This window comes from Bos mutus, chromosome 24 (assembly GCF_027580195.1).
Source record: "Bos mutus isolate GX-2022 chromosome 24, NWIPB_WYAK_1.1, whole genome shotgun sequence".
NCBI lineage: Eukaryota > Metazoa > Chordata > Mammalia > Artiodactyla > Bovidae > Bos > Bos mutus.
Genome location: NC_091640.1, coordinates 61,002,424 through 61,146,602, shown reverse-complemented (window position 1 = coordinate 61,146,602; position 144,179 = coordinate 61,002,424). Strand labels below are relative to the sequence as shown.

General features: G+C 47.4%; 1 protein-coding gene across 1 annotated transcript; it reads right to left on the bottom strand.

The window, feature by feature from the left end:
* Positions 1-77,946: 77,946 nt before the first annotated feature.
* On the bottom strand, positions 77,947-132,156 carry ZCCHC2 (zinc finger CCHC-type containing 2). The gene is given in 16 exon segments (XM_070361812.1): positions 77,947-80,010; positions 81,071-81,614; positions 81,659-82,374; positions 85,485-85,613; positions 89,789-89,883; positions 90,269-90,333; positions 91,407-91,542; positions 93,754-93,811; positions 95,353-95,436; positions 97,978-98,072; positions 99,906-100,018; positions 101,576-101,647; positions 103,860-103,936; positions 106,424-106,535; positions 131,071-131,847; positions 131,849-132,156. Coding segments are annotated over 16 exon segments (3,309 nt in total). The 5' UTR covers positions 132,017-132,156; the 3' UTR covers positions 77,947-79,942.
* Between the last annotated feature and the right edge of the window lie 12,023 nt (positions 132,157-144,179).

Here is a 144,179-nt window from a genome sequence, read left to right as displayed (position 1 = left end):
CACCAAACTCAATATTTTTTATATTGATTGTAGTAGCCATGCCCCCCTCTCTCTCTCACTGAAAGTATACTTTTACTAGATTAACTTTTTCACAATGAATAACATTCTGTCAACCACACAAATCTGCAAGTCCTTTCACGTAATGCCTTCCGTTAGTCTGCATGTAGCTGATCCGTGGACTAAACATCAGTTCCATTAATCCTGCATAAACAGTCATTTTGTATTGTACCCACACTGTTCATAATTCACACGGTATGTCTCTTTGTCTTCTCCACTGTAAATTTCTCTTTGTCTACTTAAATTCAAAGATAAGAGTATAAATAGGCTTTCTCCAAACTGCAGTGTGTTAAGATCTTGAGGTCTTATTTGAAATAGATACAACACAAAATGTATTCATGAAATGCAGCAACAACAACAAAAAAAACCCTTTTTTTAAAAGTGATCCATTACACTGAGGTCACTGGAACTGCAAAATTATATGCCGGTCTCGCTTTTGACAAGGACTTCTATCCCTCAATATTTTCCTTGCTGCTTACTTACAACTCTGTTCCTGATGGAAAGTAATGGGAGCCTTTACCATTCCTGTCACTCTTGGGGAACATAGAGTTTTCTCAGTCACCAGTCACTAGTCAGTGTGTTTCCCCTGGAGGACACAGAGAAAATGCTTTAATTTAATTTATCTATGTATGGCCATGCCATGCTGACACGTGGGATCCCAGCTCCCCGACCCGACCAGCAATCCAAACTGCACCTCCTGCATTGGAAGCTCAGAGTCTTAACCACTCTACCTCCAGGGAAGTCCAGAAAACACTTTTAAAGCTTATTTTGCACCTCTCATGCCATCTCATACAGCTTGGCAAAAGTTTGGCAAAATAATAATCTCCAGAGTGAGTCGGGGGGGCCGGAAGGAGGCATACTGATCAAGTGCTGAGTCAAGCGCATGGGTCACAGGCAGGACGGCCGGTTGGAGCCTTGCTCCCGCATCTCTTTGCCATGTGACTCTGGGCTTGGAAAGGCCAGATGCACATCTGACCACACCTCTGAGCTGCCACCCCACCCCCATTCTCTGTTGGTGCTGCTGATGGTTATCTGTTGTTGGATGCAGACCAGACACCACGGACCAAATTCACTTAAGAGTAGGAAGTATTAAGGAAAAAACTTAGGGAGGAGTTTACCACAGTTTCACCTGGTTATTTCAGCAGGTATGTGAACTCCCAATATGCTTTGTTCTATAGGAAGGTAGATGATTTAAGGGAGAAGGCAATGGCACCCCACTCCAGTACTCTTGCCTAGAAAATCCCATGGACAGAGGAGCCTGGTGGGCTGCAGTCCATAGGGTCCCACAGAGTCAGACACGACTGAAGCGACTCAGCAGCAGCAGCAGCAGATTTAAGCTCACACACGTCCACTGATGCGATCACAGACACCCATTCATTCAGATGGACATTCAATTTTAGCCTAAATTCAAGGAGTTTGGAAGCTCCTTCAACAGGAACCATGAGGCTCCACCTTGATGAGACGTCCCGACCTACGATCTGCTTTTCCATGTTCCCTCAACTAAAGGAGAAAACACAGCTGCGGACCCAACGTGGAGCATCCTTGCTTTTTGGCGGCCACATGTAAGAGCTGTGCGACAGCACACCATTAAGCAAATTAACAATGTCCTGATGAACGCAGCCGGGGCACCTCGGGGCCGGATCAGCGTTTAGGCCGCCTGCTTCAGAAGCAGACTCGCTCCAGGCCAGCAGGAGGCCGGACATTAATGAACGCTTCTCTGTACTTGCTTTCCTTTGACTGCAACTAATTTGAATAAAAATGTCATTTTTAAAAGCAGTGGATCTGAAGAAACATGTGTCACAGAAAATAATAACCCCCTTTTCATTCCCCACTCCCAAGCCAACCCAGAAAAGCTCCGTGAGTGGCTCCATGCAGAGATTGAATGTCTTCTGATTGATTGTTTGGCTGACTGACAGGCCAGATACCAGGAGGAGCTGGAAAAGGCAAGACAATTTCCCAAATGTGCTGCTGGTGCGTCTTCTCAGGCCGCGGAGGACTGAGCAATTACAGAATATTATTTCAGCAAGGGATCCTGACTACAAAGAAGCCATTCTGCACGGAGCATACAGCCACCAGGACCCACAGCCCAGCAGACAGGACGGGAAAGGACACAGAGGTGCTGGGGTCTTCAAAGTGTGCAAAGAATGCTCGGTTTAGTCTCTCTTGTTTTTTTTTTTTTTTTAAGAACCAAACTGCTCCATTATAGAAATCTCTTCTATGATGCCATCCTAACGCACTTAGGAAAAAGCATTGTTCTTATTCTTAGAGCAACAACAAAGAGGGAATAAAGAAAGATCAATAAACAGCAATGTGAGCGTCGTCTGCTGCAGCCAACACCCTTCAGAGGAAAAGTAAATCATGTCGTATGTTATTTCCCCTTCTTTAACTATGGCCCTGCAAACACTAAAAAAAAAAGTGTACAAATATACAAGTAGGGCCTCCCACCCACCTGTGAGTCACGTTTATTTTTTTAATGATTTAATGTTTATGTAGTAGCTTTCCCTGGAACAGTTTGCCTGAAAGGATATTTCCCTATTTCCCCAGATGAAGCGGGTAGGGCAAACCAGAAAGACGTGACTCTCTGATCTTGAACGTGACTTTGCCTTTAAACTGTGGGTTGGCATTAGAGCCTCTTTTGGGTTGAATTATGTATCCCCGCCCCACCCCTGAAAGATATTCAAATCGTACTCTCCAGGACTTGTGCATGTGCCCTTATCTGGAACTGGGGTCTTGTGGATGATTAAGATGAGGTCCTCACAGTGGGCACTAATGCTACATAGCTGTCCTCATTAAAAAAACAGAAATTTAGACACAAGACAGATCCACATAGAGGGAAGCCAGGTGAAGTCAGGGAGAGTATCACCTACAGACAAGGGGCGCCTGAGGCCACCAGAGACTCAGACAGAGGCAGGGACAGATGCCCCCTCAGGCCTCGAAAGGAGCCAGCCCTGCCTGGATCTCGGGCTTGTTGTGGCCAGAAGTGCAAGACAACGCGTGTCTGAGTTGGAAACATTCAGTCGCTGGCGCTTTGTCATGGCGGCTGCTCAGTTGCTCAGTGGCCTGACTCTGCGACCCCGTGGACTATAGCCCGCCAGGCTCCTCTGTGCACGGGATTCTCCAGGCAAGAAGACTGGAGTGGGGTGGCATTCCCTTCTCCAGGGGATCTTCCCGACCCAGGGATTGAACACTTGTCTCTTATATGTTCTGCACTGGCAGACAGATTCTACAAGTCTTCAACTCTATGGCTATAAAGATACAATGTGTTTAAACAAATCCCTTCTTATCAGAGAAGTGAATAAATTGTATCTTCTAAGGAATAACTGGGGGAAAGAAGAACAATGAAACTGTTCTCTAGAGACCATCTCCTTTACCCAGTAACTACAGAGCCGTCTGATTTATAACCAGGCTTATTCCATGGGCTCTCTGTAGACTTCAAACAATGCTAGGGTCTAACTTGTGATTAGAGTTCAGGGACCTCTTGAGAAAAAGCAAGTTATGTAAAGATGATGGTTTGATTAGCCCACTTACAATCAAGATTTAAGTGATCTTAATATACTTTTGTTTACTAATTTTACCATGGAGGCAAAACCCTTAATTCTATATATATTTTTTTCTGTTTTGTCTTGTTTTTGGCTGTCCATCTACATAGGTAAGAAGATGGAGGAAAACTCTTCTTCTTCCCATAGCTGGTCTGAGAATGCCCGGGTCCCAGATGTCTATTCCATTTGCGCCTCTGACTCTGCAGTCCACACTTCTCCACATGCTTTATGCCCCAGGAAGCTGACCCATCAGACGTTACTGTCAGCCCTACCCTGCTGCCTTCTGGCTGGGTTTGCTGTCGCGAACACTCCCATTGGGGGGGCGGCGTCAGGAATGTGAGGCCACAGTCGCATTCTCCAGCTGCACCACAGGCTGCTCATGCCTGCAGACCACAGCTCTGCTCAGGCTGCCCTCTCTTTGGGTGACTGCTCCCTCCCCTGGCCTCTGGGATCTGAAGGGGGTGTAACAGCTATCCGTGCTGCGTAACAAATGAGCACAAACACAGTGGCTTGAAGCAGCACACGCTCAGTGTTGCACAGTCTTCCTCCACTCAGGCTGCGTAACAGTCCCACACGCTGGGTGGCTCATGAACAGCAGACATCTATTGCTCACAGTTCTGGACGCTGGGAGGTCTGAGGTCAGGCTGCCAGCACCCTTGGGTTCTGCTCAGGGCCCTCTTTCAGGGGCAGATAGCCATGTTCTGTTTTGGGGAACTTTTTATTTTGTATTGGAGTATAGCTTATTAACTGGAGAAGGGAATGGCTACCCACTCCATTGTTCTCGCCTGGAGAATTCCATGGACAGAAGAGCCTGGCGGGGCTACAGTTCATGAAATCACAGAGAGTCAGGCACGACTGGTCTACTAACACTTTCACTACTTTTCATAGCCTATTAACAATGTTGTGACAGTTTCCAGTGGACAGCAAAGGGACTCAGCCATACATATACATGTATCCTTCTCCCCCAAACTCCCCTCCGATCCAGACTGCCACATGACATTGAGCAGAGTTCCCTGTGCTCTACAGGCGGTCCATTTTAAATACAGCAGTGTATTCTCATTATGTCCTTACACGGCAGAAAGGGGGCAAGAGAGCTCTCTGGGTCCATGTTATGAGCACACTAACCCATCCACAAGGGCTCCACCTCCACGAGCTGATCACCTCGAAAGGCCCCACCTTCCAACCCCGTCACGCTGGGTTAGGGACGGGGATGCACTCGTTCAGCTCATGACACGGTTCCTATGGGTCCGAGTCTGGGCTCAGCGGGCTCCTGTGGCCCGCGTCTCCCAAGGCAGCAGCTTAGGAGCAGCCCCGCCTGTTCACCTCTGGAGCCTGGGGGCTTCGTCTAAGCTCTCGTGATTATTGGCAAAATTTAGTTTTTCATGGTAAAAGGACTGAAGTCCCTGCTTTCTTGCTGTCTGTCAGCCGGGGGCCACTCCTGGCTCTCAGAGGACACTGGACTTCCCTGCTTCTCAGCCCCTCTCCCAGCAGGGCAGCCCCCTCCCCCTGGGCTGGCAGGAGAACCTCCCCCATCACCCAGACCACGCCACACAGAGCATCACTGAACCACAGGAGGAACGTCCATCACCCTGCTCTCTCCTACTGGCTAGAAGCAAATTGCAGCGTCCAGCCACATTCAAGGGCTAAATAAGGCTGAGCGCCGAAGGATGGATGCTTCTGATGCTTGGTTGCAGGAGAAGACTCTTGAGGGTCCCTTGGACTGCAAGGAGATCCAACCAGTCAGGCACGACTGGTCCATCCCAAAGGAGATCAGTCCTGAATGTTCATTGGAAGGACTGATGCTGAAGCTCCAATACTTTGGCCATGTGATGCAAAGAGCTGACTCAATGGAAAAGACCCTGATGCTGGGAAAGACTGAAGCAACAGGAGAAAGGGCTGACAGAGGATGGGATTGTTGGATGGCATCAGTGACTCAATGGACATGAGTTTGAGTAAACTCTGGGAGATAGCGAAGGACAGGCAGGTCTGGAGGGCTGCAGTTGATGGGGTCTCAGAGTTGGACACGACTGAGCAACTGAGCAACAACAAGCCACATTCAAGGACAGGGGAGTCATTGAAGGTCGTCTGAGGATTCTGCCTGCCCCGGGGTAGAAAGCCAGCCTACCCTTCCCACCTTGAACTTATTTCCCAGAAACCCTACCTGCGCCTTTGCAAATGGCCCCTCAATTAAATTCTCCTCAAATCACCCCAGCAGAGTGCTCCATCTGTTCCTGCCAGGACCCTTCTGGTAAAATCCCTCTGTAAGTGGCCGGTCCTGATGACAAGCCCTGCAGGGGTCTTCTGGGAGCCTGGGCCAGCTGGTGACAGGGCTCGAGGGAGCTGAGGGCAGCTCAACTGCTTAGCATCACAAAGAGGAGGGCAGCCGTGATTTCCACTTGTCTGGAGGCAGCAGAGGCACTGGGAGAGGGGGGCTCTGCAGCTGGAAGCCGATCAAGAGATGCCTAAGGGCAGGGGGTACGTGGGGCAGAGATGCAGTGCAAACCCTCGCACGGCCTGAGCTCCTCGGGATTGCCCCGCCTCCCTGGCGTCTTCTCCGCAGGGAGCAGAGGGAGAGGGCACCCTGCTCTGAAGCTGGTTCCAGCGGAGCAAAGGGGCCTGAAGATGCCCACCCTGGGGCGTGGCCCCGAGTGCCCGCACAGCTTCCATCACCGAGGCGATAACCCATCTTCTTTATCCTAGAATTGTCTTTAACATTTCATTTATTTTCAGTTATTCCACTTTTGAACCTTTTCCCATATTTTTTAGAAACTTTTCTTGTCAAAATGTTTCTGTGTCATACCGAGTGAAGGAAGTCAGACAGAGAGGAAGACCTACTGTGTGACATCCCTTATATGTGGGTTCTAAAGAGGAATGATACAGACGAATTTATTTACAAAGCAGAAATAGACTCACAGTCTTAGAGAATGAATTTAAGGTTGCGGGGGTCTGAGGGGAGGAAGGGATAGTAGGGAGTTTGGGATGGACAGGTACACACTGCTGCGTTGAAAATGCATCACCAAGGGAGCCTGCTCTGCAGCACAGGGAACTCCGCTCACTGCTACGTGAGCCTCGACGGGAGGGGAGTCTGGGAGAGAAAGGCTGCATGTATGCGGATGGCTGAGTTGCTCTGCTGTCCACCCGAAACTATCACATCATCAGTCGGCTATAATCCAATAGAAAATCAAAAGTTAGACTTAAAAGTTAGACCACTGGCCGGCATACACAGGTAAGCTCTGGCTGGCTCTTGCAAACTTGCCCTCTTACTTCACACTCCACATTGGAGAGTATTTCACTAACTCTCACACGTGATAATCTCAAGATTCATCCTCAAGCATCCGAAGCCAGAGGAAGAAAACCACTAGAACTACAGGCGGCCGGACAAGTGGTGGCTCACGCCTTGCAAGGCTCCATCCTGAGTGTCGGGGAGAAGTGGACACTTCACCTGGAACCCCGCTGGGTTGCTTCCCCCAAACAAGAGTGATGTGAGTCAGCAAGGCCGTCCTCAGACTGCCTGGAACGGGGCCCTCAGGAGGGGGTCCCCGGGCCAGCAGCACCAGCTCCACTGGGGCACGCATGGGACATGCAAAGGCTTGGCCCACAGACCTACTGCAGCTGAAACTCTGGAGGTGGGGCCCCGCCATCAGGAGGCCCTCCGGGTGACGCTGACGCGTGCTGTCCTCTGAGAACCTCAGGATGAAAGCACCAGCATTAAGGATTTAGTGACTTGCACTTGAGCGGTGAAGGGTCATGCCCTTTAAAAACCCACAGAACAGGGAGGGGGAAGGACAGAAAAAGCGAGCGGGTCGGTCTGACTCCTCCCGCAACTGAGGCGCAGTGATGTGCTCTGCGTGTGTGTGGCAGTCGCTCAGTCGTGTCCGACTCTTTGTGACCCTGTGGACTGTAGCCCTCCAGGTTCCTCTGTCCATGGGATTCTCCAGGCAGGAAGACTGGAGGGGGCTGCCATTCCCTTCTTTGGGGATCTTCTGGACCCAGGGATTGAACCTGGGTCTCGCGTGTTGCAGGCAGCCTCTTCTCCGTCTGAGCCGCCCGGGAAGCCCGGGAAGCTGGCAGTCGTCTAACGTGAGCTTTGCTGGGTGCGCCGTGTGGAGGCACAGAGCCCTGCTTTGTTCTATTTGCCAGTGTCCGTGGCGGAACTAACCTATTTCAGGCTACAGATGTGCGGCTGCAGGACGCAGAACTGGGATCTTGGAAGCTGGCGTGAGTAGGCGTCACCACCTGCTCGTTAAGAAAAGGGCTTGTGCAGTGGTCACTGGTAAATCCAATCAATCTGGGTTTGTTTATCAGGTTGAAAAATCCCCTCACATCAGGGTTTCCCAACCTTGGCACTGCTGTCATTTCAGACCGGACAGTTCTCTGCCGTCTGTTACATGCTGTTTAGCAGCATTCCTGGCCGCTTCTGACAGGAGTCCAGTACTTCCCTCCTCCCCAGCTGTGACAACCAGAAATCTCTCTGGACATTGCCGAGTGTCCCTCTGGTGGCAAAATTGCTCCCGGTTAGGAATCACTGCCTTATATTGACCATTCAACTTTTTCAGTTTTTTAATTTACATCCATCCCTTGGATTATTTTAGTCCCATCACCACATCTAACTCTGATGGCTTTCCTTCCTCTGCTGACTCTACCTAGAGTGGAGATGACTTTCCGGCCAGTGGGACAGACTTGGCTTATTCCCTGCTCAGCGGCCTGATTCTGGTTTCCAGTTTGGGACGCTACAGGTGGTGCTGTTTGGATGTCAGTCGCGTGTCTTCCTACCTGCAGCTGTCTCATTGCTCTTTCTTCTCATCCATCCACAGAGGATTAGACATTACTCTTTCTTCTTTCACTGGACCAGGGAGTAACATGATTTGTTTTGTTCATCTCTAATCTCCCTCTCCTTTTCTACCCTCTGCATCTTCATATGATGTGAGAGCTGTTCCAACGTGTCAGACATTCAATAGTATTTACCAATCTTGGACATTAAAAAATCATCATTGGGACTTCCCTTCCCTCCCTCTCAGACTCCAGAGGTTAAGACTTGGCCTTCTAAAGCAGAAGGTGCGGGTTCAATCCCTGGTTAAGAAACTAAGATTCCACATGCCTGTGGCCAAAAAACCCCCACCAAAACATAACACAGAAGCAGAATGGAAACAAACTCAGTAAAGACTTTATAAAAAACGATCCACACTGAAAAAAATCTTTTAAAAAAGTTAAAAATCATTATTAACTGATCTGTGAAACAGCAGAAGTGAGGCAGGCAAGTAAAACTGATGCCGTGCTGGTGGCAGAGATAAGCACACCTCTGTGAGCGGGGCTCCCACAGTGTCCAGCGGCGGGGCACGCCGACGCAAGCGCTGCCTGAGAGTTGCTAGGCAACGCCACGTTTCCGCGCCAAGGCTTCTCCAGCCCTTCTCTTTGAGCTTATTTTAGTGCTGGAGTTCAACAGCTTCCGTTCAGCAGGTCCAGATACTGGAAAGCTCACTGTCCAGTGGGGGCTTAAGATATATGAAACTATTTTTAAAGGCATTTTTTTAAATGACTGTCTAAAAAAAGTTATTGTATTTTAAAAACTGAAGGTTGGAACAGATGACCTCTGATAGTCCCTCCCAATTTAGAATTCCATAAAGGGCAAAAATACTTTTAAAATACTTCAAATACTTTTAATACTTAAAATATTTTAATACTGTGATAAAAATTAAATGAACTAGCAGTGCAATATTTTCTATTTGAAACATTCTGTATAACTGTTTCCAGTTATTGCTTCTAATTAGTCTTTTTCCTTGGAGGGAAAGTTATGACCAACCTTGACAGCATATTAAAAAGCAGAGACATTACTTTGCCAACAAAGGTCCATCTAGTCAAGACTATGGTTTTTCCTGTGGTCATGTATGGATGTGAGAGTTGGACTGTGAAGAAAGCTGAGCGCCAAAGAATTGATGCTTTTGAACTGTGGTGTTGGAGAAGACTCTTGAGAGTCCCTTGGACTGCAAGGAGATAAAACCAGTCCATCCTAAAGGAAATTAGTCCTGAATATTCACTGGAAGGACTGATGCTGAAGCTGAAACTCCAATACTTTGGCCACCTGATGCTAAGAGATGACTCATTTGAAAAGACCCTGATGCTGGGAAAGACTGAAGGCAGGAGAAGAAGGCGACGACAGAGGATGAGATGGTTGGATGGCATCACTGACTCGATGGACATGGATTTGAGTAAACTCTGGGAGTTGGTGATGAAACCCCTGGCATGCTGCAGTCCATGGGGTCACAAAGAGTCGGACACGACTGAGCGACTGAACTGAACTGAACTGAGTCTCTTTCCGACCCTTTCCCACAGAAGGGCAGGTGGGATTGGTATGTCATGTATCCATGCATTCACGCCTTAACTTGAGGACCAGCACCGTGGCAGGAATGGAGTCAAGCGCTGGATACAAGGAGCTTCCGAACCAGTCAAAAGATACAGACACAGGTCAGCGTACAGATCGGGGTAAGGATGCCTCCACAGGCAGGTGGCTCCCAGAGCTCAGGGCAGGGACCGAGAGGATGCGGCCAACAAAGGCTTCTCGGATGGTGTAGCAGGAGCTCGGGAGCTGGAGAGGAAGGAAAGGCACAGAGGGAGTAACGGCAAAGGCGTGGATGGCCACAGCAGAGACGCCGTAACAGAAAGGCGAGAGGAGCCAGCAGGTGAGTGGTCAGGAACCCGGGCAGTGAAAAAGCCAAAGGGGGCAGGCAGCCCCCAAAGACCCGAAAGTGGGAAGGACGGGGTCATGTTTGCATTGAAGGCTCATCTCTCCGGCAGCTGAGGGAAGGAGTTAGGGAATGATGGGGTGGGACTGAGTGAGAGAGACTGGCGATGATGCCGGCTCAGTGGTCCACGAGAGGAGTCAGGCCTGGATCCAGACCCTGGCAATGAGGGTGGAGAAAACGGCCCACCTGACAAACCCCAGGAGGCTGCGCAGGACCGAGCGGCCCTCTGCGCGCTGCTGATGAAGGGCAGGAGGGCAGGACCGAGCGGCCCTCTGTGCGCTGCTGATGAAGGGCAAGAAGGACCTGAAGTGACTCTCACGTTTCTGACCTAGTGACAAGTGGGATACCATCTGTGATCAAGAACGTAAGAGGAGTAATTTTGGTTCTCCTTTGTGTATATGAGACGCTTATCTATTTATCCGTCTTGTATCCAATAGAATATCTGAGTCTTCTTAGGAAAGGAAAAATGGGCTAGATAAACAGATCTGGGAGTTACCAGTGCATGGCTGTTGGAACGACAGGGTCGCCTGGAGAGAGTGTAACAAGGGCTATGGGTGGCGCATTTGGCCTTGGGGGGCCTGGGGTTTAAGGAGTGAGTGGGAGATATCAATATTGTAAAACAGAAAGACGACAAAGAATGATAAATGCCAGGAATCATAAACCAGGAAATGTCTCAGAGGTTGAGGGAAGCAGGCATTTCATGAAAGAGGGAGAAGTTAAGAGTGAACAATGTCTCAGAAAGACGAGTGTGATTAAAAGCACCTGCTGCTCAAAGCAACTGAACAGCCAGAGGTGGTCTTTAAGGAGCAGAGTTTTCATAGAAACCAGGACACAGGGCTTTGTGGGGCCAGAGGACGCTGAAGAAGAGACAGAATACAGGCACCTCCGCAGAGAGGAGAGCCGTTCACCAGAGACGCTTTTCTTTTTAGATGGTGAGACTAGAACCGCGTGTCCCCTAAGGGAAGACAAAGGAGGCGAGGGGAACACTGAGAGAGACCAGACAAAGGAAAGGACGGGTCCACCTCTGACAGGCGGGTGAGTGGCGTCACAGAAATGACGGAAGCACAAAAGACGAATGCAGTTTACAGATGCCTGGGGCACAGGGCAGAGGACCAGCCTGCAGCAAACAGACCCAAAACCTGGGGGAGGAGGCAGAGGGAGGGAGAGCCCTCAATACCAGAGCCCAAGAGTCTCCAGCGGCGGTTTGCAGGCTTAGCTGCTCTGAGGCGTGTGGGATCTTAGCACCCCAGCCACAGATCGAACGCACATGCCCTGCACTGCAAGGCAGGTTCTTAGCCACCGGACCATGAGGGAAGTCCCAGCTTCTGGAATTTAAGATAGCTGATCTCTCATCAGATCCCCTCTGATAATAAAGAGAGGAGATGCTTTGTGGCCAGGAATGATAATCTCTCTCAGGAAAAAATGCAAGATAAAATAATCTCTGGGCACTGGCAACAGGAACATCCAGCCTTCTGCACAAAAACATTTCGTCTCCCACGATTGCAGAAGGTCCACAGACCCCAAGGGCTCAGATAACCACCATCATCCATCTCAGATTTGTTCATCTCACATAATTTTTAAAATGAGTGAAAGTGTGTGTTAGTCACTCAGTCATGTCCAACTCTTTGCAACCCCATGGACTGTAGGCCACCAGGCTTCTCTGTCGATGGGATTCTCCAGGCAAGAAGAGTGGAGTGGGTTGCCATTCCCATGTCCAGGGGATCTTCCCAGCACAGGGATGAACCTGGGTTTCCTCATTGCAGGCAGATTCTTCACTATCTGAGCCACCAGAAGGAGATATTGTGCTTAGCCGCCCAGTCGTGTCCAACTCTTTGCGACCCCATGGACTGTAGCCCGCCAGACACCTCTGTCCATGGAGATTCTCCAGGCAAGAATACTGGAGTGGGTTGCCATTTCCTTCTCCAGGAGGTATTAATCGATGAATAACTGAGTTAATGATTATGAAGGTTATAATTATTAGAATTAATCAATTAAAGCACAATCATGCCCAGCTGTTATCCTGGGTTAGGATGGCAAGTGCTTTATCCCCCAGAGACCCTAATTCAAAAGCACAGACATCTTCGCTTGACATGACTGATTACGTTAGCTCGGAATATCAGATTCTCCTAATGACCCCCTGGAACAGCAGAGCCTCTAATTATACACGGTCTGTTGGTTAACTGTAAAAGTAGGGGCCCGACAACTACGGAGAAGGAAGCAGAATTCTTTCGGAAATCAGCCTCATTCAGACAGAGCGCTCCTCCTACAAAGGGCTGGCTGTCATCCGATCCCCCCAACCTCGGCTCTTTCAGCACAGAAACGCGGGTTCCCGGATCACTGGAGTGTGCGTTGTGCCAGGAACTCCCTTCGATTAAACAGCAAACTTTACATACAGAAGATAGAAAAACAGGAAGGTCCTACTGTACGGCACGGGGAACGACGTTCAGTATCTTATAATAAATTATAATGAAAAAGAATCTACATACACGGGTATGTATCGCTGAATCACTCGACTGTACACTAGAAACTAATACAACATTGTCAATTAACTATATTTCAATAAAAAAGTTTGACTACAAAAAAATGCAAATTTTATTCCCTTCTGCATCAGTGGCAAGGGTTTGTGTGGGGCCACTATGTGTCAGGACTTCCCAGGTGGCCCTAGTGGTAAAGAACCCACCTGCCAATGCAGGAAACGTAAGAGACTCGGGTTCCATCCCTGGGTTGGGAAGATCCCCTGGAGGAGGGCCCGGCAACCCACTCCAGTGTTCTTGCCTGGAGAATCCCATGGACAGAAGAGCCTGGCGGGCTACGGTCCATGGGGTCGCAGAGTCAGACAGGACTGAAGCGACTGGCACATGAGGGAGGTGTCAAGGGCCTCTCCGCGCTTTACCCCACAGTAGGGGGCACCCCAGCAGCCCTGGGCCCCCTCCCTCCTGGGCTGCTCTCCCCTCGGGCCCTAGAGAGCTGCGGTGAGCGTGGTCACAGGAATGACATCCTGGCATTTGTGGGCTAGCCTATGACTTACCATGACTCGTGCAGTTTCTGTGGGAAAATACTTTCTGAGGCTTAAACCAACAATTTACAACTTGCACTCAAGTAGTTCTGTTGCCTTTAGAATGTCTCTTCACGGGGTTCTGTGTAAATGAAGGTTCATAATCATCAACATGAACAGTGAGAGAGCTGAGCTAAGGGCTGACGAGATAAAAATAGTTTCCTTACCAGTACCGCCTGGAGTCAGATGGGCACCGGGTTTCTCAGCTGTGCAGTGGGACCGTGGGGACCAAATGTGTTTCTGTGTTATTCAGTTGCTAAGTTGTGTCCTGCCCTTTGCCACCCCATGGACTGTAGCCCGCCAGGCTCCTCTGTTCATGGGATTCTCCAGGCAAGAATACTGGAGCCAGTCCCTTCTCCAAGGGATCTTCCCGACCCAGGGATCGAACCTGCATCTCCTGCACGGGCAGGTGGATTCTTTACCACTGGAACCATCAAGGAAGCCCCAGGGATCAAATGAGATGAAGTGAAATTGCTTTTGAAGCTGTCAAGTGATATATAAATTCAAGTATTTTTATCTATAGTGCATTTGTACAAGCAAAGCCTCTAGAGAAGGACTTGGTCAGTTTAGTCCTGGCTTTGAACCATTCCATTCTATTTGAAATATTAATCCTTTATTCTATTTGTTCTATCCTGGCTAGGTGAACTTGTGCACAGTACTTAACTGCTCTCTGCTGCATTATCCTGTTGGGGATAATAACAGCAACTGTCGGAAATGAAGATGGTGAGGATTGAAACATTGAATGTGCTGGGCACATACCGAGTGCTATGTAAGTGCCAGCTTTCACCCGCGTCTTCCTCATCTTCACCAGCAGCAACAGCAGCAGCGCCAGCATCGGTGAGAGGCGAAGTAGTCTAGTGGAAAGTCAGTGGCCTGGAGCGCTAACAGGCCAGGAGCTCAGCAGTGCTGAGGAGAGCTGACTGTTCTCATCGCTGAGGTGTTATTGTTCTTATTATTGAGTTGATTGCTATTATTTTTACTATATGCAGTAGCTTTATTGGCCATTCAAGAAGAAACTTGGTGACTGTTTCAGAGTTGTCTTTCTTTGGGCTTAGCCATCTCCAGCTACAATTCTGAATTACACCGTTTTTCTTTCCATTTGCTGTTCTTGTTTTCAGTCCACATGCCTAAGGTGTAGACTAAAGGCCTGAGGCTTCTCAGCAGAGACGCTGACAAGAACTCACCTAGGCTTGCACCCTCACCTGCCCCTGTCAACCTCGGGTTAACCCCGCACGCCTTTGTCTCCACGCCCTGTGCAAACCCTCTAAGAGAGTCGTAAAGGAGTTAAAGAAGAAGAAGCGAATGGGAGAGGAAATGCAAAAAAAAAAAAAAGTCAACAAAATTTGGAAAGATAATAATGGAATCTAATTTAGCTTCAGCTTTCTCCATTCTGCTAAGTGTCTAAGCCTAGAGAAGCCACAGACCGTAAATGGAATCCACCATGAATCCGCTAAAGGCTGAGGGTCTGAAAGCATTGGCCATGTCTGAATCCAGGGGCTGGGATGGGGCTGAAAGCAAGAGGGTTCACTCATTAGAAGGACCAGACCCCCGATTCCCTCCCTTCACCCCTCTCCACCCAGCCAGGGCTGTGGCTCCTCCACCATCAGCTGATGTCAGGTTTGTTCTCTCAGGGGGCTGACCCTGAGATATTCTGATGTGGGGGGCATGAAGCACAGAAGAGGGAAGAAAACAGAGCCACTCTGAGAAGAGCGAGACTCCTGGAGTCATATACGCAGGCCAGGGCCCCCCACCCAGGACGGCGCACTGGGGCACAGCTTCCACCGCAGGGCCCCCGCGTTGCAGACTCTAAGGAGCCATCGTGCTGCAGACGGCGTGAGCAGAGCCCTCTGGAGCTGTGCAGCGAGCTGGCTGCGGGGAAGTTGCTCAGTTCCTGCCACGTTCTTCCCGTCTTGGGTCTTCCCAGGAAGAAGAGCGGCAGACCACCCGCTCCAACTGCGGTCACACCTTACGTCTCACTAGACAGAACTGAGTCACGAGACCACGCCCACCAACAAGAGTGGCTGCGAAGCTCTAATTGGGCATGCTGCCCTCCTGTATAGACATTCTGTTAGTAAGAGAGAAGGAAAGACTTACTAGGTAGGCAATGAGTAATGTCAACCACAGAAATAAACATAGCGGGCGACGGTCCATGGGGTCCCAAGAGTCGGACACGACTGAGCAACTGAACCACCAGCACACCCCAGGTGTAAAGGCCCCACTGAGTGCCCAGAATAGAAACAAGCCACAAGGAACTACAACACTATAAGATATAAGACACCAGAGTTTAAAAAAAAACCGAAAAGCCTTCAGAGAGAAAGAGCAAGTAACAGGCCTGGAATAAGAAACACTGGTCTCAGTCGGAACCCGGCTTGGTCGGATGGTTGTTGCCATTGCTTACCCTCCATGGAGGCTGTTGTTCTTTCAGTGACCACACAAAAACCAGGAGGCACAAACTGGCTGAAGAAGTATCGGCATCTCTTTCAGAGTGGTGTCCAAGAACTGGCTGTGAAGTTATTTTCCCCAAGCAACAGGTGCCAGATGTGTAACTGTCACCTGCCCCACCCTGTGAGGCAGGGCTTTCTGTTCACATCAAGTAACGTTTCACCTAATTTCGCGCCCTTTTATTTCAATTTTGTTTACAGATATGAAAAATGAGGCAACCACTGTTTTTGCTGGCTCCATTAGCAGAGCAAAACTTTGCAAATGGTTAATAATGGTGGGTTGATACAGTGTCATCATATGTTTCAAAAAGAAAAGTTTAGACTTTGCTGTTGCTGTTTCATACAATTAATGAAATCAGTGGAAAGTTTTTGGAGTTTGTTCTATTAAAAATGAAATGTCTGATGTGATGGCTAATTCTATTGTAAATTTAGTTTAAGAGGTTACCATTAAAAGTAAAATTTGTTTCTGCGGGGACAATGAAAGTATAATCTTTGGAGGAGCACTGTTTCATGGGGAAAATAATACACTTACCCCTTAGTACTGTTAAGAAGCCAAATGGTCTTAGCAATGATTTCTCGGCTATGACGCTGAAAGCACAAGGAACAAAGCAAAAATAGACAAATGGGACGACAGTAAACTAAAAAGTCTCTGCACAGTGAAGAGTCTACACAGTGAAAAGGCAGCCCACAGACTGGGAAACAGTGCCTGTGAACCAATTACCTGATAAGATGGCAATACCCAAAAAATACAAGGAACTCCTACAACTTAAGAGCAAAAAACCCAAACAACCCAATTTAAAAAATGGGCAAAGGCTCGGAGTAAACATTTCTCCAAAGAAAGCATGCAACTAGCCAACAAGTGTAAGAAAAGATGCGCGGCCTCACTCATCGTCAGGACAACGCCAGTTAAAGTGACCATGTGACACTGCCTCGTATCTGTTTGAACGGCCATGATGAAATAAACAGAGAGCGTCGGTGTTGACGAGGGTGTGGAGAGATTAGAGGACTTGTACACTGCTGGTGAAAATGTAAATTGGTACAGCCACTGTGGAAAGAGTATGGAAGTTCCTCAAAAAATTAAAAATAGAGCAACCATACGATCCAGCAATCCTGTTACCGAAAGTGGGGTCCCACGACTCGCTGTTTCAGAAGCCAGTAAAGAAGTTGGGCCGGTGGAAAGGAAGTTTGCTTTACTTCAGAGGCCAGCAAGCGGGGGTGCGTGGAAGGGCAGACGTCTGTCCAAAAGCCAATTCCCCCCGCTGACCATCAGTGGGCAAGACCTTTTACAGACGAGGGAGGGGGCTCCATGCAGAAACAGCACAGTCAGCGCTGACGGTCGTCTTGAAATCGGTCATCGCTGGTCTGACCACCACCATCTCGGTTGTTTTAGGTACAGTTAATCTTCAGTTCCAAGGTCAGCTTGTGTCCATTTCTTGGAGGCCAATTCTTGGAATTGTGGCAGCTTATGTAGTGGCTATAGTCCGGTCATCATGTAGCTAACTTCCCCACCTGGTGGGGGATTCAGTATCTATAGACAGACAGCTCACAGGATATGGCTCAGAATATTATCTACAGCCCTAGAGAAGGAACTAAAGTCGGGACAACACTTAATGATACGTTATTATTATTCGGTTTCCTTTGACTGTTTCCCTGTGTTTCTGCATTTCCTCACTTCTCTGATTAAGCTTATTCTTTGACTAAAGTTTTTCCACAGACAAAAAGCAGGCTGAGGACAGGGGTCGCAAGGGCCATAGGGTCCTGCTCCACTTCAATCCCACTTTTGAGTATTTAAGAGCAGGATTTCAAAGAGATATTTGTACTTGCACATTCATCGCAGCATTATTCACAATAGCCAAGAGGTGGAAATGACGCAAATATCCATCGACACGTGAAAGGATGAACAGAACATGATCTGTACGAACAACAGAGTGTGGTCAGCCTGAGACAAGGAGACTCTGCGGTATGTGGCATCCTGGAGACGTTATGCCAATAAAATAAGCTGGCCGCCGAAGTACGCATGCTGCACAATTCCACGGACACGAGGTGTCTAAAGTCGCCAGAGTCACAAAAGCAGAGGACACAGCAGTGGTCCCTGCAGAGTGGGGCAGGGGAGCGAGCAGTAAAAGGTTTCAGGCGTCCAACGTGCCGTTCCGTTGCTCTGCAATGATGCTCACGTGGTTGACACTGCATGTATCTTAAAATTTTGTTAAGAGGGTAGATTTCATGGTTTTTTTTTAATCCACAGTTTCTTAAAGAAGAAGCCCAATGGAGCAAAAATATATTTGAAATTGTTCGTGGCAGACACACAATTTGTAATTGCATCCAATCAAGTTGTGACTGTCTTCCATTTAACAGACATGGTGGCTGACATAATTAGCAAATATATATACACAGAACTAGGGCAGATCCTTCATTTGGGGTTCCCTGGCTGCTCAGACGATAAAGAATACGCCTGCGATGAAGGAGACCAGGGTTCAATCCCTGGATTGGGAAGATCCCCTGGAGAAGGGGATCCCCTGGAGAAGTGAATGGCTATCCACTCCAGTATTGTTGCCCGAGGAATCCCATGGACAGAGGAGCCTGGTGGGCCACAGTTCATGGGGTCGCAGAATCGGACACAACTGAGCGATTAAGCACAAGCACAATATTAAACACAATTTTTGTGATGAAGCTGATATTGAATTTAAGAAAAGCACCTCCTCCTGGGATTTCCGTACTGTCCGTAACCACATCTCCAGATCTACCTGTGTCTGTGAAGCGAAGTGTTAGTCACTCAGTCATGTCCGCCTCTTTGTGACCCTATGGACTGTAACCCACCAGTTTCTTCTGTCCACAGAATTCCCCAGGCAAGAATACTGAGGTGGGTAGCTATTCCCTTCCCCAGGAGATCTTCCCGACTCAGGGATGGAACCCGGGTCCCCTGACTGCACGCAGATTCTTTACCATCTCAGCCGCCCAGGAAGCCCCAGCTGCACCTGTGTGTACCCTCTGTGTCTTCTCTGATTAATCACAACAGGTAAGCTGTCCTTGTTCCCACCAGCTTCTTCCTTGGGGCTTTTCAATTTATCCCCTCCTCTTCCTCAAGCTCTTCTCTCTCTGCAGTTCTCCCCCTTCTCTCTCTCTGCAGTTTTCCTTTCTCTCTCTCTGCAGTTTTCCCTTCTTTCTCTGCAGCATCAGTTTCTCTACCCCGTCTACTCCTCTCCAAAGCGTATCCCGAATGTGTCTATTCCCTCCCACATCCCTGACGACCACCCGTGCCCTAACTGGTTCCATCTCCTCCCTGGACCTCAACGAGCCCTTCCTGACCTGCCTCCCTGCTGCACACCCTTGCTCCTTGTTCTTGCAGAAGCAAGGGTTCTCCTTGCAGCATCCAGGGTGGTGTCTAAGATCACAAAGCCAGCTCTGCGGCTCCTCTGTGCTTAGAAACACTCCCGTGTGAGACTCAATGCGGCTCTCCACTCTGGCCTCAGCAGAGCGAGCCTGGGCTCCTCCACCCCCACCGTCTGCCTCTTTCCCTTGCCATGCTCATCCTTGCTGACTTTTGGCCAATTCCAAGAACATATTAAAATCTTCTCATCTTAGGAACTTTGCACTAAATTGGTCCTTTTGTCTGGAATTTTCTCGCCTCAGAGCTGCACATCTTTGGCTTCAGCTCCTCAGAGGGTTTCTCTGACCAGCCCACCCACTGCCGGTCTCACTGCACTCGACCTTTCTATTTCTCAATTGCGCATCAACACTGAGAAGCAATTTTTTTTTTTTTTTTTTTTTTTAGCACTGCTTTTTAAAATAAGTGTAGTTTTTTGTGGGTCTACGTTCCCCACAAGAATATACACACCACAGAGTAGACGGCCAGGTTTAACAAATAAAAATGCAGGGTACTTGGTTACATTCGAATTTCAGAAAAACAAAGACTAACTTTTAGGATGTTTCATGCAATACTTGGGACAAACATATTAAAACAAATTTGTTTTCATTGCAGAGATTCAAAGTGAACTGGGTGTTCTGTCTTTTATCTGCAAGTCTGTCTGAGAGCAGAAACGTTGACTGCTTTATCATCCCAGCAGATACAGCGATATCTGGCAAGTACACCATAAAATATTGATGAACTGAAACAGGGATTGAATGAACAAAAGAAGGGAGAAGAATTAATCCGCATGATATGCTCAGTCTATACACTAGTTTTATCGATAGCTACCGTGATAGTTAATGTGTCAACTTGGCTGAGCTAAGGGATGCTCAGATAGCTGGTAAAATGTTTCTGGCTGCGTCTGTGAGGGTGTTTTGGGAAGAGATTAGCATTTGAATCCGTGAACTCTGTACAATAGACTGTCCTCCCCGGGATGGGTGAGCGTTATTTAACGCATCGAAGGCCCGAGGAGGCAGCAAGGCCCCTTTCTGCGGAAGAGCACACTCATTCTCTCTCTGCCGTAGCCGAGACATCCGCTCCTCCTGCCCTCAGAGACCGGCGATCCGGATTCCGGGCTCTGGGGCTCAGGCCAGGACATGACTCCATCCGCGCCCTAGTTACCGGTCCTCAGACTGAGTCACGCGGCCGGCCTTCCTCGGTCTCCAGCCCGCAGATGGCAGCTCAGGGGACTTCTCGGCCTCCGCAACTGCTGAGCCAACTCTTGTGCTAAACCTCCTCTTATGCATGTCTATATATAGCTCATTGGCTCCGTTCCTCTGGAACACCCTGACTAATACAGTTCGCCAGGCTGTAACCTGGAAGGGCAGTCTGGCGTGCTGCCGTCCATGGGGTGGCCAAGAATCCGACGCGACTGAGCGACTGAACTGAGCTGAATACAGGTCTCCAGGCTGTAACCCGCTGGTCACAAGCTTCAGCTCCGACCAGAATCACAGGGGCCCTGACCCTGTCGGTGTGGGGTGGGCGAGAGCGCACATTCCTTCCACACTCCCAGGTGAGGCTGGGCTGCTGCAGGCCAGCGTCACACTCAGAACCACTGGTCCAGCTCACACCTGAGGTCTGTGGCTTGCTTCTTCAACCCTCACTTGAATACAGATTCAGGGACAGAGAGAAGACTGCTGGAGTGTGGGTTCTGGTGTATCTGGAAACAAATACTGGACTGATTCTCACTCTGTAAAGGAAGATGACCTTCTGCACCGTGCCTCTATACAGCTGAATCAGTGTTTTTGTTTTTCTTAAAAAGAACGGTCCCTAGGATGAGTAAGAAATCTCTAGACACACGATGTATTTTAGGACTAGGTGTTGGCTCTGTGGTAACAAATCCGCCTGGATTTGCAGGAGACGTGGGCTCAATCCCTGGGTCAGGAAGATCTCCTGGAGAAGGAAATGGCAACCTGGTCCAGTATTCTTGCCTGGGAAATCCCATGGATGGAGGAGCCTGGTGGGCCACCTTCTACAGGGTCACAAAAGACTGAGACACGACCGAGCAACTGAGACCACCACCACCCACCTTTAGAGGAGACTCACAGGGATCCGGGCGTCTCGGTCAGGGCGGAAAGCAGAGGAGTCAGGTGACAGGCTCTTAACCGCTGCCAAACAGAAAGAAGTCCCACGAGGCCCCATTTATGTTTTCCAAGATAATTAAATTTATTTAATCAGTTGTTTCAGAGCTAGTTTTCTCTCCAGGATTGGTAGCCCCTGACAACAGATGAAGAGGACAAAGGCACAGCTCTACCAGGCAGCAACGCGGATTGTGTCTCAGTATAATTTACAGACATTCAGGACTCCTGAGACCCTTTTATTTCCATACGATGATTCCTGCCCCCCGTTCCTGAGCAACTTCAGCAGTTTGCCTTGGAGGGTTTCCCCCCATCTTCTCATTTTCCCTTGGTCCCACGTGGCCATTACGGTACCTTGTAATAAATCTTTGTGCGCTCACACTTTTATTTTATGAGCCAAGAGGATCCCTGTGTGTCTGTGATGGAGACGACACCACGGCTGCTGCTCTGGTGCTCTCAGCCCCGGCTCCGGCTGCCCCTCGTCTTCTCTTTTCCCGTGCCCCCAGGTTTTCAGCCGTGAAGCTGTCTCCCCACTCTCCTATCAGCTCTCCCGGGCACACCCTTGCTCTTCTCTTTCCCCTGGGTCAAGTCTGAGGCCTTCGTCTTAGGGTCCAAGCTCCCATTCTTTCCAGTCCAACCTGGGTCCACGTTTTCATTTATTTATTCTCTCAATGTCGGTTACTGAGGACGAGCTACCCGTCAGACTGTGCTAAATGCAGTGAACTCCGGACAAGACAGCGCCTCGTCCTTCTTTCTGAAGTGGTCATGTTGTCCCATCCCTAAGAGCCTGCCACGACTGGAACATGCCCTGAATCCCCTGAAGTCTGGACCTCGCTGGAGCGTCTGCTCCGGGGAATTTATCTGCATCTCCCTTTGTTGAATCCTGTCCCAACTTCAAGATTTAGGTTCCCCCAATCACCTCCTTTACCCTCTCCCCATGCCTTCTTCTCTGTGGCACGTCATTGCCCCTCTTTAACCTAAAACGCATCCTTGTTGTTCAGACTGATGTTGTCGTCTCAAGTTTTGGACCTGTTTCCTGGCTTGCGTGGTATTCATCATCCCATAGTTCCCCGAGAAACAGTTCCCCTCGGGTTCATTTGTAAAATATATTTATTTATTTGACTGCACCGGGTCTTAGTTGTGGCATGGGGGATCTTTTTTTCTTTTCAGTTGCGGCATGTGGGATCTAGTTCCCTGACCAGGGATGAAACCCAGGCTCTCTGCATCAGGAGCATGGAGTCTTTCCCACTGGACCACCAGCGAAGTCCCCAAGATTTATTTTGCAGTTATGGGTGGGTGGTGGTGCTGTCATGTCCGACTCTTTGCCACCCTGTGAGCTGTAGCCCACCAGGCTCCGCTGTCCATGGGATGTTCCAGGCAAGAATACTGGAGTGGGTTGCCAGGCCCTCCTCCAGGGGATCTCCCCAGCCGGGAGTTGAGCTCACATCTCTCACGTCTCTCGCGCTGCAGGCAGGTTCTTTACCTGCACCTCCTGGTAGCTGTGGGGGAGGCAGACGTTTTCTCTACCCACCTTAGATTTTCTGCTGAAACTCTTGAACACAAATATTAACAACAGGAAAAGGAACATCTTACCAACACATGCAGCACACATCACAAGGGAGAAACTCAAAGGAAAAGTAACTCAAAATGGCAGCAGAGTGTTCCGGCTTGTGGAGCATCTTCAACAAAGAACAATTGATGACAGGACAGTCTTGGGCTGGGGGAGGGACTCGCGGAACCGTAACTGGGAAGACGAGCATTAGTTCAGTGAGGCGTGTTTGCACAGATTCTTAGCACCAGCTCCACGTGTCTGGTGATAAGCATGTCTTCCTCCTGGTATAGCTTGCCAGGTGGCACAGTGGTAAGGAATCCGCCTGCAGTGCAGGAGATGTGAGTTTGATCCCTGGGTCGAGAAGATCCCCTGGAGGAGGACGTGGCAACCGACTCCAGTATTTTTGCCAGGAAACCTCACAGACAAAGGAGAGCCTGGCAGGCTACAGTCCACGGGGTCTCAAAGAGTCAGACACAACTGAGCACGCGCGTGTGCCTCCTGGTACTAAGAGGGCACCTTTCACGAAGGAGTTTTATCTCTTGCTTTCAGGATGAAAAGAAGGGTCAGAGAGCTCTGCTTTGCACTGCGGCTTCCCAAATGCCTTTAACTCACAGTAATCAATATGCCAAAAACGATGTACTGGGGAAACGGTCCATCCAGCCAGTGTTCTCTGATAGGGCTCTCTGAGGGCCCCACCCCACATACAAACTAAGGAGCACCACCTTCGTATCCACTCACGATCTGCCCAAATCAAGGCACAGCTTGTGCAGACCTATGGCATCTGCTCCCAGGTCATATTCCAAAATACTGTGTAGTTATTTTTTCCTTAAAGATTGACATTTCTGCATCTATACAGGTGTATTGCCATCGTAACTGACCCACGTACAAAGCACTGGCGAGGGACGTTGAGAGTCCCTAGAAACTCAAAGCCACCAGATTTCCAAGACTGGCAAGAACCCAGAGAGGCTTGGTATGCAAGCAAGTGCTAGTCTGGGTGCCAAAATGGTTCCATCTCTTAAACGTTTTCTTTTAAAGTCTGATTTGGCTCAAAAAGCATATGGGTATCTAACTGACGAGGAATGATCTAAATTTGAAAATGTCTCCCATTGGGAAAGGGCAGCGGGGCGTCTCTCCCCTCCTCCTTCCCTGTCCGTGTCTCACCGCACTGCCCACCCGCCCTCCCGAGGTCTCTCGGAGCAGCTGACTATACCACCCCGCTGGTGAAGAGCCAGCTCTTCGCTCCTCTTGCTACTTCGCAGACATGTATGGAGGTGAAATCAATAATATGCATGAAGACTTTTAAAAACTAGAAATAAAGCATGAGGGTTCGGGGTGTAGATAATGATTGGGGTTAATTATCATTAATCATTCCAAAACAGCAAGGAAAAGAGAGAGAGCATGGCTAAAAATAAGAACCTGGAAAAGACTGCTGATGTAGAGGTCAATTTAAGAATAAAGTTAAACATGATTTTGGAAGCCTGGTCATAAATAAATCAGGTTGGTATTAAAAGCATTGCATTTTAGGCCAGTCCAAGTAGATAGGCATTTTTTGACTTCCTCAGAAAATACAAAATTTTAGTAAAAAAGTAGTGGATATCTTTCCCCCCGAACATTCTTTTCTCCGTTCAGATAAATATGTAAGAAATTTCAGCTGATGAGTGTGAGCACATTGTTGAGACAGCCATCAGGGCTGTAGCTGACAGCCCGTTAGTGGGTAATATTCTGATACTCACCCAAAAAACAGCCTCGCATACTTGCAATGCTCACTTTGCTGCAGCCAGCACTTCGGAGGATTAAATGAGAATACAACTATCACTTCCATTTATAAATACAACTTTCCCTCATAAGGAAGGATTTGATGTGTAGGTGATGGGGTGTACACATTGATGCCTACTATACTGAGGGCTGAGGGAGGCCTTATCATGTCTAGAACCCGAAACTGAGGCAGCCAATGAGTCAGGGTTCATTATTGCGCTAAATCCCCGTGTTCCCATTCTGCAACATTAAACTAGGGAAGCAGGGATCATTCCAAGCGGCAGTTTGCTTATTTGGTGGGATTTGGTCACCGGGAGAGCGTCTTGGAGCAATAAACCCTCTCCCTTGTTTGCTGTTCCCCGAAACAGGCAGGCACAGGGCTCCTTGGCTGACCTCTTTCAAAATGATAGAGGTAGGCGAGAAGGACAGGGCGCCCTGCCCGATGTCATGCGGCAGCCTGGAAGAGAGGGAAGTTTGGAGGAGAATGGGTCCATGTGTATGCATGGCTGAGTCCCTTCACTACTCACCTGAGGGTATCACAACACTGTTAATTGGCTGTGTGTGTGTGTGTGTGTGTGTGTGCGCGTGTGCATGCGCATGCTTGGTCATGTCAGGCTCTTTGCAACCCCATGGATGGTAGCCCATCAGGCTTCACTGTCCATGGGATTATCCAGGCAAGAACACTGGAGTGGGAATATCCCAATACAAAATGAAAAGTTTTTTTAAAAACTGATAGAGGCAGGGACTTCCTTGGTGGTTCAGCGGCAAAGGCTTCATGCTCCCAATGCAGGGGCCCAGGTTTGATTCCTGGTCAGGGAACTGGAGGGGCCTCCCAGGCGGTGCAATGGTAAAGAATCCACCTGCCAATGCAGGAGATGAAAGAAATGTGGGTTTGATCCCTGGGTTGTGAAGATCCCCTGGAGTAGGAAATGACAACCTACTCCAGGCAAAATGCCATGGACAGAGGAGCCTGGTAGGCTACCGTTTCTGGGGTTGCAAAAAGTCAGAGCCCAGAGACACAGCACGACAGCACAGGAACTGGATCCCATGAACGCCGCAGCCAGGAGCTCACATGCTACGACTGGTAAAAAGCCCACCCACAGCACGACAGCACACCCGCCACAGTGAAGACTGAAGCCCCTGCTTGCTGCCTCGAAGGCCCGGAGCAGCCAAAGAAATAAGTGATTCTTTTGTAAAAAAATGATAGCAATAACTCTCGGAGCTGCCATTTATGTTTGGTATGACACAGTTTCAGGATTTGTCTCGAGAGGGATTTTGGTTGGCAAAGAGTTTAAGACACAAAATACAGGAGAGCGCCTGCAGAGGCTGGGGGACTGCAGGGAAAACGCGGGCTCCCTCACCACCACCTGGTTCAGGGTCCGCCTGCAGAAACCGCCACCCACAGGTCTCAAAAGACAGGTAACCGGCAGGCATGCTCCGACCAGGGGCACAAGGTGACATTCTCTGAGATGACTGTGACGCACGCAGGGAAGGAAGTGAAGGAGTCCACGAGGGAAACATCTGGACTCTTGTAGGGAGAGCACCGCACTAAGACGAAACTAACCGGCCTGGGGGGCGAGGACGGGCAGCAGAGGAGGGGGCCCTTTGCGGAAGAGCCTGAAGTGCGGGGAGTGCGGGAGAGGACTAGGGGCCAGAGGAGAGGAGGGCGGCCGAGGGCGAGATGGTGAGACAGCATCACCCACTCAACGGACGTGAACTTGAGCAAATTCTGGGAGAGCGTGGGGGACAGGAAGCCTGGCGTGCTGCGTCCGTGGGGCCGAAAAGACAACAACGAACAGAAGTGCCAGGCCAGCTGCTGGGAGGTGGTGCGAGATGCGTGAGACTCCGATGGGAATCCAGCTGCTGGGAGGTGGTGCGAGATGCGTGGGACTCCGATGGGAACCCAGCACCGTAGCTGGGCTCCCACAGTGACTCAGGCGGTAAAGAGTCCACCTGCAATGCAGGCAACCCATGTTCGATCCCTGGGTCGGGAAGATCCCCTGGAGGAAGGCATGGTACCCCACTCCAGTTGTTCATGCCTGGAGAATTCCATGGACAGAGGAGCCTGGTGGGCCACAGGCCACGGGGTCGCAGAGTCAGACATGACTGAGCAACTAACGCAGTTATCTGGGGCCAGCCGCCTCCATTTTCCCATCCTCCTGTCCATAGGGAATGGCAGCGGCTGTATCACAGGCAGGACTCACAAGACCCGGGACTTCCCAGGCAGCACTGGTGGTAAAGAGCCCGCCTGCCAGTGCAGGAGACGTAAGAGACTCAGGTTCAATCCCTGGGTCGGGAAGATCCCCTGGAGGAGGGCGTGGCAACCCACTCCAGTGTTCTTGCCTGGAGAATGCCACGGGCAGAGGAGCCTGGCTACAGCCCACGGGGTCACAAAGAGTCAGACACGACTGGGCAACTGAGCACGCGTGCACACAACTCCATTATCGCTGGAGTGTGCGGTCTGTTCTTTTTTTAATACTTACTTATTTGGCTGCACAAGGTATTAGTTCGGGTACTCAGGATCTTTTTTGGCTCTTTTTCAGCTGTGGCGTGTGAGGTCTAGTCCCCTGACCAGGGATCAATCCTGGGCCCCCTGCACTGGGAGCGCAGAGCCTTGGCCACTGGCCCACCCCGGAAGTCCCGAGGGTGTGAGTTTTACCTGAATCTTGCGCATGAGAGAGACAGCCAAGTAGAGACTTCCCAGTGATGTTTTTCCAAACTTGCTTTCCTGCAAAACACTTTGGGACTGAACATGCAACTTCTTAATCCCTCTGTCCCCTCAGAGGGGGTCACTCAGGGGGAGTGTTCCCAGTCGGGGAAGCTGTGGGCCTGCCCGCCCCTGGTCAGAAGCAGTGCTCAGCTGTCCTCCGGGGGGATCCACCTCCAGATCCTTAACTGCAAAGCCCTCTCTGACAGCAGCCTAAGGAATCATTCCTGGGGCTCAAGTCTTGTAAAGCAGCCCAGACTCCCTTAAATTCTTCCGTGAGGGGGCCCCTATTACATGCCAACCGCACCCTCTGCCCGGCTTCCTGCTTGGCAGTTGAGAAAGAAAGCAGAACACCAGCCTCCCGAGCTCCATCCTTCAGCTCTGACAGGTAATCCCGGGGACTGCCTTTCCTCCTATTATGCCATTGTTCACGCTTACGGAGGACTGCCTCCGAATACAGTTGTTGTCAAAGCAGCCGAGAACGCAATGTAAACAGGGCTTCCTGATAACATTCGTTCAGATGATCTTATTCCCACAGCTGGTGCTGCCAGATTCCTGAAGGGATGGTAAGGCCTCCATGTGATTTCGTTTAGTTTAACAGCTGAAGGTCTATCATCTTCTTGCCTTTTACAGCCCAGGTAAAACCTTGTGGTTTTAATTTGTACATCTTTGATGAGCACAGAGGTTGAACAGCTTTTCATATATTTATTGGTCATTTAGGCATCTTCTCTTGTGAAGTGTATTTTTTCTTTTGTCTTTTGCCCACTTTTATTTTGAACTTTTTCTTATTGATTTGTAAGAGCTCTTTATATATTATGGATCTCATGTCTTTGTCACTTATATGTCCATTAAATAACTTCTCCCCCTCTGTGGTTTGTCTTTTTAATCCTTTTCATGGTATCCTTTGATTAACAGAAATTCCTGATTTTTAACATAGTCCAATTTCTATAACTCAAGAAATAATGTAGTCCAATATCAACAAACTCAAGAAAAATTTTTAAATATTTTAAACTAAATGAAAAGAAACACAACATATCAAAAAGTATGGAGTGCAGTTAACCTGGCACTTGGAGGAAATTTTACAGTATTAGTGTTTGGCAATGTTGATTTTATTGGTTTTAGGTTTGTTTTCTATCTTACTAATGTTTGCTTTTTTCCTTTCTTTTTACTGTTAGACTTGATTTTCTGATTGTTTTCTAACTCTTTAGATTCTGAAACAATTGTTTCTTGAGTCTTTAAAAATTTTACAGTGTATGCATAAATTAAAACATTTAAAACCATAAATGTCCTTCTTAGCTTGGCTTTAGCTGCATCCTCTAAGCTTTGAAAGGCAGCAATTTAACTGTGGCTTAACGCAAAATATTTTCTAATTTCCACTGTGATTCGTCTTTGACATGGATATTATAAATGTATTGTTTAATTTCCAAACATGGGGACTGTCTCCTGAATTTTTTATTAATTTTTAGCTTGATTTCACTGTGTCAGAGAAAACACACTAATATTGGTACTGCAAATTCTCCGTGTCTTGGCAGCTGTCCAATGTCTCTTTAAAAAAGTTTTTATTTTTAGTCCAGCTTTTCTAGTTGTTCTAAGAACCAAGTATGATCCAAAATAACCTATTCAGTTATTGCCAGAAGCATGACCAGCACCCTTGATACATAATTGTGATGCCACCACCATCCACGGGTCAACAAGTAACCCAGAAAAAAAAAAAAACAATCATCAGAGCCTCCACGATCAGAGCTGAGCAAGTCCACCTCAGAACTGCGTCTGATTTCTCCGAAGCCCGTGTTCTTGCTATTTTTTTTTAAATTTTATTTTATTTTTAAACTTTACAATGTTGTATTAGTTTTGCCAAATATCGAAATGAATCCGCCACAGGTATACCTGTGTTCCCCATCCTGAACCCTCCTCCCTCCTCCCTCCCCATACCCTCCCTCTGGGTCGTCCCAGTGCACCAGCCCCAAGCATCCAGTATCGTGCATGGAACCTGGACTGGCGACTCGTTTCATACATGATATTATACATGTTTCAATGCCATTCTCCCAAATCTCCCCACCTCTCCCTCTCCCCACAGAGTCCATAAGACTGATCTATACATCAGTGTCTCTTTTGCTGTCTCGTACACAGGGTTATTGTTACCATCTTTCTAAATTCCATATATATGTTTAGTATACTGTATTGGTGTTTTTCTTTCTGGCTTACTTCACTCTGTATAATAGGCTCCAGTTTCATCCACCTCATTAGAACTGATTCAAATGTTTTCTTTTTAATGGCTGAGTAATACTCCATTGTGTATATGTACCACAGCTTTCTTATCCATTCATCTGCTGATGGGCATCTAGGTTGCTTCCATGTCCTGGCTATTATAAACAGTGCTGCGATGAACATTGGGGTACACGTGTCTCTTTCCCTTCTGGTTTCCTCAGTGTGTATGCCCAGCAGTGGGATTGCTGGATCATAAGGCAGTTCTATTTCCAGTTTTTTAAGGAATCTCCACACTGTTCTCCATAGTGGCTGTACTAGTTTGCATTCCCACCAACAGTGTAAGAGGGTTCCCTTTTCTCCAACCCTCTCCAGCATTTATTGCTTGTAGACTTTTGGATCGCAGTCATTCTGACTGGCATGAAATGGTACCTCACAGTGGTTTTGATTTGCATTTCTCTGATAATGAGTGATGTTGAGCATCTTTTCATGTTTGTTAGCCATCTGTATGTCTTCTTTGGAGAAATGTCTATTTAGTTCTTTGGCCCATTTTTTGATTGGGTCATTTATTTTTCTGGAGTTGAGCTGTAGGAGTTGCTTGTATATTTTTGAGATTAGTTGTTTGTCAGTTGCTTCATTTGCTATTATTTTCTCCCATTCTGAAGGCTGCCTTTTCACCTTGCTAATAGTTTCCTTTGTTGTGCAGAAGCTTTTAAGTTTAATTAGGTCCCATTTGTTTATTTTTTGCTTTTATTTCCAATATTCTGGGAGGTGGGTCATAGAGGATCCTGCTGTGATGTATGTTGGAGAGTGTTTTGCCTATGTTCTCCTCTAGAGTTTTATAGTTTCTGGTCTTACGTTTAGATCTTTAATCCATTTTGAGTTTATTTTTGTGTATGGTGTTAGAAAGTGTTCTAGTTTCATTCTTTTTACAAGTGGTTGACCAGTTTTCCCAGCACCACTTGTTAAAGAGATTGTCTTTAATCCATTGTATATTCTTGCCTCCTTTGTCAAAGATAAGGTGTCCATATGTGTGGATTTATCTCTGGGCTTTCTATTTTGTTCCATTGATCTATATTTCTGTCTTTGTGCCAGTACCATACTGTCTTGATAACTGTGGCTTTGTAGTAGAGCCTGAAGTCAGGTAGGTTGATTCCTCCAGTTCCATTCTTCTTTCTCAAGATAGCTTTGGCTATTCGAGGTTTTTTGTATTTCCATACAAATTGTGAAATTATTTGTTCTAGCTCTGTGAAGAATACCATTGGTAGCTTGATAGGGATTGCATTGAATCTATAAATTGCTTTGGGTAGTATACTCATTTTAACTATATTGATTCTTCCAATCCATGAACATGGTATATTTCTCCATCTATTAGTGTCCTCTTTGATTTCTTTCACCAGTGTTTTATAGTTTTCTATATATAGGTCTTTAGTTTCTTTAGGTAGATATATCCCTAAGTATTTTATTCTTTCCATTGCAATGGTGAATGGAATTGTTTCCTTAATTTCTCTTTCTGTTTTCTCATTATTAGTGTATAGGAATGCAAGGGATTTCTGTATGTTGATTTTACATCCTGCTACTTTACTATAATCATTGATTAGTTCTAGTAATTTTCTGGTGGAGTCTTTAGGGTTTTCTATGTAGGGATCATGTCATCTGCAAACAGTGAGAGTTTTACTTCTTCTTTTCCAATTTGGATTCCTTTTATTTCTTTTTCTGCTCTGATTGCTGTGGCCAAAACTTCCAAAACTATGTTGAATAGTAATGGTGAAAGTGGGCACCCTTATCTTGTTCCTGACTTTAGAGGAAATGCTTTCAATTTTTCACCATTGAGGATAATGTTTGCTGTGGGTTTGTCATATATAGCTTTTATTATGTTGAGGTATGTTCCTTCTATTCCTGCTTTCTGGAGAGTTCTTATCATAAATGGATGTTGAATTTTGTCAAAGGCTTTCTCTGCATCTATTGAGATAATCATATAGTTTTTATTTTTCAATTAACATGCCATTTGTTTCACTTATCACTGCTTTCAAGGTCCTCCCTGACAAACTCCACATTTTCCATCTAATCTTATTTGCCCTATATCTAAATTTGGGCTTCCCACCACACTTTTCCAATTCTCTCCCTCTTGTTTGCAAATACCAAAGGCAAGCCGGACTGTGTTCCTTTGCTATATTATTCTCAGCCTCTCCTCACTTTTCTTCGAAAGGTCCGCCCTCTGATTATTTTTTGTCTAATATGCAAGAAAATAGATACATAAGTATTAGAGTAGAAAGAGGGCTGTCTGGTGCCACTGAACACCAGCGGTGGGCATGTCACACGCTGGGAACGGAACTCCACCTCTCCGTCGGGTCTGAGACTCGCAGTGAGTAATCAGGGGCGTCACCAAAAGGGCCTACGCATCTCGAGTCGTACACAACACCACCTGCACAGGCCTCTACATTTCCGTTTCAAAATCTCCCAAACAGCACAAAACTCTGGAAACACTCATTTTGTTCTGGCGTATCTCAAAAATTAAATATATGCTCTACAGCCCTCCTCCAAAGCTAGAAATTGCAGGCCTCCCTTGAAGATGGGTAGCACTCTTAATTAGAGACATAAATAACATGACATTCACATCGACGAGTTCCACAGAATTGCTCATATTTGAGTGGCATCCTGGGGAGAGGGCAGTCTGCAGTAGTTGTTGGATTTTCCCAGCTCAAAATGCAAGCAAACACATTTTTTTTAAAAACTCTCTTTCAGTGAGAATGGAGTTGGTGAAATGTTTTTAGTGTGATGGGTTTGTTATTTCTCTGAGACTTACTGGAAGAGGAATGCCCACGGTCCCAGGCAGACTACAGTCATTGGGAACTGTCGAGCCCATCAAGAGATGACACCTCCACCAGCCCCTGGGGCACCCAAGCCAAGACTCAACCCTTCTGCAGTAGCCTTGGGTTATTTTGTCTCCCATTCTCAGTGGAGATGGACATCAGTTGGTCCCTAAGTCTTCCCAGGTGGCACTAGTGGTAACGTATCCTCTTGCCAATGCAGGAGACTTGGGTTCCATCCCTGGGTCGGGAAGATTCCTCTGGAGGAGGAAATGGCAACCCCACTCCAGTATTCTTGCCTGGAAAAATCCCATGGACAGAGGAGCCTGGTGGGCTACAGTCCATGGGGTCACAAGGAGTCAGACACGACTGAGCAACTGAACACACACACACACACGTCTGCAAAACAGCCCCCAAGGCTTTGGAGCCCACGACTACCAACCTGCTCCTCAGCCTCTCCCTCCAGTGATCCTCGTCTCTCGAACCTTCCTCAACTGGCGGCTGTTTGTGAAAACTGAACTCTAAGCCAACCCTCATCTTGGAATTGTCTCTGAGTCTGTCTCACCCTAGAGAAGACAGAAGCCAAATCAGTGCTGACGCAGCAGGGGGACAAAGCCAGGGCCTGTCGCAGCCCAGCGTTCTGCACACTGGGGAGAAGGGGGCCACCTGACTGAGTCTTTAGCAGGGTCTCATTACTCCGAGGAGAACACGGCTCCTGCAGGAGGGGACGCCTGACAAGGTGCAGCCAACACAATGCCGTCACACCCGGGGGAGGACACAGACATCCCGGCGTGTGAGACCAGCTCCCTGGGGAGATGAAGCCAGCAGGGCAGGAGGGGCCTTGCCAGCAAAGCCAGTTGTAAACGAACCAAGGTAAATAGGGATGATTCTTTGTGTTCACGGAGATTCCCAGCGCTTCGAAAGCTGAGAAGCACCATATCCTCTCATACATCACGGAAGGACCAAGCATCAGGACACAGACAAGAACCGGCAGTGGGTCTCACGTGTCACAAGCAAGAAGTAAACACACAGGAAAAGAAGTGATGCCCTCAGCCCCGTTTCCTTATGTCAGCTGGAAGAGACTCAGAGCAGACAGGTGGAGATAATCTCTTTAATTATTTAAAGTTACTTAACTTTAAAGCAATCACTTTAATTACTCAAGTTCTGCCTCAGTGTTCTCCTACTATGCGGGTTTTTGAGGGGTCCCAGGAGAAAACACTTTGCTCCTTGCCTGCCTCACGGGCCAGCTGAGACAGAGATGGAGAAAGCTGGCAGGCGGGGCCGCGGCACCATGAGCAAGCTGACGCTGAGCACGCAGCCTGTGCCACTGACCAAGTGGACCTCCCGGCACTGAGGCCGTGCCACACAGCTGGACCACCACAGTCTCCCCCCGGGCCCGCCCTCCCCGCCCACCACCCAGCTCTGTCCCCTGACGGCAGAGTGGCTCCGAAAGAGGAAAGCGGGGAAGGGCTATGCCAATCACATGCGTTTGCTCTCTCCAAATTTCCTCTCAGTCAAGCCTCTCCATCCTCTCTGAGCAGAGGGTGCCACAGCTCAGGGTGTTACGTAATGAGTAAACGAATGCTGTGTGTGCAAATGGAGGTGTGCATCGCATGCATGGGTGTCCATGTGTGTGTCTGAACGTGCATGCAAACACGTGTGTCTCGTGAACAAGTGTGCACCTTTATTGAGTTCTGGAGCCAGGTGGGCACTTGAGCAGACTCATTTCAACAAACATTCCTTGAGCACCTGCAGCAACCAATGGCTGCGGCAGCTGTGAGGAGGAGGATTGCATTTCTCCAGATGCAAAAAGCTTACACGCTGGTAGGAAAGCTAGAAACGCAGCAGCCACTCATAGCACAAGATCAAAGATGCTAAATGCAGTAATAGCACAAAATCGAGGAGCGCTGTTCTCCTCTGTAGGATGGCAGGGATATTTGGGGTCAGCTCAGAAGGAGATGAGAAGTACTTGGGGGCACCCCAGGCAGAGGCACAGCAGGAGCGCAGGCCAGAGGTGGCAACGTAGGGCAGGCTTAAGCCATGAGCCATTTGTTGTGCCAGGGCAGAGTTCATATGAGAGCCACTGCATCAGATCTGACCAGGGCAGTGGAGTGTGTGAGTCGTACATAAAAGTGTAAGTTTAGTAGTGCTGTAATTGCTATAAGGGTGGGTAAGACGATACTGTTGCTTTTGTCACTTCTTGAATAATTATTCATTTTGGTACAAATCCTGAGGGTGGGGGACGTCCTCCTATTGATAGGAGGGTGACGAGAACTGGGACGGTCACAACAGGGGCGACAGTGACAGGGTGGTGGTGGTGGAGGTGGCTATAAACTGTGGATACGGCAGAGGTTATGACGGTGCAGTGGAGAAGGCGATGGCACCCCACTCCAGTACTCTTGCCTGGAAAATCCCATGGACTGAGAAGCCCGGTAGGCTACCGTCCATGGAGTCGCAAAGAGTCGGACGTGACTGAGCGACTTCACTTATGATGATGTAGACGACTAAGGTTAGTAATGTTACAGTGGGATTATACAGCAGGACCGCTGTTACTCAGCCTGTGTGGGCAACTGACGAGTGGGCATCATTTTTCATAGCTGGGATTGATTTAGTCCTCCTCAAACTCCAATTATAATTGATAGAATGGATAGGCTTAGGATTAGGTTCAGGTTGATGGATGGGGAGAGTTGATAAAGTACTGATATGGGTGCTAGTTTTTGTCGTGTAAGAAAGATTAGGCCAGATGATAAGGAGATGCCTCATGTTACTTCTGGGACTCAGAAGTGGAATGAGGCTATTCCTAGTTTTATGGTAAGAGCTATTGTTAAGAGTATGGATGCTGTTGGGTTAGATAATTTTATTATGGTCCCTTGCCCTGAGAATATTAAGTTAATGATAACGGCTATTATTAGTAATATTGAGGCTGTTGATTGGGTTAGAAAATATTTGGTTGATGCTTCTGTGGCTCATGGATTATATTTTTTTTATTATAATGGGGATAATAGCAAGGATGTTTGTTTCTAATCTGATTCAGATGAGTAGTCAATGGGAGCTGATTATGACAATAATAGTTCCTAGTATAATGGTTGATAGGATAATGATAAAGATGATTGGGTTTATTAGTACAAAAAGGATATTAACCCACATTTTCAGGGAATAGTACCGATAGCTTTAGCTGGCCTTACTATTAGCATTTGGTGTAACTGGGAGCCTGAAGAGTTTTGAGCTCTTAGGAGTAGGTTCAATCCCTATAGTTCTAGAAATAAGAGGGTTTAAACCTCTATTATTGACTCTATCAAAGTAGCTCTTTTATCAGACATATTTCTTATGTCTGTGGGAGGATGCTTGATAGGAGAATGGGTACTGATACGTGCCACATACATAGGGCTAGTGTTTAGGGGTAGAAAATTTTTTCATAGTAGCTGTATTAGTTGATCATAACAGAATCAGGGATAGGATGCTCGAATTCATAGGAAAGAGATTGTGAGTAGCAGTGATTTGATGGTGAAGTTAATTGTGTATAGTTCTGGTATATATGGATTATGAAATGCCCCTAGGAATAGGATTGTTGTAAAAATATTTATTATAATGATGTTTGCATTTTCTGCTATGAAAAACAGGGCAAATGGTCCTGCTGCGTATTCTACGTTAAAACCTGAGACTAGTTCTGTTCTCCTTCAGTAAGGTCAAATGGAGCTCGGTTTGCTTCTGCTAGAGTTGAGATGAATCATATTATTGCTAGGGGTCATGCCGGAAGATCAGTCACACTTGTTCTTGTGTGATGATTAGGGTGGAGAGGGTAAAGGATCCACTTATTAGAAGGACTGATAATAGAATAATTGCTAGCGTGACTTCAGATAAGATTGTTTGTGCAGCTCCTCGTAAGGCTCCCATTAGTGCGTATTTTGAATTGGAGGCTCAGCCTGATCAGAGGATGGAGTATACGGCTAAGCTTGATAGGGCTAGTATGAACAGGACTCCTAGGTTTATTCTGATGGGGGGTAGGGTATGGGTAGAGGAATTCATACGGTTAGGGCTAGGCTTAGGGCTAGGATAGGCGCTAGGATGAATATTGAGACTGAGGATGTGGCAGGTCACAGTGGCTCTTTGATGAAAAGTTTAATTCATCAGCAATGGCTTGAAGTAGGCCGTATGGGCCTGCAACATTTGGGCCTTTTCGGAATTGCATATACCCTAGAACTTTCCACTCCACTAGCGTAAGAAATGCCACAGCTAGGAGAATGGGGATAATTAGCATCAGAATATTTAATTATAAACATTTTGTTAAGGAGAGGATTTGAATTTCTGATTATAAAGGTTTAAGTTTTACGCAATTACCGGGCTCTGCCACCTTAACTGAGTCCTTTTCTAGGGCAGGGTCTGTTTGTGGAATTAATTGAGATGAAATCATTAATTGATTTAAGGTGCTGGTTTGAAGTTGGCCTTATTTCTCTTGTCCTTTCGTACTGGGAGAAATACATAATAGATAGAAACCAACCTGGATTACTCCGGTCTGAACTCAGATCACGTAGAACTTTAACATCTGGCCTTTTTTTCATAGGGTACATGGTAATCAATGAGGCAACTGTGGAGAACTACGGCTTGTTGTACTAAGAAATGCAAACTTCCTTTTTTAAGGCAAAAGGAAACCATTACGTTCAAGTGGAGAAAGGCAAGGGCAAGCGTGGGGCTGGGAATTTCAGGGTGAAGAGGTGAGTGTGTTGACTTTGGGGAGAGAAAATGAGGGCCTGAGCTTGGGGCCAGGAAGGAGGGGTCCCAGAGGCGACACAGACACACCTACAGTGTCCTGTTGGGTGAGGGGGGCTTGCAGACCTGGGGACCGCCCGCCTGAGGATGGACCAACACCCGGAGGGGGGCCGGGTGTGCCGAGGAGGACGAATCACTGTGTCTGCCCGGATGGTCCACCGGAGCCCAACTCTGTTGCCCCGAAGCCTCCACAGATGCTGACTGTGGGGATCGGGTCTTCTTGCTGGTCAGGCAGCAAAGAATGAAAGGTTTCTCTTGTCACTACGCCTCACAGTGAGAAAACTCTTCTCTTCGGGAGGAGGTCAATTCCTCGCTCGTTTGGAGCCTCCCGTCTCTAATGAATTCATCTCTCAGGCTTAGGCGAAGCCTCGGTCTGAGCCCTCGGCGGGGGCCCTAACAAAACAGGGCTCCTAAGACCAAGGAAGCATCGCTCCTGCGCTGGTCCCCTCTGCTCAGACTCCAGCAAGTCACATCCGGACACTGCAGGGGGCACGTCCAGGCGTGTATGACCTGAGACAGTGAAAAAGGGACCTCTACCCCATCGGCTGTGAATAGGCATGTTTTTGGGTCCAAGGAAAAGTCAGATTCCAGGAATGGACAGGCTGCCTGGGGGCTCTGGTCAGCAGATGAGGCTGTGAGGACGTCCCAGGGGTCCAGTGGCGAAGACTGTGCACTCCCAATTCAGGGGGCCCGGGTTCGACCCCTTGTCAGGGGACTAGATCCCACATACCTCTGCTAAAAGACCGCACTTGCCCCAACTATGGCCCCAGAGCAGCCAAACAAATAAATTAGTACTTAAAAACCGATGAGGCCCCGCTGGGACAGCACCCTCCACGTGCCACGCCAGCCCGGAAGGATGGGAAGGAGGCCTCAGCGGCAGGAGTCTGTAGAACCAGGGGCCAACGCCAGGATGAAGCCGGAAGGGCCGACACGACAGCAGCTGCGGCGGATTCCAAGAATGAAGAACGGTCAGCCAGAAACACGGTGGCTGACAGTCCATAGTCAGTGCCCCCTCAGAGCAGGGACCTGAGAACTGAAAGGGGCTGAAAAGTCACAGGCCCAGCAATGCCAAGGCCAAGGGCTGGTACGGGCTGCCGCTGGTTCTAAGGGGAGTGGTACCACCTGGAAAAGCCTATTAGCGGGCACTGGGTTCACTGGCCTGTGGAAGAGAAAGTGGCTGTGAACTAAGCTGTAAGTTCCTAGAAGGCAGAGAGCAGAGGTGAGGTCTTCATCTGTAAGCAAGTGAGGGGTATTGGTTGACCAGTTGCTTACATAAGCTCTGCAAGAGGACAGCCCCTTAACTGTTACTCCATACTTTTGCAAAGGCTTTGATTTTTCTAGTTTCTCTCTTCTTCTCCCCCTGGCAGCGGTGACTGCTTCAGCAGACTGAAGCTGCTGCTGTTTCAGCATCATTGCTGAGAAGGGCATCGGAGCATCTCGATGTCGGGCTGAGCTCACTCAACCAGATTAATTCCTTAGATGTTCAGCAGGATTTCAGGGAAAGTCACCTTTCGGTTGGAACAAAAGGCAGATAACTCACTTTATCCATGAGTCTCTTATCTTGTTGACAAACTCCAACTCGCATCCATTCCAATTTTCATTGCAATTCAAGAAATTGCTAGAAGAAATGTGGACTTGGGAAAGACACAGCTTGCTCTTGTTATCATGTACAGTCCCCATAGTCCCAGCAGTTTCTGAGTCAGTTAGGAGGGGATTATAGAAACAGAGTGATTATTGTGTCCCCTAAGCCTCTCACTGGTTTCAAAGACATGGCTGGTTTCTACTTTATTTATGGAAACTTTAAGAATTATCTCCAAAGGCCAGGAATCCAAGAAGACATGCAGACTCTTAGTGTTTGACAGGACACCTGGGGGTCACCTAACCCCTCCTGTGTCAGAGGGGTGAGCTGAACGCAGAGAAAGACCCTAAGGTCCAATGAACTGTAATGTCGGTGATTGGACCTGAGCGTCCATGCTCCAAATAACATGACTTCTCATTGACAAAAATACTTGCAGTGGGTCCAGATATTTTAAAAATGAATGCAAAAAAAAAAAAAAAAAGAGATGAAAAATGTAATAAGAAGTAATCAAACCAAGCAAAAAAAAAGGAGAAAAGTACGAAACAAAGAAAGGCATTTGCTGCCTAGACCGGGTAATCATTCCCCTGAACACATCTTCACACCCACAACACAAGGCACTCTCCAGTTGTCTATACATGCGGATCTCAAAAGGTACTTCATGTTCTGTATTCTCTGCAAAAGAGACAAAGTTGCCATCTTTTTCTGAGCAAGGAAGGACCTTCCCCGGCGTCCATCCTTTGAAAACTCAGTATGTAAGCTTCGCCCTTCACCTCTCTCAGTTTTTATCCCGAGAACAAAGAAAACTTAAAACGTTACGCTGACAATGGAAATGTAACCCTTTAAAAAAGTCCTGGCTTGCTGCTGTTGTTGCTAGGGTCGAAGCCTGCGTGTACCATAAACTCTCTCCCATCTGGCTGGTTTTCCAAACTTCTCTGGGACTGTTTTTACAGTTGAGCAATTAATTCTCTCTAATGGGAGCTGCTGAAATAAAGATTTCAGAGAGAGCAGTTCATGACCTTATGTCTTTGTGAGTTGTACCGAACGCTGAACTTCCTGTGTTACTGGGAGAGAAAAATCTATTAAAATCTCTTGGGTGAATACCTCAACAGCCTGATTTCATTTTGAAACTAATCATTTGTTAGAGTTTAGAAGGCATGATGAATGATGTCACTTCAAATATTAATACTGTTATAACCCTGGATGACATGCTTTTCCCTCAGATTCAGAGCTTTTTTTAAACAACATTTCAACAATTCCATAAAGCTCCTCCTATATCATTTGAAGTCCGGTAGAACACAGGAAAACAAAAAAAAACTATTGTTTGATATCATTGAAAAAGTATCAAAAACTTAATTATCTATAAACCTAACCACCCCAAAATCACAAAGAAGTTATGGAAAAAAATTAAAACTCTAACAAAGGATATAAAAGACCATCTAAATAAACCGACATATGTACCATATTTATGAGTAGGCCAACTTGGCACAGAATAGATGATAATTTTCCCTAATCTCTAAATTAATGCAATTTAAGTCAAAATCTCAAGATGACTTTTTCCAACTACTGAGACACGGTTGACACATGATGGTATTCTAGCTTAAGGTGTGCAGTGTGATGGTCTGAGCCACCTAAGTATACATTATGAAATGATTAGCACAAGACTGGTTAACACATTCTTCACCCGACGTAACTGCTATTTTGTGGTTGTTTTGGTGAGAACACTAAAGGTCTACACTCATAGCAACTTCGGGGCATACAACACAGTCTCGTTGACGCTAGTCACCAAGATGTGCCTTAAACCCTGGAACTTGAAGAGTTCAAGACGATTCTTCAACTGAAAAGATTAATTCCAAATTTTATAAAGAAGAGTAAAAGTCCACAAATATCCAAGGGAATTCTGAGAACAAAAAGCAAAGAAGGGCTAGCTCTATCAGACGCTAACCCGGAAGGGCTAGCTCTACCAGACGCTAACCCGGAAGGGCTAGCTCTACCAGACACTAACCCGGATTACAAAACGTAAACACAGGAGAGCCAGAGCAGAAACAGAAAGTTCTGAAACAGAACAACATGTATACGAGGAATTGGCATAAGATAGAGCTGCCAGTATAGACCAGACGGAGAAATGAGGGATTACATAATAATTGGTCTTGGAAAAATGTGGTTCACCCTATGAAAAAAACGGATTTAAATTAAAACCTTTACATCTAAATCTATTTTAATAATTATACAATATATAATAACATGGTTTATTAAGTTTAACAAATATGAATTATAAATGAAATACTTTATATTTTAAATATTTATTTAAAGATTTACAAAATCAATACAGAAAAAGAAATTCAAAATAGTTTAAAGACCATAAAACTCCTAACGCCTGGAGGATTGAGAAGAGTGGGAGGAACAACGGGTGAGCCGGGAGGATTTTCAGGGCTGTGAAGCTACTCTCTCTGACACTATACCGAAGGGTACGTGTCATCGTACATCGGCCCAAACCCACAGAACAAACACCACCAAGAAAGGCTGCGTGGACTCTGGGTGGTGTGCTCTGTCCACAGACTTAACATTTCTGAGGGGGCTGTGGAGGGGGTCCTGCGCGTGTGAGGGCTGGGTGTGAACGTGTGAGAGGGTGGGGTGCAAATCGGCAGCTCTGTGCCTGCTGCTCCGTTTTGCTGCGAACCTAAACCTGCTCTAAAAAATAAAGTGCATTAAAACGGACAAACGCGCCACAGCTCCTCCCAGCAGGACAGAGCTGGACTCTTTTTCTCACTTCCTGAATCTGGGCTTGGTCAAGGGTCCTGCTGTGGTCCACTGGGTCCTTGTGATGTGAAGAAGCAGAGGCTTGAAAAGCATGTGCACCCCGGGGTTTGTCCTCCCCGCTGCTGGAACCCACGAGATCCACATGTGGAAAGGCCTGGGCTAGCCTCCTGGAGGTTGAGCAGCCCGGCCCTCCCAGCCGAGGTCCCCGTGACCTGAGACCACCCTCGACCACCCAGTCCCAGGAAGCAGTCCCGGACCAGAGGGCCACCCTGCCAGGCCACAGCAGGGCGTCACTGCTGGCTTATGCCGTTATGCTTTGCAGTGGTTTGTTACATGTCAAAAGGTAGCTGATTCAAGCAGAGACCCAGAAAGTACAAACTTCAAAGGAAAAAAAGTTTGATGAATTTAATGACATCAAAAGTAAAACTTTCTCTCCAAAATAAGACACCTTTGACAAGAGTAACAGATAAGAAATGTGCTGGAAGAAGATATTTTTCAAAACTAGGACAAAGGATTAAAATCAGAACATCCCAGGAACTCTCGTAAATTAGCAAGGAAAAATAAAACAGAAAAATTGGCAAAAATATGAAAAAAGAATCACAGAAGAATGCAGAATGGCCAATAAATAGATGAGGAGACTCTCAAATTAACTAGTAATCAGAGAAATGCAGGGTATGTTAAAGATGAGATGCTACATGGAGGTTTCTCAAAAAGCTTAAAATAGAACTGCCATATGACCCAACAATTCTACCGGGTATCTGTCCAGAAAAAAACAGAAACACTAATTCAAAAAGATACATGAACCCAACTCATTGGAAAAGACTCATGCTGGGAGGGATTGGGGGCAGGAGGAGAAGGGGACGACAGAGGATGAGATGGCTGGATGGCATCACCAACTCGATGGACGTGAGTCTGAGTGAACTCCGGGAGTTGGTGATGGACAGGGAGGCCTGGCGTGCTGCGATTCATGGGGTCACAAAGAGTCAGACACGACTGAGCGACTGAACTGAACTGAACTGAATGTTCATAGCAGCATTATTTACAATAGCAAAAATATGGGAGCAACCTGTATCAGCAGATAAATGGATAAAGAAGATGGGGTATATATCACAATGGAATACCGCTCAGCCATTAAAAAGAGTGAAATTTTGCCTTCTGCAAGAACATGGATGGACTTGGAAGATATTATGCTAAGTGAAATAAGTCAGACAGAGAAAGACAAATACTGCATGATACTGCTTATAAGTGGAATCTAAAAAATACAACATACTATATTTTGTGAATATATCAAAAAAGAAGCAGATTCATGGATACAGAAGACAAACTAGTGGTTACCAGTGGGGAAAGGGAAGAGGGAGGGGATGTCATAGGGGGAGGGGATTAAGAGTACAAACTATTAGGTATAAAATAAGCTATGAGAATATATTGTGCAACATAGGGAAAACAGCCAATAGATTATAATAACCATAAATAGAATGTAACCTTTACAAGTTGTGAATCATTATATTGTATACTTGTGACTTATATAACATTGTGTATTAACTAAACTTCAGTACACGTGAGATCCTACCTTGTTACGATTAGGCTGGTAAGAAATAAAAAGGTTTTGAATAACAGCAGGTGTGGACAGGGGTGTGGGGAGACGGACGTGCTTATTGCACCACAGGTGGGCAGGGCGCGCTTGATGCCACTTCTGGAGGGCACTTTGGCAGGAGTGCTGACAACATGTATATGTATATTCTTCGTGTGACTTGGGAATATTGTTCCCAGGCGGCAGCTCTGAGGACCCGTCAGGTGCCGGAGAGACTCGTGACAGTGTGTTTGCACTAGCGTGCAAACAGCTGTGAGCAACCCGTCCTCCAGGGCGAGAGGGAGTACGTCAACTGTGGAGCACCGTAGGGTGGAAAAACGGCACGACGGTCAGAAGCGGTAAATGAGATTGACTCATAACAACATGGTTACGTCTCCGAAACGGTACGACAGGTGAAAAAACGAGCCGAGTAAGGTGCACAGCACCACACTGGCTACGTGAGTGAAAGCCTGCTTTGTGCATGTGAAGGCGTGGAAGGTGAGTTGCAAGAACACATGTTAAAGCCGAGACTGGATGTTTTTAAGAGGTGAATCCATGAGCAATTAAGACACTATAATAAAATAAAATCAGAAATTTAGTTTTATACGGGCACCTACAACTTGTGACAACATGAGCTTAACTGACAAAGCTGTGATTTGGAAGACCAAGTGAAAACATACTTCTAGGACTTCCCTGGTGGTCTGGAGGCTGAGACTCTGTGCTTCCACCGAAGGGGCCTGGGTTAGATCCCGGCCAGGGAACTGGATCCCACGGGCCGCAGCCCAGGGTTCGAATGCCTCAACGAAGAGCCAGCAAGCCAAACAAATAACCAAGTATTTTAAAAGAATAAACCAAAAAAGAGCCTCTTTTATATAAACAGGAAAAAATGCAGAGTGCTTTTTTGCTGGCAGTACTTTGCTGGTACCACTAGCATCACTGCTGGCCTGTAACTGAACGGAAGCCCAGTGGAAGACAAAACCGGACAGAAGGCATCTTTCCTCTTGTTAAAGGAGGAATTCGCGCAGGGAAGCCCCGGGCTTGTTGCTGAAATCATGGGTTAAAAGGCTGGTGGTCCCTTCCCTCTTATCCACAGACTGGCTTCCATGGTGTATTCTGCTCCATGGCCGTGCTTTGTAACTGCTGACTCTTAAATGTGAATTCAGTACCTATGCAGGGCATCCTCTCTACAGCTCCCTTGAGCAGAATTTATTTCGCCGAATTTATATCCAAAGGTGAAGCCAAAACTATTTCCAATACTCCTCTGAAAACAGCCACTCATATAAAAGAATTCAGGAGCTGTTTCTTGAGTTAGAAATTTGCCCTGGCGCTGGTCTTCTTGCCTTGGTTATATCAGGTTGAGATTTTCTTAGCCATTTGAATTTGTGGACCAGACCCTCCTTTGCCTTGTTCCCCAGAGAGAAGCCCATGACAGGATTACAGGCGTGTGTGTGCGTGGGGCGGGGGGCAGCGTCAGGGTGTGGGCAGACACAGTCCAGCGGAAAGACAAAAGTTAGCACTGTCTACTTGCCTGAGCCATGGTGTCTGGATATTTGGTCAAACATTCCTCTTGATGCTTGCTCAGTGTTTTTAGAAGTGACCAGTATTTAAGCTGGGAGCCTCTAAGTACAGAAGAGTGCCCTCCAAATGGGGGGTGGGCTTCGTCCAGTCAGTTGAAGGCCAGAATATCATGGGAGACTGCTCTCCCTCCAGGCTGACAGCCTTTGGGACAGGAGCCTGGCAGCTCACCCTGCAGATTTTGGACTTGCTAGCCAATCCTTTAATCTCTCTCTCTCTTCATATGTATACATCCTATGGGTTCTGTTTCCCTGGAGAACCCTGACTAATAATATACCAAGAAACACCTGTAAGGAGTGGTTAAGAAGCTAACGAAGAGTATATGCCATCAGCTGAGCTCAGGGTTGGTGGGTTGGGATCAGTGAGAAAGAACAATTTCAGACTAGATTAAAGGAAAGATGCTCAGATTTACCGTAGGTGGGGTTGAATTTCCAACACACAGAACTGTTGACATAAGAGGGACAAACATTCCTAAAGCAAGAAGCACCGCCCAGAAAACCCTGTCCATTTCAACCACAGTGATTCCCCAGACGGCTCAGCTCAATTTTCCAGGATGTGAAACAGTGCTATGAAGGAAAATGAGCTGACCTTGAAAATGGGAAATAACGTAAGAATTTTCCCTTTGTTTTGCTTTTTACTCTCATCACTCAATGAGGTCCAGTTGCCATAGTATGTAAGTCCTCTGTGGGGAAGGTTGGATCTAGGTTCAACATAAAGATGTTGGAGGGAAATATCAGATGTCGACTCTTCAGGAAAGACCCTGATGCTGGGAAAGATCGAAGGCAAAAGGAGAAGAGGGTGGCAGAGGATGAGATGGTTGGATGGCATCACCGACTCAATGGACACAAGTTTCAGCAAACTCCGAGAGACACTGAAGGACAGGGAAGCCCAGTATGCTGCAGTCCGTGGGGTCACAAAGAGTCGGACAGGACTTAGCCATGATTTTTGAACAACAAAAATCAGGCCAGTGAGTGGAAAGAGAAGGTGGGTCACTCAGTCTGTTCGAAAAACTAGGATCCCAGGGAATTTTTCCCCACTTAAAATCGCTAACATTGCCCTCATGAAATCGTTTGACCAATAAATAACCTTGTCTAAATGTGAGCTTTCCTTGGGAAAAAAGAAACAAGCACACTCATCTTTCCCCCCGTCAAGGTCTGGAGAAGCTCGACTGACTCCTCCATGGGACCCCAGCCGCAGCACTTTTCCTGGTCGTCTTCTGGTTTAACTACAGGCAACAGAGGAACAACACGCATCAGTCATCTGAGGCGGGTGGACGGAAGCGGACTCCTAGCGTCGGAAGGAAAGCTGGGAACGGGGCTGGCTCACTCCCTTGGCTCTCGGACCACACCTAAACCCTTAAAGCCCTTAGGAGTTTACTGGGCTGAAGACCTCCAAGGACAATGCCTAATCTGTCTTAGAAACTCAGTGTTTCTAAGAATACTTGCTGCCAGGAAGTTCGCCGTTGTGAGTAAGTTTGGGCTCCGCTCACACCCATTTCCTCTGGCTCTGAGCTCGGGTGGAGAGGACTCTGGGTACACAGTCTAGCCCGGGCACATGTGTGGTCACCAGCACAGCCCTGCCCACCCCCACCATCAGCCTCCTCTTCTCTGGGTGGAATGATTCCAGCTCCTTTAATATCTTCTCTGTGGTTTCCTTCTCTGGATTTGGAAGTTAAAAGTGTTAGTCGCTCAGTCAGGTCTGACTCTTTCCGACCCTGTGGTCTGCAGCCCGCCAGGCTCCTCTGTCCATGGGATTCTCCAGGCAGGAATACTGGAGTGGGTTGCCATTCCCTTCTCCAGGGGATCTTCCTGACCTGCCTAAACAGAATCTTGGACAAACAGTCCATGAAAGCAGCGGTCCCCAACCTCCAGGGTCTAATGCCTGATGATCTGAGGTGGAGCTGAGGCCCTAACAATAGAAATAATGTTCACAGTAAATGTGATGCCCTTGAATCATCCCAAAACCATCCCCCCTGCCGGGTCCATGGAAAATGGTCCCTGGTGTCAGAGAGCTCGGGGCCCGCTGCAGTAGAGGGTTTGTTACTGTTGCCTCTCCAGGGACCAACTGCCCAGTTGGCCAGGGCCTTCCCAGGACACGGGACTTTCAGAGCTGAGACCAGGAAAGTCCCAGGCAGACCAGGACATGCTGGCCGACTTGGCTCTCTGAAGTGGAGAACTGTCCCTGCCCCAAATCTCAAGGAAACCGTGAAAACCACAGCTTTGATTCTGTGCCTTGGCTCCCATCTTCGGAGTCTGTGCAGAGCCAGGCTTCTTGCCCTCAGATTCATCGCCCTGAACGTGCCCCTCGTGTTGGAAGCATTGTGGGTAAAAAGTGTCTTCCGGTGCTAAGACAACACCTCAGTGAACGGCTCAGCACTCCGAGAGACAGAGAGGTCGGTCCTGAGGTCCTCACTCGCTCTGCTGTCCTCCGCACAGACAGACCTCCATCCGGCGGGGACGGGGAGGCGCCTGTCCCAAGGCAGCTGGGCTGAGCACACGTGGGGGCGGCTCTTGCGACGGACGAGCCAGGAGCAAACTCAGAAACAGAAAGATGAGTGCGAGGCCGGGGCAGGAACACGGCAGGGAGAATGCAAAAAAGGAGGTCAGGGAGGGGTGAGAAAGAGTACAGCCTAAAGGGTACAGGAGAGGAAAAAGTTAACTTCCTTTCTTCCCCCCTCTCACCTCCCAGGCTGGCTTCCCAGGAGGCGCAAGTGGTAAAGAGCCTGCCTGCAATGCAGGAGACTCAGGTTTGATCCCTGGGTCGGGAAGATCCCCGGGAGGAGGAAATGGCAACCCACTTCAGGTCCTTGCACGGAGAATCCCATGGACAGAGGAGCCTAGCGGGCTGCAGACCATGGGGTCACAAAGAGTAAGACACGACTGAGACACACGCCACACACACACACACACACACACACACACTAAACAGCAAGAGCGTGAGAAGCCTGTGCTGGTGGGAGACGTGAGAGCCTCCCCACCCCTTCTCTGTCTCCCTTAACTTTTACAGGAATGGTTCCCATTCTTAGTATCTCATAGACCAGAAAAAAAAAAAAAAAAAAAAAAGCAAGGCGGCAAAGAACACAAAACTAAAGGTTCGTCTACACTCGTCATCTCCAAAACCGAGCAGCGCTGTGCGTTCTCGGAGCAGAGAAGAAAGCTCCTGGGCAGCCGAGGGCCAACACGCAGGTGTCAGACGCGCGTCTCCCATCTGCCAAGGGATGCTGAGAACTCTGCCCCAGGCGGGTGCCAGGGGTCCGCCGGCCCTTGGGAGGCATTGCCTTCGTGGACCTAAGGTCAGCCCTGCCCTTGTTTAGAAAGGCGCTGAGAGCCAAGGTTTATGGGGCATTTACGTGCCAGGCCTGCGCTCAGCCATCGTTATCTGTGAGACTGCATCAGAGGTCCAGTCATCTGTACTTTCCTCACGCTCCAAACAAGGAAATCGCAGCCTGGAAGTGTCGAGAAACTTGTTCACGGTCGAGCGGTAGAGGAGGGGCTTAACCCAAGCCACCTGACTCCGCAGCCAGCACCTTCCAGAGGTCCCCAGTGTCTCTGGCCCCAGGGACCAGTTTTGCGGAAGACAATTTTTCCACAGACTAGGGTGGGAGGTGGCTTGGGGATGATTCAGGCTCGTCACATTTATTGTGCACTTTATTTCTTGTTATTACACCAGCTCCTTCTTAGATCATCAGGCATTAGAATCAGAGGGCAGGGTTGTTGTTCAGTCGCGAAGCCACGTCCTGCTCTTCGGACCCCATGGCCTGCAGCACGCCAGGCGTCCCTGCCCCTCACCACCTCCCGGAGCTGGCTCACACTCCTGTCCACCGAGGCAGCGACGCTGTGCAACCGTTTCATCCTCTGCCGCCTCACACTCCCACCGAGGCGGTGATGCTGAATAACTGTTTCATCGTCTGCCGCCTCACACTCCCGTCCACCGAGGCGGCGACGCTGTGCAACCGTTTCATCATCTGCTGCCTTCTTGTCTTTTCACCTTCTCTCCGGAGGTTGGGGACCCCTGTTTTCAACCACGATGCCGCGGTTGGTAAATGTGTTCCCTGATGGAGGGAGTCCTCTGAACCTTTTGGATAACCTTGGAGAGTTTTCACAAGCTGGACATCACTGTTGCTTAGGCCTCCAACTGAGAAACCACAAGGGTCTCCCTGCAACTCTTTCCGAAGCAGAAATCCTCAGGATACCTGAGAGCCGCCAGCGCTGCCCCTGCCTGGCCCGACGTCCCGGCCTCTCAGCGGCTCCTTCTCCTTCCAGGGTGGGGCCTGTCCTCCCGGCGGAATAGGAATAGCCTGCTGCTATTCATATCTCTATTTGTTCAGGGCCTTCCTTCCTGCCTCCCTTTTCACCTTAAGATCTTCCCTTTTCAGCAGTGTTGCCCTTGACATCTCACTCCAGCTGCACCTTAAAATCAGAGCCACAGGAAGAGCGTGTCAGGGGGACGTTTCTCGTTTTTCCACGTTGGAGACTGGTGCCCACAGCCTGAGTGCTCAGATAAAGGTTGCAGGAACCCGGGGGTACTGAGTGACAGGCCACTGAGAGGCTGGACTGGCCTCCTGCTCAAACTCAGGGTGACGAGGGCGGGAGGACTTTATCTGTCCACCACTGGCTGAGTCTCTTTTATTCAGTTCAGTTCAGTCGCTCAGTCATGTTTGACTCTTTGTGACCCCATGAATCACAGCACGCCAGGCCTCCCTGTCCATCACCAACTCCCGGAGTTCACTCAGACTCACGTCCATCGAGTCAGTGATGCCATCCAGACATCTCATCCTCTGTCGTCCCCTTCTCCTCCTGCCCTCAATCCCTCCCAGCATCAGAGTCTTTTCCAATGAGTCAACTCTTCACATGAGGTGGCCAAAGTACTGGAGTTTCAGCTTTAGCATCATTCCTTCCAAAGAAATCCCAGGGCTGATCTTCAGAATGGACTGGTTGGATCTCCTTGCAGTCCAAGGGACTCTCAAGAGTCTTCTCCAACACCACAGTTCAAAAGCATCAATTCTTTGGTGCTCAGCTTTCTTCACAGTCCAACTCTCACATCCATACATGACCACTGGAAAAACCACAGCCTTGGCTAGACAGACCTTTGTTGGCAAAGTAATGTCTCTGCTGTCTAGGTTGGTCATAACTTTCCTTCCAAGGAGGAAGCGTCTTTTAATTTCACGGCTGCAATCACCATCTGCAGTGATTTTGGAGCCCCCCAAAATGAAGTCTGACACTATTTCCACTGTTTCCCCATCTATTTCCCATGAAGTGATGGGACCGGATGCCATTATCTTCGTTTTACGAATGTTGAGCTTTAAGCCAACTTTTTCACTCTCCTCTTTCACTTTCATCAAGAGGCTTTTTAGTTCCTCTTCACTTTCTGCCATAAGGGTGGTGTCATCTGCATATCTGAGGTTATTGATATTTCTCCCGGCAATCTTGATTCCAGCTTGTGTTTCTTCCAGTCCAGCGTTTCTCATGATGTACTCTGCATATAAGTTAAATAAGCAGGGTGACAATATACAGCCTTGACGTACTCCTTTTCCTGTTTGGAACCAGTCTGTTGTTCCATGTCCAGTTCTAACTGTTGCTTCCTGACCTGTATACAGGTTTCTCAAGAGGCAGGTCAGGTGGTCTGGTATTCCCATCTCTTTCAGAATTTTCCACAGTTTATTGTGATCCACACAGTCAAAGGCTTTGGCATAGTCAATAAAGCAGAAATAGATGTTTTTCTGTAACTCTCTTCCTTTTTCCATGATCCAGTGGATGCTGGCAATTTGATCTCTGGTTCCTCTGCCTTTTCTAAAACCAGCTTGAACATCTGGAAGTTCACAGTTCACATATTACTGAAGCCTGGCTTGGAGAATTTTGAGCATTACTTTACTAGCGTGTGAGATGAGTGCAATCGTGCAGTAGTTTGAGCATTCTTTAGCATTGCCTTTCTTTGGGATTGGAATGAAAACTGACCTTTTCCAGTCCTGTGGCCACTGCTGAGTGTTCCAAATTTGCTGGCGTATTGAGTACAGCACTTTCACAGCATCATCTTTCAGGATTTGAAATAGCTCAACTGGAATTCCATCACCTCCACTAGCTTTGTTCGTAGTGATGCTTTCTAAGGCCCACTTGACTTCACATTCCAGGATGTCTGGCTCTAGGTGAGTGATCACACCATCGTTATTATCTTTTATTAACAATCTAATAATGAGGGAAGCTTTCATTATGGCTCTTCTAGAAGCTTGAGGGAAACAGTCTGTACTGGTTTACTATCCTGCTGTGCAAATCAGAACATCAGCATCAGGGCTGGAGGGGAGTTTAAACGATCCCCACCATTGTTCCAGATGGGGGAGATGTCCTCTGAGCTTTGGAAATCTCCAGAGGAGAATCTTCCACGATCAACTCTTTCAGCCCATCCAACGTTTAATAATTATCTTTGCTAAGAAATTATTCTTTCTTTAATACAAATCCTTTCTCCTGTGAACTTGTCTCTTACAGGTGTCCTTAGAGCTAAAAGGGTTTCCCTGGTAGCTCAAAGGGTAAAGAATCTGCCCACAATGCGGGAGACCCGGGTTTGATCCCTGGGTGGGGAAGACCCCCTGGAGAATGAAATGGCAACCTACTGCAGTCCTTCCTGGAGAATCCCATGGACAGAGGAGCCTAATGGGCTACAGTCCATGGGGTCACAAAGAGTCAGACACGACTGAGTGACTAACACTAACAAACTTAGAGCTAAAAACACCACCATCCTTACTATGTTTTAATGTACATTTCTTAACCGAAGGAGAGAATTCTTTCATTTTCCCTCATTTTCCAACCTTTAGAAGCTAACTTTTGTGAAATTGGAAAGGGACAACAAAGGGTTGTATATTTCCAACCCTGGTAATATACAAATCACATTTCCAGGTCAACATTTTTGTTAAAAAAAAGAATAAACAATTTGTTTTTCCAGTAATTGGTTACATGGACACGGAAACTACATATCTCATTGTCAAAAAGCCCGGGCTTAGTCATCAGCACTTCAGTGAACAAGGAACTATCAGAAGATCCAGCTCGCTGGTTCTGAGGCTTTAGTGCGAATCAGCCACAAGGGCTCCGGTTGTCAGGTATGGACATGCTCGTTGGACCATAAAGAAGGCTGAGAGCCGAAGAACTGAAGCTTCTCAACTGTGATGTTGGAGAAGACTGTTGAGAGTCCCTTGGACTGCAAGGAAATCAAACCAGTCCATCCTAAAGGAAATCAACCTGAATGTTCACTGGAAGGACTGATTCTGATGCTGAAACTCCAATACTTTGGCCACCTGATACGAAGAGCCGACTCATTGGAAAAGACCCTGATGCTGGGAAAGATTGAAGGCAGGAGGAGAAGTGGGCAACAGAGGATGAAATGGTTGGATGGCATCATTGACTCGATGGACATGAGTTTGAGCAAACTCTAGGAGATGTGAAGGATAGGGAAGCCTGGTGTGCTGCAGTCCATGGGGTCGCAAAGAGTCCCAAACAACTGAGCAACTGAACAATTGGTACCCGGGTTCTGTGACGGCTGATCCAGACCACACTTTGAGAACCCTTGGACCAATATCTGCATCGACTTCCCCATGGAATAAAAACCTACTGCATCAGAATCAGCTGGGGAAGCTTCAAAATGTACAAATATCTACAGGGCTGAGGACTCTGGCACTGCAACAAGCATTTCACGGAAATCTTCTTGCTAAAATCTGAGAATCCTTGGTCTGTGGTTTTGACGCTTTAAAGAGCTTTGGTTTTGAGGCCTGTGGTTCTCAACGTGTGTGGTCCCTGAACCAACAGCGTCAGCACCACCTGGGAGCTTGTTAAAGATGCGAACGTCATCGTGGGTTTTTCTTTTCTTTTTTTTCTTTTTAAAATTTTGTTCTAATAGTGTGGTGGGTTTTGCCATACATTGACATGAATCAGCCATGGGAGCACATGTGTCCCCATCCCAAACCCCCTCCCACCTCCCTCCCCACCCCATCCCTCTGGGTTGTCCCAGAGCACTGGCTTTGAGTGCCCTGCTTCACGCATCGAACTTGGACTGGTCATCTGTCTCACACACGGTAGTATACATGTTTCAATGCTGTTCTCTCAAGTCATCCCACCCTCGTCATCGCATTTTAACAAGCCCTCCATGGGATTCTGAGGCAGACTTTGAGCCACAGGCACGGGCTAAGCTCACAGAAAGGGTCAATCTCTCACTACTTCCCCTGCTTCTGCTTTTTCCCAGTTTTGTTCTGTTTCACAAGAGAACATATTAGTTCATTATTTGGCAAGTTCCTAAATGTCAAGGAGTTGACAGGCCCGGGGGGGAAGACGGCCTGGGAAGACTTCTGAGCTTGAAGGAAGCTTACGACCCAGGGATTGAACCCAGGTCTCCCATTTCTCAGGCAGATTCTTTACTGTCTGAGCCACCAGGGAAGCCCTTACCTACCACATTATGGGTTACATTTTTTTTTTTACTTTAAAACATACTTAAAATTTTTTTTTACTTAAAGACATAAAATTTCCCATTTTGATCACGTCTAGGTGTACAGTCCAGTGGCACTAAGCATGCTCACACCGGTGTGCAGCCTTCACCACCGCGCCTCTAGAACTTCTTCCACCACCTACCTAAACTGAGACTCGGGCTTCCCAGGTGGCTCAGCGGTAAAGAATCAGCCTGCCAAGCAGGAGACACAGGCTCGATCGCTGGGTGGGGAGGACCCCCTGGGGGAGGAAATGGCAACCCACTCCAGTATTCTTGCCTATAGAATCCCATGGACAGAGTGAGCCTGGTGGACAACGGCCCACGGGGTCGCCAAGAGTGACGCGACTTAGTGAGGAAACAACAACAGAAATGTGGTCCCCATTGAGCACTTCTCTCCCCTTTGCCCTTCCCTCCAGGCCCCAGGCAGCCACCATTTGCTCTCTGTTTCTATGAATCTGACTGTTGCAGGTACTTCATACGAGCGGAATCAGGTGGTATGTGTCCCTCTGTGACTGGCTTATCCCCCAGCTTCGCGTCCTCGGGGCTCACGCGAGCCGCAGCCTGTGTCAGAATTTCCTTCCTCTGTCAGGCTAGTATCCCCCTGCACGTGTAGGACATGTTCTGTTTAGCTCCTCCCACGTCAGCGGGCAGTTGAGCTGTTTCCCTCTGTGCCTGCCGTGGATCGTGCTGCCGTGAACACACACGCGTGTGCAGAACCCACGGGGGCGTCCACCCAGCCTCCCCCGCTGGGCCCAGTGAGGCTCTCCCGCCTGCAGACTGTCCCGTCTTGTCCCGGAGCCCAACTCGGCAAAGGCAGGAACTGGGTCATAACCTGGCTGGTGGGGCAGGAAGTCACTGCCTCGGGCGTGGGCTCTGGGGCCCCGTGACAGCCACTGCATCTCACGCGGGAGCCCAAGTCTTCCTCCTGAAAGCCCTCCGTCACACAGTGCTTCTTCCACAAGGACAGGGCATGCGTCTTCCCGGGTGGCGGCGGTGTCCCCAGCCCCCAGGACGCGGTCCAGCCACGAACAGGAGCTCAGAGAAGATGCCAGTAGTGGAGCAAACCAGGGCCTGCGGGCCGGGAGCGCCTCCCGGGCCTCCGGGCCTCTGCCCTGCCCCCGGGTCAGGACCAGCTCTCGCCTCGGCCCTGCGGCTCATGCTGCCACGCGCGCAGTCCAGCCTGGACGCAGGTCTCTCCAGGGGCCAAAGTGTGAAAGCGTTAGTTGCTCCATCGTGTCCGTCTCTTTGTGACCCCGTGGACTGTAGCCCACTAGACTCCTCTGTCCATGGGATTCTCCAGGCAAGAATACTGGAGTGGGGTGCCATTCCTTTGTCCAGGGGATCTTCCCCACCTGGGAATCGAACCTGCGTCTCCTACCTTGCAGGCAGATTCTCTACCATCTGAACCACCAGGGTCTTCCTCTAAAGGCCCAGTCTTTTCTTGTTAATATTCAGATGTGTTCCCTGGTTCCAACGGTTAGCTGGGGTTCTATGCGGACTGCCACCCAATGGGAGCTCTTCAGACTTCTGACTCACACCCCTGCCTCCTGCCCCAACAACGGTGGGGTTCCTGCTTGGCCGTCCCTTTGGCCCCTGGGAGCTGTGACTCAAAGTCCACACGGGCTGAGTCCCCCGCCTGCTCAGTATGAGGTCTGGAGCTCAGGTCCTGAAGAAAGGTGGGAGAACCACCCGCCGGTTGACCTGAAGCTCCTTGACCTCGGGGCAGGCCGGCCACAGGAGTCCAGGCTGACTTCTGGGGGGCAGAGGGCAGCTGTGACATACAAAGTCAGCCGGACTGAGAAGCCACACCTGGGGCAGGTGCGGTAGAATCAGGAGACGGTGGGGGAGGGGGGTGTTTTGCAGGACCCTAGGTTCTCGTTGGCACTTAGACTAATGTCTGGGGAGCCTACTAATGTACAGATATCGTTTACCAAAGGTTGCTTCTTAAGTTACCTGGAATTTGTAGTTCAAGTTCTTTGGTGGGGAATTAAAAATTCTAGAGGATAGTGGAAAGATAATTCCTGACAGTTTAAGTTCGTCATCTCATACTCCCATTCACCATACTCCATCTAGATGCTTCTATCCATAACAAAAGTTTGATATTTGAGCTATAAGGGGAAGGATGGCCATGGTCTCCTGACATATTGAACTCTGTGCTAATTCAAGACTGCCTCCTGGAGACTTACACTGGAGACAGTACTAGGAGAAGGAATCTGGAAGAAAATGTTAAGGGCTGGTTCTGCAATAAAGTGTGGAATGCAAAGCGTTTAGAGGCAAAGCATTTGCCGGAATTCTTCTCCTGAGACCCCGGAGGATTTGCTGTGTGGGTATGAGACACATAAATTCTAAGAGTGTATCATTTTCATTTTATAATATTTACTGAAAACTATGAATTCATAGCACTGTACTGGAAGTTTCTTTTATGATTGACCTCCTAATATGGAGCTTAACATCATCTGTTGGCCAGGACAACTTTAATTTGTATATTAAGCAAAAGCAGTGAAGTTTGTGACTTTCAAGTACCACTTGGTTGCCCGCAGCACAATGAAGTATTCAGAAACGTTAATTTGACAGGTGATGCTTACTGGATACATTACTGCTTGTAGCCTCTGCTGCTGCACATAAAACATTAAGGCAAAGTATTTTCTGAACCCATTTTGACACACACACAGTGTTTGGAAGAGAGGAAAGAGACAGGTACTATTTTGGGATCTGTCCTTTCAAAGAACAGCAGCTAAACGACGAGAAAGCAAGCAGAACCAATTTTAGAATGAAAGGATGGGTAGGTAGGAGGGACAAGATGACACAGGTTTGAAAGGATGAATAAGACACAGTCTTTGCTCTTAATTGGCTTGCATTCCAGTGGTGGGGGTGGGCCCGCTATTCCAAAATAGTAGTGACCATCCTTTCTAAATTCAACCTGGGAACACATGGCCTGAAAAGAAGGGGTGCCTTTATGGGGACAACTGGACCAAATGTTTGAAATGTCAGCGGATTTAAGACACGTGGTTGCCATACTTAGGACAGAAGACCAAGGAAGGAAAGCTGTTTAGGAGTCCACGTGGAGCCCACGTAGCTTCCGGGAGAAAAGGCCCAGGAGCCGCTCTCTCCTTAACCCCCGGCCTCCTGACTGGCTGCTCTCTGCTGGGAACTGAGTTAAGGGCTGTGGTGGAAGCGCCCCGGCCCCGCCACACACTCCCCTCTGACTGGTCAGGCATCCCCGCGCAGGTCTGGGCGTGGGTCTTGAAGAGACCTCACTCTTTGGGATCAAACACACATGGGCCGTGAGGCTGTGATGGTGCCAAGGTGCCATCAAAAGCACTGGCTATACCCCCTTTTTTTAACTTCAAGAAATACAGATTTAAAACAATTCTTTAATGCAATATTCTCTATCTATTAAACGAAAAGGAGACGAGGCAGAAGAAAGGAAGCAGGGGGCAGGGTCCACCAGCAACAAGAAGGGAAAAAAAAGAAAGGAAAAACTCCATTAAGCCCAAAGAGAAATGGGTAATTAATAAATTGCTAATGCTACTAAGGGGGCATCCAGTGGCTCAGCGGTAAAGAACCCGCCTGCCAAGGTAGCAAGTGAGGGTTTGATCCCTGGGTTGGGAAGATCCCCTGGAGAAGGGAATGGCAACCCACTGCAGTATTATTGCCTGGGGAATCCCATGGACAGAAGAGCCTGGAGGGCTACAGTCCATGGGGTCTCAAAGAGCCAGGCACGACTGAAATGACTTATAGCAGACATGCACGCACAGGCTTCTCATAAGATGATGTTACTGAGACACCTGTTACAGGTAATTTGTTATTAATACCAACAGTTAAAATAGAGGATTTCCCTGGTGGCTCAGACGGTAAAGCGTCTGCCTGCAATGCGGGAGACCCTGATTTGATCCCTGGGTCTGGAAGATCCTCTGGAGAAGGAAATGGCAACCCACTCCAGTGTTCTTGCCTGGAGAATCCCATGGACTGTAGCCTGGGGGGCTACAGTTCACGGGGTCGCAAAGAGCCGGACAGTCTTTGGTTATTTAGTTAAAGTAACACTCTTTGGTTTATTACAATATTTCAATAATAATTTTAGAGGTGACTCAAGCCCATTCTGTAAAGTCACTCCTGCACGTGTTTTGAGAGGACTCCTCTCGCACAGAGGGACAAGTTCACACGTCACTCTCCAGCTCAGTGTCGGCTCCTGGACCAGAGTGTGTCACTCGTGAATGTCGGCTGTCTCCAGAGGCAGGCAGGAAGTGCTGAAACGCTGTGATGCCTATGACAGTCCTGTTACCACATGCAGGCATCTAGCACTTCCCGATGACTGCAGTCTTAAAAAGAGCCACACTTCCTCTTTCTTCTCATTCAGATGCCTTCACCGGGGTCCCTCCTGTCCCTTTCGCCTGCGTCATGCCTTCTCGGCCAAGACGCCCCGAGGAGCCGCAGCAGCTTCTGTCTACAGTCTCTGTCGTAGGGACTCCCGGTGTGGAGATGCAGGAAGCACAGCCCTGAGCCTCCCCAAGGCCGGATGCCGGGGCCACTGGCCTCCCTGAAGCTCTCCCAGTTCAGCGAACAGCTGACTTGCGGGCCCTGGGAGGAGCCCGCCCGGAGGACCAGCTGGTCAGGGGCTCCACGGAGGGGCTCACTGGCTGGCCTGCGACCCCCACTGCCAGCTGAGCCTCAGACCCTGGGGGCCGCCTCCCCGCAGCTCAGCCCGGGACCCCCGCTCCAACCCCACTGCGCCACCACAGGGGACAATAGTCCAGGAGACGCCTGACTCCAGGGGGCCCCAAGGGCAGGGTGCCCATGGATGCGCCAGCCCCGACCTGGGTGTCCTCCCACCGTCCTGTCCCCTCATCCCTCCCAGTCCTGAGTGGGCGGCCATGCCCTCCTCCAGGGGATCTTCCTGACCCAGGGATCAAACCCGGGTCTCCCTGCCGGCTGAGCCACCAGGGAAGCCCTCATCCCGCCAAGGGGACAGGATTGAGAGCAGGGCCTCGGACAGTCCTCTCTGTAGCCGGGACCCTCTGAAGAAAGTGCCAGAAACCCCCGTGGAACCACTCAGCATCTATCAGCTGTGAGTGGACAGCAAGGCTTCCTCCCAGCCTCCTCTCCCGCCTCCTCAGGATCACAAGTGGCTGTCACTAGGGGCTTCAGGAGCCGCCGGGGGGCGGGGGTTCCCGGCTCACCGTCCACGGGGGGACACGGCCGACCTCTGACAGCCTCGCGCCTGGGCTGGGACTCTGCCCTGGGTGTGAGGGAAACCTGGGCTTGAAGGGGCAGCCCCGCAGCTGTGGGCAGGGCCCGGCCAGGGGCCTCTTCCTGAGGTTGAGACGCAGCCCGCTGGTCTCCTGCACTGCTGGCCCTCCACATGAGCAGTAATCCAGACGCCTATCTCCAGATTGCTGCCGTGACCCTTGAACCCCAGGGATGGAGCTGGGCCAGATCTCCCTACACAGCCCTGGCCGCTGTGCGCCTCCAGCGGGACTGGCTGCTGGTGGCCACGAGGAAACACCCAGCCCGGAGCTGAGCAGTGGGGAGAGGGGCGGCAGCTCCACCTCAGAGCACCGCAGGGCAATGCCACCTTCCTGATCATTCACTGCTGCCCCGGCCCCTGAGAGAGCTGCAGAGCCCCTCCCCACATTTGGAGGGTCAGGGTGTGGGCAGGCACCCACAGCTCAGGCTTTCTGTTTCTGCCCTTCACTGGCGGGGGCAGCCTGGCCCCCCAGGGCCCCCACCATAGCCTCAAGGACGGCCTTGGGCCCTAACGGCCTCTCTCTCCAAGTGCCAAGGCTGGTGTCGCCCGTGATGCCGGTCAGTCCCAGGTCTTGGGAAAGAGTGGGCTGCTCATGGAAGGCGTGTCCTGAGACTCGCCCACTGAGACCCTGGCCCTCCAGGTGATGCTGGCGGGGCGGGCCTCGGGGAGGCCTGGGTCCTGAGGGCAGCCCCCCACGGACGGGAGGCACCCCCAGAGCTGTGTCCTCACGGGGCTCCCTCCTCCCACCCTGAGGACACAGCCGGGGCCTTCGTCCTGGGCCGGGCCTTCACCAGGAGCGGGCCAGCCTGGCACCCTGACCTTGGACTCCCAGTGTCCAGAATGGGGAGAAAGGAATTTCCGCTGTTTACCAGCCACCTTGTCCCTGGAGGTTTATTATAAATGGACCAAGACAAAGCCCTGGGCAATCGGCCCCTCCCAGCACCAGCAGCCCACGCCCACCTGCTCGTCTCCCCTTCCTCCTCCAGGACCCCCGAGGTCACCTGGACCCCGCCTGCGGGACTCCTTGCTGCCCTGCTCGCTCCCTGGCACCTGGTTCTGATGAGATGGAGCTGCTGCGCCCCGATGAGTCCGTCCCAGGGAATTTGGCAAAACACGAAACACAGACAAAGGCACACCCCCACCGCCCCCCCAAGCCCCACTCCAGCCCCCACGGCGGCGCCCCAGGGAGACCATGGGCGCACCAGCCACGGCCCATCCGCTCGCATCCCCGCTTTTCCAAATGACATCTCCCAAGATCAAAGACACCGCCAGCCGTCAAAATAAGGTTCCTGTTTCCATATACAGGACAACGACGGCCAAAAAGAGATGACGCGGACACGAACAAACGGAGGGGAGGAAGCGGGGAGAAGCTGGGCTGCCTCCTCCAAACCCATCCTTTCTATGGAAGCAGGGACTGGAATGACCTCTGAGCTGTTAAAACAGCGACTGACAAGCACAGCCTTGCAGCCATGAAGGCTGGCATCAAAGGAAGCTAGAGACAGGGATAAAAGAGTTTGGTCTCCAGAGAAAATCACGGAGGATGAGAAGCGCTGGGGATAAAGGGGGGCCAGGCCCGGGCGTGGGTCGTTCGTTCCTGAGCCAACACGTGTTATGAGCATGGCAGAGAGCAAAGGGAGCTTCTCCCTGAGATGACGAGGAAGCCAAGACTGGCCAGCAGACCGGGACAGACGTGGGGTGACCTCTTAACATCTACCAGGCGCCCCCTTCCTGAGAAGTACCCCTCGTGGACACATCCCCCTGCTAACATCGTAAGAACTGCTCCCATCCAACGCAAGGCCCAGAATAGGGCTAGAACCTAGGACGTTAAAGTCCGTATTCCTGCGTGCTACTCTGAATGAATCACTTGAATGGTCTCTGCCTCAGTTTCCCCATTTATAGGATACAGAATCCTAAGAGCATGGTGTGGAGGTGGCATGAGGATCGTGTGAGATCACAGTAAGGAAAGCAGGGTGTAGGCTGCAGGGGCCCTCGGGAGGGAGGGGTGGCACCACAGATGGAATTGGCACCCCCTGGCAGCTTGCCCGAGGGACTGAGTTGTTTTAAATGACGTGGTATCTCCCAGAACTATCCCCCAGAACATAATGACGGTGTGGGCACTGCATGCACAGTGCCGGGCCGGCCCACAACCTCTGTCCAGCTGACAGTCTTGCAGCGGGGTCAGAGTCAGAGCCGGGAGGAAAAGCACTTTGATTGCCAGGCTCTTATGACCACCCCCTACCCCACCCTGAGCCACTAAAATGGGAGGGCAGGCCAGCATCCCAGGGAGCCACGAAGGCCTCAGGACAGCGGTCTCTGGGGCCCGATTGCAGCTATAACAGCGGAGGGCTCCCAAGGGGGTGGTGATCCAAACACCCAGAGAAGCAAAATCATTCATCTATAAGCTGAGAGATGCCAGGGAGGGCAGCGGGGGCATCGAGGGCACCTTGAGAATACGTGGGTTCTTTTCAAATGTCTGTGGCATTGATTTCCAACATAATCCCACAGTGACTTACAGGGGGGCACAGATGCGGCATCATTTCCACACCTTTGCACCACGAAACGTTTGTGCCTTGTTTTACGACCCTGGATATGTTCCAGGGTCTCCTGGTTTACAGTCTATGGGAACGTGAACAGAATGTGTATCCTGCTGTTGTGTGAGAACTGTGTAAAGCTTAATTATGTTGAACTGGTTCATAGTGCTTTTCAAGGTCTACTATATCTTACTTTTCTGTCTATTCATTCTACTAATGTTTGAGAGTTTGATATTGAGACTTAAGGTAAAAATCTTAATTTATCTACTTAAAATAATAATTGTAATATATCAGTTCAGTCGCTCAGTCGTGTCACCTGTTTGCGACCCCGTGGACCACAGCACGCCAGGCCTCCCTGTCCATCACCAACTCCCAGAGCTTACCCAAACCCATGTCCATCGAGTCAGTGATGCCATCCAGCCATCTCATCCTCTGTCGTCCCCTTCTCCTCCTGCCCTCAATCTTTTCCAGCATCAGGGTCTTTTCAAATGAAAAAGACCCTGATGGCTCTCTGTGTGAGGTGGCCAAAGTTTTGGAGTTTCAGCCTCAACATCAGTCCTTCCAATGAACACTCGGGACTGATCTCCTTTAGGATGGACTGGTTGGATCTCCTTGCAATCCAAGGGACTCTCAAGAGCCTTCTCCAACACCACAGTTCAAAAGCATCAATTCTTTGGCGCTCAGCTTTCTTCACAGTCCAACTCTCACATCCATACATGACTACTGGAAAAACCATAGCCTTGACTAGACGGACCTTTGTTGGCAAAGTAATGTCTCTGCTTTTTAATATGCTGTCTAGGTTGGTCATAACTTTCCTTCCAAGGAGTAAGTGTCTTTTAATTTCATGGCTGCAGTCACCATCTGCAGTGATTTTGGAGCCCCCAAAAATAAAGCCTGACACTGTTCCCACCATTTCCCCATCTATTTCCCATGAAGTGATGGGACCAGATGCCATGATCTTAGTTTACTGAATGTTGAGCTTTAAGCCAACTTTTTCACTCTCCTCTTTCACTTTCATCAAGAGGCTTTTTAGTTCCTCTTCACTTTCTGCCATAAGGGTGGTGTCATCTGCATGTCTGAGGTTATTGATATTTCTCCCTGCAATCTTGATTCCAGCTTGTGCTTCCTCCAGCCCAGCGTTTCTCATGATGTACTCTGCATATAAGTTAAATAAGTGGGGTGACAATATACAGCCTAGAACTATGTATAACCTTGTTCTGTATTTTTCAAGTCTCCTGTAAATGTGTTATCATACTTTCATAATCTAAAATATAAAAGAGATTAAAAATATCCCCAACCTTCTATTGTGTCCAACCCTTTGTGACCCCATGAACTGCAGCCCACCAGGCTCCTCTGTGCATGGGATTCTCCAGACAAGAATACTGGAGTGGATTGCGATGCCCTCCTCCAGGGCACCTTCCCGACTCAGGGATGGAAGCCGGGTCTCCTGCACTCCAGGAGGATTCTTTACCATCTCAGTCACCAGGGAAGCCCAATAAAATAAAAGGGGTGCATCTCACTCAAACATCTCAGGGAGTCTTGGCCCCTCAGTTAATCCTGAGACCTCCGAACAGGGCTGGGAAGCCAGGCAGCTCTCCCTGCGATGTGTGAGGTGGCGCAACCCTCCCACAGATGGAGCCCAGGAGTCACTCTGAGCACCATGCGGCCCGCAGGACAGTGAAGCGAGGCCGCCAGGCCCTCCCAGCACCCACGGGGGCCAGTCTGGCCGTGGAGCCCCCAGCACGAGGCTCGGATGGCGTCTGCAGGCCCAGGACCATCTGGGGACGAGTCAGGATGGCAGTGCTGACCCCGCCTCGCTAGGTGTGTGGGAGCCAAGGGGAGGAGGGGGCTGCCCTTGGCAATCACCCCATTCCTGCACCGCCGTCACGCAGAGCTGCATCGGCTGCAGTTGCACGGACCATTCAGTCCGTGGATACGGAGTGGAAAACATCGATCTTGAAGGGATCTCCACACAAGCAGGGCCAAAAGGACTCTGGTGAGCAGGTGATTTCTGAGATGGCCCTGCCCTCCTGCTTCTACGGCAGTGACGAGACGTGGCTTTCGAGTAGGAGTGTTTTGACAGCTGGACAGTGTTACTAAAGAGAAGGGAGTCATTGAAACTGCGCGCTGGAAGGCGTGTCGCGGGGCCCCAGCGCCCGCCTTTCTTGGGAGAAGCTGGGCCTCCTTCCCCCGCGTTGTGTCACATGAGACGCGAACCCGCCGCCGTGAGAGGCAGCCTGGCCCCCAGGCAGACCCGGCAAACTAACCCAAGTGCCGGTCTGCCCGTCTGGCTCTTGGGGGCGCGAGCTGAGAGGCCGTTGGCGCTGGGGGGGGGAATCCAAGCCGTGACTCGGGAGGTCGGTGGGGGCAGCGAGAGGGGTGCCTGAGGAAGCGGACCCGCCAACAGTCCAGGCCGCTGGTGGAGGGGAGCGGACGCCAGCAGGGGAGGCGGGAGAGACCCACGGGGAGCAGCCCCTGCGGCCATCCCGCAGACCCCCCCAGAGGGGCCAGGCCACCATGCCCATTCGTCACGGGCAGGCTTAAAATAAACCTTTTAAAAATTAAATATATATATATATATATTTTAATAACTTAAGACGCTAGCTATGAAAGAAAGCCTAATGAGAGCACACAGCATGGAGCCTCTTGGGCCAGGAATGATCTGTCCCACGTGGGAGCTAGGAACCTGGCGACACGGCAGCTGCCTGGAAATTAGGCTTTGATCTCATCTTTGGATCACTAGCCCTGGTTTCTCAGCGCCTTCAGCTCAAGGACATTTTAACACCTAATGACTAGGATACCTGCTTTACTCTACTCACTAGAAAAGACCCTGATGCTGGGCAAGATTGAAGGCAAAAGGAGAAGAGGTAGCAGAGGATGAGAGGACTAGATGGCATCACTGACTCAATGGACAGGAATCTGAGCAAACTCCAGGAGGTTGTGAGGGACAGAGGAGCCTGGCGCGCTGCGGTCCATGGGGTCGCAAAGAGTCAGGCACGACTGGGCAACAGAACAACAACAACAAATTCTTGCTATCATTAATAAGATTAAGGGCTGCTTTTACTATGGTGACCGTACGGTCAGCTTTCACATTTTCTCAGGTGAAAACGGGGGTGGATAGGAGGAGCAGGGAGAAAGCAAATGGAGCTCCTTTCCAGGGACAGAGTCGCGCGTGACATGAGGGCTCCATCTCTGCAGCATCAAACAAAAGACAGAGAAAGCCAGGGGCTCCCCGCAGACCCCCGACAGGGTCAGTCGGTCGTGTAATCGTGTCCCCCGCAGACCCCGGACAGGGTCAGTCGGTCGTGTAATCACGTCCGACTTGTAACCCCATGGACCGTAGCCCGCAGGCTCCTCTGTCCCTGGGATTCTCCAGGCAAGAATACTGGGGTGTGTTGCCATGCCCTCCTCCAGGGGCTCTTCCTGACCCAGGGAAGGAACCTGCATCTCTTATGTCTCCTGGTCAGCAGGTGGGCTCTTGGCCACTGCACCCCTGGGACACCCAGTGGGAATCAGTCACCTCTACTTCAGCTCTGCATGCTGGGTGTTGGAGTGGGAGGCAGACCTCACTGGTCACGAGAAAGTAAGACTGAAGCCTAGTCTTGAGGGACAAGAACACGCGAGCAGAGATCCTGGAGGCGAGCTGTCTCTGGAGAGAAGAGGGTGAGACTGTATAGAGGGAGGAAGACTGAGACGGCCTCTCAGTCGTGACTCTTTGTGACCCCATGAACTGCAGCACGCCAGGCCTCCCTGTCCATCACCAACTCCTGGAGTCCACCCAGACCCATGTCCATTGAGTCGGTGATGCCATCCAGCCATCTCATCCTCTGTCGTCCCCTTCTCCTCCTGCCCTCAATCTTTCCCAGCATCAGGGTCTTTCCAAATGAGTCAGCTCTTCGCATCAGGTGGCCAAAGCATTGGAGTTTCAGCCTCAGCATCAGTCCTTCTAGTGAACACCCAGGGCTGATCTCCTTTAGGATGGACTGGTTGGGTCTCCTTGCAGTCCTCCTCTCCAACCAGAGACCAGGCCATTTCCTGTCCTGGGCATGCAGGAAGGGGCATCTCCCAGTGCCCTGTGCAGTGGGCAGGGCTGTGTCACAGGTGAGGCTGCCTGGTCGGTGGAAGACCCCCTGGTGTGATCCTCCCTTTGATCCTGTCCCTTGGGGACCCCAGAGGCCACAGCTTCGGGAAGTCAGGGCCGCAGGACGCGTGCAGCCACGACCCCTGAATGACTGAGACTCAGAGTCCCCAAGAGACACAGTTCCTCCAAAACTCCTGCCCTTCCCACATCTGCCTTGGACCACCAGGGACTTGCAGTAAACGAGCAACTCTTTTTTGCACTAGGTCACTTTAAGGGTTGTGTGTTAGAATATTAGCTTACCCTGACTAAGTGCTCAATAATTACGGTGACTGAATGTTGTTGATTCCAGAGTCCGAGTTCCTAACTACCACAATCTCTTAAATGGCTTTCTGTATGTATTTCCCTATTTTTTCATAAAATAAAATTCTTTTCTTATTTTAAGACTTATGTGCCCAGAAACACCACCAACAAAGAAGCTGATAAAAAAAATGGGCATAGGACTTGACTAGACATTTCTCCAAAGAAGATAACACAAATGGTCAACAAGCACATGAAAAATGCTCTTGATATAAATTTTCGTTAGGGAAACACAAATAAAACACAATGAGACACCATTTCACACCCATCAGGATGGCTATAGTAAAAGAAATTAGAAAACATCAAGTGTTGGCAAGGATATAGAGGAGTTGGAATGCTTGGGCACTGCTTCTGGGAATGTAAAATGATGCAGATGCTGTGAAAATGGCAAGGCAGCCCTCGAAAAATGAAACACGAAATTACCATATGAGCCAGCAACTCCACTGCTAGTTAAATACCCACAAGAACTGAAAGCAGAATCTCAAAGATATATCCAATACACCTGTTCACAGCAACATTCTTTACAATGGCCAAAGGCTGGAAGCAACTCAAGTATCCATCCATGGAGGAATGGATAAACAGATAAACGAAATGTGGTTTAACATACAACGGAATATCATCAAGCCAGGACAAGTCAGGAAATTCTGACACATGCTATAACATGAATGAACCTTGAAGACATTATGCTAAGTGAAATAAACCAGTTGCTAGCACAAATACTGTACTACACAGCTCACTTACATAAGGGTCCCAGAGTAGTCAAATTCATGGAGACATAAAGTAGAATCAGGATTGCCAAGGACTGTGGGGAGAGGGGATGGGGGACTCGTTTAACGGCTTCAGTTTCAGTTTTGCTGAAACGAGTTCTGGAGGCGGCTGCACAACGTGAAGATGTTGTGGTTAAGGTGGTAAACTTCCTCTTCTGTGTATTTTATCGCCACTTAAAATTTTTTTTAAAGTATTATGTGCTCATTTTTAAAACATCACAAAATATGAAGGAAGTTTGAAGAACATCGTCCTCGACTGCTCCAGTAGAGTTTACCGCTATAGAGAGAGTCTTTTTAGTTGCCAAAATGGAGCTGTTTTATAAAACACTGATTCAACACTACAAAGTGAAAGCCAGTCTTGGTGAGAAAGCGATCCTCTTACAGAAGGGGAGAATCAGCCCACTTTTTGCTTCCAGGCAGGAAGCAGGAACAACTCCAGTATTTCTTTCTAAATCTTCACATTTGAATTTGGTGAATATTGTCTTTGACACCAGAAGTGCAGAGGCCTCAGGAGTGGAGTTTGGACGACTATAATTAGTTTTGGATTCAGGGCCATATAAATTGATACCTGGGCGTTTCTTCCTTTCATTCACAAACGTATTCATTTGTTGAATAAATATTTGATTGTCTACATATGCTAGACACTGGGCTAGGGGTTCAGGAGACAGCGGTGAACGGGAGAGGACACCCACCTTCTAGGTGCAAACAGCAAACAAACTGCAAATCATGACTCTGAAGGAAAGCAAAGTGTGATGCTAGGAAAGGCGCGGGAAAGGAGGCGACGCCTGAGCTGACTGGAGGGCGCAGTGACTCCCACAGAAAGTGCTGGAGACACCAAGGAGCCTTAGGTCATTCACCATTGTCACTAAGTCGGGTCCCCCCACCAGGCTCCTCCTTCCATGGGATTATTCCGCCAAGAATGCTGGAGTGGTTGCCATGCCCTCCTGCAGGGGATCCTCCCGACCCAGGGATGGAACCCACGTCTCCTGCTTGGCAGGTGGACTCTTTGCCACTGAACCCCCCAGGGAAGCCCTGGGTCATTTACAGGACCCGACAACAGGAATCTGCGATGACCAGGTCAGAACAGTGCTTACCCGGGTTTGGGTGCTGACCTGGGCAGGCTCCGGCAGGCTTCTCGGGCTGCAAACAGTAAGCGTCTTGGCCTGGGTGACTACGTATGCAGAAAGAGATGTAAAAATTCCTCCGGTGGCACACTTTAAGGTTTGTGCCCTTTACTATATGAATGTTATACCTTAAAAACGGAATTAAATACCCTTCTCGCCACGAAGGGAAACAACAAGGGTGGCGTTTCGGGTGGAGGCGCTCTCGAGCAGGGGCCTGCAGGGGGCGCCCTGGGCGAGGACCGAGCCCGGCCTCCGCCCTCTCCCGGCTGAGCCGGACCCCCAGTCGCGTCAACTGCTCACCGCTGCAGAGACTCGAGACTGGGGCTCCGGGACCAGGGACTTCTAACTGTTCATGCTTTAAAAACACATATTGTTTTTGAGCACTGTTGTTTTCCAGGTATCATTTTTAAAAGTAAATGAGGCCATTTGCTTTTGCCTTCAGTGTTGCTTCCTGCCTTTCCTATCCGCTTGTTAATGGCTTGGAATACCCTCTTCCGTGCCTCCAGAGGAACAAAGCACGCGGGTGGAAAGCCCCGAATCGTCCTCATCAGGGCCGCGTCCTAGAAGGCCTCTCAGGGCACACGCACGGTTCCGGGTTCAGGCAGAACGAAGCGCGCGGCCGGCGGGGGGCCGGCTCCTCGCTGGGGTCGCTCACGGCGCTCCCCCCGGGGGTGCTGGGCGCAGACGCTGCGCGGCCTCCTGGTCCTCCCGGGTACAAGTCTCTCCCTGCTCGGAGCCTAAACCCGAGGCAGGAGGCTCGGGAGTGCGGTCGGTTGGAGCAGAAGCGGACAAGGGGGCCCCCAGGGAGAGTCCCACGGCCCTGCGGCCCGCCGGCTCGAGCTGCGGGGCAGGGACCCCGGGGGGACGGGGGCACGTTCTGGACCGAGCCTGGGGCCCCTTTCTCACCGTCGTCCAGGCGGCACCCACGGACGCTCCGGCCAGCGGGGGGCGCGGGCGGGGTCTCTGCCTCCTCCCGGGCAGACGGTCCTGGGGGGCGGGCCTCGTCAGGCCGTGAGCCCCAGGCCTGGCCGGACAGCTCCCCTGGGGCCGGTGCGCAGGGGACAGACCCTGGGCGGCTCTCTCGGCCCTAAAACGGCTTCGGAAAAGTGCAGAGGGGCGTCCACGCGGCCGGAGTGGGGGTCGCCGGGAGGGCCCTGGCCTGCGCCCGGCCCTGCAGCCTCTCTGCCCTGGGCCCTTTGTCTAAAATCAGCCTGTGGGGGACAGACTGATGTGACCCCGGTGACCCTCTGGCCGCAGACCGGACGTGGGACTCACAGCGTCGAGGATGCCGCGTAGGCTCGTAGGGACCGTCCGTCTTGGAGCCACAGCGGGGTCACTGGAGCCGTGTGGTCGTGAAGAGCTGATGGACTTCGTCGTTTCCCGGTCAGTGGGCTTCATGCCTCTCTGTCAGTTTACCATCAGGGCCCTACTGGCCGGAGGCCCACGGAGAAGACCGCGATCCAGGCTCCGCGGTCCCGCGTTCAGATCCCAGCCTGGCCACTTAGCCGGTGAGTTCCTTAGGCTGTCCTTGCCTCCGATTCTCCGTCTATAAAACAGGTGTCGCAATTACCCTATATCATGGGATTGGCTTAATACACAGACGAGTTTAGGATATGTGTGCTGCAGGATAAGACTCCATAAAAGCTAGTCATCATTCCTCATGTGAAGCGCATGGAGCCGGTGCCTCCTACACTTTGTGAAGCCGGCCTCCTCTCTGAGGGTCTCCGGTGTGTTTCAGGGTGAGTTTCAAGTGCTTTAGCTTCTAGCAGCTGTGCAGGCAGTGAGTGGTCTGCACAGCCCCATTGTTATTATTCCCACTTTACAGATAAGAATGAAGCCAAAGTCACACGGCTACTGGGTGAGGGAGTAAAGATCTAAGTCCAGCTTTTTAGGCTTCTCAAGTTTCTGCTTTCAGCTTGTATGCTAAGTCACTTCAGTGGTGTCCGACTCTGTGACCCCATGGATTGTGGCCCTTCAGGCTCCGTTGTCCATGGGATTCTCCAGGCAGGAATCTTGGAGCAGGTAGCCAGGCCCTCCTCCAGGGATCTTCTCGACCTGGCGATTAAACCCGCGTCTCTTACATCTCCTGCCCTGGCAGGCGGGTTCTTTACCACCAGGGTCTCCTGGGAAGCCCTGCTTTTAGCTTGATGGTGCTTTGCATCGGAAAGCCTGAGGGGCACCCTCTGGGCCTTCTGCCCGGCATTCAGTGCAGGGGTCGGGGGACCTGAATGCTGGAGGCGCCCAGGAGCTTCCCAGGCGGCACTGCACCGATTTCCCTCCAAGTGTTTTCGGTCAAGAATGACAACCATCTTTGCCTGAGTAAACACACCTTTACTTTCCATTAAGTGGAAAATCTGACTTAAGAGGAAACTGGGATTCAGGACGAGCTGGGCACAATGGCTTATCTCTACAGGGATCACGCTCTCTAGGGCAGTTTACTTCCTCCTCCCCAGGCTTTCATTGTAGCCAAAAATATGCCTGTTTCATACTGGACTCCAGAGAAGATCCTTGGCTATTTGGCAGCGTTCACTTCGCATCCATTTCTCCCGAAGTGGGTGGGGTGGGAGGGCTGCTCTGACAACCATAGGCCCAGCCCTCCGAGGAGCTAACTTCCTGTCCCCACAGTGGGACCGCTTCCCATCCCGGGAAGCACTATTGTCTTTTGCTCCCCCGAGGCCCCATGAGGTATGTGTGTGTCCCGCAGAATGAGGCCCAGCCCGGAGGAGCACAGGCAGCCTTGCTGGAGGCCCCGTGGGAAATGGTCTGCTTCCTCTCCCTGTGTGTCTCTGTAAATACACTGGGGAGGAACGCGGTCCTGTGTCCCAAATAAGGTTGAACAAGTTATGAGGGGATGTCGTTGTAGGCCCACAATTTCTATCCTCTGGGCAAGTGACACGAACGGCCAGTGGTGTCCCAGCCGCCCAACTGTGCCAGGTTGTCCCTACGGGGAGATCCCCTGGAGAAGGGCATGGCCACCCAGCCAGTATCCTCGCCTGGAGAGCCCCACGGACGGAGAACTAAGTCCATGGGATCGCACAGTTGGCCCAGCTGAAGCGGCTCAGCCTGCCTGCCCGCTTGTCCCTTCAGAGAGGGGCTTGGCAGCCTCCTGGCCCCACTCCAGCAGCCACGTGACCACCCCCCCCCAGGGTTGAGGGCCTGGCCACCACTGGGGACCCCCTTTCTGACACTGTAGCCGGACACACAGCAGGTGCCACTGGAGACGCCTGGCATTGCATCTAAGGAGGGTGAAGACAGGGGGCCTCTGGCTCCTCTCTGTCCCTCGGTGTCTCCACACCCCCATTTCATCGCAATAAAAAGAACGAAGCACTGAAAGAATGAAAGGACAAGGAGAAAACGTCTGCAAAACACAAAGGACTGGGATGCGAAATGTACAAAGAATGCTTAGAATTCAACAATAAGAAAACAGACAACACAACTTAAAAAATCAGCAGATCTGGACACCCTACCAAATCAGATGCCAAACAGACACCTGAACAAAACGCTCAGTGGCATGTGTCACTGGAGAACTGTGAATTCACGCGATAAGGCGCTGCTGTGCACTTCCTGTAATGGCTCAAACCCAACCCAGGAGAACAGCAGACGCTGTGAGGCTGTGGAGCGACAGAAAGCCCCATTCACTGCTGGCGGGGTGAAGGCGGGACAGGCCCTCTCGAAGAGTTTGGCAGATTCTTACACAACTAAACATATCTTACCATATGATCCAGCAATTGCACTCTTTGGTATTTACCCAACTAAGATGAAAACTTATATCCACACAAAAACCCACACGCGGGTGTTTAGAGCAGCTTTATTCATAATTGCCAAAACCTAGAAGCAACCAAGATGTCCTTTGGTAGGTGAGTGGAGAGACAACTGGCACATCAGATAGGAGAATACTCGGGGGGTGGGGGGTAAAAAACTAAGTTATTGAGCCACGAAAAGACAGGAGGAAACTTCCATGCATATTACTGGGTGAAAGGAGCCAATTTGAAAAGGCTACATACCATGGGGTTCCAACTATATGACAACCTGGAAAAGGCGAGCCTTCAGAGCCAGTAAAAAGATGCGTGGCTGCCAGGGGCGGGAGGGGGGTGAGTATGCAGAACGTGGGATCTCTAGGGGAGTGAAGCTTACTCTGTGCGAGACGTGTCATTATGCATCAGTCAAAACCCACAGAACGCACAAGACCAGGAGTAAACCCTGACATTAACTACGGGCTTTAGTTAATAGTAAAGGATTGACACTGGCTCACCAGCTATATATATATATATATATAAAAAAGAAAATGTGTGTATAGGATGATTGCAGTGATGTAAAGCAAAAGCAGTAGCTGACACAAACAAGAGAACAATGCAGTCATAATTCAAAGAAGGGAGGCATCCCTAATTTTGACAGGCCCTGAAATAGGAGGGCAGGTTCTGAATAAGAAAGTATTTTTAAAGGAAGTAGAACACCGTGTTAGTGCTCCCTGTACGCCTCGCACCACCCTGGAACGTTTTAACCTGCACGAAAACCCTAAGAGGTGGACACTCTTGTAAACTTTTGTTTACAGTCAGGGAACTTGCTCAGGGGCCCCAGTTCAAGTGGGACAGCCTTGGGATTCAAAATACTGCATTATATATACTGCCTTTAAAAATAAGTAGTAGTGTTAAAAATAGTCTTGATTTTTAAAATGTTAAAAATCTGAAATATTAAAAAGTTTTTTAACACTAGTTACATTCATTTAAGCAATACTTTAAAGATAGTACTAGTGTTAATTGCTCAGTCGTGTCTGACTCTTTGCCACCTGGTGGACTGTAGCCTGCCAGGCTCCTCTGTCTGTGGGGTTCTCCAGGTGAGAACACTGCAGTGGGTTCCATGCCCTCCTCCAGGGCATCTTCCCAACCCGGGGATGGATCCCGGGTCTCCCATCCTCCTCTGGCTCTGCCCGCTGCCCCCGCCCCGCCCCACCATTCCTCTGAAACTGTCATTTAGAGTCACCAGGACCTCATGACTGGCAAGCTCGCGGCCGTGACTCCTGGTCTCTTGCATGTGTCGGTGACGACCATCTCAGTCCCGGTGTCTCCAGGGTACCTCCTCCTGTACGGCCACCTCCTCAGCCTTCTTTGGCGGGTTGCTGCGTCCTCCCGGCCCCCACCCAGTGAACCCCGGGGAGCTCCCTTCTCTAGGGGGGTGTTCCGGGGATGGGGAAGGGTTGAGACGTCTGTGCTTTCAGTCGAGCCTTCGGGTGATTCTGCTGTCTGGGGCCTGGACAACCAGGTGTCACTCAAACTCAGCAAGAGCAGAAGAGTCCGCTTTTCTCCTCCAGGCGGCCGCCCGTCCTGGCTCCTGCGTGGTTGAGGCCGCGTCTGTCTCGCCGGAGTCCGCGCCAGCCCCACGCCCGCACCTCCCCGCGTCCCAGGGCGTTCTCTGAAGCCCGTCTTCCATGACACTCTCTGCCCTCTCTCTGCCTCTTCACTAAGAATGTCTCACTTCTTCCTTTCTGCCCCTCTGCCCTGGAAATGTTGTGTCCTTTGCAAATCGTTCCCCAGCTCTCAGCAGGCGGAGCTCACCCGTCCACCCCGGGACCCCATGGCTATGCCCCCGTGACACTGAGCTCCGAGCCCAGAGATGTTTGCTGCATGGCTCACAGGACCTGCGCGCCAGAGGCCCTCTCGCGGTGCTAAGACGACTCTGCAGCAAAAAGGAGATTCCTACTCACACAGAGGACCTCAAAGGCACCGGACAGTGCGTCTTTACTCAGAGAAGGTTGATAGGCATCTGGGCTCAGCAAGCTTTTTCCATAAAAACACAGATAGTATCTCGGGCTCTGATAGTCATATGGTGTCTCTCATAATTCCTCAACTTCCTGGCGAAAGCAGCCTTCACGAGAGGAACGAGAGCGGCTGGACTCCCAGAAACTTTGTGAACACTGACACATGAATTCTGGCTGATTTTTGTGTGTCGTGATAAAAGTATTCTTCTCAACCACTGAAAGATGTAAAAGCATGGTTGGCTGTGGGTCGTGTTGCTGACCACGGCTGACCCTGTGTCCTTCAGCACAGGACTCGGGAAGTGAGCTTCCCTTCTTTGACTGGAAGGCCCCCCAGGTGAAAACCTTATTGGTTCAAGGAGACAAGAGCCTAGAACTCTGACGACAGGAGGCACCGCCTGCTCGGCGCTGCCCCGGGTGCCCGGCCGGTCCCACGCGGGCCTCCTCTCCTCTCCCGAGTGCCACGTGCCCTCCATCAGCACGTGGGCGCAGCTGGGCTTCGTGTGCCTAGCCACACCCCCGAAGGGCGGCACATCGGTGAAATCAAAGAGAACTACAGAAACCTGATAAATCACTTAAAGAGAAAAGGCAAGCTTCCAGTCAGAATTCTGCGGTCATTCTGCTCAGTGTCTACCACCTTCTTCCAAGAAAGCACTCAGCTTTCAGGTGAGAGATGAAGGTCCAGGAGGGCCAGGTGTCCCAGACGGAAGGGCTCACAGCAGAGCTGGCCTGGGCCCCGCACGGGGCGCCCTGGACGTCCACGCCCCGCCTGCGGCGTCCTGGGACCCCAGCACAGAGAACTGGGCGGGGGGGGAGGAGCGGCTCGGGGGCCAGTCCCAGCCTGGCCGCTGACCTGCTCTGCGCCCTCAGTGGGGCGCCTTCGTGCCTCAGTTGCCCCAGCTGTAAGCCGACGCAGCGCACCCGCCTCCAGGGGCGGTCGTGTGGCTGTGACCAGTCCGCCCCAATGGGCACTCAGGTGTTTGCCACCTTCACGAACTTACAGAGCGCCTGCTGTGTATCTGATATTGAGTCCTTCATTCATTTCACCGGAGTTAAGTCTTGTAACTATTCTAACAAAGTGACCGTTATCCCCACTCCGTAGATGAGCCCGAGAAGGTGGTGTGAATCGGGGGTGGTGCTGGAATAAGACCTCCTCTCTTGCACAAATTCGTCTGATGAAGGCGAACGAGGCACGCGGGATGACCATGTCCCGAGTCCAGTCCTTGATACTCGAGCACGAAGGAGCCCCAGGCCCCTGGTGAGCGGGCGGCCTCCCTAGAGCATCCAGAGGGGCTTCCGCGGTGGGTGTGGCCGCCGCTGTGTCTGCCTGAAGGTGCCTTTGCTGCTGCCGTTTCCGGCCCGGGGAGTCTGAGCCGCGCGGGCTGAGGGGGAGTGCTTGCGACCATCCACACGTCACTCTCAGAGCTTTTCCAGCGTCAGCAGTCAGGTGTCTTCTGTGCGCCCTGCCGCTGCGTTTCCGAAGTTCCAAAGTCTTGAGTCACTAAATGCTCGATTTACCGAGACATCTGGGGGATCATAAAAACCTCTGCAGAGCAAAAGTCGGTGTTTCAGCGGAGGATAGTGGCGCCTGTTTAAAACCCTGGGTGTAGGCGAGAAATACCGCTTCTTGAATTCATCGGAGACAGAACACTTAAAGCCTCGTCCAGGAGTCCTGAGGCGTCCACCTCTGCACGCCTCCCCTCACCCCGCGTCTTCAAATCCGTCATCAAAGACTCAGCGAAGAGACATTCGGGCCGCCCAGAGCCGGCCCTCTGCTCCCGCAGGGAGTCCAGAGGCCCCAGGCTCCTAAGACCACGGGTATCAACCGTTTTATGCGGCTTCAAAGGCCGTGGCCTTGGGCTCAGCAGGGAGGCGCTGTGGGCCGTGGGCGAGCAGGGGGAGCCTCCTCTGAACCTGGGGCCGGGCCTTCACCGCCCGTGGCCCTGAAGCCCCCTGAGCAATGGTGGGGGGACAGGGAGAAGCACCCCTTCGCACGGGAGACTGTGAAGCACCATCGGTGCGTGTAAGATGTGTATGCCCTACTGAGACTGCGGAGGCTGAAAGGGGAGGCCGCTCACACTGCTTCCGCGGACAGCCGCCGGCAAGCTTTAAGGCCCTGAGCTCAGGTCACCACCCCAAATGCCTCGCGCCTTCCGCCCCCGTCAGGCCGCTCGCTGGCGGTGTCCTCTCCCCACCAGGTGGCGCTGCTGCCCAACGAGCAATCTCTTGGTCTCGAGGCGGGTGAGACCGTTTCCAGTGGACTGCGTTGGAGCTGCAAGAGGACAAAGAAGAACAATGAAGGACCCCCCTCAACACACACACGCCTCACCCCTACCCCCAGGTCTCAAGTATCAAACCAGGACCTCGGGACTAGCAGCTCTGGAGGCTGAGGCTAGCGGTCAGTGCAGCCGAGCTGCGACGGCAGGAAGGCTTTTCCTCGTCTCCACTGTGATGGGCCCCGTTTTCCAGGGCAGGAAGAGGGAGCCTAAAGCCACCCGGCTTCCAAGGTGGACCGACAGTTGGATACACACAGAGGTCACGCCATGGGTGCCCATGCTCCAAAGGGGCCAAGTTTCCAAAAGAGGACAGCATTTAACAACTAGGTCAGTTTCTCTGGAGATACAGCACAGTTACTTTTGCACATATGGGCACAACGGGATCCGTAAGAAGCAATAAACTGAAATACTGATGTTAGATGGACCTCAGGTGTTAAAACCGTGCACGCTCCGGGAAAGGACAGTGCTGCCCTCTGCAGGAGAGCGCGGGCACTGTAGGGGAAACACCCTCACCTGCGGTGACACCGGACTCTCAGCCTGGACTCCAGGCCCCTTCATTCGCCAAACAGGACCCGCTGCAGACTTTCCTCCAGCCCCACAGAAACGACCAGAAATGCAGCAACCATGTTTAAAAGCGCACCCTCTCTTCCTCCATCCCCCAGATCTCAATTCATTTCTCCAGAAATAAGTGCATCCTTTTTGTGGGTGCGGTAGGTGGGGTGTCAGTATTTTTCTTCATTCCTTCGAGAGGAGAGATGGAAGTGTTATGGGGTTAACTGCTACCACAGCTTGCCTCCATTTGCTTTCACTGCCTTAACCTTAGAATGCTTTTGTAATCAATACATAGAATTGAAAACAGGTGTCTTCCAGGCTCTAATGGGTGGTGCTCCTGAGTACTAGATGCTCCCTGTTTAAAAAAAAAAAAGAGATTATTTTGCATTGTGCTTTAATCTTTCGGGAACCTTCAGAAAGTTTAGGTATTTAGCACTTAAAAAAAACTACAATGTGGATTTGCCTTGTAAGACCTTATTCTACTTCGGTTCTGCAAGACTTAGCCCATGGATATTATACCCCAGAGTTGCCTCCAAATAATTTTTAATATATACTTTATTTGGTTGCATTGGGTCTTAGTCATAGCACGTGGGATCTGACCAGGAATCGAACCTGGGCCCCTCCATTGGGAGCACAGTCATCCACTAGACCGCCTGGGGAAATCCCAAATAATTTGAGGACAAGGAATATTTTATCTTTTATCAATGGAGAGAGCTCAAACAACTAAGCTTAACATAAGGAAGAACTACATTTCCTAAGCTCCTCACTGCCGCAACCAACCACTGCCTTCAGGCAGACAGTTCTGTTCATGGAAACAGAATTCTGCTGACATCTGAGTGCCTCCTTGGTGCTATTTCATGATGCTGGACCCTGCCCATTATTATTTAATCCTCGGAGCCATAACTTAAGCTTGTCATCCACGTGGTGAAACGCAGCTCTGCAGCCCAGGGGTCCTTCCGTCCGCCTCTGCGATCCCCCTCTTGTCCTGCCCTTACCCTAACCCATCTCTCAACTTCCAGGCTTTCTCTCAACCATCTGACAGTTAAAAAAACCATGTCAACACATTTTTTTCTTTTTGTCTCTATTTAAAACCTGGCAACTTCCAATTTTTCCTTCAACAACTCCCAATTCTGCAGTCTGGCTGTTTTACTAACTGAACCACAAATCCTGTAACACTTTCAGGACGTTTCCCACAACAGTTGCCCGTGTCAGGCCCCACCGCCCCCCACTTCCTAACCACAGCGCCTGTCACCCGGAGGTGCCCGCAGCGCGTCCCTGGCCCTGGCTGGGACCTGTCACCCGGAGGTGCCCGCAGCGCGCCCCCGGCCCTGGCTGGGCCGTCCGCGCCCGCCCGTGCAGTCAGGCACTCCTCCACGAAGCCTCACACGAAGCCACCCCCGCCTCGCCCCCGGCTACACGTCCACCCCAGCCAAGGCGCCCGGGGCACTGTCACCAGGTCTCAGGAGCGGCCAGGACACGGACCGAGCGCCAGCCACTTGGAAAACCGCCGGCCAGTCTGGGAGGACGGCCTACGGCCCCGCACCTGCGTGCCTGGATGTGTCTCCCAAGGGCGCTCCTGCACGTGGAAACCGGGAGACGGGGGCAAAAATGCTCCTGTTAACGACGGCAGAGCAGTGAAAACCACCCAGGTGTCTGCTTGACACCGGATGAGAAGACGCAGTCTCAGAAGCCGAAGTAAAGGGCACCCTTTCTCTAAAGCTCGAGCCAAGGAAGGAGGACGCAAAGCGGAGCAGCGAGAGAACAGTGACACTGAGAGCGGGGACCTCGTGCGGCGGAAGGAGCGCAGGGACGCAGCAGACGACCCGGAGACGGGCGTCACCTCGACGGGCAGTTCCACCTTGGGGGGAACTGCCGCGCGCTGCGTGAGGCGCCGGCCCGCCGGCTAACGGAGCGGGCGCCTGCGGACCACCAGGGGGCGCCGTGCTCTCTCCAAACCCGTGGCCCGCCCGGGGGCGCTGGGCAAGGCTCTGCTCGCAGTGGGCACGCAGGTGACCTGTACAGTCAGGCAGGCTGCTTGGGGTGGCTGGGATTCCCAGATGGTAAATAACTAGGGGATTCACGGCCCACATTACAGGGAAATAACTGGTTGATTCTTTAAAAAGGAAAAACTCCAAACCCACCAGGTATGATGTCCCCCCCTCTTCACTGCTACAACATTTGCAATAAAGCACAATTCTGAAGCCATTTTTCATTTTTTTTATTGCTGTTAATTCAAGGAAAAAAGGTTGCATAAAATCCAATCTTTTCTAGAAATATAAGTGGCCTTTCCAGTACATAACATTTCAAATATCAAAGTATATGGTAAACATACAAATAAGGAGAAGGTAACATACCTCCTATATACAGTACAGTCTTTTAAATCATAAAATAAGCTCCATAAAGTACAACTGGCAAGTGATTCACAATACGGTCCATACAGGGCTTATCAAAACTCTCACTTCCATAGCTCGATTGCAGCTTAACAATTAATTTAATAATATGGTCCAAAAATACCCAAATAAAATATATTTAATCAAAATAATTTCCTTTCGTTGAACTTTCTTTTTAAATTAAAGCTTTCGCCTACCCCTTCTCCCACCCCACCTTTCTTCCCCTTTTACTCCCACCCCTGAAAGAAGGTTTCAAAATGTACATTGGTGCTATAAATATAAATTCTACCTATGAAGCTTTACAGGAAGCTTCTTACTTCAAGTGTTTCCTTTTGTCTGGCAATCTGTTAGGTTTCTGAACCAAGGCCAGATATTTAAGTTCCTCTGCCGCACACCAACGTGACCCCACAGAAACACCCGCTGTCTCTACTCTGTACCGAGGGTGGGGCGTAGCACACCCAACCCCCAGCCCTCACACCCGCGGCTCAACGCCGGGGGCTGCTCCGTGCCGCCGACGGCAGGGGTCCAAACCCACACCCCATCTTCCAGATAACCTCAGTGCACTTTAGGAAATCAAAAATTACCTGGAAGCAATTTAGTACATAGATCGGCTTTAAAAACAAACAGTCGTTTTAAACAGCAGCATTAAACTTAGTGACGGGACACTGACATGATTAACACCATCTTAACACACTCAGAATTCAGTCTTTCACATTATAATCAAACACAGTGGTGAACTGTTGCCGAAGTGACTTTGCTACGAGACAGGATAGGGACGAATACCTGACTTTTGTAGAAACGCAGAGCTTCTGTTCAGATCGCAATAAACCGTATACATTTCAGACATGACAGAACACTGACAGTTGGTGTACGGAAAAGAAATCTTGACTTGTGTCTTTTACGTGACACAGCGGTAGACTGCGGTAGACTACATGTAAAACTGGCTGTTGGCTTTCGTTACAAACACACACACACAGGAGAACCACACTCACACAAGTTTGTTCACTTTATGTCTCTCTGAAGCAACAGGCTAAAAACGTATGATGGAGTAAAAAAGTTTCTGTTTTTAAAGAAAAAGCTCTTTGTCCACTTCGTATGTCACATTTTCTCAGTTTCATATGGTTTACCTCTTCCTCTCTCTTTCACTCCGATTTTTATTTGGACAAGTGCTGCGTTGGTGTGTGTACGTGGAAGTGTTTATTACATATATACACACTGCTTGGGAATCAGATTCTCCCTTACTGTGAAGGTGGAACATTTTACCAGTGAATGATACTACACAGAGCGGTTTAGAGTGTGGACGGTGCAGGGCCAGCCGCTTCGGCAGCCACTGTCAAGAGCGGAGGTGGGACGAAAACATGGAGATTAGGGCCAAAGTGAGAAAAGCTGGGGAAGAAGCAAAGTTGTTTTTTTTTTTCCCTAAAACCATATGACTGTCACCAGTGTTATGAAAAAAGGTCAAATACACAGTTTCAAAGATTCAGTAAACATTGCACACAGCAAGTATTCAGTGTTAAAAAAAAAAAAAAAGCACACATCAAGATTTTCCTTTTGATTGTTTGAAGGTTTAAATTACATGTATCATACAGATAAGCCTGTTGTTGAACCAGGAGACCAGAGGCTCAAAAGCAATGCATTCTTGTTTTGTTTTGGCCATCCGTACAAGAGAAATGAGAAATCTCAACTGCATAGAAATCTAGGAAATGTATAGACAAAGAAACACAAACAAAACACCTTTCCTTTCCCTCCCCTCCACACCCCACCATGACTGCCCACACTTCAGTGTATTAAGGAGGCAAGCTTTACTTGTTTCAGTCTGCAGAATCCAACGTGTCACTAGAAGGGGGGAGGGGAGGTGCGTATCTCAGTCTGTAAGAGCCTAAAACGGGAAAGAGAGCTGCTAAGTCACTGTGCACTGTAAGGCATCACACATGACAAGACATCAGACGGGCCTGCCCCTCTGTCCAGGCAGCGCCTTCTGCACTGCCGTGACCCAGAACAGTCCTAGCAACGTGAAGTTTGTGCTTTAAGTTCAACCTAAAGCTATCAAACTCAACTTTCCCTTAAAAACTCCAAGCAAACACTTCCAATTCAAGACCCTTTTCCTGTGTTGAGATCTGGCAAAATTCAAAAGCTTCGTGTGAGCTGAAATGTAACAGTTTGAGGCCTCCATTGAATTTGGTATCCTACTTGTACTTATTTAAGAATTTCTTTATTGTGGTGGTAACACAAGAAAGTTCTAATTTTCTTATTCCCAAGTGAAAGTGTTAGTCGCTCAGTCATGTCTGACTCTGCCATCCTATGGACTGTACCCCCACAGGCTCCTCCATCCATGGGATTCTCCAGGCAAGAACACTGGAGTGGGTTGCCATTCCCTTCTCCAGAGGATCCTCCTGACTCAGGGATGGAACCCGGATCTCTTGCATTGCAGGCAGATTCTTTACCCTCTGAGCCACCAGGAAAGCACAGTGCTTAACTGTTCTGTTCCTTAAAATGTGACAGCACTGGAAACTAACGTCGGCTGGGAAAGAAGGGAGCACGCCTGAGGTCATCTGCCTGCGCACAGATAGACCCAAATAACAAAGGATCTCCCAAGTCAGGTGACTACCACTTCCTAATTTTTCAGTATTTAAAACTTTCGCTTACTCTATGAAACTGGATTGTTGCTTAAAAAAAAAAGTGCTGCTAGCAAAGAGATTTGCAAATTCCCATTTATATCCCTTAAAAAGTGCCTTTCCGGTTTCCTCCTTCCCTGGCAACTGGATTCCTCTGAACTGCCCTGAGCTGCGGGGCCTGTGTCTACGCTGTCTGGCCGCCTGCACCTCTCGGCTGTCGCTGCGCGCGCAGCCCGCGGACACACCGGCGGCTCCTGCTGCTCCCACGGAGCCGCACGCCTCCGGCCCCTCAGAAACAAGTCCTCCGGGCGCTCTCGTGATTACCTTGTGGGCCGGCCTCCATGGACGACTGCTTGCACTCCTGCGCATGGTGTCCGCTCACGCCACAGTTGTAGCACGAGGCGCTCCCGCTCTTCTTGGGCGCCGCGCCGCCCGAGCCGGCCACCACGCTGTGCGGGTACACGGGGTAGAACCGGCCGAAGCCCGCCACCGGCTGCACGCCGTAGCCGGCCTGGCCGCCCAGCACCGGGTCATGCACCAGCCCGCTGGCGTACGGGGCCTGAGGCAGGAAGAAGGGGAGCTGGCCGCCGCTGCCCTGGGGCGCCTGGCTGAGGTAGCTGCCGTTGCAGAGGGAGGGCAGGCTGAAGAAGGGCGAGACGCGGTACAGCGGCCCGGGCGCCGGCCCCGGGTAGTAGTAGCCGCCGAGTGGCAGCCCGGCCCCGCAGCCGCAGCGCCGGCCGCACGAGCCGCAGGCGCCGGCCGGGGCCAGCAGCGCGCCAGCGCCCAGGAAGGCGGCGCCGCCGCCCTGCGCCCGTGCTGGGCGCGGGGCTCGCGCTGGCCGCGGGGCTCGGCGCGCCGACGGCGCGCGCTCGTGGCGGCGGCCCGGGAAGGCGGCGGCGCGCGACGCGGGACCACCACCTTCACGCCGGCGGGCGGGGCCGCGGCTGCCGCGCCGCCCTCCAGCTGAGGCACCATTGGAGAGAGTCCCGCCGCCGGGGAGGCGGCCTTTGGGACAGGGTCCGTGGCAGCGACGGGGGAGCCCGGGAAGGGCCCGGGGCCGGGGCCAAAGGCGGCGCTCGCGGAGCCCGCGCCCAGGCCCGCGGCGGGCGGCGGCGCCAGGTTCAGGGCGCAGCTCTCGGGGGGGCCCGGCGGCAGCTTCAGCCTCTGGATGGTGAGGTGCAGCGCGGGGCCGCCGCCGTGCGGGAGGAAGCCGGAGGGCAGTGGCAGCGGGGCCGCCAGCAGCTCCAGTGGCTTCTCCGAGTCCCCGGCGGACGCCGCTGGCCCAAGCGCGCCCAGGGGCGCGGGGTCCGCAGGCTCCCGGAGGGCGGAGAGCGCCACAGGGCCGGGGACCAGCATCCCGATCGTCTTGCCATCAGCAGACTTGGGCGGAGGCACCACGACCTCAGACTTCTGGGCACCATTGTGCATGACACAGTGTAGAGTTGGCATGAAAGAAATATGCTGATACTTGGCTGAGCTTAAGGGATCTTCCAAAAGGTCTGCACTGTCGTTTCCTAAGGAAGCGATTTGAACAGGTGGCTTGACCGTGACCGTCTGGCCCACAGAACCGTAACTTGTAAACCTGGTTGTCGAGGGATTTCCAGAGTCCTCGGAATTGCTGTCTGTGTCTGAGGGAAACATGTAAACAGATGTTAACACAAGCATCCTCTCCCGTCCATCCTGCTAGAAATAAAATTTAAGTATACCTAAAAATATACCCTGACTTTTAAAACCAATAAATGTATCCCCCTCAGTGTCCTGACTACTGAGCTAACCTTCTTTTAATTTTTGGCTTTCTATGGACTTTATTTGAAAACTATGGAGATTCTGGAAAAGGCAAGACACCAAGGAGACAATAAAAAGATTGGTGGTTGCCAGGGGTGGAGCCCTGGGGGAAAGATGAGGAGGCAGAGCACAGAGGATTTTCAGGGCAGTGGAAACACTGTATGATGTAGTGAAGGTGGATCTGTATCCTTACACATCTGCCCAGAGCCACTGAAGGTACACCACCCAGACTGTGCCCTTACACGTATCACGTGTCAAAGTCAGTTTTGTGTCAAAGTCGGTTCCATCCTTGGTAAACAAATGTGCCATCCAGTCAGTGATGTTCATACCGTGTGAGAAGAGGGGCTACACAGGAAATTTCTGTGTCTTTCTCTCAATTTCACTGTAAATCCAAAACCGCTCTAAAAAAATTAAATCTCAAAAAAACCCTTGGACAGGTAAGAAACAAAAGGTTAATGGCGCCTGGATGAAGCACAGTATAAACACAGACCTTTATTACAAGGGATCAGGTATCTTTTACCTTTAATCAATTTTAGGCAATTCATTTGACTTATATGCTGTACTGCCTGCCAAACGCGAGGTCTTCACATTTGTCTCTCATAAATTATACAATTTAAAGGAGTTCAATCAAGACTATATTTAATTTAAACATCTAGACATAGAGAAGGGAAGACAGTTTTCCTAGAGTGGAATAGTCTTCCTTTTAAATACTTTGGTGGGAGAAAGAAAATGTAAAACTACCATTACAGTCATAAAGTAAATGCTAGAACACAAGAAGCAAGAAAAACACGAGAGCACTGCAGTTCCTCCTAAAAGGGAACAGCCAAGTGGCAGACACAAAACTGTACCACATTTCTTTTTATTACTGCATCATTCTTACGCACTCTTATGCTTGTAAACATAATAAATTCAATATAGACTTCCCCTGGGTTTCTTGATTTTTGGTGTAAAGGGGGCAAAGTGCAAGATTTAGTTCAGTTTTAACTCTCATAACCCAGACCCTGCAGCGCTATGCACTGAGACCATCCAATTAAATGCAGCACCTGATTTAGCATTTTTTTTTTGCTCACAAATATAAGCAGAATTGCATTATGTAGTTAAAATGCTTATATTTATTAAGGTAGTAACTAGCTATATTCAGCAAAGAAGCTAAAACTTTTAGAAACAATTCTAAAAACAAATCATACTATGCTTCCTGGAGAAAGGTTAAATAGAACCTATTTCGTGACATAGAATGTAAACAACAATACTAGTAACTCAATAATTTTTATTAGAAGAGATTCAACTTATGAACAAATGGTTCTAATATAGACTCCCCTTAATAACTGAGGAGTTCCTTGTTAAACTCTGCAAAACAAAAAGTATTCAATTAGTAACTTACTTAAGGCATTATATCGGTATCTGTACCTTCACATGAGTAGGAGTTAAAAATAATATTTAAGTTCAAAAGAAGCTGTTAACATTTTTCAGATGATCAGTTAAATTTCTAAATGAACTGGGCTTTGTTTAAATCATCTTAAGTCATAGCAAATGGCCCCATGATTTTAACTGATCTCAAATGGTTTTCTGAACATTCATTAGAAGGACTCATCTAGCAATTTAGAGATAGGTTTTCCTTTTCTGAGATGACTTTGAAAAGTATAACGTCTTATTAACAAAACCCCATTATGACCACTACCACCAACAAAGCCACCTGCAGTGCAGTAGGCCCAAGTCCAGTCCCTGGGTGGGGAAGACCCCCCGGAGAAGGGAGGGCAACCCACTCCAGCATTCTTGCCTGGGAAATCCCATGGACAGAGGAGCCTGGTGGGCTACAGTCCATGAGGCGGCAAAGAGTCAGACACGACTGAGTGACTAACAGCTTGAATCTGCCAGGTTAACAACTGCTGACCCATGGGGCATTTGTCACCATCAGCAGCAAATGTTTAACAATATGGCTGCCTGAGGTAGCATTACTAGTTGGGACTAACAAGAGCCTGACCAAAAAACTTAAAAGAAAAAACTGAAGAATGAGATGTCCACAGGAAGCTCTGAAAAGCTTAGATATATCCCTGGGAATCTAGAAGGCCACGCTCATACGCAGGGCTGTGGGCCCGTCCAGTAAAGACCTAAGGTGGCTTGGATACATCCCTGGGAATCTAGAAGGCCATGCTCATACGCAGGGCTGTGGGCCCATCCAGTAAGACCTAAGGTGGCTTGGATATATCCCTGGGAATTTAGAAGGCCACGCTCATATGCAGGGCTGTGGGCCCGTACAGTAAAGACCTAAGGTGGCTCTCAGTTCTTACTTCTGGCTGACTCTGAGCTTTCATGTAAGGAGCATTTGAAGATACAGTACATACAGAAAACAAAATGGCAGATATAAATCCTACCTTATCATTAATTACAGTAAATTTAAATACATAAACAAGTCAGCCAAATGGCAGAGATGGGCAGAATGGCTTAAAAAAACCATCATCCAACTATAAGATGTCTTTAAGAGACATACTTTAGAATCAAAGACACAAACAACGTTTAGGGTAAAAGGATGGAAAAAGAGGTATCCTGCAAACACCCAAGAGAGAGCTAAAGTGGCTACAGTATTATCATCAGATAAAACAGACGTTACGACAAAATCTGCCATTAGAGACAAAGGATACTTATAATGATAAAAATGGTCAATCAGGAAGACATAAAAATTATATGTCCATCTAACAATATGCAATTTTCAATCTTTCTACACCTACTCTGTATTTTGTTATGACTCTTTCTCTTTAATAGCATTTCCAGTGAAACAGGTTTAAAAAATCAACATTACTAGAAACTGCTAAGTTAATGGTCTTTAAGACACCTGTTATACCAATTAAATTTAAAGTCAATAATGACATTTTCAGTACCATAAAAATAGTTGTTTGACAGATTTTAAGAGCACACATTTCCCTCTGCCTCCCCCACACCCTTCCAAAGAGCAAACCTCTGTCTTTTTCTTCTTCACTTTCAAAACTCTCTCTTCCATCATGTCGGGGGCTAGAAGGAGAGCTGTAACTCTCTGAAGATGTCTCTCCACACGTGTCATGTCCAGATCCAATATCCAAACTCACATCTGAAAATTACATGATTTTATAAAAAGCAGAATTGTTCAGTTAAATAAATTTCTGAACTGAACCATCAGAAATTACAGTTGTAAATTTTTTTTCAGTTTTTATATAATTATGTAATAAAAACTGGCCCTTGACCAAGGTAAAAGTCCATTACTGAAACACAATTTTAACTGAAAATAATTGACAAATACATTCGTAAAACAAAGGCAGAGAAAATAGTCAATCTTATTGACTTTAAAAATCAGAATTAACGTTCTTTGTAGGGTCTGCCTAATACTACCACATCGAACCGCTTCTTAAGTTAAATAAAAACTCCTCAGAGTATACTATAAAATTCTTTCTTAAAAAAAAAAAAAAATAAAATAAAACAACAACTCAAGAATACAACTGACTGCCAAAAATGCCTTTCAGTTAAAATTTCCATGCCTGAAATATTTGAAAAGATTAAATTGCTTCCCATGAAGTAGACTGAGTAGCCCCTGAGTTCTAAGCAGAAATAAATGATGGACTGGGAATAAAAAAAAAAACGCCACCACCACCAAACCACTTGGGTAGAGTGAGCTCACTATCATGCAGTGAAGCCTTTGATACTTCACAGGGTAAGCTTCAGAATGCTTAAAAAAAAAAAAAAGGTGAGAGGCAGCTATTTCTCAGAATGAAATAATTTATTCCATTAATTTCTTTACATTATATATCTAGTAAATATTTTAATCACTCAACTGTCATAGATTAATTTGCAATTTTCAAAGAAATACATACATAAATCTAAATCTATAGTGAACATAATTTCCTGTTTTTGACAATCCAGGTGCTTTAGAATTGTGTGGATTCTTTGGAATTTTTATAATAAAAAAGAAATGTGATCCTCTGAATTCAGAAGGTGAGGAAGGTAAGGATCATTAACTATGCCAAAGGCTATTCCACAAACTGCCCTTTTAAACAGAAATATAAAAAACTCAACATTCAAAAGACTAAGATCATGGCATCCGATCCATCACTTCATGGCAAATAGACGGGGAAACAATAGAAACTGTGACAGACTATTTTCTTGGGCTTCAGTATCACTGCAGATGGTGACTGCAGCCACGAAATTAAAAGACACTTGCTCCTTGGAAGAAAAACTATGACCAACCTACAGAGCATATTAAAAAGCAGAGACATTATTTTGCCAACAAAGGTCCATCTAGTCAAAGCTTATGGTTTTTCTAGTAGTCATGTATGGATGTGAGAGTTAGACCATAAAGAAAGCTGAGCACCGAAGAATTGATGCTTTTGAACTGTGGTGTTGGAGAAGACTCTTGAGTCTCTTGGACTGAAAGGAGATCAAACCAGTCAATCCTAAAGGAAATCAGTCCTGAATATTCTTTGGAAGGACTGATGCTGAAGCTAAAGTTCTGATACTTTGGCCACATGATGCAAAGGACTGATTCACTGGAAAAGACTCCAATGGTAGGAAATATTGAAGGCAGCAAGAGAAGGGGATGACAGAATGAGATGGTTGGAGGGCATCACTGACTTGATGGACATGAGTTTGAGCAAGCTCTGGGAGTTGGTAATGGACAGGGAAGCCTGGCATGCTGCAGTCCGTGGGGTTGCAAAGAGTCGAACACAACTGAGCAACTGAATTGAACTGATAAACTTTTTTACTTATTGTTTTCCCTGATTCCACTTTTCCCCTTCTATTTGCCATGAAGTGATGGGACAGGGTGCCACGTTATTAAGACGACAAAGAGGAAAAAACTTACGCTAGCCACTATTCTAATGATAAAAATCTAGTTATTAGTATTTATGGATAAAAAGAAGCTAGACAGACTTAAGAACCATTTAGACCCATCAGACGACAGACCCGCAATGAGTTATTAAAGGAAGATGAAGGTCTTTAAATCATTATAATCTAAAATAAATTGAGAGGTCAACCCCAAATTTTTGGTGCCACAATCAGCTAACAGAAGAATGGGGTGGAAGAAACATGGGCGATGCAACCGGATAAAGTTCTTCATACTGTAAGTGAGGTGAGGCATCCTTCTCTTTAGTAGAAAGATTTAAAGCTTGAGATTTTAAAAGCAAATATTGTGAAAACACAGATGATGAACAGCACTGACTGTTTCGGGGAGAAGACAACATACAGGCGCACGGGGGGACTTATTTTGTTCCCTTTTGTACCTTCAGAATTTTGAACTACATAAATGTATTTTACCCAAAATAGAAGTTAAATTTTAAGTTACAAACACTTATCTCAAACTGAGTTATTTAAAAATCTGGACAATCCATGAATCAAAGGACCCAATATTTTCAGCTTCAATATGGCATCTACATTTACTAACTGTGTGCTTGTTCTGTTAAAAACCCTTAAAGGTAATTCCTCAGTATTTCAAAGGGATTAATAAACAGAGGGTTTTATCTTTAACCTGCGGTCAGCAAACATCTCAGCTACACCTGACAGCAGTTTCACAAAGTATTTTTTATTTATAGTTTACTCTATAAATAAAAAATATATATATACACACACATATGAATCAGTGGCATAGAGAGAGAACAAGAAAGATAGAATAAGGTTAATTTTGAATTAAAAATCCTGAGGTTGTACTTTCATAATATTTGAAAATAAAGAAAGGAATTAAGAGTCTGATCGATTATCCAAAGTTCTTAACCTAGACAGCGTATGTTTTCTTCTAACTTATTATAAGAGGCAAAAGGAATTACATGACTGAACACCTTGGTACTTGATGCAAGCCAAATGCTTTTCATATGTTGTCACATTTAAGTCTTACAATCTGATGAGGTGGACATTATTCTTCTTTTACAAATTTAAGAAACTAGGGGGGTGGTAAAGACGCAAACCTACACCTGTCTGAGATCAAAGTCCACATGCATCTCTGAAAATATGAAGCTCAAAGGGGAGAAACCATTACTAACTTTTTGGATGTAGTTCCCACATCATATGAGACCAGAGTGATGTTATGAGGGTGGCGTATACCTGACAGGAATCTTAACTCGAGGTGACCTGATTTAGCATGTGGCTTAGAAGGCAGTGCAGAGAACGAACCAGGAGCAAACAGACAGGGAGTCCCGGCAGCGGCTGTTTCTAGTCGTCCACCGAGAACTCCTGTCCCCTTGTTTCAGCAGCGCCCCCTTCTTTCAGCTGCCATCACCACGGGAATCTCAGACACTGCAGTGTTACAACACGAAAAGTTACTCCAATGAGTTGGCTCCCCACGTTTCTCTGCTCTCCCTGTAGTCCCAGGGACTCTCGAGAGTCTTCTCTAACACCATGGTTTGAAAGCATCAATGCTTCAGCGCTCAGTCTTCTCAAGGTCCTTCTTATGGTCCAGCTCTCACACCCATAAATGACCACTGGAAAAACCACAGCCTTGACTAGATGGACCTTTGCTGGCAAAGCGATGTCTCTGGTTTTTAATACGCTGTCTAGGTTTTTCACAGCTTTTCTCCCAAGGAGCAAGTGTCTTTTCATTTCATGGCTGCAGTCACCATCTGCAGTGATTTTGGAGCCCAAGAAAAGAAAACCTGTCACTGATTCCACTTTTTCCCCTTCTGTCTGCCATGAAGTGATGGGACAGGATGCCATGATCTCACGTTTTGAATGCTGAGTTTCAAGCCAGCTTTTTCACTCCCCTCTTTCACTTTCAGCTAGATGCTCTTTAGTTCCTCTTCACTTTCTGCCCTAAGAGTAGTATCATCTGCATATCTGAGGTTGCTGATATTTCTCCCGGAAATCTTGACTTCAGCTTGGGATTCCCATAAACCTCCACAAAGGATGGTCATTAAAGCTTGAAAGAGTCAATAAGATTTTTTAAGATGACTTTAACACAAGAGTACAGGCTTCTGTGAGGCTGGATAGACCCCTCAGGTCTTGTGGCCTCTGCTCTGGAGCAGGGAGTAGCTGAAGAGGAAACCCATGACGAGACCGCTGCTGCCAGGGGGAGGGAAAGGGGCCGGAGTGTAGCTGCGGCAGACGTCCCTTCACCTCCGAGGCCAGACCAGATTTCCTGCATTAAATATGTCTGAAGTATTCATGGAGTTAATTCAGAAATTACTACTCACATCAATGCAGGGAAAATGTGTGTGAGGCTTTGACACAACAGCTCAACACCCACTCTAATAGGTACCCTGCTAAATATATTTAGGTGATGTGTAATTGAAAGAAAAACTCCCTTACCTTTCACAGAACCACCGTGGGTGTGCGGAAGAGCAGAGATTCGAATACCATTTATTCTACTATTCAATCTACTGTCAGTTTTCTTAATTTTCTCCCTAAGCCAAAAGTATACATGTTACCAACATTTTTTTAACAGTCCCTAGAGAACACATTAAGTACAACACTAATAAAATTCCCCTCAATTTTTTTAATAATTAAAAAAAAAGTTTAGTAAGGTATATGTGAATGTAAGATCTACCCTTCAGTGTGCAGGACTGGAAACTGTGCCCCTCCAAACTGAATATGATACATGACAACAGCCTTGTTTTTATTATGTACATGTGTTGATTATCTAGAACTAAAAAAAAGAAGTCCAGAGTAAAAATAAAGAGAAAACTAATATAAAAATACTATTTATACTACATAAACTAAACAGGTCTATTATCAGATGTTGTCTTCTCTGACCAATTTCTATTAGTAGAAACATTAAATCAAACCTACTTTTCAATTTGTGGCTTTCCTTTCTTCTTACTTATAGAAGATAAACTTCGTTTTTCAGTTGAATGCTACGGAAAAGAATAAAAAAGTAACTGGACCAAAGCACGGCCATACTCAAGGAGGCATCCTCGTATTCTGATACAAGACACTAAAATGACACAACCCCAGTTGTGTATTCTAACACATTTTTATTTTCTATCTTTTTTGAAGTTACCTACTTGGTCCACTAAAATTTGCATATTTTCTGACAAATACTTAATCATGAGAAAAATACCTATTCTGTATTTTGCTTTTATTAATAAAATGGATTGTTTTCTTTTTGTCACTAAAAAAATACAATCAAGTAACTGGTATTTGCTACAGGTTTACTAGTCTTCTCAAGTTCAGGTCGGTAGAACACACGATTGTGTTGACTCTAAGAAGAAAAGGTAGAGGCCCCGAGGCAGATGAAGACACACAACAGTCAGGTGGACCTGAGAATCAGCCATCAGTGAGCATGACTTTAATAACACAATTTCTCAAAGTATGTTTTAATGCTTTAGTTCATAAAACACATCCCAGTAAAGGTTCACATCTGGACCTGAGTGTTAGCCAGTAATACAGATCCCTTTTCTAGAGCAGGTGGTTCTCTCCAGAGCGGTCCCACTAAGCATCGCCCCTGCACTTGCGGTCCATGGCCCTAAACTCACTGGGGAGCACGCGGCTCTCTGACTACACCAGCAATGAAAAGCGAGTACTTCCTAATCACGTTTGGGAGCGCTGGGAAACTGGCCCAACAGGTCACGAGGGAAGAGACCTTTCAGAGCTCACATCTCCACAGCGAGACAGGGACCAAAACGAGAATGATTCTTTCAAAGCAAAAACCGTGGCATAACGGTGTATCCCTAGTGAATCATTTCCGGCATCATCACAATAAAACGTATTAGTATTTCTGAGTAATAAAACTGATATAAATACACTTCTTCAGGTCCCAGAGGAGCTTAGGTCATGTATACCAATTAACTTCAAAGTCTTACATTGAAATGTTCCTTCATTTCTTCTTACCAGATACACTAGCAGACCTCACAGTGCTTAAGGAACTTGACTCACATGCAGTAACACCGCCTGATCAGCATGGCGGAAGACAAAACAACCCCCGTACCTGGTCGACTAAGGCCACACACTGCTCCTGGTGCTGAACGGTGGCACAGGTTGGCTTCCTCCAATCCATGACCCCATTCTGCTCAGCATACTGCACGGGGAGCGCGTCCACCGGGGAACAACCTGCACCGACAGTGCTAGCAAAAGAAAGAGTTTGTGCCAGTGTGAAGCTCTGTCCTCAGAAATCCCAACTACTGAGCATATAGTGAAGAAGCGATGGCAACCCTTTCTTCAGTACGTTAGTTTTTTATAGAATGCCTTGCAATAGCTCTAAGGAAAAAAGTAAACTATGAAAATAAGCCAGTACATAGCATTCTTACCTACTTATTAATTAATGCCTGTCTCTGAGGAGCTTGACAAAGGCACAGTCTGTCTCTGGACTCATTCCACATGGCTCACAGCCGGGGTACTAACCCCGATCTTGAGACAATCGCTATGGACTGTGTGTGTCTAAGGCAAGGGAAGGGACAGCATAATGTGACTGGAAATCAAGAGGAACAGGCCACAGAAACAGACTCAGAGAGAACCCAGAGAATTACCGGACACGGACTCTAAACTAACAGTGCTCAACACTGGTCAAGAGCTACAGGATGACAGAACTTTGGAGGAATACTGGAAAATAGAAAAAGGAATCAAATTTAAATTCTAGAACTATAAAATAAATTAGGAAAGACAATGGCACCCCACTCCAGTACTCTTGCCTGGAAAATCCATGGACAGAGGAGCCTGGTAGGCTGCAGTCCATGGGGTCGCTAAGAGTCGGGCACGACTGAGCGACTTCACTTTCACTTTTCACTTTCATGCACTGGAGAAGGAAATGGCAACCCACTCCAGTGTTCTTGCCTGGAGAATCCCAGGGACGGGGGACCCTGGTGGGCTGCCGTCTGTGGGGTTGCACAGAGTCGGACATGACTGAAGCGACTTAGCAGCAGGAATTCAATGGATGGAAACAGATGAAAAAACTCAGTGAAGAGGAAATCTGGTCATGAGAAAATAGACTGGGGCATGGAAAGGGGAAAAATGTAGCAGCAGAAGAAGCTTGAGAGAGCACGCACGATGTGGCGGAAAGCCTGGCCTGTGGGCGCCCAGGGCCACAGAGGAGGGGCTCACTCAAAGAAAGCTGCAAACTCATCACAGGGAACTGCTGAAAACCAGACAATGGGAAAATTCAAACACACAGTCTGGGTTTGGAGAAGCACCCTAACCTTCAGAGAGTAACAGGATGGAGACAATGGCTACCTGCGGTCTTGAGCTCCCCCTAGAAGCAGAGTCTGGGTGACGTGGTTGACATGGCCGGGCATCTGGGAAGCAGGAGCAAGGAAGGAGAGGGGCAAGTCAGATGGGAGGAGGAGAAGCCAGCCTGTGGTGCTGTCACTGGGGCCGCCGCCACGAGCTACAGAGGCTCAAGCCCCCTGGGACTCCCACAGCTACCTCCCCAGGGGCAGGAACCGGAGCTCCCCACCAGTGAGGGCACAGCCCTGGGCGAAGGAACTTCCCGCTCTGAGCTGGCCGGTTCCAGGGCCACACAGGCCCAGAGCACCCACACAGAACCCTGGGCCAAGAGCCAACAGGCTCGTGGCGGGAGCCTGGAGAGGACTGCGGCTGTGGGAGAGGGTCGGAAGTCACACAGACGATTTTAAGTGCTTTGAGGCAGAAATCAAACCGGGCTGAGAGGAGATGAAGTGAGGGAGCAAAAGCACAGGCCTGGAGACGGTGACCCAGGCGCTCGGAGCTGCAGGAAGTGATGACCCGCCTGCAGTCCTATGTCCTATCTGCGAAGTGTCTTTCAAAAAGGAAGGCGAGGGGGACATTTCTTCTTGAGAAAAACAAAGTGAACTCATCACTGGCACACAATGAAATAGGAGATTCTCAAGTGTTCTTTAGTTAGAAGGATGCTCAGACACACTGGAAGGAATGAAGAACAATGGAATGGTAGTATCTAAATGATGAATGAAAAAAAGGCTTCATGAGGTTTAAAAGAGAATTAAGACACATGACAGACACAGTCTGCAAGCTAGGAGGAGGTAAGTGAAGACAGTGATGAAGGTCCTCACGTGGGAGGTGGTACAAGCACAACTGGGGTCAGGCCTTCATAAGCTGCCAACGCAGAACAAAACCTCAGGTAACCACCGCAAGCATTGAGAAACAGCGCATGCACAACCATCGTGGCTGATACAAGAGAAGAGCACAACAAAAAAAACACCCGAAAGCAAGGAGAGCGAGCTAAAGATGATACAAATAACGAGCAAGCAGTCAAATGGCAGAATGGTAACTGAATCTCAGTAAGTACACAGGACAGTGATTCACAAGCACACAGCGCCTTCAGGGTTTGGGAGAGAGATACCTACTGCACAAGCGGGCCTCTGCCAGCGTGCTTCTTGTGGATCGCAGTGTGCTGTAACACATCTGGAGTGGAGGAAAAAACAATCATTACACCACACCCTTCTGCAAAATGCAAACGGAGCCCACAGCTGATTTATGACTGTGACAGTGTTCACAGACCACCCGGAGCGCTTCCAAGCTCACGGAAAATTCCTCAAAGAGACAATTTCCAAAGACACAGTCAGTGACGAACGTCCTTAAATAGCCTCTCAAACACGTTCCACCTAACAGCAGATCAAATTTGTCCAAAACTACAAAAGTTGAATATAAGCATTAAACTGTAAAACCACAACATTGAATTTCAGGCCTTTTTTTTTTAACCATTAAGACAAATGAAGTGTCTCATATATCATAAAAATACATATTAATAAAACCAACACCCATGTACTCACCTCCTGGATATCTCTGTATTTTCCTCTTTTTATTAAGAAAGGAAACACCCAGGAACAATTACATGCCTCCCTCCATTGCATCCAGTCTCTCCCCCCAGAGGTTAGCTGAGGCGCGCGTGTTTAACCACTCATCCGTGCATTCACACACACAGTGGTGCCACATGGTTGAGTATACTCTAAATATCCTTTATTTTAACTGCCACCCAGCATGAACGTGCCTCAATCTATTCATAACTTTATCAACATTTGAAACGTTCGGGTCACATTCAGGGCTCTGCCGTTCCCCCACAGCCTGCCGGGACGGCCCGAGTCCTGGCCCCTGAGCCCACGGGCAACCATGTTCACAGAAGCAGAAATGCTGGGGAGAGGCAGGGACCGCCTCCCACTGCACGACAGCGTCGAATTCTGTCCAAAACACTTGCACCCATTTAAACTCCATTGACAGTGGTGAGAATTCCCCTTACTTCATATCCTTGATAATTCCCAAACTTGAAAAAGGTCTGCCAGTCTGATGGGTATGAAATCTGGATATCTCTGGATATCTCTTTGATGATAATGAGATGACAATGAGAAAAACTTCTCATTGTTTTTCATTTGCATTTTCTGGACTACTCAGGGGGCGGAACCATTCAAGGTTCTTCTGTGAATTGCCTATTTTTATCTTTCCCTTTGTTGTTGACCAGACTGATTTTCTCAAGGATTTTTGAAGACTGTATAGTCCTGGCTGGAGCCTTCACCTGTAAATACCCTGCAAATATCTTCAGTGTGGCTTTCTGTCACATGTTAAGCTTTAACTTAGAACAGAAAGATCTCCCCTATGGCCATGCTGCTCTGTCTTGTCTGGAAAGCCTTCTTGTCCCAGAGTACTAACCTTTGAAAACTCAAGTTTTATATTTTACATTAAGTTTACATATGTTACATATAATGTGCTATTCACTTGAAACGTTCTGTGCGCGACAGAAGTAGGGATCTAATTATATAATTTTTCCCGACTGGAAAGCCAGCCGGTACCACTGCTCACACACACTTTCACGGTTCTCTGAAACACCACCTTTCACACACCAAGTCCCCACACGTCTGTCTCTCGGATCCTCGGTCTGTGCTGACGGCCTGTTTACCTTCCCCTGCAACAACACTGTGCAGAATGACTCATCCCAGGGAATCAACGCTTACCTTCTTCTTGACTTGATGCTTCCGAGCTGTCTTCTTTCAAGTGTTCTAGTATCTTGGAGGTCTTCAGAGAGGACTGTAAGTTATCTGCAGGAAATATTAAATATCATTAACTTTCAGGGAAGTTATCATAGTGAGATATACCAGTGTAATGATTACTTTTCTCCCACAGAAGCTGAGAGGTGGAGTTAATGGTACAGAGAGCGTCTCCAGTAGTTGGGACTCTGAAGAAAGCAAGGACACCTGGCACAGAGCATCAGGCTGGGAGTGGGGGCCCTGAGCCACGCAGCCAGCTCTCCCCCTAGAAGTCACAGGACTGGAGCAACTGGGCGAGTCTGCCTGCCCGTGTGCCCGGTGCACAATGAGGAGATGGACTGGCTGGCGCTTCTAAGTGTCTGTGCTGTGTCAGTTTCGTGCCCTTTTTATGAATGACAGGACAGTGCGGTGACATCAGGCTGCCGCAGCAGCGCACAGCATCTCCCGCTCCTGCTCCTCCTCCAGACACGTGCTCAGCGCTCATGGGCCAGCCCAGGCCCTCGGAACACACTGTACGAGACGGATCGCTTCTCCGTTACAGACAGAGCAGTGGGCTTGCAGAGGTTACCATTTTAAGTCATTTGGGTGTCTAACATCTGTTTTCTCGGATGTCAGAATGTGGAATATTGCTATTGCAGGGAGGCAGGAGGAGTATGGAACTGTTGTTTCTTAGAAGTGTGTGTGTTAGTCACTCAGTCATGTCTGACCCTGTACAACCCCACAGACTGTAGCCCGCCAGGCTCCTCTGTCCATGAAATTCTCTAGGCAAGAATCCTAGAGTGGTTGTCATTTCCTTCTCCAGGGGATCTTCCCAACCCAGGGATCGAACCTAGGTCTCTTGCATTGCAGGTGAATGCTTTACTGTCTGAGCTACTAGAGAAGCCCTTTCTTAAACGAGTGGCTGCAACATGAACTTTGCCAACAATATGTTCTTTGGTGAAATAACTTGAGATTTTCCACGATTTCAAAACATGTCTTTTAATACACTATCTTGATTTCATACAATTTGAGATCTTAAAAATCCACCAGCCTCTTTAACATTGCTCATGTAATTTACAAACTGCCAAACTCTCCAGATGAGTTTCCTCTTATTTATGTGTGTACTACTCACTTGAGCACATTTTCCTAGGCAGCCTTGCTAAAATCTGAATTAAAAGCTTAACTTCAGGCTTCAATGCTTCTTCAGAACTAAACAGATGCTATTTATAGATATTCATTTAAAAAAATCACACTTGGTTCAAGAAGAAAGCACTGACTATTTTGATGTTACTGGCAAAATATTTGTTAGAAAAGGCAGCTGAGATAGATGTGTACAAAACCAAACGCAAAGCAGACTGTGATGAATGCTGAAACGTGAGGGCGAACCAGACCACAGGAACGTACAAGGAGGCAGGAAATATCCTTGTGAGGTGGTTATTCCAGTTGGGTCCCAAAAAACAGGTGTGATCTTAACAGACTGTGACAAAAGGGTGCAAAAGAGCAAGACCCTGGAATAGGAAATGGCCAGGTGTACCGAGTGGCTGCCAACCCTTTAAGCCAGCGAGAGGAGGCTCAAGGATGCTCAGGACAGGGCCTGAGCCTCACAGCAGGTGTTTAACGCTCTGAATAGAGGGTGGATGGAAGCTCCAGTACTTTGGCCACCTGGTGCAAAGAGCTGACTCATGGAAGACTCTGATGCTGGAAAAGATTGAAGGCAAAAGGAGAAGGGGACAACAGAGGATGAGATGGTTAGACAGCGTCACTGACTCAATGGATATGAATTTGAGCAAACTCCAGGAGACAGTGAAAGACAGGGGAGCCTAGTGTGCTGCAGTCCACGGTGTCACAGAGCTGGACACAACTTAATGACTGAACAATAACAAGAGGATTAACAAACTGATCCCCAAGACAATCCTGGGGCAGGTTACAGTGGAGCGAGAAACTAGAGTCGGAGAGAAGTGAGACTTTGTACAGTCTGTGCATGAAAAACAGGCCTGGCAATGGGACTGGTGAGAAGGTAAGAAGGAAGACGTCCTCTGTCTGGCATGGCTTGGTCCTTAAACGACTGGATATGAAGGGGAAACGTGAAGAGGGTAAGGCCCGAGCTTCCAGCCTGGGAGGCTGGGGAGGTCCTTATGGGAATAGGGGCAGAGGTCAGAGGTTATCCATCATCCAGGCTGCACTAGAGTGTCTTGGCAACCTGTGAGTCAGGTCTATCAAGGGGCCTGAGGATCCAGAAGGCCCATGGGTTTGAGATATTTGGCCCCTGTTTTGTGATGTTAGCGTTTTTTCTTTTAAAATTTTCATTACAGTACAGCTGATTTAGCTGTTAGTTTTTGCTGTACAGCAAAGTGAATCAGTTATACATATACATATATCCACTCTTTTATACATTTTTTCACATACAGATCATTACTGTTTTGTGACATTAGCTTTTATAAGTTACTTTCTTTAAAACTGCAGTGAAAATTCACTAAAAACTACCAATGTTTCTAATTTGTATGCCACTTAACCTTAACTAAAATGGCAATCCCATATACAGGGAGGCATGGTACAGCAAGAAATCCAGGCCAGAAAAATGTCAGATTTATACGGAGGAGCAGAGACACTTACTGAGGCTGTGCAGAGGGTCAGATGATATGGACTGAAAAAAGCTGTGTACTCTCTGACTCTGTAGAAAAGCTTGTGATGAAGTTGAAAATAGCTGCCTGCATGTAAAAAGAAAAGAGACTGGTTAATTTCATGCAATAAACCCACAAGATAGGTGAGATGGTAAACAAACCACGCGGCAGTTTAATTCAGGTACAAAAACTATTTTCCTAAGAAAAAGAAGATGTGTTTGCTAATGTATTCCCCATAGGAGGAAATGAATAAAAGACTTATCTACAAGAATCTAATAAACAGGCTTATTTTCAACTTTATATAATCTACTGATAAGGTTTCAATTCTGACCCAACACGTATTATTAGCAGTCACCTTTCTGCTCAGAAAAACAACTACAGGTTCTTCACCCTTCTTCACAGTTCCATGAAGGAACTGTCCCACCCCCTGAAAATACAGACACCGGGAAGTTCGGAGCGCGGGAGTTCCGGAAGCTACAAGACGCCGCTAGGCTGGTCACAAGTACTGCTGCAGACTCAGGCATGCGTGGCTGATGAGTCACCTCGGTATGCATCACACCATGAGTCTAAGCTGTTATCTTTAAAAACAGCTTTCCTCGTGTTCTATTAATGTCATTAGGGGATTCCAAGTGGAGGTCTTCCCTACAAAAGGGGCAGAGTTACAGCACAGTCTGACGGAAAGTTGATGGAAAGTTTACTTGGGATGTGAACACCAGCTCAATCACTTACAAGCTGAATCACCCTAAACAAGGCATGTGGCCTTTTGGCTCCAATTTCCTCTTAGGAAATTTCAACATTCTTCAAGGTTATGATACTCAAGTAGTACACACACATTAACTGTCACCCTGCTCAACATACAAATCCCTTTTCATTGCTTTTGAATACTTTAAGTGCTCATTCAAAACTTTAGTTCTTATTGACTCCCCAAGGTTTCAGACCTACCATTCTGATTAGTTACAAAATTATCAAATACCATACCAAGAGCTGACCCTTATGGACCGAAGCGTCCTTATGCATTAGACAAAACTTCTTATTGGAACTCAAAATGTGGAGGTAAACACTGGACAGGAAGACAAAGGGGGAAATGGAGAGATAGGCGAGAAACAGACGCCTAGTATGGTGCTCATCTAAACTTCCAGGTCTGAACACACTACCAAACGCTGGGGATTAAAATCCAAAGGCTTCTATTTATCCAGTTATGTTTACAAACCAACTAATTGGTCAGAAGTACAGTCATGTTGAGTACAAGGCAGGGACTTGTAATCAGCATACAGGCTCGTCAGATTCACTGCTGCAGGGCCACAAGAGAGCAATTACACCCAAACAGGACACAAAGTGGCCATCAACTACTCGTGCAATTAAAAAAAACAAGATTGCATCTGACATGACGACGTCATCCAACCCCAAATGCACGTTTCCCTACCACACTGTCATCTTCCTAATCCACAGCGCAGGCGGAAGGGAACGCAGACCCCAGGCCCTGTACCGGCCCCATGGCCGCCTCACTTACACACTCATTTCCTCCCTCTTTACACACTTTCCTCCCTCACTTACACACTCATTTCCTCCCTCTTTCGACTTCCCCCTCCTTTACAACTGCTGCATTTCTTAACGGCATGAATGACAGTGACACTAACCCAAAGCCCACAAACTGGATTCAGTGTCCCGAATCCGATTTATGGTCCTGAGACCACAGCCTAGCCTCACAAAACCACCAAGGGTGTTTTTAAAGGGAAGTATAAGAAAAAATCACTTCTTTAATATAACTTTTGCAGAGATGTTGCCCGGGTTCTCAGCCCCGGCCGGCCACGTGCAGCCTGAGGTGCCCTGGGTGCGCGCAGACCTCGCCTCGGGAGCGCGCCTCAGGAGCCCTAGGCGCGCAGACCCCCGCCTCGGGAGCGCGCGGTGCGCAGACCTCACCTCAGCACGGGCTCCAGGTCAGGGTGCCGCCGCTCCTCTCTCTTCAGCGAGCCCTGATTCAGGGCTCGGAGGATGGTCTTGTCAAATGTCTCCGAAGACAACTCCTTGGGAAGCTAGGAAACAAAAACGTCTCTCACTCACTGGGGGCACAAACCAGGGGCATAAAAGGAACGTAAGTGCCTCCTGCTCAGACATCACCCCAAAGCCGTTCCCCTTCTAGACCTTCCCGATACAGGGCCGCAGCCTGGAGCAGCCGCCGGGCAGGGCAGGGTCCCCGGGGGCATCCCCGCGGGGTTGGGGCGGGGGGTGGGGTGGGGACCCGCAGCGCTCACCCCGCTTCCCTCCCGCTCCCGGACACCCACAGCGAGGAGCTTCAGTTAAATGGAGCATTTCCCAGAGCTCATATGGCACTCTGCAAAGTATGGCCTGTCTTTGTAGTTACCACCTCTGTGGCTCCTGTTTCACACGTGAACCTCAGGCCACCTCAGACTGCCAATGCTACACTCCAGTGAAGAGCTAGGTGGGAACGACGGGGCAAAACCCCAAGGTTTACACAAACAGTCCCCACCCTCTGGAGCCCCAGCTCAGCCCTGGCCGAGCTCAGTGTGCTAGAAGCTCTTCTTTAAAAACACTGAGGCCTGATGGATAACCATCTACAAAACCTCGCAACGATTTAGTTTTTGTAACTCTTCTCATGAATTACTAGTTCATTCGTGCAGTCAACACACAGTTCGAACTCCGACTGTGTCCTAAGTACTGTGTCTGGCGCTGTGAACACAGCACCGAAGAGGAAACCTACACCTGGCCTCCATGGAGCCGCGCTTCTGGGGCGGAGGAATAACACAGGTGCGAGACGCAGCTGCCACGGAGCAGCGGGGAGGCGGCCACTGAACCCGAAAAGGGGCTGGAAGGCCCGACCGCACTCCTGCACGTCTCAGCAAACTCAAGTGCCCTCCATCAGCCTCCGCAAAGGTTAGTGTTAGGGAGCACAGGTTGTGAAGGGAACAGTTTTTACTCTTATATTTTGCAGAGGATTTTAAAAGGAAGGTAAACAGTTAAAAAAAAGACATATGGTAAACTTGAAAGGATATTTTATAATAGGAAATTCGTTCCTAGAAGTACATTATGTTGCCACTTATTTCATATAACTTGATAAGGCACTGGTCTTACATAAAAAAACATTATATTCAAATGTTGGCTAAACAGGGGTCATTAATTACTGTGATTCTGAAGGATAAGCTATTTGGGACTAATAATTATATATATATATTTTTAAAAAAATCTAAGCTTTACAGAAGTTGTATTACTAAAAAATGAAATCTGTCAAGAAAAAGAACAGTCAAAGCTTAGGAAACCCAGAGCAGAGACCTTGTTGGGTGCTGGGCACATCGCCACCAACAACATACGTCTCACCAAGAAGCTAGGAATGATAAGGTTCCTTTTTTTTTTTTTTAATGTGGAAAGCCTTCAATTCCTTATATTAGCAATATAACATAAGAAAATCTATGCTTAGAATAATATGACATTTTCTACAGCTAATGTTCATGAATAGTTGTAAGTCAACCTCTACATACATGTTTTAATATTCCTGGTGTTTACTTTGGTGCTAAAGTTTTTGGATTCTCTGTATTATATCAAAATCATTTTAACAGTAGAATCTGTATTTTTACCTTCAGTAGAAATTCCTGTAGTTCTTGGTGGGTTTTTGTTACTGTTGTGACTGAAAGATCAGACCAATTTACCTGATTTAAAAAGAAAAAAAAACAACAACACATACTATACAGTTATTTCTCAGGCAAGAACTGACTGGAAAAAAGCCATGTGTAAAACAGATGACCTTACTTAAATTTTATCAGTATCAACAAATTACAAATATAAAGTTAATCTGTTATCATAATTTCTTCAAAATTGTTAAAATTAACTGTATATTGACATGTTACTTAAAAATTTTAGTAACTCCTTTCAAATTGCATGGTTTTCAAAACAAGCTGTCTTCTATAAATGTGCCTACATTTTAGTAATTTTTCAGAAAGGGAAATGTCTTACATTCCTTTTGGAGAAGTTGTAGGACTCTAAAATGACACTTGGAGAGTACAGATATATAAGCCCCAAGAAAAAGAAAAATTCTATCTCCTGAAACTTATTAAATACACATTCTTAAGAGAAATACCGGGTTCACTGCCCCTCTTTGGTAGTGCTGTATTGTGCTTTTATGGGAATTTATAGTTTAGGAAAAGATTTCATCATCTTTATCTTAATGCTTTAAAGTCCTATGAAGGTGGATGAGGCAGATATGACTACTTCCATTTGCAGATGGAGAAACTAAAACTCAAAAAGGCTAACTGACAGATTCAAACTCTAAGCAAGCAGAAGAGCCACAACTAAAATTGATTACCTACCTACTTCTTGGATACTTTTAATTCAGTGGACTCAATGGTGGCCCACTAATAATTTCTACTTTACAATTATCTGAGCTGAGTAAATACTTGAACTATGTAACACATAAGCCTTAGCAACTACTCATGCCACAATTAACCAAATACTTAACAATACCTTCAGCATTTTACCCAGCAACCCTCAAACAAATATCCTTATTAAGGGGGCAAACTTTTAAATGACTTCTAATTATTCAAATGGTCGTTGAGCAGCTACTGGTATCAGACACTGTTTATGAAAGGATACGGAGGGGACAAGACAATGAAGTCTCTGTGGGCTGAGGTCAGAGCCCAGTGCAGGAGTCAGACCAGAGCCCATGAGCAGAGAGATTCTGTCAGTGACCAGGGCTCCACAGACAGTGCACTAGGCACGGAGCAGGGGCTGCAAGCAGCACGTGAGACAGGCGCCAAGAACGACCTGGGCGGGGGGCTCAATCTGGGGCCGATAGATGGTTCAGAGCCAGAGAACACAAAGGCCTTAAGGAATGAACGAGCTAAGAGCTCCAGCAATGCAAGGAGAGCTGGACTAGCTGAGTAAAGAGTGCAGAATGGCTGGTGTCAAATGTTACAGAAGGTAGATGAGATGTGAAGATAAGGACTTAAAACTTGAAAACTGAGGATACTTCTACAGAAGGCAGAAGCTAGTCCCAAAACTTATTCAACAAAACAAGGCCAGTCAGACACGGTGAGATGCAGAGGATGATGACTCCTGCTCTCTCGGAGATGACAGCCTTCTGGAAAGAAATACCATGTAACCCAAGTACAAGAACCTGGGAAAGGGATGATGGCGGTACACCCGGGATGAAGGAAAAGACCTTCTGCTGCAGGATCAGAAGTGACTTCGTGAGGCAGGGCCGCTGACGTCTTGCGGGCAGCTCCTCCAGAAGGAAGTGAGGGGCGGGCGCACAGAGACGCCTCTGCCCTGCAGCTGCAGCGCAGGCGGCCCGCCTGAAGAGCAGCGCTGGCCGGTGCGGCCGGCAGGGAGGAGGGAGACGCGGGCGAGGGTCCACAGCACAGGCCACAGGCAGAGAGGAGCCACGGGGACCAACCGCGCTGGGCTCTGCGCTCAGTCAGACACCGTGTGACGGACAGAAGGGCAGCAGAGCAACCAGAGACCAGAGCAGGCAACGGGGCCAGGAAACAGCAGCCTCGGAGGAAGAGAAGAGACACCGGGGAAGACCGCCACGGAAGGCTACGCCTGTCTTCCGGACGCTCAACACTGCTGAGTGGTTACTTTCACTTTCTAAAGGTTTGTTTACGCCTTAAATCTAAGGCTCTTATTTCTTTTTAATCAAACTGGCAGAGCAATCTTAATGTGATACATCTTTTAAACTGGGCAAACCATGCAGTATATACTGGAAACAGCACATCCCCTTAATTAAGACAAACACAGATATGTGCACAGCTTTTCTTAAGTTAGCAAACCTGCCATTTAGTTTTTCCAAAGATTAATTTTCATTCCTTCCAAAAGATCAGTGAACACAGTGTGAGGTATCTTTTTTGGGTGAGAGTAGCTTACTTTGAAGGTGTACTCCCAATATTTGTCAGCCCTTTTTCTCTGGACTCCTTTCAACATTATCTTCTCAATGTGTACAGCTGAAAGAAAGAAAACATGCTGACTTGTTCTACAGAGACTAGATACACATTTCAGTTATTCAACCTGACACAGCCAAATGGTTAAGCTATTTATCTTCATCTTTACTACTGGCCTTAATCATGGAATAAAACCAAAAACCCCAGAAGCACAACAATGTGCTGTCCATCCATCAAGTAATTTCTTTCTACATCTATGAGTATGCTGAGTGCCTAAAGTCGTTTCAAGCACTCTGCTAAGCACCAAAGATAAATAATAAGAGGTGCCTGCAGTGAAGATTGCTTATCTAGAGGAATCTTCAAAACTGTTACCACAAATACAACACTTTAGAGTCTTTCAGTTATTTAGGCAGATTAGGTATAAACTAGAAAAAATTCTTAAATGAGGTGGGGAACTCTTCAAAAGTAATAGGAAAGCGATAAAGACTTCTTTCCAATTCAGAATTTAAAAACTGTTTCCCTCAAGTGTGACCCTTAATATCATACAATGGTAACACAACTTAACATTATAATGAATTATGATGGTTCACTGTAGTAAAACTTCTCACAATTTATTATACAATAGTGGTCATAAATTACACTGGTGACTTAAGAACAATTACACTGAACTGAACTAGATAAGATGATCAGCTCACTCATGAAGTAAGTCAAAGTGCAAATCCCCAGAGTCCTCATTTCATACATCCTTCAATAGAAGTTACCACCTTAGCAAGTAAGCCTCTTCACAAAGTGAACAGAGCCAGTCTACTAAGCATGATGTAAGGACTTAGGGAAAAAATTGTTGTTCAGGTGTAAGTAGAAGAAATCGTAATGAAGATGATAAAGGTCACAGGGAAGAAGTTAGGAAAGGGACTCAACACAAGGTCACCGCTCGAGTCACAGGGGACAGGAGATGGAAAAGAAAAGGGAAGGACTCACTTTGCCTTAAAGGAAGAAGTTAAAACAGGTGAAGTAGAATATACAAAGGAACAAAAGTGTGCAGGAAGAAGTAAGATTGCTATAGATCACAGAAGGTGGGCACTGAGAAAGCAGGAATCATAAGACTACAGAAATCTGCTGACAGACATTAGGAGACACCATTACCAGAATTTTGTGTTAACTTTCCAAATGTCTAGTGTTTGGTGGCCTCCTTCTGGGCCAGTTTCCCTTGGTGGATGAGAACGTTGAGGATGGAGACGAAACAACCGCAGACGCCAGGTGGGGTGAGAAGCCTGCAGTGGCTCAGCACTGCTGCGTATGATGAAGGCTGGAGGAGGGGAGGGGCCTGCTGTTTCCAAAAGCTGCTGTATTCAATTAGGTGAAGGATGGTGCTATTAAATAAAAATGATCTGAACTAATCAATGTTCCAAAATATGAAGCAGCTTTACTTCTGAAAGCAGGCTGAGAGAGGGGGCCGCAGAGCAGTGTGGCACAGTAGCATGGCTGTGGCTTCAGCTCCATTTCACTTCTACCTGCTGTGATCTATCAGAATCGAGGTGAGGGAGACAGAAGGCATGGGGTGAGGGATGGCTGATAATGGGCGGCCCTGCAACTCTCAAAGAACTGCAGAGCATGGACTATGGACATTTGTTAAAAGTTAAAGATATAGGAAAAACCATCTATAAGTACCACCTTACAGTTAATTAGTATCATTTTGATGTAGTCTTTTTATTTTTTTTCAACTATCTTAAAGAAGAAAAATGACAAAAAACCACAATGGACCTTCACTGTAAACCCAAACTCTGCTTCACTGAGCCTGGCTGAAGCAGACCAGGCAGGATTCCAGATTACCGTTCAAGATTCAGTAATCTCGAACAGAAGCAGCTAATTATGTAAACGTTTTCTAAACCTTAAACATTCATATCTATTTTTCCTCTGTGAAGAAAAATGCATTACATGAAAAGGATTATTATCGGAACTAAAAGGAAACAGAAAGACATCAATTCAAAGCTGTTATAACTGAGTATGATGCTTACCGCCTATCTTTCACCCTTCCCAAATTTTCCCTCAGCAGGTTAACGGACCCCCAGATGTAAAGGGAAGAGAACATGTGAACCCGTTTCTCTTCAGGTGGCAATGTCCTTTCACTCCCCCACCCAGACCTCTTGAAAACTGCATCACTGCAGGAAGCATGTGCTTGTAAGAAATCTCTTCTCTCTTACAGTGCACTTCAGTAAAATTGACTTTTCCAGCAGACCTTGAGCACATTCTACAGCTAAAGTACTGTACTAATACTTTGGAGGGAGGTTAAAGTCTTTGCCCTCCAGAAGTATGCAGCCTGATTTAAGAAAGGCAGAATCGAGTAAGTGTGGGCTGGGACAGGCCAGGGGGCTGCGGAGTTGGAGCCCAGACGCAGACTCAAGGAAGCGAGAGGACCAGCATTTGAGCCAAACCCAGGACCCACAGAGTTCTGTACTCCACAAAGGGGCAAGGGGGTGAATTAGTCAGCACCAGTAGCACTCTGCAATCCTGTGTACAGACGGTTTACAGTTTAGGAAAAATACAACATACCTTCTCGCTGGGTTCTGTGAGGTGTCACAGTAAGACCATCATGAGGTATTGGGGCTTGTTCTATTAAACTGGCCTCGTTACTTTGCATATAATCACCATGAGAAGAGTCATTCTAGAGGAGAGAGGGGGGCACAGGTTAATCTACATCTGAGACTAAGAACAATGAATGCCACAAAAATAAACTAGATTAAAGTGATACTTTTAACAGCAGTAATTTCAACAGCAATTTTAGAGATAAAATAGGTGATTACACATTTAGAGCAGAAAGGCACAGTGCCAGAGCAGGAAAGAGAAAGCCATATTTATCTTCATTTAACAGCAATATTCTATCAATTATTTAATTGTCCCAGTTTGGGGGGCACACACAGCATAGTGCTATTCAGAATCGCCAATGATGTCAATTCCTTACCCAAGTGAACCATGATCACATATAAAAAGACGGTACCCTTTATGTTATTCCCCAGATGTAAGGGCATCTGTATTTTTTATGTTTTCGTGCAGTTTTTTAATTCACTACTTGGTCTTAGTGACAGTCTAACAAGATGCTTTGTTAGGAAAAAAATTTTTAAGGCTATCGTCAATACACAAATCTAAACAAGAATGTGTGTGGACAATGAGTTTACATTAATGCTAAACCATCTAATATCAACTAGGTGCTCTACCATTAGTGAACTAGAGTAAGTTTTATCCCTACAAATGCTACTTGGGAGTCATGAAGAGCTTGCCAATCTTATACATGGCTCTCAGAATTCAAACACCGTCATGGATTGGGTTGGCCAAAAAGTTCAATTTTTCTGTTAAGTTGTTATGGAAAAATATGAACGAATCTTTTGATCAACCCAATATATTGTTACTCTAACCCACTGGGTAAGCCAAAAATTAAAATAGCTTTATAATGGATCTATATCAGAATTCATACCTTATCCTCCCCCACTTCATGTTCAGAATCTCAAAACACTATTCAGACCAAAATTATCTCAGTTACAGGAGCTAATTATAATATTACAAATCTGCAATAAATAATACACATTAATTTTTTAATTGTATATAAAAATGAAGTAAACAGAAGACCTTAAACTTTCCAAGCATTCTAATTTAAAACATTTTGTTCTATAGTCTGACCATGCCTCCTGACCTGTCAGTGAGTACGAGCTGTCAGTTGATGGCTCTATTCCTAGGAATCAGGCATCACACCAGATACCCCTGGGAGCTAAGCTTCAGCCTCATGGTGTGTCGTCTTCTAGAAACCCAAGGAAATAAAGGCTGTCTACACAGAAACACTTAAGAAGAAAGACAGCATCAACCTCTTAAGTCAGCATCCAACTTTTGAATGGCACTCACCAACTTTCAATATTATTGAATTAAAAAAAAGGCAGACATAAGAATTCTTCTAACAATAACAAAATCATGTATTTCCCAACCCAAACCATATAATCATTTACTACAAAATAATACAACCACATTGGCCTAAAACAGCTATAAATACTTCAAAAATCAATATAAATAAAGCACTGTAATCCTCTTAAATACTTATGTTAATTGGAAGTTTAGCTGAACAGGTCAACCATTTCTTTTTTTTTAATATATTTATTTTAATTGGAGGCTAATTACAATATTGTATTGGTTTTGCCATACATCAACATAAATCCACCATGAATGTACACGTGTTCCCCATCCTGAACCCCTCTCCCACCTCCCTGGCCCATCCCATCCCTCTGGGTCATCCCAGTGCACCAGCCCGAGCATCCTGTATCATGCATCGAACCTGGACTGGCAATTCGTTTCACATATGATATTATACATGTTTCAATGCCATTCTCCCAAATCATCCCACCCTCGCCCTTTCCCAGAGTCCAAAAGACTATTCTATACATCTGTGTCTCTTTTGCTGTCTCACATACAGGGTTATCATTACCATCTTTTTAAATTCTATATATATGCATTAGTATACTGTATTGTTGTTTTTCTTTCTGGCTTACTTCACTCTGTATAATAGGCTCCAGTTTCATCCACCTCATTAGAACTGATCCAAATGTACTCTTTTTAATGGCTGAGTAATATTCCCTTGTGTATATGTACCACAGCTTTCTTATCCATTCGTCTGCTGATGGACATTTAGGTTGCTTCCATGCCCTGGCTATTATAAACAGTGCTGCGATGAACACTGGGGTACACGTGTCTCTTTCAATTCTGGTTTCCTTGGTGTGTATGCCCAGCAGTGGGATTCCTGGGTCATATGGCAGTTCTATTTCCAGTTTTTTAAGGAATCTCCACACTGTTCTCCATAGTGGCTGTACTAGTTTGCATTCCCACCAACACTGTAAGAGGGTTCCCTTTTCTCCAGACCCTCTCCAGCATTTATTGCTTGTAGACTTTTAGATCGCAGCCATTCTAACTGGCGTGAAATGGTACCTCATTGTGGCTTTGATTTGCATTTCTCTGATAATGAGTGACGTTGAGCATCTTTTCATGTATTTGTTAGCCATCTGTATGTCTTCTTTGGAGAAATGTCTGTTTAGTTCCTTGGCCCATTTTTTGATTGGGTCATTTATTTTTCTGGAATTGAGCTGCAGGAGTTGCTTGTATATTTTTGAGATTAATTCTTTGTCAGTTGCTTCATTTGCTATTATCTTCTCCCATTCTGAAGGCTGTCATTTCACCTTGCTTATAGTTTCCTTTGTTGTGCAGAAGCTTTTAATTTTAATTAGGTCCCATTTGTTTATTTTTGCTTTTATTTCCAATATTCTGGGAGGTGGGTCATAGAGGATCCTGCTGTGATGTATGTTGGGGAGTGTTTTGCCTATGTTCTCCTCTATGAGTTTTTTAGTTTCTGGTCTTACGTTTAGATCTTTAATCCATTTTGAATTTATTTTTGTGTATGGTGTTAGAAAGTGTTCTAGTTTCATTCTTTTACAAGTGGTTGACCAGCTTTCCCAGCACCACTTGTTAAAGAGACTGTCTTTAATCCATTGTATATTCTTGCCTCCTTTGTCAAAGATAAGGTGACCATATGTGCGTGGATTTATCTCTGGGCTTTCTATTTTGTTCCATTGACCTATATTTCTGTCTTTGTGCCAGTACCATACTGTCTTGATGACTGTGGCTTTGTAGTAGAGCCTTAAATCAGGCAGGTTGATTTCTCCAGTTTCATTCTTCTTTCTCAAGATTGCTTTGGCTATTCAAGGCTTTTTGTATTTCCATACAGATTGTGAAATTATTTGTTCTAGCTCTGTGAAAAATACCATTGGTAGCTTGATGGGGATTGCATTGAATCTATAGATTGCTTTGGGTAGTATACTTATTTTCACTATATTGATTCTTCTGATCCATGAACACGGTATATTTCTCCATCTATTAGTGTCCTCTTTGATTTCTTTCACCAGTGTTTTATAGTATTCTATATATAGGTCTTTTGTTTCTTTAGGGAGATATATTCCTAAGTATTTTATTCTTTTCATTGCAATGGTGAATGGAATTGTTTCCTTAATTTCTCTATTTTCTCATTATAAGTGTATAGGGATACAAGGGATTTCTGTGTGTTGATTTTAAATTCTGCAACTTTACTATATTCATTGATTAGCTCTAGTAATTTTCTGGTGGAGTCTTTAGGGTTTTCTATGTAGAGAATCATGTCATCTGCAAACAGTGAGAGTTTTACGTCTTCTTTTCCAATTTGGATTCATTTCTTTTTCTGCTCTGATTGCTGTGGCCAAAACTTCCAAAACCATGTTGAATAGTAGTGATGAAAGTGGGCACCCTTGTCTCGTTCCTGACTTTAGGGGAAATGCTTTCAATTTTTCACCATTGAGGATAATGTTTGCTGTGGGTTTGTCATATATAGCTTTTATTATGTTGAGGTATGTTCCTTCTATTCCTGCTTTCTGGAGAGTTTTTATCATAAACGGATATTGAATTTTGTCAAAGGCTTTCTCTATATCTATTGAGATAATCATATGGCTTTTATTTTTCAATTTGTTAATGTGGTATATTACACTGATTGATTTGCAGATAATGAAGAATCCTTGCATCCATGGGATAAAGCCCACTTGGTCATGATGTATGATCTTTTTAATGTGTTGTTGGATTCTGATTGCTAGAATTTAGATGCAAAAATCCTTAACAAAATTAAGGATTTTTGCATCTATGTTCATCAGTGATATTGGCCTGTAGTTTTCTTTTTTTGTGGCATCTTTGTCAGGTTTTGGTATTAGGGTGATGGTGGCCTCATAGAATGAGTTTGGAAGTTTACCTTCCTCTGCAATTTTCTGGAAGAGTTTAAGAAGGATAGGTGTTAGCGCTTCTCTAAATTTTTGGTAGAATTCAGCTGTGAAGCCGTCTGGACCTGGGCTTTTGTTTGCTGGAAGATTTCTGATTACAGTTTCAATTTCTGTGCTTGTGATGGGTCCGTTAAGATTTTCTATTTCCTCCCGGTTCAGTTTTGGAAAGTTGTACTTCTCTAAGAATTTGTCCATTTCTTCCTCGTTGTCCATTTTATTGGCATATAATTGCTGATAGTAGTCTCTTATGATCCTTTGTATTTCTGTGTTGTCTGTTGTGATCTCTCCATTTTCATTTCTAATTTTATTGATTTGAGTTTTTTCCCTTTGTTTCTTGATGAGTCTGGCTAATGGTCTGTCCATTTTATTTATCCTCTCAAAGAACCAGCTTTTGGCTTTGTTGATTTTTGCTATGGTCTGTTTTGTTTCTTTTGCATTTATTTCTGCCCTAATCTTTAAGATTTCTTTCCTTCTACTGACCCTGGGGTTCTTCATTTCTTCCTTTTCTAGTTGCTTTAGGTGTAGAGTTAGGTTATTTGACTTTTTTCTTGTTTCTTGAGGTATGCCTGTATTGCTATGAACCTTCCTCTTAGCACTGCTTTTACAGTGTCCCACAGGTTTTGAGTTGTTGTGTTTTCATTTTCATTAGTTTCTATGCATATTTTGATTTCTTTTTTTATTTCTTCTGTGATTTGTTGGTTATTCAGCAGTGTGTTGTTCAGCCTCCATATGTTGGAATTTTTAATAGTTTTTCTCCTGTAATTGAGATCTAATCTTACTGCATTGTGGTCAGAAAAGATGCCTGGAATGGTTTCAATTTTTTTTGAATTTACCAAGGCTAGATTTATGGCCCAGGATGTGATCTATCCTGGAGAAGGTTCCGTGTGCGCTTGAGAAAAAGGTGAAATTCATTGTTTTGGGGTGAAATGTCCTATAGATATCAATTAGGTCTAACTGGTCTATTGTATCATTTAAAGTTTGTGTTTCCTTGTTAATTTTATTTAGTTGATCCATCCATAGGTGTGAGTGGGGTATTAAAGTCTCCCACTATTATTGTGTTATTGTTAATTTCCCCTTTCATACTTGTTAGCATTTGTCTTACATATTGTGGTGCTCGTATGTTGGGTGCATATATATTTATAATTGTTATATCTTCTTCTTGGATTGATCCTTTGATCATTATGTAGTGTCCTTCTTTGTCACTTTTCACAGCCTTTGTTTTAAAGTCTATTTTATCTGATATGAGTATTGCTACTCCTGCTTTCTTTTGATCTCTTTCCATGGAATATCTTTTTCCAGCCCTTCACTTTCAGTCTGTATGTGTCCCCTGTTTTGAGGTGGGTCTCTTGTAGACAACATATATAAGGGTCTTGTTTTTGTATCCATTCAGCCAGTCTTTGTCTTTTGGTTGGGGCATTCAACCTATTTACATTTAAGGTAATTATTGATAAGTATGATCCTGTTGCCATGTACTTTATTGTTTGGCGTTCGAGTTTATACACTCTTTTTGTGTCTCCCGTCTAGAGAATATCCTTTAGCATTTGTTGGAGAGCTGGTTTGGTGCTGCTGAATTCTCTCAGCTTTTGCTTGTCTGTAAAGCTTTTGATTTCTCCTTCATATGTGAATGAGATCCTTGCTGGGTACAGTAATCTGGGCTGTAGGTTATTTTCTTTCATCACTTTAAGTATGTCTTGCCATACCCTCCTGGCCTGAAGAGTTCCTATTGAAAGATCAGTTGTTATCCTTATGGGAATCCCCTTGTGTGTTATTTGTTGTTTTTCCCTTGCTGCTTTTAATATTTGTTCTTTGTGTTTGACCTTTGTTAATTTGATTAATATGTGTCTTGGGGTATTTCACCGTGGGTTTATCCTGTTTGGGACTCTCTGGGTTTCTTGGACTTGGGTATTATTTCCTTCCCCATTTTAGGGAAGTTTTCAACTATTGTCTCCTCAAGAATTTTCTCATGGTCTTCCTTTTTGTCTTCTTCTTCTGGGACTCCTATGATTCGAATGTTGGGGCATTTAACATTGTCTCAGATATCTCTGAGATTGTCCTCATTTCTTTTAATTAATTTTTCTTTTTTCCTCTCTGATTCATTTATTTCTACCATTCTATCTTCTACCTCACTAATCCTGTCTTCTGTATTCTACTATTTGTTCCCTCCAGAGTGGTTTTGATCTCATTTATTGCATTATTGATTATATATTGACTCTTTTTAATTTCTTCTAGGTCCTTGTTAAAACTTTCTTGCATCTTCTCAATCCTTGTCTCCAGGCTATTTATCTGTGATTCCATTTTGTTTTCAAGATTTTGGATCATTTTCACTATCATTATTCAGAATTCTTTATCAGGTAGATACCATATCTCTTTCTCTTTGGTTTGGTGGGCATTTATCCTGTTCCTTTACCTGCTGGGTATTCCTCTGTCTCTTCATCTTGTTTATATTGCTGTGTTTGGGGTGGCCTTTCTGCATTTTGGCAGCTTGTGGAGTTCTCTTTATTGTGGAGCGTCCTCACATGGCTTGTCAAGGTTTCCTGGTTAGGGAAGCCTGTGTCGGTGTTCTGGTGGGTGGAGCTGGATTTCTTCTCTCTGGAGTGCAATGAAGTGTCTAGTAATGAGTTATGAGATGTCAGTGGGTTTGGAGTGACTTTGGGCAGCCTGTATATTGAAGCTCAGGGCTGTGTTCCTGTGTTGCTGGAGAATTTGCATGGTATTTCTTGCTCTGGAACTTGTTGGCCCCTGGGCAGTGCTTGGTTTCAGTGTAGGTATGGAGGCATTTGATGAGCTCCTTTCGATTAATGTTCCCTGGAGTCAGGAGTTCTCTGGTATTCTCAGATTTGGACTTAAGCCTCCTGCTTCTGGTTTTCAGTCTTATGTCGCCTCAAGACTTCTCCATCTATATAGCACCGCTGATAAAACATCTAGGTTAAAAATGAAAAGTTTCTCCACAGTGAGGGACACCCAGAGAGGTTCACCAAGTTACATGGAGAAGAGAAGAGGGAGGAGGGAGATAGAGGTGACCAGGACGAGAAGAGGGGGAATCAAAAGAGGCGAGAGCAAGCTAGCCAGTAATCACTTCCTTATGTGCTCTCCACAGTCTGGACCGCTCAGAGATGTTCACGGGGTTATACAGAGAAGAGAAGAGGGAGGAAGGAGACAGAGGTGGCCAGGGGAATAAAGGGGGAAATCAAAAGAAGAGAGATAGATCCAGCCAGTAATCAGTTTTCCACCGTCTGGAACACACACAGAGATTCACAGAGTTGGGTAGAGAAGAGAAGGGGGAGGGAGGAGATAGAGGCAACCTGGTAGAGAAAAAGGAGAGTCCAAAGTGGGAGAGAGCAGTCAAGCCAGTAATCTCACTCCCAAGTAAAAATGGGTACTGAAGATTGGGTTCTTAAAGGTACAAAATTGATAACAAATTCTAAAAAGCGAAGATTAAAAATCTAGAGTAGAGGTTGGATTTTCAAAAATACAGTATTAAAGAAAAAAAACAGTCACAAAAAATTATATATATATATATATATGAAGTTTGCTTTAAAAAATAGGGTCTTTTTTTTTTTTTGCAAAGTAATAGGTTATAAAAATGAAAATTAAAGGAGTAATAGAGGACTTAAAAATTTTTTTAAAAAATTTAAAGAATGATAGTAAAAATATATCTGGACTTTCTCTGGTGTTGTGGGCAGTGTGGGGTTAGTTCATTTTCAGACAGTTCCTTGATCTGGCTTATATTTCTCAAGATCTACAGGCCCCTTCCTATGTAGTCGGTACTACCTGTCAGTTCCCAGGCGGTTCCCTCTGTTTTAGCTTCTTCTGTTTGCTGGTCTCTTCAGTTTCTGATTTCCACCCTGACACTAGTGGGACGGTGGTGGATGCTTTCTTTTAGGCTCACTTGTTCAGTCGCGCTGTGGGGAGGGAGGGACGCTGCAAACAAATAACACTGGTGTGTGCTCACACTGTCTCAGCCACACTGGGCCTGCCCCCGCTCACGGTGTGTGTGCCCTCTCTGCCCACACTGCTCAGGCTCTAGGTTGCTCCGCCAGGAACCATCCGAGGCCGGCCCTGGGCTGCATGCACCTCCCAGGTCTAAGCTGCTCAGGTTCAGGCACTCGAGTAGTCCTCAGAGGCGCAGACTCAGTTGGGCCTGCGTTTTGTGCCCTTCCCAGGTCCGAGCAGCTCAGGTGATCAGGTGTTTGGTGAGCGCAGTTGCTGCGACTCATTGCCTCCCCCATCCCTGCCGCTCAGTTTTCTGGGTATACACCCAGTGCACCTTCTCAGACAGACATTGACCGTCCAGAACCCCAAGAAGTCTCGGTTAGCAACGAAGCCTGCTTGCAGTTTGGTAGATAATGCCTCTCTGGGGCTGCGACTGCCCCCTTCCGGATCTGGCTGCCTGTCTCAGGAGGAAGATGGACCGGCACGCAGCCGGCTAGCTCTGTTCAGTCCTTTGTTCTGTGAGTGGGCCTGGCGGTGTCTTAGGTTACGGCTTTTCGTGTGGTAGCTATCCCACAGTCTAGTTTGCCATCCCAAGTTAGTTCCCTCAGATTGCCCTTGGGGCATTCAGGCCTGGTCCTTACTCTACGCAATGTAGCCTGCGCCTCCCTGCCCAGCCCCCACTTTGCTAGTGGCGAATACAGACGTCTGCGCTGCTTCTCTGCTAGGGGGAGTTACTGTTGGGCACGTAATCTGTGGGTTTTAATTATTTATTTTTCCTCCCAGTTATGTTGCCCTCTGTGGTTCCAAGGCTCGCCACAGACTCGGCAGTGGGAGTGTTTCCTGGTGTTTGGAAACTTCTTTTTTAAGACTCCCTTCCCGGGATGGAGCTCCATCCCTACCTCTTTTGTCTCTCTTTCTGTCTTTTATATTTTTTCCTACCTCCTTTCGAAGACAATGGGCTGCTTTTCTGGGTGCCTGATGTCCTCCGCTGGCATTCAGAAGTTGTTTTGTGGAATTTACTTAGTGTTCAAATGTTCTTTGGATGAATTTGTGGGGGAGAAAGTGGTCTCCCCATCCTATTCCTCTGCCATCTTAGGATCGCTGTGCCCCCCCTCCCCCACCATTTCTTAAGGGTATATTCCATATTGTTTATATGTCGTTCAAAAATTAAAAATAACACTCACCATTAAAAATAAATGAATGCAAAACTATACAAGAAAGAACAGTTTTCATTAGGGAAGTGCAGAGCACAACTACAATGAGATACCACTTCACACCCATTAGAAAGGCTATTATCCAAAAACAGACAATAAGTATTGGTGAATATGGGGAGAAATTGGAGCCCTTCTGCCTTGCTGGTAGGAGTGTATACAATGCAGCCACAGTAAAAGTTACTAAAAAAAAATAAATAAATAAACACAATTATCATATAATCCAGCAATTCCACTCCTAGCCATATACCCAGAAGAACTGAAAGCAGACACCCAAGCAGGTAATTAGTACTCCAGTGTTCACTGCAGCTGAAAAGTGGACTATTCAAAAGTCCATGGATGAACAGATAAACAAAATGAGGTATACGTACAACTGAGTATTACTCAGCCTTAAGAAGGCATAAAATTGACACATGGGTCAATCTTGAGGGCATTATGCTAAGTGAAATAAGCCAGGCACAAAAGGGCAGATTCTGTATGATTCCACTTATATGAGGCACCCTAGAGTAGTCAAATTCGCGGACAGCATGGTGATTCTAACCAGGGGCTTCAGAGAGTTCGGGATGGGAGTAGCGGCTTAACGGATACAGTCTCAGTTTGGGATAAAAGAAACATTCCAGAGACAGATGGTGGCAGTGGTTGCACAACAATGTGAATGCCACCTAAATGTATACTCAAAAAATGTGAAAACAGTATACTTTGTTACACTTTGTTACATATAGTGGTAAAGAACCTGCCTACTGAAGCAGGAGACTTGGGTTTGAACCCTGGGTGGGGAAGATCCCCTGGGGGAGAACATGGCAACCACTCCAGTATCCTTGCCTAGAGAATCCATGGACAGAGAAGCCTGGTGGACTACAGTCCAAAGGGTCGCAGAGACTTGGACACGACTGAAGTGACTTAGGACGCATATATATTTCACCACAATAAAAAAAAAAAATTAAGAATAGTTGTATCACATTGCCTCCATAAATTTTGAAACAGCTGTATGGAATCATTTTTAAAGTCTGAAGTCACTTTGAAGCACACAATTTAAGAACCAAGTCAAAAGCCTCCTAGTTTAATAACGTAGGCAGAAAAATGGAATCTGAATTTCTATCCAAGGACCAAAGTTCATCGACCCATGACATGTCTACTAATTAAGCTTTCTGCCCCTCCTCCCAACACTGAGTCCCAGCATGTATCACTGCTATACAGTCATTTAGACTACGTTTTAAAAACTAGAAAATTTTTAATTTTATTAATTTAACCAAAACTGAATTTAACATCTCAGGAGCTACAGAGATCAGAATCATGGGGCTTTCCGGCCCCAGCAGGAACCGCTCTTGGCTCCACTGTCTCCTCTCCCCCGGCACGTGTGCTTTTTCTGTGTGCAGGGCAAGGCACCAAAAACCCGAGAACCACTGGCTTAATGGGATCCTGCAGGAAGGAATAGTGCCCATGTTCTCTATTAAGTTCAGATTCCTATGCAAATGCAATGCAGATGACATGCCAGAATCAGCATTTTAGAAAAAGGGTCAGGACCAAGTGGAAAATGGGAGAATTTTTCTCTGCTTGGAAGAAGATGACAAATTTTAAAAACCCTAAGCTGGCAAAAATATGCACAGGAACAAAAAGAGCCCTGGCATGTGTGTGCCCTTCTCCTTCCTACTGAGGTAGCTCATTTGAGTTCAGAAAGCTTCCTCTGACCTGTGGCGTGCTCCTGGTTAACTCAAATCCACGTGTCATGTAACATATCTTGGTTATTTTAAAAGACTGCTCAGACCTCACTTTTACACATGCAGATCCATCACAATTACTGGAGATCTCTTAAATGTGAGGAAAGTCTGTGAAACAGTCAAGTTGACTGCGCAGTCCCAAGATCCTTCTCTGAGAACACATCATTAGAGCAAAGATCACGCGGGTCTCAGGTTACTTTAACAAAGGTCTAACCGGAAAGACTTTATCCTAGCACATCTACCAATGTTCTATACGTTTTCTCTCGTCCTTTTATGCAGACTGTACATCTTAAAATACCAAGACATTCTAAGAAAAAAGGCAAAAAAAAGCACAGAAATTGTTTTTATACTAAACTTACTAATGTCAAATTTTTACATTTATCAAATCAGACTGAGAATTTAACATTAGTATATGACAATATCCTATGAAGTTTTGGGGGTAAAGACAGCCCACAATACTGTGCCTACTCCTCCTGCTGATACGTGGGTATAATTCCCCAGCCAGTGGATCTGGACCGACTTCAGAGATAGGCCTAACCAGGAGGATGGGATGGAAAGCCATTCTGGAATGGCCGAGATAGGTCATAGAAGTCTTGCCGCTGGACCTCTGGGAACACTTGCTCTGGGACCCCAGGCCTATAGGAACAGTGGTTCCCCGGAGACGCCGCGCCATAGACATGCATAGAGAGGAAAGGCGAGAGAGGCCCACAGCCGCCAGCTGTGTGTCCAGACATTCTGCAGCAGACACAAGTCACTCTTGCTGTTAGCTCCCTGTCTGAATTCCTGGCCCACAGAATTATGAGACACAACACTAAGAAAAAAAGTGTTATTGTTGCTTTAAGTCACTAAGTTTGGAGGTAATCTGTTACAGTTCTACATGGTAAATTCTCTTTAAATAACCAGGGTTGTACCTCAAGTATATGCTATTATCTAAGCAAGATTCATAGAAAGTCTTTCTTTGAATGTCAGAATATGATTCACTATTAGAAACACTACTAAGATGTCAAATTTCATCTATTTTGGTAGAAGAGGGAAAAAGCTCAGGCGAAGATATGAACTATTTACTGTCTGTCTCTTCAATTGAGAGGATGTGGGGGAAAGGCAGACATCTGTCTCATCTTTCCTCAGTGAAAACAGTGTAACCCAACCCAAAGGAAAGTCCTGAATCAACCTAGAGCATCTGATAAAGAGTAAGTTCTGGTGGGAGAGAAATGTGGATGCCAAATGTATTCAAGTTATGTCGCAAAGAACAAAATCGACCCAACAGGGCAGAAAGGAGGGAGACCAGTGAGTCAGCAGCTTAAAAACAGTTTGCCATGATTTCTGCTATGACCGTGGACTCACTCCCTATGTAACTTACTGTTTAACTAGAAATGTGTGGAAAAGATGATTCAGCAAGACAAGTGTGGCAGATTCACTATGTTAAAAGTGTGGGTAAATGCGCTCTAGTCACTGAAAGTGGGGGAAGGACTAAGCTGTGCACTGACCCCGTGTCCACACCCGGCCACCACAGCCCACAGCCCAGACCCAGCTCCCAGTTCTTCCCACGACGATTGGGTGAGCTGAGGGCCGGCACCTGTGTGACCACAGCAGGCATAGCTGGAGCTGGGTGGTCGAATAGGATGGAAGGGGGAAACTTGATTCACTGCAACTTTATGTGTGTTTGGGGGAACTCTGAATTTATTACAAAAAACAAAAAGCAAACATTAATATTGTCGACGTCATTGTCTTTTCTAGAGAACTGAACTTGCAGGATGCACGACTGGGGAAGAACTAGCAGAAAGAATGCTGATGTGGAAGCTGACCAGGGAGGCAGGGAGTGAAGAAGGAAAGAAGAGAGGCAGCCCTTTTACCCAGCAACAGCCTGACGTTTCCCTCATGAAGCGCCCTGTGAGTTTCTGGACACAGTGGTAAAGAATCCGCCTGCCAAGAAAGGAGACACAAGAGACACAAGTTTGACCCCTGGATGGGGAAGACCCCCTGGAGGAGGAAATGGCAACCCACTCCTGTGTTCTTGCCTGGGAAATCCCATGGACGGAGGAGCCTGGCAGGCTACAGTCCATGGGGTCACAGAGTCAGACACGACTTAAGAGTCTGAACAACAACAAGGAGGTTGAATCAGGAACTGCTGCATCCCTGGGCTGGCAGCTCCCAGACCTTTAGATCCCCACTTTGCAAGAATGTTTCTGGGTGAGTTGAGGAGCACACACCCGTGAGCATGAGACCCAAAGGACCTACTGAGGCTGTGTCTCGCCTTCCCAGCCTGCGTAGAAGTGAGCTGCCCTCTCCTTTACAACCCCTCCCCACAGGAGACACCAGCGGGTCTTGCTGGGAGGTGAGCCCAGGACCCCGACAGCCAATGGCACTGCAGGGACTCCTAACTGAACTTCATCCCCAGAGAAGGGTTCTCCACCGAAATGCTCACAAAGCCTATGAAGGATCCTTGACAGAAAGTGACAGAAAGGTCAGTGATGCTTAGTGTCAGGAAACACTCAATCAGGCCTTGTGTTTAACCCCACCAAGTACAAATGTCACCTTCCCCAAACCACCACCACCCCCCGTCAGCAGATGGCCTCTTCCCCGAGGACGTCTTCTCCAAACACTTTGGCTCACACACGATCACGTTCTTCCTCCCAGGACCACTAGACAACTTAAAATCGTCTGATACCCAAAACAAAAATCAATCATACCGAGGAAACATTATGTTTCTTAACTATCCCAATTTAAACATTCCTAACAAGAAACATAAAAACCCCATACTTTTTAGGTTATAGAATTGTTCACCTGAGTGACCAAAAAGTTTTTAACTTTCAGATCATAAGCAAGATCACGTGTGTGCTCTGTCGTATCTGACTCTGTGACTCTTGGACTGTAGCCCGCCAGGCTCCTCTATCCGTGGGATTTTCCAGGTAAGAACACTGGAGTGGGTTGCCATTCCCTTCTGGGGATCTTCTCGACCCAGGGATCGAACCTGCGTCTCTTTTGTCTCCTGCACTGACAGGCGGATTCTTGATCACTGTGCCAACTGGGAAGCCCCATAAGCAAGGTGCTGTACTTCAATTCCCTATCAGGCTCCCACCACCCCTCAAGCCAAGCACGAACTGGAGAGCAGCCCTAGACAGCAATAACTACAGCAACCCCAATAAGAAGACAGCTTGTAACTTGTGACTTTTTTCATCCTATCAAAACATCACCCATAGGTTTGCAAAACGTGCATCAGCCTCACACACAAAAGTTTAGTTAACTTAAGGAGTAGAGTAAGCATGACCTGATTTTGAAAGAATAATTAATAAGCACAACTATTCAGCATTCACTCATTGAAGCTTCAGTTCAAATCTATACTGGTCCATGCTTTCTATCTAAACAAACAATTCCTTGTACTATTTCCAAAACAACTGTGCCTATCTATATTGTGCACATATACTGTATGGCTGCAAATAGCAAAGTAGCTGATACTTCATCAAGACCAAGGGAGAAAAAAAATCACTGCCTGATGCACTCTGTCTTACAGTAATTAATCATAATGGTATTTTTCAGAGCACTATTTGAAATATTCTAAGGGTAGGAAATTTTGACTGAGCACTTATGATATATGCAACGCTGACCGAAAAAAAAAAAAAGAAATGTGATACCTAAGTCTTTGTGGAACCTCTAAGATTGACCTTCCCTCCTGGATTTTAAGTTAAAAATAATTCAAAGTAAAATTTTTTTTAAAAAAACAGAAAAAAAAATCACAGGATAAGTACCAAAATTGTAACAGAGAATATACAGGCTATTGGAAGGCAGAGGCAGCAAAGTCTTCCAAGATTACCACAAGGACAATTCCAAACACCAGCACACAAGAGGTGACAGCATGAGTCAGCCTTGGATAAAACTACAGACCATGAGCAGGAGGGGCGGGAGGCGGCGTGTGAGTCCCGAGACCCACTGGAGACCAGGGTGAGCAGGAGGGGCGGGAGGCGGCGTGTGAGTCCCGAGACCCACTGGAGACCAGGGTGAGCAGGAGGAGCGGGAGGCGGCGTGTGAGTCCCGAGACCCACTGGAGACCAGGGTGAGCAGGAGGGGCAGGAGACGGCGTGTGAGTCCCGAGACCCACTGGAGACCAGGGTGAGCAGGAGGGGCGGGAGGCGGCGTGTGAGTCCCGAGACCCACTGGAGACCAGGGTGAGCAGGAGGAGCGGGAGGCGGCGTGTGAGTCCCGAGACCCACTGGAGACCAGGGTGAGCAGGAGGGGCAGGAGACGGCGTGTGAGTCCCGAGACCCACTGGAGACCAGGGTGAGCAGGAGGGGCAGGAGGCGGCGTGTGAGTCCCGAGACCCACTGGAGACCAGGGTGAGCAGGAGGAGCGGGAGGCGGCGTGTGAGTCCCGAGACCCACTGGAGACCAGGGTGAGCAGGAGGAGCGGGAGGCGGCGTGTGAGTCCCGAGACCCACTGGAGACCAGGGTGAGCAGGAGGAGCGGGAGACGGGGTGAGTCCCGAGACCCACTGGAGACCAGGCCCCACCGGTCGCCGCAAGCACACGTGGTGCGAGGGACACTGCTTCAGGAAGTGGGGCCTGGCAGTGGTGTCAGCAGCTAAGAGGTGGGAGTCTGAAAGGGTTAACAAGGATGCGAAAAGGGTAGATTCAGCTTATGAAGGAGAAAGGATTAAGGTTACCAAGCAAATAAGAGTGACCAGAAACGTAATGGAACCACTGAGAAAACTGGATGAGTTTGGAAGATGTCTTTTATTTATTTATTTTTTTAACAAATCAGTGATGCATTCTTTTCACACATATGAATGTAAAGGGACAGTTAACGTTTCAGGAAAACATACAAATTCTCACCTGCTCTCACTGCAAACCAGTTTCTTTAATTTGACCTTCAAGCTCCTATGCAACCCAACCCCTGTTTTCTCTTAAAGCTTCTGTATTTCTGTTCATCCACTGCAATCAAACTGTGCTATCCACTCTTGGAACCGCCCACAGATGAGCTGACCTATCTCCCGCGTATTCACCAAGTGTTTCATGTAGGTTGTTGTGTTCATCTTCAAGCAGTTCTTTGCATAAATGGTGAGAGGATCCCTATTCTATTCAGAGAAGTCTGAAACTTGGAAAGACCAAACAACTTGCCAGAGTGATCTCAAATTACTTCCTGAATGAGCATTAAACATGCCTAATGAACTGAGACATTTCGAAGGGCATTAAACCAAGTGTTCTCTGGAGCACAGGAAGAACACAAGGAGAAGGACGACTGTGCGCCCAGCAACTGTCGCACCTGAAACACAACACCCGCCCAAGCACAGCCCTCTGGAGTGACTGTTTACACAGCCCGGATGAAGGCGACTTGTGTGACAAAGCACTCTGTGAGGAACAGGAGCCCTGTGACAACATGGTCCTCCATGATGGAAGAGAGAGTTGATCAAAGTGAAGCTCAGTCTGCTTTGAGGGTAGTGCAGGCTTTATTTGCTTTTGTTAAAAAAAAAAAAAATTAAGCTACTTATTACTCAGGAAGATCAAAAATATTAAATAGTTTTAAAAACCAGCCAATGTATAGCTTCTTTAAAAAAGTATAAAAAAGTTAAATTATTTATGGATTCCAGTCTGTACCCTGAAATAAATGAAAAAATTATATAACTTAAAAGAACTGCAAAATATCTTTGAAGAGTTAATCACTCAGTCCTGTCAGACTCTTCACAACCCTATGGACTGTAGCCCATCAGGCTCCTCTGTCCACAGAATTCTCCAGGAAAGAATACTGGAGTTGGTAGCCATTCCCTTCCCCAGGGCATCTTCCTAACCCAGGGATGGAACCCAAGTCTCACATAGCAGGAGGATTCTTTACCATCTGAGCCCTTTACATTACCCTAACTAAATGTGAAAAAAATTTAAGTAGATTACATTTGCAAGGGAGTTCATGATAACCCAAATTGAAACTATGTATTTTCTCCATTCCCATCCCCAAATCCAATACGGGGAAAATACATATTTTAATCATCTGTGACCCAGAGAAATGCTTCCTTTGGGCTTATCTGTAGCTTATCAGATCTTAACAACATAAGAACTAACAAAGTTGTCTGAAATGTATCTCACCCACCAGCTTAATTAATTACCTTCTTGGAACACCAATTTAGAGATATGGTAATAGAGAATATTTTCTATATTACTATAGTCTATAGTATTTTCTCAGAGAAGGCAATGGCACCCCACTCCAGTACTCTTGCCTGGAAAATCCCAGGGACGGAGGAGCCTGGTACGCTGCAGTCCATGAGGTTGCTAACAGTCGCACACGACTGAGTGACTTCACTTTCACTTTTCACTTTTATGCACTGGAGAAGGAAATGGCAACCCACTCCAGTGTTCTTGCCTTGGAGAATCCCAGGGATGGCTGCTGTCTATGGGGTCGCACAGAGTTGGACACGACTGAAGCGACTTAGCAGCAGCAGCAGCATAGTGTTTTCTATACTATACCATATAGACTTTTTATTAAGGAAAAAAAAAGAAAACCTATTCCTGAAAACAATTTATGTAGCAATCTGAATGGCTGCATCTTAGTGGAAAAGAAAAGGCACTGAATATCATTCTCAAAGAATTTGTGCTCAAGACAATTTGAATCATTTTGTCTCCCTAATGCAAACACCACAACCTTAAAGAGATGTTGTTGTTCCCATTTCACAGATAAGACTGAGGCTCAGCCATGAAATTCAAAGATGCTTGCTCCTTGGAAGAAAAGCTATGACCAACCTAGACAGCATATTAAAAAGCAGAGACATTACTTTGCCAACAAAGTCTAATCAAAGTGATGGTTTTCCCAGTATTCACGTATGGATGTGAGAGCTGGACCATAAAGAAAACTGAGTGCCAAAGAATTAATGTTTTTGAACTGTGGTGTTGGAGAAGACTATTGAGAGTCCCTTGCACAGCAAGGAGATCAAACCAGTCCATCCTAAAGGAAATCAGTCCTGAATATTCATTGGAAGCAGTGATGCTGAATCTCCAATACTTTGGCCACCTGATGTGAAGAACTGACTCATTGGAAAAGACCCTGATGCTGGGGAAGATTGAAGGCAGGAGAAGAAGGGGATGAAAGAGGATGAGATGGTTGGACAGCATCACCAAATTGATGGACATGAGTTTGAGCAAACTTTGGAAGTTGGTGATGGACAGGGAGGCCTGGCGTGCTGCAGTCCATGGGGTCACAAAGACTTGGACACAACTGAGCAACTGAAGTGAACACCACAATTCCTGCCCCATCCCCCACACACACACAAAAAAAAAACCCACAAAAATTGACAAAAGGTCAATTTATAAATATATATTACATTAGCTAATTTGCAGAGTTCTTATGGCAGAAATTGAAGAGGAACTAAAAAGTCTGTTGATGAAAGTGAAAGAGGAGAGTGAAAAAGTTGGCTTAAAGCTCAACATTCAGAAAATGAAGATCATGGCATCTGGTCCCATCACTTCATGGGAAATAGATGGGGAAACAGTGGAAACAGTGTCAGATTTTATTTTGGGGGGTTCCAAAATCACTGCAGATGGTGACTGCAGCCATGAAATTAAAAGACGCTTACTCCTTGGAAGGAAAGTTATGACCAACCTAGATAGTATATTGAAAAGCTTAGATATTGCTTTGCCAACAAAGGTCCGTCTAGTCAAGCCTATGGTTTTTCCAGTAGTCATGTATGCATGTGAGAGTTGGACTATAAAGAAAGCTGAGCACCGAAGAATTGATGCTTTTGAACTGTGGTGTTGGAGAAGACTCTTGAGAGTCCCTTGGACTGCAAGGAGAGCCAACCAGTCCATCCTAAAGGAAATCAGTCCTGGGTGTTCATTGTAAGGAGTGATGTTGAAGCTGAAACTCCAATACTTTGGCCACCTCATGCGAAGAGTTGATTCATTGGAAAAGACTCTGATGCTGGGAGGGATTAGGGGCAGGAGGAGAAGGGGACGACAGAGGATGAGATGGCTGGATGGCATCACCGAATCGATGGACATGAGTTTGAGTGAACTCTGGGAGTTGGTGATGGACAGGGAGGCCTGGCGTGCTGCAATTCATGGGGTCGCAAAGAGTCGGACACGACTGAGCGACTGAACTGAACTAATGGTATATTAACTTACAGTGTGAGTGAGATTTTCCTGAATTCTTCTTGACTCAGAAAACCACCGCTGAGAAAAATTAAGTAACTGGGGGTGGATACCCAATAGCTGCCATTTGCTATGAAAATAATTACTGCTGAACTGTGATCTAAAAGCCTCTCCCAGAAGGCATTTAATAGCCGAACTGCTTTTATTCCTCGATGCAGCCAAAACAACCTAAAATTTCCTGTAAAAGTCATGACTAGCTCTACTCCCTACTCTCAGTTTGTAGATGCTACACTCACTTCTCTTCAGCACCTTCCAAGAAAGTTTAACTTTCATTAATAATTGCTAACACTTATTGAAAATCATGTACTAGACATCATTCCACAAGTACTCATTCATTTAAACCTTGCAATCTAACTTAAGTACTATTATTATCCCTCCAATAGGAGTGAAAAAAGCCTTCTCAGACAGTGCCCACTGCTCAGGGACCCAAGTCATTGTAAGAGCTCCCAGCAGTGGACAACAAATTAAATAAAGGTTTTATTACTGTGAGCAGTGGAGTTGTTCTTTTCAAATGTCATTTTTGGAAAGCATCTTTTTAGGGCCTAATCCAACAACAGCTGACATTTGGACACGAACCTCCCCGGTCTCATTTCAGTTCAGAGCTCTCACTAGGATTCTGACTGCCACAGACACATCCATTATCCAGGACAGGAGCACTTATTTCCAAAAAAGCACTCTTTCCAAAAGAGTTTTCTTTTTTATGTCCTAACACTACCAGTATGTTATCTGTATTATTAAAATTAGTTGAGGTACTTGTTTTGTCAAGTACAATATATCTAATTAACCTATGCTATGAAAAAGTAACAATTTTGCCAAGTTTTCCTTTTAAGTATCTTCACTGATCTTTTTTTAAAGGACACATAGTCACATTTTTGTGTCTGAGTTCAAACAACACTAAAAGCTATTTGCTATACTACTAATAACATAAATGTTCAGTTTCTATCTTTAATTCAAATATTAGCACTATTTGCCAAACAATTAACTTTTGAGGATACTGAAAACAATCTCCAGAGAAACAAGGCCATACCAACAACATTAACCACTAACAACTATTCAGTTCAGCCGCTCAGTCGTGTCCGACTCTTTGCGACCCCATGAATTGCAGCACGCCAGGCCTCCCTGTCCATCACCAACTCTCGGAGTTCACTCAAACTCATGTCCATCGATTCGGTGATGCCATCCAGCCATCTCATCCTCTGTCGTCCCCTTCTCCTCCTGCCTCCAATCCCTCCCAGCATCAGAGTCTTTTCCAATGAGTCAACTCTTCGCATGAGGTGGCCAAAGTATTGGAGTTTCAGCTTCAGCATCAGTCCTTCCAAAGAACACCCAGGACTCCTTGCAGTCCAAGGGACTCTCAAGAGTCTTCTCCAACACCACAGTTTAAAAGTATCAATTCTTTGACGCTCAGCTTTCTTCACAGTCCAACTCTCGCATCCATACATGACAGCCAGAAAACCATAGCCTTGACCAGACAGACCTTTGTTGGCAAAGTAACGTCTGTGCTTTTTAATATGGTATCTAGGTTGGTCGTAACTTTCCTTCCAAGGAGTAAGCGTCTTTTAATTTAATGGCCGCAATCATCACCTGCAGTGATTTTGGAGCCCAAAAAAATAAAGTCTGACACTGTTTCTCCATCCATTTCCCATGAAGTGATGGGACCAGATGCCATGATCTTAGTTTTCTGAATGTTGAGCTTTAAGCCAACTTTTTCACTCTCCTCTTTCATGGTAATTTTAGCTCTTTTCATCTTTGTGTCACTAACTGGGGGCTAAACCTCCAGAACTAGAGGATCCATTTTCATAAACAGAGGGTCTTTAGTAAGTATGCAAAGACAGGAAACAAAGATAGGGGCTGTCTTTCATCTTTTCAATGAAACAGTAACAAGACTAGTATCTTTTAAAAACACTCGATCATGGACTTCCCTGGTAATATCTGACTGCCAATTCAGGGGACATGGGCTCCATCCGTGATCCGGGAAGATCCCACATGCAGTGGAGCAACTAAGCCTGTGTGCCACAACTACTGAGCCCTCGAGCCCAGAGCGTTTGCTCTGCCACAAGAGAGCTGCCACAATGAGAAGCCCATGCACCACAACTAGAGCAGCCCCTGCTCACTGCTACCACAGAAAGCCTGTGCCTCAAGGAAAATCCAGCACAGCCAAAAAACAAAAACTTAATCATTAAGTATGTAATTTAAAAACACATTCATTTTTTGCTGCTATTGCTAACACATCATTTATACCTTGTGTTCCTAATAGTAAAGGGCCCATTTTAATACCAGTTTTTTTCAGCTATGCTATACATGCAGTACTTCATTTCATTAACAATGACACGCATCAATCACACAAATTTCCTAGGACATTTTTGTGAGTAATTTTCACTACTGCAACTGGGCTAGTTGTTGAATTTTATGCCAGTGATTGGCAATTCACTGCAGCTATGATGAACATGAACTTCACCCATAAGTCTCCTAAAAGCAAGGCCAACATTTAAGTTATAATCCTATGTAACATTTACTCTGAAAACGTCCAAATCATGTAGCAAAACTCTAGAAATGCTTCATTTAAAAATAAAAATATACTTGTTAAATCTCTATTATTCTAAAATGACCTACTTAGTAGTAAGCTCTAGTAGTATTTGTGAACTTGCCACTTTTACTGACATCGTGACTGCCTTATGCCACTAAACCAGCAGTTGCTGAGCCTGGGTCAGCTTGATAGCATACGGCTAGAATTAAAATTCGCACTGCAATACAAGTTCTACCGGTAAATGTCCTTAGTTTTAAAAATTTTAACGAGAAACTGCAGCATATTATGAATTGGATACAAATCCTGAAAGAGCCAGGAACACTATTCTGGGCTAGTATGCTCTAAGAGAAAGTTAAAAGAAAATTAGTTCTACTTCATCCATTTATTGATAGTATGGATGACATTTGAGTAAGTAGAGAAATAGTATTACTGGGCAATTAAAAAGTTACAACGATAGGCCTAAAAGGTTACTTCCGGGCAAAAGCTGCCAGGATACCCGCCTCTGCCAGTCCCAGAGCAAATCCTCCCCACCGCTCTTAGCCGACCCCCGTCCCCACCTCGCCCAACTGACGCCAAAGGGAACCCCCAGCGCCCCCGCAAGGCGGCGCAGCGCACCTCCGGGGGCGGGGCCAGCGCCGGTCACGTGGGCGGCGCCCGGCCGCCATCTTGCAGGGCGGGGGAGGGGCGGGGCCCCGCGGACACCCCACCCCCGCCCCCGCCGGTCCTCGGCGGCGCGTGCCCGCGCGGCCCTCGGGCGCGAGCCCCGGCGCCTCGCTGCGGACTCCGGGGTGGGCCCTCCCTCCCCAGGCAACCGCGGCCAAGACCGCGAGCGGTGGGGCTGAAGTGTAGAGACCCCCCGTGAGCCGCCTCTCGGGGCAGCCTGGCAGCAGGAAGACCCACGGGCACGTCCTCCGGGCCAGAAGCGGCCACGGCTGAGGGGCTCGGAGTCTCGCTGACAAGCGAAGTGTGGGGCAGCAGCAGCCGAGTAAGACGGGGTGATCTGTCACGGCAACCCTCAACCACGGGAGAGGAAACGCTCACCCGGCCACCGACGTCCACAAATGGCGTTCGGTGTCACCTGTAGGCGTGTGCCCGTGATCGACCCCCGCTCCCACGGACGGCCACGACACAGGCACCGTCTGAGAAGTAACGATGCGCTCAAACTCGCGGCAGCATGCCCAGCCTCACTGTCCACTCTTTCCGGCACTCACTGGTGGCCAGAAAAGGCCACACGCCGCGGTCAACATAAAAATGTCACTGCTGTGCTCTGAACGCATCTCTCCCCTTATCTCGTCCCCTTAGAACACTCGCATTATAAGCAAAATTTAAAGGGGGAAAAGCATCACTGCAGTTAAAACCATTAGTCGGTTACCCTTGTTGGAATGATAAGAAAGGAATAATATAAACTGCTCCACTATGAGACATTTTCATTGTATCTACACGCTAAAGTTATCTTTACAATATATACAGGAATTTTTGGGGGTAGGATATATAAGTACTGCTTTGGAGTTCAGGCTTGCTTCTTTAAACCTGATGGGCACATAGGATTTTTTTGGAATTAGTAGGCTGAAGAGTGCAGTATACACAGTTGCATGCTATGTAAATAGACACGGAATATTTCATGCTCGCCAAAATTCTGGGTACTAGTATTACTACGTCCCAGTTTGATACAGTTTGTCCTAAAGTGGGTTAGTCACTTCACTGAAGCCTCCTTTTTAAAAGGAGGGGCTCAGCCTAGATTATCACTAAATCCTTTCCAGGTCCCAGGTTCCTTTGATTCTATGGGTATTGAGTCCACACAGCCATTGCAGAGATAGAATGCCCAGTTTTAGTCTGAATGACAGCAGATATATAAGCTGAAAGAACTTTCAAGCAAGGAATGAAAAAAATCTCGCTTTCCAATATATCATCCTGGAGATCTCCTAAACTGGAAAACATGGCATCCAAATAAATACTTTTTAAATAATCGTGAACCACGAAAATAAACTTACTGTACAGTCTTTAAATGAAAGCTATTTGCCCCATTAAATTGTCACACTCAAGGGCTTTATACTGGGCCTAGACTATTAAATTGCTTTCGTGGCCTTATAAAATTTTCTTTCATGTTTGCGACAAGGGACTTACTTTGTCTCATCTACTACATTTTGGCGTTCAGTAACTTTTTGGAAACCATTTATGCTTTCAGTAAAGGCCCCACAAACATCCCCGGACCCAAACGTGTAGACACGACTCAAACCCGTTAGAAGCCGGACTAGCCGGGGGTAAAGGGCACCAGAACCGCCCGAGGGGACGTTTCCCTGCCCAGACAACCTGGCCGACGACCTAACTGATTTGAGTCATTTCGCACCTCTGACTCTTTTTCTGAGAACCTCAAGTTCTCTGAGCAGGAGCCAAAAGAGCCAACGACCCGCTTTACCTCAAGCCACCGCGGAGCGCGCCGGGAGCGCGTCTGGGGCCGCCTCCCCCGGGGGGCGAGCTGGGCCTCGGGACGCGCGGGCGGAGCACCAGGCGGCGGGGCGGCGGCCGGCCCGGGCTCCGCAGCCCCGACGGAGGTGTCGGGGCCGAAAGGTCCCGGGAGCCCGCGTCCGAGGGCCGGGCTGAGACCGGGCTTCCGGGGCAACCCCGGCGGGACGAGACTTCCAGAGCATTCTGTTATGGCGGGTGCTCGTGTGTGTGTGTGTGTATGTGTGTGTGTGTGTGTGTGTGTGTGTGAGGGGAGTGGGGCTGAGCGGCCCGGCCGAACGCACATGAGTCGGGGGCCGGAGTCAGGGTCGGCCCGGCAGGGGGGCGTCCGGGAGCCGGGCGCGGAGGCCGCGGGGACCGCCGCGCGGGTGTCGGGAGGCCGGCGAGCCTTACCTGGGCCCGGGCGCCGGCCAAGTGGCTCGGCGCCGCCTCTACGTCCTCGGGGCCCCCGCGGAGCGCGGCGCGGAGCCTCTCCAGGTGCTCCCTCAGGGTGACGCGCTGGTGGAAGGAGAAGGCCGGGTGCAGCGAGGCCATGGTGAAGAGCAGCAGCAGTTCCTCCTGGGCCCTGAGCCCCAGCCCGCCGCCCGGCCGGGGCGCGGCGCCGCCGCCTTCCGGGCCGGAGCCGTCTTTCTCGGCGTCCTCCTCCTCGCCGCCGCCGTCCTCCTCACCGCGCTGGTCCTCCGCGCTTCCCCGCGAGCCCTCGCCCCGGGCCGCGCGCAGGCTCCGGAGCACCGCGTCCACCTGGGGCAGGAGGCGGTGCAGGCGGCCGGCGGCCTCGCGGTTCTCCGAGCCCAGCAGCGCCAGGTAAACGATCAGGCGCGAGCGCACGGCGGGCTCTCGGAAGTCGGCCAGCGGGCCCGGGTCCGAGAGGCCGTTGGCCTTGGCCTCCGAGTCGCGCAGGTAGTGGTAGTCCTTGCGCGCCAGGTCCTCCAAGCACGAGCCGAGGAAGCGCAGCTCCAGCGGGTTACACAGGTCCAGCAGCCCGCACATAAACTCCAGACGCTGCGCTGAGCCCAGCACCATCCCGAACCACTCGTACACCCGCTCCTGCTCGCGCAGCGCCGCCGCCGCGGGCCCCGCGCCGCCGCCCGGCATGCCCACCCCCGCCGCCGCCCCGCCAGCAACAGGCGGCCCGAGCCCCCGAGACGGCGGCGGCGGCGGCGGCAGCGGGGCCGCGCGGCGCGCCCGAAGGCGGCGGCGGCGGCGGCGGGGGGCGGCAGTCGCGGCGGCGGCGCGGAGGCGCCTTCGCGCCCGGCCGCGCGTCTGCCTCTGGCTCCTCAGCCTCGGGCGGCGGCTCCGCGGGGTGCGTCGGTTTCAGCGGCAGCTTCATCCTCAGCATCCTCGGCTACAGCGGCGCGGACATGCGAGCGGGGGCAGGAGGGCGGGGCCGGGGGCGGGGCGGGGGCCGCGGCAGCGGCGGGCAGCCGTCAGGAGCAGGGCCCCTCCATGCCGCCGGGGCCGGGCCGGGCCGGGGGCGGGTCTCGGCCGGCGCGGGCGGCCGCGGGCGGTGTCTTCCCCGGCCGGGGGCGGGGCTGCTCGCGGCGGCTCCTCCCCCCTGGGCTCCACACAGCCTCTGGGAGCCCGGGCGCGGTCGGGAGCAAGCTAGCGAGCGTGTCCTCCGTCCGCCTCCCTCTCTCTGGTCGTCCGCGCTGGGCCGGGCCGGCGGCGCCTGAGCTGTCCCCTCGCGAGCCGATGCGGACCGGGCGGCGGCGACAAGAGGAGGAGCGGCCGGGCGGGCGGAGACGCTTGCGGGCTCCGCGCAGGCGCTTCAGCCAATCAGCAGCCCGAACGGCTGGTTGCGCGAGTCTCCCCGCCCCCAAGGCACGCCCCCTCCGGGAGGCCACGCCCAACCGCCCTGCGGCCGCCTTCCCTGCCAGCGGCTCCCGCGCGGTCCCGGCGTCTGGCGGTGACCCGGGGTCGGGGGCGGCCCGCGTGCGAGAGTCGCGCGCGGCCCACGGCGCGGGGCCCGTTAGGGGGCCGCACCTTCTCCGGCCTCCGGCGCGGCTTCTGATTCCCGACGCAGTGCCGCCGCCCCGGGCGGGCCGCCGCCCCTGGCGCCGTTCGGCTCCCGTCGCGGCCGCGCGGGACGCTTCCCGGAGCCGGGCTCCCTCTGGAGGGGGCGCGCCGGCCCGACCTCCGCGGGTGTCAGGAGGTCAGTGCGCGGGCCCTGCCGCCGCGGCTCTGCCGCCCCGTGTCCGGTCTGCTCCGCGGGCGGGCGCCCACGCGGAGGGCGGCCCTGGGCTCAGGGCCCTCCCGACCCGGGCAGCACCGCGGCCCCGGGCCCAACGTTCTGTAACGGTCTTTGGGAATTATTGCCGCGACAGTTACCAAAGCCCCGTGGAGCCACCATCTTCGGGGGCCTGTCCTATTAGCTACATGACGTTTCTGTGCCTGACGCTAGCATTTTGAATTCCTGTGCCCCTGAAAATTCTCTGTGACTTGAGGAACTGACTTTTTTTTTTTTTTAAGTTTTTGTTACGTTTTTAAGGTTGGAAGATCTTTCTTGCTCTCACTGTTGCTTTAAAAAAAAATAGTCTATAATATAACACCCAGCTGGATCTTTTGAGGGTTAATTTTTAAAAGGTGGGACTAAAAAACCCTTCAGGTTTTAAATTAGGAAGTCCTACTACAGCTGTGTAATGGCAGGATGTAAAAAAAAAAAAAAAAAAAAAAAAAGTCACTTTTTCCGAATCTCTTCCTGAAAATATTTGAACATCTGTTGGTAGAGCATATGCTGAGCCCTCTTTACAATTTTATGCCCTAAGAAGCTAATTTATAATTCAATAAAAGGTTGCACTTAAGCCTGAATCAGCTTCAGCGATAAAATGGGGAGACAGTTGTTTTCAACACACTTGCTGCTACTGCTGCTAAGTCGCTTCAGTCGTGTCCGACTCTGTGCGACCCCATAGACGGTAGCCCACCAGGCTCCCTTGTCCCTGGTATTCTCCAGGCAAGAACACTGGAGTAGGTTGCCATTTCCTTCTCCAATGCATGAAAGTGAAGTCGCTCAGTTGTCAACACACTTGAGAAGATGTCAAATATATAAAAGCCATTCTTCCTGTACTTTGCTATTTCCTTGTGTTCTTTAGGTGTCGTCTAAAATCATGATGAGGAGAAAACTTTGCAGGAACATTTATTACAATCCTTGCCCCTTTGCTGTCAACTTCAAGTGTCTTGGAATTTTCTGTCTTATCATTTGTGAAGCTTAGGGTGACATACTTCAGGCAACCAATAATAACCTTGCTAGATATTCACAGGTCCATAGTGAGTCACCTGTCTAGATCCTTGGAGATGATTTTTACATGTGATCCAGGCATATGGTCTTTACATTTTCCTTGGCAACAAGAAGCCATTTGGTATGAACTCTCCGTAATACTTGATCCATAAATTTGGGTCTGAGTTCAGATTTATAATCAGTAATGATTACTTTTGTTCTTCTATCTTTGGCCCATATTAGAAAATGCAACAACATGCACTGTGCTTTAATGCTTCTGGTTATCATCCATTGGCTGGACGGTTTGCTACTTACGCCCCAGTACATTGTTGCAGAGCTCTCTCCATGCCGCCGCTCATTAGAGCCAGCTACAGTGTTTTTTTCCCACCCTGTAGTGAGAATACATCTTCAGTGAAGAGTGATGTACTAGGGACTTCCCTGGGGGTCCAGTGGTTAAGAATCCACCTGTCAATGCAGGGGACACAGATTCAACCCCTGGTCTGGGAAGACTCCACATATGGGGCGCAGCAACTAAGCCGTCCAGTCTAAACTGCTGAGCCCATGCACTTAGCCCATGCTCTGCAGCAAGAGAAGCAGCCCTCCCCGACAATGAGAAGCCCACGTAGCGCAACTACAGCGTAACTCCTGCTGGTGCAACTAGAGAAAGCTCAGGCACAGCAACGAAGACCCAGCGCAGCCAAAAATAAAGTTTTAAAAAATAATGAAGTAGTTTGTAAAAAAAAATAGAGTGATGTATTACAACAGGGAGGAGCCCAGATGTAAATCCCAGGATGAGGTGTAGGTGCATTTATTGGGGAAAAAAAAAACTATCCAGATAATTCTAATATGACATCCCGGGAAGGTATTCCTCCCACCAGGGCCTACCTATTGGGAACACTTGTTCTAGATTCTCTAGTGTTTTATATTTAATTATATATATATTTTATCAGTTCAGTTCAGTTCAGTCCCTCAGTCGTGTCTGACTCTTTGCGACCCCATGAATTGCAGCACGACAGGCCTCCCTGTCCATCACCAACTCCCGGAGTTCACTCAGACTCACGGCCATCAAGTCGGTGATGCCATCCAGCCATCTCATCCTCTGTCATCCCCTTCTCCTCTTGCGCCCAATACCTCTCAAATATATATTTATATATATATTCCCTATATAATCATTTAGATGGGCCAAATAATATTACTGTGGTAATAGTGGTTACGTGTTTGTATCCAGATCTTTCAGAGGAATATATCCTATAAAAGACATCTTTAAGGACATAAAGTGCTATTGTGTCTTGTTCCTAGATGATATTTAATGAATATTTAATATACTTTGTTTCTTTGTTTTGGGACTTCTGTGGTGGTCCAGTGGTTAAGACAATGAGTAGCAGGCATGGGTTCAATCCCTGTTTGGGGAACTAAGAGCCCACATGCCACTGCTCGGCCAAAAAATAAAAAAATACTCTGATTTATTTGCGTCATTAATAATGAAATATGACGTTACTGACATTATTGTCCAAATATTTATATGTACCCAGAAAACTGGTTTCTAGTTAAGGTTATACTTTGGATTAAGACACCAGCCAGTGGTTGAAGATTGAGGAAACTTTGCAATGCTTTTGCAATTGGGTTACTGCAAGAAATTTCACTAAAACCACAGTTAACTGGATGGTTCAAGGCAGACTGAAAAGGTATCAACCCCACATACAGAATGCCCAGATACAGCCACTTCTGCCATCTGGGGATACCTCAGGTGGCATCCTGTGACAGCTAAGTGGATCCATACCAGGAATCTGTGCTCTCTGTTTTTGTGAATTCTGGCTGCTTTGCCCCCCACCCTTTATGCCTTCCCGTCTCCTCCCCTACAGTATAAGCACCGTAACGTCAGTGGCCATGTCGTATTCAGTTTTCTATTTTCACATCTGGCACTCAGTGGTGGTTACTAAATGTTTGTTGAGCAAACAATGAATGGATAATGCTCCAGGAACCAAAAGTAACCACTCCCAGCTCCTGGGGTCACCTGAACCCCTTTCATCTCTAGCAAGGAAGAGAAAACATTGGCGTTCCAGCATTGCCAGGCTCGTCCTGAGAGTTCTTCTAACTGAACTGGCTGAGGTTACATGTCTGTTCCTGATCAGTCGTGGAACCAGAGAAGTGGAGGCAGCTTCTTCAGAACCATGCGGATCACCCGAAAGAAGCCTAGGGCTGTTGGAAAGAAGGAAACATGGGTGCTGGGGAAGCCACCCTACATGCGTCCCACGTCAGTACACTCACAATCTGTTGTTCTGATCACATAAGTTGTCAAGGCTTTAAGGCACCTCAAAAACAAACTTCTGTTTAGTTAGGCTACATGTTTTCCTTTTGTTACATCACGCATTTAAGAGATTAAATATTAAATTGTCTTTAGAGATGACAGTTAAGCTGGTCTATAGGTCTTGCAAGCAACACGGGTAAATCATTGACATTTGACTTAAGGGAAAAAATTAGTGCATATTTAAAAGGATAAGCTTTTGGTAAGGTTTATAAAAAATACCCAATATGACAGATTTGAGATAAAAAGAAATCCTCAGTGTTGATGCTGTGACAGCTGGAAGTCCATGCCCAACACAGGGTGTATGATACCTTTTCTCGAAGACCAGCATTGGGTAGAATTCGGAGTCTCCCTGGAGTTACGGTTCCACTTGTCAGCTTCTTAGGACCTTAGATTGACCAGGTGGCCTAAGTTCTCCCACTTGTACATCAAAACTTTTGAAGAAACCCTGAAATCCAACCATCTTTGGGGCCTGTCCAGACATAAATTTTATTTTAAAGTGGCTTGGTTTGGAAAATCCTCAGGCTGCTGATTTGTGTTAGAAATTAAGGAACTGGATGACCTGAGGCACTCATGTGGTTCTTTGGTAACTTGGCAAATAGACCCTTTGCCCAATCACTCAAAAAGGCAAGGGCTGTCCCTCCCCCAGTGAAGTCAAGTGAGAGTCACTCAGTTGTGTCCAGCTCTTTCTGATCCCATGGACTATAGTCCATGGGATTGTCCAGGCCAGAATACTGGAGTGGGTAGCTTTTCCCTTCTCCAGGGGATCTTCCCAACCCAGGGATCAAACCCAGGTCTCTCACATTACAGGCAGATTCTTCACCAGCTGAGCCACAAGGGAAGCCTAAGCATACTGGAGTGGGTAGCCTATCCCTTCTCCAGTGGATCTTCATGGCCCAGGAATCGAACTGGGGTCTCCTGCGTTGCAGGCGGATTCTTTACCAACTGAGCTATGAGGGAAGTCCCTCTCCCAACCCCACCAAAAAAGAAAAAACAGAACACTGCCTTCAAGGGACCTGTGGAAAGGTAGAACTGAATTCCTGGAAGGTTGACTTGCTAGATAGAAAAATAACCTCTGCTCCCACAGTTTTCTCTAGAATAGAATTTGCTGAATTTATGACTTCTTATAGGGTGACATCATATTATTGGTGAGCCCACAAAGCTCCTCTGAACATGGGATTTCCCAGGCAAGAATACTGGAGTGGGTTGCCATTTCATTCTCCAGGGGATCTTCCTGATCCAGGGATTGAATTCACGTCTCCTGCATTGGCAGATGGGTTCTTTACTATTGAGCCACCAGGGAAGCCCTAGATGGACAGTATTGTTTTGCAACCACCGAAAGCAATAACTGATCCAGGTATTTGCACCACTAGGTGCAAAGTTGTTAGGAAGCAAAACATTCGCAAGTCCTCAAAATAACACCTTACTTAATTAAAAGGGAAGAACGGTACTTTTCCACTGAAGGTCTGATGGCTGCCACCTTGACCTCGTGGTCACGATCAGCATCACCAATAACGAGACCGCCCAACATCGCTCCTCGTGGCATGGATGTCATGGAAAGTACACACTATTTGCGGTATTCTTCCCAAAATGTCTACACTGAATCCAATCATGGGGAAATGAGACAAAATCTGGACTGGGGGACCTTATAGACACCACCAGGCTTCCCTGGTGGCTCAGATGGTAAAGAATCTGCCTGCAATGCAGAAGACTGGGGTTCGACCTGGGTTCGATCCCTAGGTCAGGAAGACCCCCTGGAGAAGGGAATGGCTACCCACTGCAGTCTTCTTGGCTGGAGAATTCCATGGACAGAGGGGCCTGGTGGGCTTCAGTCTATAGCGTTGCAGAGTCTAACTTGACTGAATGACTAACACTCACTGTTCACAGAAGACACTGGCCTGAATCACCCACAATATCAATGTCATGAAAGCAAACCCAGGCAGGTACTGCTGTATCCTAAAGAAAACTAGATAGACGTAACAACCAAATGCAATTCACGATCTATGATGGGATCATGATTTAAAAAAATAAAAAACTCAAAAAGACATTCTGGGAACAATTAGATAAATTTGAATATGGACTTCTTATTAGATATGGTTACTGTATCAATGCTAACTTTTTGGGGTGAGATAATGACATTGTAATTGTATAGAAAAATGTTTTCAGTTGGTTCATGCCAAAGTACTGAAGGTAGAAATGTCATCATACCTACAACTTAATTTTTTTTTAATTGTATATGGAAAAATGAAGCAAACGTGACAAAATATCAACAACAGACCAATCTAGGTGAAGGGTATATAGGTGAACATTGTAAAATTTCACCTACTTTATTTGAAAAAAAAAAAAAAAACAGCAATTGCAAATATACATCCATAGGATGAGTAAACAAAAAAATTTGCTAAACTTATGAATGGAGTTCAGCACACTTAAAGTTGCCTAATTAACTGGTTTTGTCAATGGGACAAAACATTAAAGTCCCTTTAAAACTATATCTAAAATAGAATAATAAGATTTGTAAAAGGAACACAGAAACTTAACAGAGAATGGTTTTTCTGAATTTGTTACCTCAGTATGTTGATCTTTCAAAAAATTGGAGAGTGAAGCTGGTTAGAATCAACTCAAAATGGCTTGCAGAGTCATGAGGTGTCCTCAGAGTCAGTCTATCAGTGCGTTCTGAAGGAAACCTGGGGCACAGCCAAAGGCAAGCAAGGTCATCTTTAGACAAACATTCCTGAAGAAGAGTGCAAAGCAATCACACTGGACCGAACTACATGGAGTCAGGAGGAAGCAGGAGGAGGATGGTTTTCGGTGTGGAGTGTATTATGATTAATCTTAATTAGTTAATTATGTGGTATCATCTGCCTTCTTTCGAACATGATTTAAGAGGGCTGCTCATAATCTCAAAATAGGGGAAATGAGCTTCCCGGGTGGCAGTAGTGGTAAAGAATCTGCCTGCCAGTGCAGGAGACAGAAGAGACCAGGGTTCAATCCCTGGATTGGGAAGATCCCCTAGGGAAGGAAATGGCAACCCACTCCAGTGTTCTTGCCTAGAGAATCCCATGGACAGAGGAGCCTGGTGGGCTGCAGTCCATGGGGTCTCAAAGAGTCAGACACAACTGAAGTGACTTAGTACTTAGCACATGTATTTGTTAAAGCTGGTGCAGAACTTTCAATATCAGTAGCAATCGTATCCAGTAGATATGACTTTTCCATCAATAGAAAGAGACTCTGTCCCGGAGAAGACTTAGTTCTTTGGGCTTTTCGCCCATCCTTACAAAAAGTCTCTGAGACCAAGAGGTTCTCTCACTGTGATTCTGATAAGCAACTTTCACAAGGTGATTTTGATTAACAATTCGGTCTCCCATTGATTCAGTGCTGGGAAGCAAAATACCCTGGAAAATGGAGACACAGAACTCACTGCCAAGAAAGGAGTACCCCGCATTAAAGTGAACAGAGCGACAGTCTGGTTTACCAGCGCCTGGTAAGCTTGGTTAAAGGGGGCACTCCCCCTGAATCTTATCAATATTAAGCAAATAAATATCATCAATTTCTTGGATTCTGGCCTAGATATGGTGACTTGAACACCCTGCCATTCTTACCCTTTTATATAACGTTAAAAAATTTACTTTAGAAACAAAAATTAAGTTTAAATTTTGCTAAAATAAATGATATATTTCTTTAGTTCATTTTGTGTTGTTATTGTTCAGCTGCAGAGTCACATCTGACTCTGCGACCCCTGGACTGCAACACACCAGGCTCCCCTGTCCTTCCCTGTCTCTCAGAGTTTGCTCCAATTCATCCATTGAATCAGTGATGCTATCTAACCATCTTGTTCCCTGTCATCCTCTTTTCCTCCTGCCTTCAATCTTTCCCGCATCAGGATCCTTTCCAGTGAGTCAGCTCTTCTCTTCACGTGTTCAAAGCATTGGAGCTTCAGCATCAGTCCTTCCAATAGGTATTCAGGGTTGATTTCCTGTTGGATTGACTGGTTTGATCTTGCAGTCCAAGGGACTCTCAAGAGTTCATTTCAATACTACTCAGTTAAAAACCAACCAATTTGTTTACAATGTAGAAAAATATTTGTTTTATTTAGCAATTTTCCAACTGATTATGATGAAACTATGTGGATACTAGTTAAGCAAATATAACCTAAATTAAACAATATCCTTGCCATATTTATCTCAGAGCATATCTGTACATCAGAACACTGGTTTTATAGTCTTACTTGAAATATTCCAAAATATTTATTTTGCTCTTAAACCTCAAGTCAAAAAAATTTTTTGAATGCAATTTGTATTTTAAATGTTCCATCAACATTTACAACTTTAAAGCTTTTTTCCATCATAAGTCTCATATCTCACTATTTAAAAAGGCATAAGAACAGTTTTATTTTATAGAAAAGTAAGCTTTTTCTGTAAAATATTCATTATCACTTTCTCAGATCTAACTGTGCTTGTGTAAGATTAGTGAGCTTATGATGTATGCCATCGTTGCTATTGAAATTTGGATAACCTACAGAACCATTTCAGTTTTATTTGCTTTGGGTGATATTAATAGAAGGATTAGAAATGATAGAAATATTTGACTATATTCCTGTTCCCTGACTTCTAACCTCTGAAGAGCCTTGGGCTGCAACTGGTGGCTCAGGCAGTCAGCCATATTGGAGGAAGTGACTGCAGGGTGCTACATTAAGATTCACAGACACACCATCAAGTTCTTAACATCCCTCCCCAGCACCCTTTCTGCTCTATGACTAGCCCTCTGGCTGCAAGTTCTCACCAGCTGTAACCATCCGGGGCAAGAAAGGAGACCAAACTACAGGTCCACCCTAGCTCTGATCCCTCCCTGGGACGCTCTGGCAGCATCTGCATCAGAGCTCACTTCTGGCACATCCTCCTGTGAACCTGAGCAGTGACTTTAAGACTGGAATGAGTGAAACACAGAGCTGCTACAGTAATGTGAAGAGTTACCATGGTTATCTGCAATGGCACCTAATTCTATTGGCCAGTGTGTTCCCTATCATATTAATAATTACTTGAAAAAGTCAGGCAGAGCAAAGAAATAATAGCCAGGAGAAAAAAATCATGTCCCAACAGCAAAGTATAATAAGTCTCTCTAAGCAGAACTACAACAACAGTAATAAAGACCATTTATTGAATTGAATATAATTGAATCATGTGCTGTTCTACTGGGGCTTCTTCCCTGCTGGATCAGTGGTAAAGAATCCGCCTTCTGAGGCAAGGGTCACAGGTGTGATTCTTTGTTTGGGAAGATCCCCAGCAGAAGGAAATGGCAACTCACTCCAGAGTTCTTGACTGGAAAATCCCCATGGATGGAGGAGACTGGCAGTCTATGTATGGTTCATAGGGTCGCAAAGAGTCAGACATGACTTAGTGACTGAACAAGCACTGTGCTATTCTATTAACCACTTTATACAAAGTTTCTATTAATCTCCATAACATTCTTCAGATATATGCCATTTTATAGATGAGGCAACTGAGACTAGAAGGTTAAGATATTTTCTCAAGGTCTCGTGTTAAAAGGTGACTGAGACAGGATTCAAATCCTGATTGGCCACCCTACAGAGAAGAAGAACTAAAGAACCTCTTGATAAGGGTGAAGAAGGAGAATGAAAAAGCCAGTTTAAGACTAAGTATTAAAAAAAACTAGGATCATGGCGTCCGCCTCCATTACTGCGTGGCAAATAGAAGGGGAAAAGTTGCAAGTAGCGGCAGATTTCCCCTTCTTGGGTTCCAATCCACTGTGGACGGTAACTGCAGCCATGAAATCATAAGACGATTGCTTCCTAGCAGGAAAGCGATGGCAAACCTGGACAGCGTGCTGAAAAGCAGAGACGCTGCTCTGCCGACAAAGGTCCGTATAGTCGAGGCTGTGGTCTTCCCAGTGGTCATGTTTGGTTGTGAGAGCTGGACCGTAAAGAAGGCAGAACGCCAAAGAATTGATGCCTTTGAACTGTGGTGCTGGAGAAGGCTCCTGAAAGTCCCTCGGACAGCAAGGAGAACAAACCAGTCAATCTTAAGGGAGATCAACCCTGAATACTCACTGGAAGGACTGATGCTGAAGCTGAAGCTCCAGTATTTTGGTCATCTAATATGAACAGACAACTCATTGGAAAAGTCTCTGATGCTGGGAAAGATTGAGGGCAGAAAAAGAGGGCATCAGAGGATGAGATGGCTGGATGGCATCACTGATGCAATGAACACTAACTTGGGCAAACTCCGGGAGATGGTGAGGCTTGGCATGCTGCAGTCCATGGGGTCGCAGAGTCAGACACGACTAGGTGACTGAACAACACCATTTAAATAATGAATAATTTACCATGTATTCCCTGACTATAACAGCCACACATGTTCACTGTTCAATTTTTTATTAATAAAATAAATTGGATTAAAAGTAAAACACTAAATAGTATTATTAAACACTAAATAAGCTTATAGGTGACTATTATACAATTTATTTCCAATATTTTCCCATGATTGTATGGATTTGAGTATGCACAAATGTATGTGTGTATATTTGTTCAGGGTGTATATATTATACATTGTGGTTCTGGGGTGCATTTTTAACTTAAGACTATGTTGATTTCTTAATTTTGTTTTTGAATTGTTCATTGCTAATATATGGAAATAAAATTGATTTTTGTAGGTTGATCTTGTATTCCGTACCTTCCTGACTTGTTCATTCTAGTACTTGTGTGCATGTGCATTTTTAGAATCAGAATACGTCATAATCATGAATCTAAATAAAGACAAGTTCTATATTTCCTTTCTGATCCATATGCCTTTTTTTCCTCCTTGTTTGCACTGGCTAGAATTTCTAGTACCGTGTTGAATAGAAGTGGTGAGGTAGACATCCTTACCTTATTCCCACTTTAGTGGGAAAAAATTCAGACTTTGATCATTGAGTATGAAGTTAGTTGTGCACTTTTCACAAAGGCCCTCTGATAGATTGCAGAAATTCCTTTCTAGTCCTTGTTTGGTGAGAGTCGGGGTTTTTTTGTTTGTTTTATCATGAATAGATAAACATGGATAGACATGGATTTTGTCCTATGCTTTTTCTGGGTCTTTTTGAGGTGGTCATGTGTTTTATGTACTTGATTCTATTGTATGGGGCATTATATTAAATGACATTGAGATCTTGAACCAATCTGGTGTTCTCTGGATAAACCCCGCTTGGCCCTACTGTATCATCCTTTCTCTACGTTGCTGGATACTGCCCTGTGCGGGCAGCTGCCTCTCGTCCCATCCTCAGCCTGAGTAGAACTGAGTAGAACTGTAGCCGAGGACGGGGGTGGATGGGGAGCCTCCACTAAACTGCCACAGACCTCACTGATCTTACTGAAATTCAGTACTTGTCTCAAATAAACTTGACTCAGCTTTTTGTATTTAGAGAATATTGAGATGGTTGTTTTTGGACAGTTATGTCCAATTTCAATGTTGACTTTTGGGAAAAAGATTTGCAGTGCTTCTCCCTGAGTCACCCTGGCAATCATGCCCCTGTCTCAGCACCGTGCCCCGCCTCCCACCCCCAGTTCTACTATAGGGGTGCAATATACACCCTTAACTTGCCATTCTACTTCAGTTACTGTTTCCCCATCCTGCCAAATGCAGAAACCTTGTTATATATAGGTTGACTTACCACTGCTCAGGTTCACATAAAGTTTCATTTATCTTGTAACATGCAGATTCATTTACCATTTAGAGACTGGAAACACTTCCCATCTCCTTTACATTGGGTTATCATATATCTACATACATGTAGAAACAACTTTCAGGATTTAGATTAAATAACTAGTAACCCCCTTTCACTCAAAATAGCGTAAATGCTTTCAGTGGAGGAAAAATATTATAACAAAAACTCTTTACCTGTGTCCTGGATCTATAAACAGTACGTGTCTTTTCTTAGAGTTTAAAATTCTTCAAAGAGGAAAGAAACCCTTTATACTTTGGGAACCAGGGCTAA